This window comes from Oryctolagus cuniculus, chromosome 12, assembly GCF_964237555.1.
Source record: "Oryctolagus cuniculus chromosome 12, mOryCun1.1, whole genome shotgun sequence".
Classification (NCBI taxonomy): domain Eukaryota; kingdom Metazoa; phylum Chordata; class Mammalia; order Lagomorpha; family Leporidae; genus Oryctolagus; species Oryctolagus cuniculus.
Window position 1 is genome coordinate 19452009 of NC_091443.1, and position 144179 is coordinate 19596187.

The 144179-nt window shown below is 41.3% G+C and overlaps 2 protein-coding genes and 1 long non-coding RNA gene across 7 annotated transcripts; 2 read left to right on the forward strand and 1 right to left on the reverse strand.

The window, feature by feature from the left end:
- Nucleotides 1-15783: 15783 nt before the first annotated feature.
- On the reverse strand, nucleotides 15784-58660 carry AP5M1 (adaptor related protein complex 5 subunit mu 1). 4 transcript variants are annotated; one of them, XM_070053598.1, is made up of 9 exons: nucleotides 58524-58660; nucleotides 53746-54391; nucleotides 49209-49436; nucleotides 47304-47443; nucleotides 46539-46624; nucleotides 46328-46446; nucleotides 41363-41459; nucleotides 38408-38486; nucleotides 16284-16434 (listed from the first exon to the last, which is right to left on the reverse strand). In XM_070053598.1, the coding sequence occupies exons 1-9, from the start codon at nucleotides 58595-58597 to the stop codon at nucleotides 16371-16373; spliced, it is 1533 nt and encodes a 510-aa protein (XP_069909699.1). In that variant the 5' UTR covers nucleotides 58598-58660; the 3' UTR covers nucleotides 16284-16370. The 4 variants fall into 4 exon arrangements, with proteins under 4 accessions (XP_017203822.1, XP_069909699.1, XP_051678179.1 ...); XM_051822219.2 differs by lacking the exon at nucleotides 16284-16434 and adding an exon at nucleotides 24740-24983; XM_017348333.3 differs by lacking the exon at nucleotides 38408-38486 and having other exon boundaries at nucleotides 15784-16434.
- On the forward strand, nucleotides 24364-56112 carry LOC127483723 (uncharacterized). The gene is made up of 5 exons (XR_007910283.2): nucleotides 24364-24458; nucleotides 37622-37737; nucleotides 52936-53007; nucleotides 54989-55066; nucleotides 55984-56112. It is a non-coding gene; the product is annotated as an uncharacterized lncRNA (long non-coding RNA).
- A 267-nt stretch (nucleotides 58661-58927) lies between the features above and the next one.
- On the forward strand, nucleotides 58928-116055 carry EXOC5 (exocyst complex component 5). Of its 2 annotated transcripts, XM_051822216.2 has the most exons (18): nucleotides 58928-59259; nucleotides 70474-70568; nucleotides 72052-72199; nucleotides 75458-75652; nucleotides 79478-79542; nucleotides 82497-82525; nucleotides 83645-83754; nucleotides 84936-84980; nucleotides 85080-85220; nucleotides 88498-88580; nucleotides 89781-89990; nucleotides 93198-93345; nucleotides 99212-99320; nucleotides 101905-102025; nucleotides 103571-103657; nucleotides 108838-108946; nucleotides 109119-109334; nucleotides 109941-116055. In XM_051822216.2, exons 1-18 carry the CDS (start codon nucleotides 59233-59235, stop codon nucleotides 110127-110129), a joined length of 2127 nt encoding a protein of 708 aa, XP_051678176.1. In that variant the 5' UTR covers nucleotides 58928-59232; the 3' UTR covers nucleotides 110130-116055. The 2 variants fall into 2 exon arrangements, with proteins under 2 accessions (XP_051678176.1, XP_051678177.1); XM_051822217.2 differs by lacking the exon at nucleotides 72052-72199 and having other exon boundaries at nucleotides 58987-59259.
- The last annotated feature ends 28124 nt before the right edge of the window (nucleotides 116056-144179 follow it).

The window sequence follows — 144179 nt, forward strand, 5'->3', positions numbered from 1 at the left end:
GCCGCATTCTTGTCCTTTTCCGGAGCCTCCGGCACACTTCCCTTTACGCGTTATTGGCCGGGAGAGCACCACGTACTCGTGCCCGGGCCAGCTCTGGCAGAGGAGCGGTAGCATCCGTCAAGATTCGTCTTCTGGGCGTGGGGTTCTGCGGGAGGACATGGCATCGAGTGGGGAGGAAGATACTTGAGTAAGCCCAAGATTGTTCGGAAGTAGGGAGGGGTGTGGGAAAGGGAGGGGCCCAAAGTGGACTCGGTAGGCAGAGTCCCCTGCACACTTTTTGTGCAGATGCCAACAATGTCCACGGCCTTGATTTCATCAAGTGAATTGAAATGTTGATCTGTGATGTCTCCGGAAACAGTCTGATCTCTTCAAGACTGCCAGAGTCAACAGTGGATTTACCGTGTGGATGTGTGGGAGGATGGGGGGATTGGCACAAAGCTCACTAAAACCCAGTTCCTGAGTGGCAGTCTCTCCTTCTACCTGAGGTCTCATTTGAATTGAGTTCTGAATATTGAAATGCTTTAGATTCAGAAGTATCAATTGGTTGAATTTCCTGACAAGTATAAAACAGAAATAGCGAATTGATATTTAGAATTTAGGGTGTTTGGGTTAGTCATGTATATGCTTTTTGCTATTCTTAAACTGTTTTAGGGAAAAAAGAAGCTGGTATATGAAAAAGGGCAAAAAAAATGGTTGGAAGGAAAACAGTGACAAATGAAAGTAGGTGAAGGGAAGACAACGCATGTGTCTGAGAGCAAGGGATGGAGCCATGTACTTTCATCACTGTTCTGTTGCTATGGTAACAAAGCAACAGTGGGCTGCTTCTATGCGTTAGGTGAACTTTGAGGGACCAAATACATACAAGCAGAATGGTGAGTTAAACCTTTAGTAACCCAGAGGGACAGCTGAACGTCATCTAAAACTTCCACGTCATCTCTATGTGAGCTCTCACTTTCCACGGAGATAAGACCCGGAGAAGACTCTGCAGACTTACACAATAAATCTGAACTATCTGCTTGGGAATTAGCAGTGAATGGAGACTTCTCAGTCACAGGGTACATGTAGCTACATATGTAAAAGAACAAAGCAGATGATTTTAAAAAAGACCCTGATCCTGTTGGTCAACTTTTGGATTTCTTCCATTCTTTCAGTTACTGAGGTCACGTTTTATTATTGTATGTCGGATGCTCAGGTTGATTCCAGTTTTTCACTCTACTAAATAAGATTTCCAAGAAAACGTTTTGCATGCATATTATTTCATCTTCATAAAGTACCCTGACACAATGTACCCATCCAACAAACAGGAATTATGATCACCAAGCATGAGTGTGGCATGGTCAATAATTGTTCGTTGACTTATCCATTATGATTGCTATTCAAATATTACAGAAGGCACCCTGCTGGGCTACATTCAGATGTATCCTGAAGGGGTTTCCAAGCCTTCTGCCCACGGCTCTCCCAAGGTGGCATTTCTCTTCCTGTGGCTTTCAAGCCATTGTGATTGCATAGCATGCATATGTACCTATGTAGTCCAGGACCTGGGGATGCAGAGTCATATGACTAAGTCTAGCAGAGATGGCTGAACTCACACACACTTATCAGTTGGCAAGAAGAAATATAGCCAACCAGAAATATGGTGCGTTTCCATCTGTGCAAAGAACATATCCTCTCCTGTAGTCAAACAGCAACAACCTAAGAGAAAAGCTGCAGATCAGTAACCGACAGAATCAGACAGGGTTGAAGTGTGTCTGTGGCCTTGTCATTCCCTTTCATAGACAGTTTTAGCACCACATGATTGATTATGTCAGTTTTCCTTCTCTAAGCTCGCTCTCCACATCACCTTGATTGGGACTGTAGGAGCTCCTAATTGTGGAGGCTGAAGTTATGTATTTATAAACAAAGCCTTGGTTTACATCCTCAGATGGCTGTTCATGTTTATTTTAAGTAGGTTTTGTGGGTTTAACTCTAGGAATAACTGGGTGACCTTATTTCTCTTTCTCACCATATTCATCAGTGGTCCTAAAAGCACTGGGCATTTTGGCAGAGAGAATTAAAAAGTCTCAGTCTATTTTATTAAATATTTAAATATTTTTATTTTTTAATTTTAAAATATTTTTAAATATTAAAACTTTTATTAAAATGCATATAGAGCAGAACTTTGAAGGCTACAGATTTAACTTGGAAATACCATTTGCTTAGCAAATACTTATTGAGAACTTGCTGAAAAAAACAAGTGGAGTAACTCAACTGCAGAGACTGTGGCTCAGAGAGGCTGCTATTTTGAAAATGTGCTGAACTTCACCGTTATCTTCTGAATTTCCTAAGGGGAGCAGACCTGGACCAGAAACGGTCTTGGACCACTTTAAAACGCATTTGATTGGAGACTATGCAGACATGGCTGTGTGGAAGTCACCTAAGCATCAACTGACCCAGAGTTTTTGGTAGGGTGTGTTGGGGAGTGTAGTAAATATGTAGGTCTAAGATACTATGCAGGCTGGCCATGGCCCAGTCAGGCTGGGCAGTGCCTTCTTTGTGTTTCCTATGATCTTGGATGGTCCCAAATCATCAGGTATGAGTCTTATTACCCATGTGGTCCAGATTGGATAGGGAAGGAAGTAAGGCTTGGAGGAAGCTAGCGTCCATGGAAAATGGGCAATGGTCTGAAGATTGAGTCCTGGATGAGGCTGAAGATTAGGTTAAGATTGGGAGTGGTGGAGAAAGATTTGAGACGAGAGAAGGCTGTAATTAGAGAATGGAGTTTCTGCGAGGATGGTGGAATTGTAAGTTCCAGAGTTATAAATCTCCAGGATGTGGTCACGAAAATGAGCTCTTAATCAGAAGATAATGGAGGGTGGAGTAGGTGGGTTGTGGGGACCGTTGTTATTTTCCATAGCACTCTTACAGCCTTTGAGAAATTATCCTTCCAATAAGCACTCCTAGAAGTGGGTGTCCACGCTCTTGGCAGTAGGGTTAAGAGTATCACCCAAGCCAATCAGAATTCCTCCATAGGAGTCTTCACTACTTGGCTGGGGCGGGTCCTACGCTTTGGTGTAGCGGGTAAAGTAGTCACCTGCCACACCAGCATCTCATATAGGCACCAGTTCAAATCCAGCCTGCTCCACTTCTGATCCAGCTCCCTGCTAATGTGCCTGGAAAAGCAGTGGAGACTAACCCATGTCCTCAGGCCCCTGCACCCATGTTGGAGACCCAAATGAAGCTCTTGGATCCTGGCATCAACCTGGCCCAGCCCCGGCCATTGTGGCCATTTGGGGAGTGAATCAGTGGATGGACGATCTCTCTCTCTCTCTCTCTCTCTCTCTCTCTCTCTCTCTCTGCTTGTGGTCTCCCTCCCTGTAATTCTGACTTTCAAATAAATAAATAAATATTTAAAATATATAGAAAATTTAAAAAATAATGATTGGGCAAAGGAGAGAAAGGAGGAAGACACTGAGGCATGAGGCTTTGAGACTGGAGCATTTTTCCAGATGACCCCATAGGGAAGGTCAGGTTCCCCCTTCAAAGATTTGGAATCTGAGTCTGACAAAGACAGGTTAATGGGAGAATAGGCAAATAATTTTTTTGTTGCTAAAAGATTTATTTGTTGTTTGAAAGTCACAGTTACAGAGACAGAGAGAGAAGGAGAGACCCAGCATTCCCAAATCTGTGTCTCCTGACTCCAGACTCCCCCTGGTCCTTGAGAAGCCATGTGGATTTCTCCATCTAGATGCCTCATCTATCCCCTGCCCACCTGGGAGTCCTGCTCTTTCTGCACCCAACCTGACCTGTCTCTTGCCTTGCTGTCGGCGGCATGGCATGGCCACCGGAGCCAGAAACCTGGAAGGAGGTCATCCTCGGCATCTCCCCCTTCTCTCATCCCAAGCACAATCAATTCCTGAACCCTGTTAATTCTACTCTGTAACATTTGCAAGGTTCTTCCCTCCTTGCTAATGTCCCCTCTTGTGGACTTGGTGCAGGAATTTTTTCCCTTTAATTTGCATTTTTAATGCTGAATTTATTCCCAAGCCATAACCGTTTCTTCTGGGATATCTTTTCCTTCTGTGCCACCCCTCTTTAGTAACGCTTTGCTCCTTTTCAGTGAGGATCAGCTCAGTGTGGCTGGGGAGCTCACATGTGGGTTAATCGGAACAGGAGCTCTATAGGGACAGTAGCATAGCCTGGGGCTTTATTCACCTGCCTGTGTTCAAGACCAGGAAATCCACATCTAGACCCTTCAGCTCAGCACGGCTTTCTGCATTTTTAAGCATGGGCAAAAGAAACTCAACACTTTTTGGGCCACCAACCCTGTGTCCAATCCCACTGTTTTGTTTGACCTGGGCGCACCTACCAACTCCACCATTGTAACTAGGGAATGCCACACGTTGCCTTTTTTTTTTTTTTTTTTTTTTTTTTTTTTGACAGGCAGAGTGGATAGTGAGAGAGAGAGACAGAGAGAAAGGTCTTCCTTTTGCCATTGGTTCACCCTCCAATGGCTGCCACGGCCGGCGCACCGCACTGATCCAAAGGCAGGAGCCAGGTGCTTCTCCTGGTCTCCCATGCGGGTGCAGGGCCCAAGTACTTGGGCCATCCTCCACTGCACTCCCTGGCCACAGCAGAGAGCTGGCCTGGAAGAGGGGCAACCGGGACAGAATCCGGCACCCCGACTCGGACTAGAACCGGGTGTGCTGGCGCCGCTAGGTGGAGGATTAACCTATTGAGCCTCGCCGGCGACATTGCCTCTTTAAGGTGACATTGTTCAGATACTTGGTGGCTTTTCGGATACGCAAACCCTGGATGGCCTGGGAAGTTTCTCAGATGTTCTTAAACTGAACACGAACATTTGAAGCTCTTGAATTGCATGATTTTGTCGAGTTTGCTAGGTCAAGTGAACAGCAAACCGTGTGCACCGATCACCTAAGGCAACTTACAGGAAGAGCCTGATGCAGATTTTTATCACAAACCCTTCGCTGGTCTCCGCCACCTGTCTTGAAAACCTCCAGTGCAAGCTGGGCTGTCTCCACCTGGCCCCCAGCACCTCCGGCTCCACTCCTGCTCCCTCTGCCTCTGCGTCTCTGGGCACGCCCCTGCCTTCCAGCCACCTGCATAGTCTGCAGTTGCCGGAGTCTTCCATGGCTCTCCACACCTCGGGCTTTGGCTCAGAAGCTGCTCCCTTGGCCTATATCGTCCCTTTCTTCCTCCTAGCTCTCATTCGTGTTTTCGGTTGGCTGTGAGTGCTGCCTCCGCTAGGCATCCTTTGGTGATGGCTCCCCCCCGCCCCCGCCCCCGTCCTCTGGGCAGGACAAACAGAAAAGAACACAAGGGCTCCGACGAGAATGATGACAAGGAGCCGGAACCCGCATCGTCCCCAGCTGACCAGCACTCAGGGTACCCGTTCACTGCAGTATCACACCACACCTTACAAATACGCCCAGCTGTTGCCAACCAGACACACGTTTTAGTGTTTAAGGGAGAGGCTAACTAGCTTGATTTGGTAATCACACACCGAATACACATATCGAATTCTCACACTGTGCTCCCTACATTCGCGCGATTCAAATGAGAATTTTAAGAGTGCATTGGGAAATCTGCTAGCAGTGAAATCGCTGCCCTGTCTTGGGGACATGGACCGAGCTGTCTCACTTCCCTGCTAAGTTGCAAGTGCTTTGGGGAAAGAGCGCTGAGTCCGATTCCCTTGCCTGGTGCGGAGGCTGCACACAGCAGGCTGCTGACAGTGACTGAAGGTGTGACCGGGAGAGTGGATCGGGGAGGATGCGTCGCTAACTGTGGCTCCTTGATTCTGTGAACCTGTTGCCTCCTCGTGCAGTGACTGCTCTGTGAAGAACTGGTCAACCACATCTCGTCTGAACACTAAATTCTCGCTAAGATTTTCTCTGCCACGAAGGACGTAGCTGGAGAAATAATCAAATATCTTCCTTTTTACGGATGAAGAAACTGAGGCACAGAGAGGTTAAACACACAGAGGGGCCGAGCTGGGAGACAATCCTGGGCTCCTGTGTCCCCAGTGTCTTTGCCACTGTGCGAAGCACCTGGCGCTTCAAGGACTTGTGACCTTGTTTCTCTGGGGGACGCCCTGTGTGCCGGCAGCCTCCGCAAAGGGACGCCCCCAGCTGCAGACAGCTCCGAGTGGCTGTGCAGCCTCCGTCTGCGGTGTCTGTCTCTGGGCCGCAGGCAGGAGTGCCACAGAGGGTGCCTCTCACTTGGCCTCCTTTGGCTTCCTCCATGTTCTTCAGCAATTCTGAGCTAGGAAAAGAGAGGACGTTCTTCCTCCGGCCTGGTTGGGAGCGTGAACGTGGCCTTGGAGAAAGGCTCCACTTAATTGGATAATGCAGCTTCCTCGTGGTTTTTGTAACAGCTGCTCACACGTGAGGCACTGAACTAAAGCATTTGCTGCTGGGTGTGTGTGTGTGTGAGTGAGTGTGTGTGTGTAAGTTCCAACATCAGCGTGTCATGCTGAGTGCCCTTCCCACCCCTGTTCGTAGTCCTCTGGACTTTTCAAGGTCAACCTGGTTTTCACGCCAACTGCTCCTGGTCTCCTTTCTACCATTCTCTGTGTGTCTGCCGCCCTCCCCAAGGGACCCCTCTGGAGTTGTTCTTGGGTTGCTCTCTGAACACTGTAACACATTCAGTAGGTTAGCTTGACTGAGGTTCCCTTTGGCAGTATGGCATCCGCCAGACTGCAAGACACTTAATATACTGGAATCTCCAGATTCAAAGTACTGTTGGGTGTTTCAGAGACGGCTGTTCGGGGAAATGATTGCCTCTTATCATCTTGCCGACATTTGTGAATTTCCTTGTGTAAACGATTGCTAAGAATGTTTGCTCAGCTAGAGAACAACGTAGAGGGGAAAAAAAAGGCATAGACTCCAAACAGCTGAGAGCAAAGACTTTGCATCTTACTGAGGTTTGCCAGCTCCCGGTTCCACGCTGAGCCGTAGATTGCACGCTGAGTGTGTGTTGTGTGTGTCAGCAGCAGTGTCTTGGAAAATGGACCTCCTCCACCTCTCTGAAGCCTCCTGGAGTGTGTGTGTGTGTGTGTGTGTGTGTACCTAACTGTGGAAGTGTTCCTGTCATGCATGCTTTTTGAGGTGCTGTATCAAGGTGCAGTCAGCAACAGATGAAGGTACTTCAAAGAATGCATGGAGGCCGGCACCATGGCTCACTTGGCTAATCCTCCGCCTGCGGCGCCGGCACACAGGGTTCTAGTCCCGGTTGGGGCGCTGCTTCTGTCCCGGTTGCTCCTCTTCCAGTCCAGCTCTCTGCTGTGGCCCGGGAGCGAGTGAAGGATGGCCCAAGTGCTTGGGCCCTGCACCCGCATGGGAGACCAGGAGAAGCACCTGGCTCCTGGCTTTGGATCAGCGCAGTGCGCCAGCCGTACTGGCCATTTGGGGGGTGAACCAGCGGAAGGAAGACCTCTCTCTCTGTCTCCCTCTCTCACTGTCTAACTCTATCTGTCAAAAAAAAAAAAAAAAAAAACATGGAAAATAAAATTAGATAAGTTTATTTTGGTGCAAAAAATTTGAAATCCATGCATATTTTTGGTTCCTAACTTTACTCCCTCTTAAGGACTAAAACAGTTTCGACCACTATGAGGGAAAAGTCTAATGAATGAATTCTAATTAAGGTCATTGCACGGCCCACATATCTCTTTCCTGCCAGGTATTTATTAGGGAATTTTTGCTTCCTTAAATACAAAAGACACTCCAACTACTTACTAATAACGGCTTCTGAGTCAATTTCTCGATTCCTTGTAGCTGAGGAACAGTAAACGTTCCGGATGCTGACCCTGACGTCTGTGATCGCGCAGGGGAAAGCAGCGAGCCTGGAGCTCTGGGTGCTCTTGGGTTCCGTGGCCCCTCTCCCCTCTGCCCGCCCGGAGCTCTGAGCGGCCGCGCAGAATCCCGCCCCGCGCCCTCCCTTCCCGGGGCCTCCAGCTGCCGGTAGGGGGTGCTGTTGTCTAATGCAAGGCCGCTGCTCGAAGCAGAGTTTGGTTATGGCTTCCGCTCCTTTCTCAACTTTGCCCTTTTCCAAGATTTAATCTGTTTAAATTGGTATTGGTTATTTGCTTTTACGTTTACTGTGAATTTAATCTTTCGTCACTGTGTAATGCGCTGAAGTGCTCTTTTGGTTGCTGCCACTGCACTTGATTAGCATTCATTTTTGCTAGAATGTGATCTGAATATCAGTGAGCTGGTTCGGGAGAATGAATGGTAATTTTATTGATTTAAAAACAATGAAATATTTGATTGTTTTGTATAAACGCACGAGGTGAACTTTGATGAGCTCGATTCTGGGGTCAAACTAAGACTTTTGGAATAAAATTTTGCCTGTAAAATTTTATTTTTCTGCTGGTAGAGATGCATTATATTTGCATTTTTGAGCCTGAATAATTCTAATTCCATTTTTATTGTACAAACCCAAGAGGAACATTTGCTTTGTTTTCACTGATTACTTATACAATTATTCCTTTCAGATACTACATGAACCATGAACCATAATATTATATTCCTTGCTAATACATTTTGGCAAAAGTATTTACATGAAAACACAATGCATGAATGTAATGACTTTCTCAAATGAGCACATTGTTGCCAGGAAGCAATCACCTTTATTTTAATACAAGTAAAATTCATTAAATTTTTCTCAATTAGCAAAGCGACTTTTCCAAATGAGCTAGTGAAGAAAAACATTGCCTGTGTTATCCTAACCCGGCCGATTTGCTTTTTATTACCAGATGCCTATTTGAGGAGGAGGGGGGTGGAAAGGGGAAGTGTTTAATTTTAATAAACTTGATGCAATGCTGACTCCTACGGGATTAAGTATGGCTCTGATACCCTTAGCTTCTTTTCAGTTAGTTTCAAAGTAAAAGTTGGAATTGAAGGCAGAAGCCTTTGAAACAAAGATGCTACTCTCACCGCTCACCTTGAAATGTACAGCTCAGAGTCCTGAATGAACAAACCCTTTGAATCACAAACTTAAACAAAAGAATATCTTATTTTCCCCTCTTATTAAAATGTTTAAATCCCACCCTAAGCCTAATAACCAGATTATGCCATTTGACACAGGCAGTTGGCCTGAGCCCTGTAAGTACAAATGTAGTTTTTTTGGGGGAAAAATTCACGTTTCTATCATCCACTTTTTTTTTTTTTTGACAGGCAGAGTGGACAGTGAGAGAGAGAGACAGAGAGAAAGGTCTTCCTTTTGCCGTTGGTTCACCCTCCAATGGCCACCGCAGCTGGCGCGCTGCAGCCGGTGCATCGCGCTGATCCGAAGGCAGGAGCCAGGAGCCAGGTGCTTTTCCTGGTCTCCCATGGGGTGCAGGTCCCAAGCACTTGGGCCATCCTCCACTGCACTCCCTGGCCACAGCAGAGAGCTGGCCTGGAAGAGGGGCAACCAGGACAGACTCCGGTGCCCCGACCGGGACTAGAACCCGGTGTGCCGGCGCCGCAAGGCGGAGGATTAGCCTAGTGAGCCGCGGCGCCGGCCTATCATCCACTTTGCAGATGAACTTCATTGCCCTTATCTGAAGTGACATTTTAGTAATAGGTTTGTTCCTTCATTTTATGTATAGGCAGAAAACATCTTTTTCCCCCTTAATATAAGCTTGGTTTTAAAAAGGACAGTAGCTGTGAGCACACCGAATGACTCAGAATCTGGAATTTGTCAAATGTATTATATATTCCTAATAAAAATGCAAAGACTAAGAATGTTAATTATCCTATATGTTTATGGGGCTCTTACTGTGATTTTTTTAATCTTTTTTCTTTGAAAGATGAGAGACAGATGGGGAGAGAGAGTGAGAATGAGAGAGAGAGAGAGAGAGAGAGGGAGAGAATTCATGAGCTCCCATCAACTGGCTCACTCCCCAGATGGCTGCACCAGCCTGGAACTCCATCTGGGTCTCCCACATGGGTGGCAGGGGCCCAAGTACTGGGCCATCCTGCACTCATTGGCAAGGAGCTGGATTGGAAGCAGAATAGCTGGGATTCGAACTGGCGCTCCAACCAGGGATGCCAGCTTCCCTGGAGAGGGTTACCCTACTGAGCCACAGTTCTGCCCCGGGGCTGTTGCTGTTACAGGACTTCATATTACTAAATGTGATTCTTGGAACTCTGCTGGCATTCTTCAGGTGGGTGGTACAATGTGAGTTAAGTGATATTTCTAAGGGTATGAGATTAAGGCTATAAATTCCAACTTTTCGTGATGTTTTTCTAGGATAAGTGACAATTAATATGGTCTCTGTCTTGTAGGAAATTAGATCAAATTGTTAAAATAAATTACACGTTAAACATGAAATAAGTTATCAATATTATTCTCTTTCCCCAGTCTTCCAAATAGCTCTTAACTTGACAGGAGGATGAATGATGTCCTTTTAAAAAAGAAAAAAGTCACCGCAATAAAGAAAGGGTGTGTGGCCTTCTAGAAAAGTGGCTGATTATGGGGCTGGGTTAAGAAATACGCAAAATGAGCCTAGAACACCTCTGTAGTGCAAGAGAAAAGGAAGTGCTCAAAACACAAAATGGGCCACGGGCGGCGCTGTGGTGTAGCAGGTAAAGCCGCTGCCTGCGGTGCCAGCATCCTGTATGGGTACCAGTTTGAGTCCCGGCTGCTCCGCTTCAGATCCAGCTCCCTGTTAATGTGTCTGGGAAAGCAGCGGAAGATGGCCCAAGTGCTTGGGTCCCTGCACCCTTGTCAGAGACCTGGAAGAAGCTTCTGAATCCTGGCTTCGTCCTTGCCCAGTCCTGGTAGTTGGGCCATTTGGGGAACGAATCGGCGGATGAAAGATATTTGCTCCCTCTCCCTCTCCCTCTCCCTCTCCCTCTCCCTCTCCCTCTCCCTCTCCCTCTCCCTCTCCCTCTCCCTCTCCCTCTCCCTCTCTCTCTCTCTCTCTCTCTCTGCCTGTGCTTCTCCCCGACTGTAACTCTGACTTTCAAATAAATAAATAAATCTTTAAAAAAAAAAAAATCTAGGGGCCAGCACTGTGGTGTAGAGAGTAAAGCTGCCGCCTGCAAGTGCTGGCGTCTCATATAGGAATGGTTGTAGTCCTGGCTGTTCCACTTCCGATCCAGCTCTCTGCTATGGCCTGGGAAAGCAGTAGAAGATGGCCCAAGTGCTTGGGCCCCTGACCCACGTGGGAGACCTGAAAGAAGCTCCTGGCTCCTGCATTCAGATCAGATCAGATCAGATCAACTCAGCTCTGGCAGCCATTTGTGGAGTGAACCAGCAGATGGAAGGTCTCTCTCTGTCTCTGTCTCTCTGTCTCTCTCTACCTCTGACTTTCAAATAAATAAATAAATAAATCTTTCCTAAAAAATGTTTAAAAGCCCACAAAACAAACAATTGCAGCATGTCAGAGGGACATCAGTGTGAAAACAGAAGCCATCAATGGGCAAACCTGAACAACTTGGCAACCAAATTAAGTAGTACTAAGCTACAACGCAAAGTGGAAAATAAATATTCACGAGTCTATGATTAATTAAATAGGCCAACCATACATTTGGTGTTTGTCAAATGTGTTACATATTCCTAATAAAAATGCAAAAACTAATAATATTAATTATCCTATATGTTTATGGTGCTCTTGCTCTGTTTTTAAACAAAACTTTTTTTTATTTGAAAGATGAGAGCGAGAAAATGGATAAGGGAGAGAGAGAAAGAGAAGGGGGAAATAGATACATCTTCCATATGGGAGAATTCCAAATAATTTATGAAGATAGCCCCACACCTCAAGGCAGTGGAGCGTAGCTCTCCACCAGTGGGTGTGAAACTGAGTAGAGTACAGTTCATAGTAATGCACCCATGTCCGTTCCCTGGTTGTGACAGGTGAGCGAGGAGCAACCAGGTGACTGTGAATTATCTTTGTAGCTTCTCTGTAAGCCTAGAACTGTTCTCAAATTAATTTTTAAAAAAAGAATGTCTAAGATTTTATTTCTGTTCCATAGGTCTTGCTAAGTTTGGGGTGGGCGGGTGGTAGGGGGAGACTTGAGGCTTGGGATATAGGAAAAAATGAGACAGAAGAGACAAATCCTACCCTCTGAAAAGCATAAAGGGCTTGGGGAAAATGCCCCTGTGCAACCCCCACCCCCGAGGCTCTTTGCCTTTGTGGATACTGGTGATCTTGCTCTAAGTTGGATTTGAGCAAGCCCGCGGGCTGTAGGAAGCCAATGGCTGATGTGATGCCTGGGCCTGGTCTTGGAAGCATGGACCTGCCATTCTTACGTGAACTGCACTGGTGTCTTTTGTAACTGTCGGCTAGGGCACCCCTTCTGCTTCTCAAATGTGTAGGATCCCCAGTCTGTTGGATCCTGATTCATTCACACACTCTCTCTCTCTTTCTCTCCCTCCCCCCGCACCCACAGTTTCACAAAGAGGGTGGAGAGGAAGGAAGCAAATCGGGGGCCCTTGAATCTTCAAATGTCTTAACACGGTGGTATTTTTGACGGGACCTAGAATGTAAATTCCTTTCCCTCAGTGTACGGAAGGCATCGTCCGCTTTCTTCTAGCTTCCTGTGTTCTCCAAGGAACTTTGATCCAAATCCAAACTTTGTTTTCTCCCTTTGGAAATTCTGTGGATCTTCTCACTGTCCTCCAAGTTCTGAAATTTCCAATCTATCAACTTTGTACAAGTTCATTTACTGTAGTGGGCATGCACCGGACTTTTCCGCTTGGAAACTCGTGTTCTTGGTCCAGCCTTGGAAACTGTTCATGCATGTTTTCGCTGGTGACATCTGCTCTGTTTTCCTTGTCATCCTCAGCTTCAGGTGCTGGATTTCTTGTGTTTCTCCCTTTTTTTAATGGCTGTTTTATTTTCTATTTGTCTTTCGATCTAAGTTTGAGAGAATTTCTCAATTTCTCTTCTCGTTTTTTTTTTTTTTTAAGATTTATTTATTTGTGAAAGGCAGAATTGCACAGAGGCAAGGATAGAAAGAAAGAAAGAAAGAAAGAAAGAAAGAAAGAAAGATCCATCGATTTTCCATCTCTGGTTCACTCCCCAAATGGCTGTAACAGCTAGAGCTGGACTGATTTGAAACAGGAGCCAGGAGCTTCTTCTAGGTCTCCCATGCTGATGCAGGGGCCCAAGGACCTTCCCAGGTACATTGGCAGGGAGCTGGATTGGAAGTGGAGCAGCTGGGACTTGAACCGGTTAAGCTTCCACCTGCAGCACTGGCATCCCCTATGAGTGCTGGTTAGAATCCACCATCGTGGCTCACTAGACTAATCCTCCGCCTTGTGGCGCTGGCACACAGGGTTCTAGTCCCGGCCGGGGTGCCGGATTCTGTCCCGGTTGCCCCTCTTCCAGGCCAGCTCTCTGCTGTGGCCCAGGAGTGCAGTGGAGGATGGCCCAAGTGCTTGGACCCTGCACCCCATGGGAGACCAGGAGAAGCACCTGGCTCCTGCCATCGGATCAGCGCGGTGCGCCGGCCACAGCGCACCAGCCGCGGCGGCCATTGGAGGGTGAACCAATGGCAAAAGGAAGACATTTCTCTCTGTCTCTCTCTCTCACTGTCCACTCTGCCTGTCAAAAAATAAAAATAAAAAAAAATAAAAAAGAATCCCAGCTGCTCCTCTTCTGATCCGGCTCCCTGCCAATGTGCCTGAGAAAGCAGTAGAAGATGGCTCAAGTCCTTGGGCCCCTGTACCCTCGTGGGAGACCCAGAAGAAGCTCCTGGCTCCTGGCTTCGGATCAGCACAGCTCCGGCCATTGCAGACAACTGGCCAACTGGGGAGTGAACCAGCGGATGGAAGATCTCTCTCTCTCTCTCTCTCTACCTCTACCTCTACCTCTACCTCTGCCTCACTGTAACTCTGCCTTTCAAATAAATAAATAAATCTTTTTTTAAAAAAAATCACGGATCTGTGAAAAGTCTCTGCCTAGCACGGAAGGTGGTGACAGGGCCTCACTCTGGCGCAGTAGTTGGGCTGGTCCATTTGTGAGAACTCCCAGCGTGCACCAGTCTTTCTCGATGGCGTCTCTTGGTTGGATTGGATTTCCAAAGAAGAAAGGGTCTCGGCGTTGCTCTGTGGAAGCCTCCGGTTTTATGCCCTGGACAGTCCTGCAGCAATCCCTCTGGTTTTAGCTTTGCCTCCTCTACATTTCAGTGACTATCTGGGGCGGTCAAGCCCTGAGGCTTCAGCAGTTGGTTCTGAAAACAATGCTCTATTTTTACGAGAGTTACTAGGGGAGATACCAGCCGATCTGCTGTCACCTCATTTCCCATGGTCCCTTGAACGTTTCTATATCTTTACTTTTGTCATTCTGTTGCTTGGGGTGTTCTGGCAAGGGTGTCAGAAATGTGTATGTATACCCTGTCCAGTTCAGTTGGAAGTGCAGTATGTCTGTTCTGAGTACTTAGCACAGACTGGATTCTTCTATTGGGGAATATGAGAATGTTCGCGTGGGGCGCACTAGTGAGTCATTGTCAAGTCTCACATTTAACCTGAAATCTGGAATTGGCCCTGGGAAGGACTGAGTAATTCAAGACACTGTCTTTTTCCCATGACTCAGAGTCAAATCAGAGGTGGAAAGGAAAGGACACTGCTTGGTGTAATAATTATGCAGTTAGAATCACTAAGGAGGCGTTCCTGTATGTATCTTATGTACTGAGATTTCTGTATATTGTAATGATTTTTTCTTGTTTTTGTTTTTTTTTTTTTTTTCACTAGACCAAAGAAAATTAATGAAGGAATGGAAAACAGAAACACTGTTTTTTCACCCTAAGAATGGCTAAGAGAGTGTTGAGGAAATAGGTCTTCTTTGAAGGGGTCTTAAAGTGTCCCATGATTGAAATATAATAATTTGAGGGTCACACAATCAAATGTGCAGTGGAGTCACGCGGGTTTAAAGAAAGAGAACAAAGCAGCATGAAACATAAGGCATGACAGAGGCCTGTGACCTTGGAGTCGAGGCTGTTATGGGAGAGTCGGAACTCCGGAGAGGTGGAAAGGGAATGCCTGTTTACAGCGGGTTCTTACGATCGAACTTCAGCCCGCTGGTGCCTTGTGGAGATGACTAACCCAAACTGTTCCGGGAAACCGGGCATCTGCGCTTTCAGCTGGAAGTTATAAATGTGCAATTAAAATGCTGACATGCCATATCTCAACTTCAAAATGTTCAACATTGGCAAGTAATTAAAATTGTAAAGCTATTACACAGGCCAAGGGACATCTCTGTGTGAATAAGACTGCGTTGCGGCGCTGCAGCCTACAGCCTTTGCCACAGTCTCCCGTGTGCCCTGGGTTCGTTTTGCAAGATTATGTAGTCATGCAGAGCTGTCATGTCAAACGTAGCCTCAAACATTGACATCCATCTATGGGAGATTCTAGGCTTAGTAAGTTACTAAAAGAAAGGAGAGTAAGACCTTAGACATTCTGTACACTCTTTCCCAGGGAGCCACACTATTTTCTCATATAGAGGTGATTCAGTTCCTCAAAGTCAACCTGCTTTTCCAGTTCTTCTGATAAGAACGGGACCTGTAGTACCGGGCAGCTGCATAGAGGAATAAAGACGCTCCTTACCCACTGATAGGAAAAGATCTCCAAGATACCTTGTTGGTTAAAATATTGATATATGTAATATGTATTGTGTAATATAGAATACATATTATATATTATATATTTTGTTATATAATATATATTTTAAAATTTTATTTAAGAAATACAAACTTCATGCACTTAATATATACAAATTGGGGAACACGGTGATTCCCCCCCCCAACTCTCTCCCACCCAGACTCCCACCCTTCTTCCTCCTCCCTCTCCCTTCCCCATTCTTTTTTCACAAAGGTCAGTTTTCAGTTAATTTTATACTCATAAGATTAACCTACACTAAGTAGAGAGTTCACCAAATAGTATGAAGAAAAAAGAAAAAAAAAGAAGCAAACAAAAACAAGAAAAACATTGTTCCTCAACAGTCAAGAAATATATATTATATGATATATAAAATATATCTAATAAGTTATATATTTTATATATAAAATATGGTGAGGTACAATGTGACTAAACTGCTTTTTGTGTTAAAGTAGAGGAAAATACAGACATATTTTTATATTTGCTTGTCTGTGCATGAAGAAAATCTAAGATTACATGAAAAAGTAGGATTACTGATGGGGTGAGAAGTGGGCTGGAGCTGAGGACAATCTGGAGAGGAAGCCTTAGCTAGCAAGATTTTTCTTGAGCTATAATAAAGTCTTTTAGGGAAAATTCTATTAATCAATATATTTGAATCCCAAATCCATATCCAACTAACTTCAGTTTGAAAAGGGTGCTTCTGTGATGCATGCATTTGAAGACCAGCTGAATAAGACTTGGCTGGAGAAATTGGGATTTTCTTGATTTTTGTTCTGTGTTCCGAACTCTCAGCTCTTAGCTCTTGGGTGTTGTCTGCATTCTCTCTTGCAGCACAAGGCTGCCTCCAAGGTTCTGGAAAAGTGGCCAACAGATGCATGAGTCAAATTACTTGACAAATAGGATCGAAAATATCAATTTCCTCTGTCAGTAAAGTCTAAAGACTCTTGGACCATTTGGTTCACACACCCATTTCTGCTCCCTGAACCAATCAATTGTGGTCAAGGTATTCTGATTGGCTGAGCCTAGGTCCCATGGAGATGTTGAAGTTACCCACACTTGTACCATATAGAAGGGGAGGGATATTCCCTTAAGCAAGGGGAGACAGGCAACTAACACACACCTGCTCAAAATTAGAACAAATTTTCCGAATGCCTGTTACTCAGACATTTATGTCTAGATCCGCTGTAGGACCCAGTGAACTGCAAGATGCTTGGGATGTGGAAAATGACCATTCACTCTCTGAGATCATGTTCTTAATTTATGTGGCTGTGAAGTTGAAATGGGAATATGATAGCTTTTTAAAAAATATTTATTATTTATTTGAAAAGCAGAATGACAGAGAGAGTAGGAGAGAGAGAGAGAAAGAAATATTTTCCATCTGCTGGTTCACTCCCCAAATAGCCACAATGGCCAGGGCTGGACCAGGCTGAAGCCAGAAGCCAGGAGCCTCATCTGGGTCTCCCATGCGGGTACAGGGGCCCAAACACTTGGGCCATCTTCTACTGCTTTCCTAGGCTGTAATAGAGAGCTGGATCAGAAGAGGGGCAGCCAGGATACGAACTGGTGCCCCTATGGGATGCTGGTGCTACAGGCAGATGCTTAACCTACTATGCCATAGTGCTGGCCCCCCAAACTAACATTTTTAGAACATCAAAATCTCAGCTAAGAGCAGTAGAAAATCATCTAGCCTAGCGATTGAAAGCAGAAGAGTAGATGTCCAGTTAGCTAGCTGGTGTATCTTGCAGGTTTTCCAGGACCTGGAGAGAACCATTTATTTCAAGAGAAAATACATGTATGACCTAAGATAGCAATACTCTACGCACTGTCAGAGGAAGTAGGCTGAACCAAGCCGTCTGAAACCTTTGACATCCAAGAAATATCCTCTGTAAAACTGAGATACAGGCTGTTATGTCAAACTGTTGGGGTTGTGTTAGCGTCCACCATAGGTGGAAAGTGTATGTGCCTCCGATGGCATGTGTTGAAATCCTCACACGCTTCCATGTGATGGTGTTGGGAGGTGGGTAGATAATGAGGGGGGAGCCTTCTTGTATGGAATTGGTTTCCTTTAAAAGGAATCAAAGGGTCAGGTTTTATGGCTCAGCTGTTTGAGCCACTGCTTGGGATGCCTGCATCCCATGTCGGAGTCTGCTGAAAGTCATGGTTACTCCATGCCTCTGATCCAGCTCTCTGCTAGTGTGCCTGGGAGGCAGCAGATGGCCCAAGTACTTGGCTCCCAGCCACCCAAGTGTGAGACCTGAATGGAGTTCTGGGCTTCTGGCTTCATCCTGGCCCAGTTCTGGCATTGGCTGGCATTTAGGGAGTGAAACATCAGATGGAAGGTCTCTCTGTCTCTCTATTCTCTCTGTCACTCTTCCTTTCAAGGCAATGAAAATCAATAAATAAACATCTTAGAAATAAATAGGGGCTGGTGCTGTGGCATAGCAGGTAAAGCCACCAGCTGTGGTAGAGAATTTTCAGAGAATTCAGTGTCCTAAAGGATCTTACATCTTGTAGGATGGAGTAAAATGTATGTAGCAGAAGGTCAAGATTTTGCAATGCAGGTGTTTATACTTCAGTACATCTCCTTATTTGTGTGTGCGTTTTAATTTATTTATTTACTTGAAAGTCAGAGTTACACACAGAGAGAAGGAGAGGCAGAGAGAGAGAGAGAGAGGTCTTCCATCTGTTGGTTCACTCCCCAGATGGCCACAATGGCTGGAGCTGCGCCAATCCAAAGCCAGGAGCCAAGAGCTTCTTCCGGGTCTCCCACGTGGGTGCAGGGGCCCAAAGAGCTGGGCCATCCTCTACTGCCTTCCCAGGCCACAGCAGAGAGCTGGATGGGAAGTGGAGCAACCAGGACCTGAACCAGTGCCCATATGGGATGCCGGTGCTTCAGGCCAGGGCGTTAGCCCACTGTGCCGCAGCACCGGCCCCCCTACTTGTGTTTGCGTTTACAAGTTCCAAGGGTATCCCAGTGTCCTTCTTTTGGGAGCATCCTGCTGGACCAAAACTGTCCTCAGCAGAGCCCAGTGGCCCCAACTTTCCATTGTTTTCTCCTGGCCTTTTGCACTCCCAAGACTTCAATGGCTAAATACAACACCCACCGCTTGGAAGAGCACAGTCAAGGTGGAGAGCCTCCCCCAATGGTTCATTCAGCTTAGTGCATACCTCTATAAAGAAAGGTCAAGATTAAGCCTTTATGGGTTTTAGGCCAAGAAAATAAACATCGATGATATCCAGAGGGGTCAATCATTGCCGTAAGAGGGTTTATATACGGAATGAAGGGCCATCCCCAGGATGTGTTCTTTCTGGTTAATAATAGCCTTCCTTTAGGAGTCACTCTCCTAGGAGGGAAAGCTAATGTAATACTCACTGAGTTTTGGGCTTCAGGCTGGGAATTATCAATAGGTCATAAATAAACTACCACCACACCAAAAAGACAGTAAGATTACATATACTCCTACTACCTGCAATTATAGTAAGAGCAACAATTATAAGGCTGTACTCCTACAGACACCCTGGGGAGAAAATGAGAGGAAAATGCTCCATTAGCTTAATGAAGAGAGCACGGCAGAGCTGCAGTGAAATTTTCTCACTATTAGCACCTATGGTGGCCCGGCACTCGCTGCTGGGTAATAATTAAACTTTCTGACACTGAGCCCCCCAGAGTGTGTTCCCCGAGCCCAAAGGACCCTGTTTGCCCTTCTCTCACCTCTTGCCCGTTTGAGCGAGCCATTGCTTGTGGAAATGGAGGGCGTCAGGAGGAAATGTTTACCCCATAGATGACTGCGAAGCTACGTGGGCAGGTTTGCGGGAACACACGCCCACTGAGGTCATTGTTCAGAAATCCGTGTTTCCAGGAACTTTTCCAAGACCCTTCATATGCATAACTTTTACAATTTTTGCAAAAACAAGATTATCATTTCACTCCATTTTCCATGAATTTTCTTTGGGAGAGGCAAGTTGCCCTGGGTTCAGATTCTGACTTCATCATTTAACCTCACCAACGTTCATCCCTTAACTCTACCAAGCTCCAAGCTCACCAGGCACCAATCATGCAAACTTCTGTGGGTTGCTTGGAGGATGACAAGAGAACATCCACAGAGATTAATCGATATTAAGTGTTTAACAAATGTTATTATTATCCCTGTTCAGAATCTGCCCAGAGCACCATGCATTTGCATGGCGCAGTTCAATGTTTGTGTGATAACAGAGACTCAAAATTTCCATCTGGAGACTGTGATCCAAGCTTTACTTGGCTGTTGGTGGGGAAATGGGGTCCTGCCAATCGGAGAAGTAAGGGATATCTGTGCAACTTGAAGAGGTGTGTGTGTGTGAGAGAGAGAGAGAGGTCTTCCGTTCACTGGTTCAATCCCCAATTGGCTGCAACGGCCGAAGCTGCGTTGATCCAAAGCCAGGAGCCAGGAGCTTCTTCCAGGTCTCCCACGCAGGTGCCAAGGACTTGGGCCATCTTCCACTGCTTTCCCAGGCCACAGCAGAGAGCTGGATTGGAAGAGGAGCAGCCGGGTCTTGAACCAGCACCCATATGGGATGCCGGTGCTTCAGGCCAGGGCTTTAACCTGCTGCGCCACAGTGCCCGCTCTGCACACGTTTCATAATACATGTTTTCCATGGACATTTTGAAGACTCCACGTACACACGGATAATTTTTTTGCGTCAAAACTCGCTTCTCTTTAGTTCTATTTTCCATGGACTTTTTGAAGTCCCCCCAGAGAAGCGCTTCTCAATTCTGTCTTCACCTGTGACAATGAAGCTGACTCACTTCTCTGCTCTGCAGGCTGTGTATGGCGCTCACTCTTTTCCTGATTACTAGATGGTTCATGTTCGCATCCTTCCACCTGCCCCCCACTTCAGTGGCCATCTTGCACTGTATTATAAAAGCTGCACCCCACTTCCTCTCCCAGAACCATTCATCCTCCTTCCTTCCCTCTTTAAACTCCAGTAAATTTATAATCACCTGAATTACTAACTATTTTACTTATGTCTTTATTCTGTCTCCTCTTACTATAGTTAAGCTCCAGGAGAACAGGGATTTAGTTTTATTCATTGCTGAAGGCCCAGTTCCTAGAATAATACCTGGCACTTAGCAGAGGCTCACCAATTAACTGTTATCTCTAGAAGGAATTTAGCAATGTTCAAAATTGTATCCCAAGCCAAAAAATTATAGAAGGGAAAGATTTTTTATAACTCCACAGCTGCCCTTCCTAACCATGAGCCTATCATCCTTGTTGCTATCATCACTTGGTTCCTGTTATTATGAATGTGTCTCCTCGCCTTTATTATGTGACGACAAATCATATTTGATACCTTACTGATTTTAAGAGAGGTTAACAATAAAAGAGATCATTTAGTCACCTGTTTGAGAAGTACAAATTTTATTTCAAACGTCGTCTTTTACTAAATTTGAGTAACACTATTTTATTTCAAATCATTTGTTTTAAACTCAAAAACAGCACAAGAAAACATCAGTGGTGTGATTTAGTTGTCTAAATTGTAGCTACCTTTTGCAGATATTTTGGTTTTATTAAAATCCATTTATTATTATAATGTTATGCATTATTGATACAGACTAATATTTAGGTATGAAGCTCCCTCCTTTAAAGATACATTTATTGTGGCTAACGATGTGGCACAGCAGTTAAAGATGCTACCTGCGATGCCAGCATCCCACATGGCCATCAGTTTATATCCCGGCTGCTCCAATTCCTGTCCAGCTCCCTGCTAGTGGCCTGGGAAAAGCAGTGGAAGATGGCCCAAGTGTTTGGGCCTCTGCCACCCCGTGGGGGACCCAGATGAAGCTCCTGGCCCCTGGCTTTGGAGCTCCTGGTTGCGGCCATTTGGGGAGTGAACCAGCAGATGAAAGAGCTCTTTCTCTCTGTAGCTCTTTCAAATAAAATGAATATTAAAATAAAGATACATTTATATAATTCAGAATGTTTGGTATACCTTTTATTTTGTAATGCATATTTTTATTTCTTTATATACTGGCGTGATTGTGATGAACACACCCAGCAGCATGCACACACACACATGAGGGTACTTCAAAAAGGTAGTGGAGGGGCCGGTGCTGTAGCGTAGCAAGTAAAGCAGCTGCCTGCAGTGCCGGCATCCCATGTGGGCGCCGGTTCGAGTCCTCTCCACTTCTGATTCAGCTCTCTGCTATGGCCTGGGAAAGCAGTGGAAGATGACTCAAGTCCTTGTGTCCCTGCACCCATGAGGGAGATGTGGAAGAAGCTCCTGGCTCCTGGCTTTGGATCAGTGCAGCTCCAGCCATTGCTCGGCCAACTGGGGAGTGAACCAGTGGATGGAAGACCGCTCACTCTTTCTCTTTCTCTCTCTCTGTCTCTCTCTGCCTCTCCTTCTCTCTCTGTGTAACTCTGACTTTCAAGAAAATAAATAAATCTTTAAAAAAAATCTACTCTGGTTGTCACAAATACCTACATTGAAATCTACACCTAGCATTCTGTTAACTAGGTTCACCTTTGCATATGTGTTTTGCACCTTGATTGGTTGATTTTTCTAGTGATTACTAAGCTAGAGAGCTAAATAAGACCAATTTGAGTTCCATTTTTAACTGCATTAGAATAATTTTTATTATTGTGAGCATTTTGTCTTTACTGGTTAAATTAACATTCAGTTGTTGGAGTTGCTGTGCAGAATGCAATGTTATTTTACCTACTGTGTGTTCAGAGCCATCTTGTCACAGAAACAGCATGCTAGCGTGAAAAGCATTATAACAAATAGGTAAATACATGTCTTTGTGAATTAAAAGGGGGTAATTATGCCAGCCTTACTGCATTTCTGGGTGAACAGCTGAAAATAATTGAAGTAAAAATGTCAAGAAATAGTTAACATTAAATACGAATAATCACAAGATTGTCACAAGAATGAGAATGACCTGTAAAATATTTTTGGTTTCTCTTGATAGACTACTCAAATTAGAATATGAAAACACGTGTGCAAATACAGTTTTATTTTCCCTTCATTTTAAGCAATCCAGTCCTAGACTTTACACTACAGGTACAATTGCTGTAATTTTCCTGTCAAAATAGGTATTTGCAATAAAAGAGCCCCAGATTATTATTTTTATTTTTACAAGTTTTCTTTATGCTCTGTATAAACAGAACCCAAATAAATCCTGATATTGAAAATATTTTGGCTTCCTAGAAAACCTGTAGGATTCTGCTGTGCAGGGTATGCTTATTACTGAGATTCATTTAAACGCAAACACACCAGAACTTGCCACTGAGCTTCTGAAAACAGTCTCTGGTTAACCACACTCTTAGCCCCGCGGTTCTACTACTGTGCCAGTCTTTTCGGGAGCTCCTTTTCTTTGTCAATGACCTCCAAACCACATGGCCTATTCTTCCAAATATCTGAACTGTTGAGCCTGACGAATGTAAACTGGTTGATTCAAGTAGACAAAATGGTTCTTATTTAACAAAAGGAGGAAATTGCAAGGTTCATTTTTCTTCTACGGCTTCTAAATTAGCTTCGAGATCTTTCACAAAGAGAAGTCTCTGGCTATTTTCCTGGCTACGATAACTTCACTGGATTCCTCTCTAAAGGAAACAAAGTTGAAAGACAGTGTGCATTTGAACATGTGATCTGCTGCAACTGTTGGTAATGCCAGTGCCCTGCCCCCTGCCCTTTTTAGTCAGATGGATTCTAACGGCTTCTGATGTGTAGCAGTGATTAGTGGCATAACCCCGTTATGCCTGTGTTTAGGAAAAAATGAAATGCTTAAAGTTAGAAACCAGCAGGGAACTGTCTGATATAATTAGTTTTGGGCTCATATTACACTCCTGCTTTTTAAATTTTGTATAGAACAATACTCAAGCAGTGGGGATTAGTGGCATCTTTTTGCATATATAATTACTCTCAGCCTTACTGCAAAAATGATTTGAGCAGTAAACTCATAATAAAGGATATAGCAACATAACCCTACTCTCACTACAAAAGGATAGGCTAGTACCATAGGGTAGAAAAACAGAATGAGGGGTGAGTATAGGGAGCAATGGCTAAGCTACCACTTGGAACATTCGCATCCAACATTGGTGAGCCGTGCTGAATCCTGGCTACTCTGCTTCTTTCTTTTCCAGCTTCCTGCTAATGTGCACCCGGAAGGCCACAGATGATGATGCTCAAGTGTTGGGACCCCCACCACCCAGATGGAAGACCTGGGTGGAGTTACAGGCACCTGACTTTGGTCTGGCCCAGCCCTGGCCATTACAGGCATTTTGGGGGTGTGAATCAGTGAATGGGAGATCTCTTTCCATCTGTCTCTCTGTTTCTCTCCTCCTGTTTCTCTGCCTTTCAAATAAAATGAAAATAAAATCAATTAAAACTAGATTGTGGCAAAGGGAAAACAAGGACGGAATGAAGAAATGAAGACAATACAAAGCCGTTAACCAAATGGGCATGGAAAGGCTCCGTGTAGCTTTAACCGAGGTCAGTTACAACTCTCGGCTTCCTGGTTACCAAGGTGGAGGGACACGATCGGTCACAGTGATACAGCTGTGCGCGGATGTGAGCAAGACAGTAAGGAGAAGCAGTGATGCCGGTTAGCTTACCTAGATGGAAATGAAACCCAGACTTTCCCAGTGACACAGATTTCAATTTCCATGTGCTGCGGTGAACATGAGCACTTACTACTTGCCCTTTCGCTATTTTATTAGCATATCACAAGCAATTGGAACGTGAATAACTGTGAACTTCCTCTAGTTTGTGAGTCATTAGGAACACAGAAGCAAGCGGATACGGACACTGAAGGGGGTCAGACGGCGTGTCTGAGCATCACCTGTGTCCATTCACTTCCTGTGCGCTGCCTCCTGTCATTCATACGCTAACCTGAGGTGAGATTCTGTTAGGATCGGGGGTCCAGAGGTGCACTTGGACAGCGATCTAACCCGGGAGCCCCCCTCCAACGACTCTGCTTACTAACCCCTCGCACACTACCTCACGTGGCCTAATGCAGAGTCACCTCTTTTTAGATTCCCTAAGTATCAACCTGTGACTTTCACAAAGGTCCAAAATTACCTTTGCACTCGATCCAGGTTTAGCTTTTGTGTAAGCACTACACCCCATGATCCACTATTGGCTCAGTAGTTTTCTTTAGATGAATTCATCTTTAAGTGTATTTTTAAATTTTTTTATTTTCAAAGAAACAGTTAACAGAGAAAGATGCATGTATATATATATATATATATATATAGAGAGAGAGAGAGAGAGAGAGAGAGAGAGAAAGGGAGAGCAGGGAGAGAGGCATCTTCCATCCGCTTGTTCACTCCTCAAATGCCTGCAACAATCGGTGATGGGCCAGGCTGAAACCGGGTGCTAGGAACTTCATCTGGGTCTCCCACGTGGGTGGCCGCTGCTTCCTAGTGCATTAACAGGAAGCTGGGTCAGAAGTGCGGAGTACCTGGGACCAGCACTTCAACATGGGACAGTAGGTGTCCCTAAGGGCAGTTCTGCTGCAACATTCACCCCTAAAAATGTACTTAGAGAATTTTTAAATTATGATAATAAACAATACATGTGTCAGAATATTCTGAATGTTTTTGTCTCTCTCTCTCTTTTTTTTTTTTTGACAGAGTGGACAGTGAGAGAGAGAGAGAGAGAGAGATAAAGGTCTTCCTTTTCCGTTGGTTCACTCCCCAATGGCTGCTGCGGCCAGCGCACTGCGGCCGGCGCACCGCGCTGATCCAAAGGCAGGAGCCAGGTGCTTCTCCTGGTCTCCATGCGGGTGCAGGGCCCAAGCACTTGGGCCATCCTCCACTGCGCTCCCAGGCCACAGCACAGAGCTGGACTGAAAGAGGGGCAACTGGGATAGAATCCGATGCCCCAACCGGGACTAGAACCCGGTGTGCCAGTGCCGCAGGCAGAGGATTAGCCTATTGAGCCGTGGCGCCGGCCTGTTTTTGTCTCTTTACCAGACATGAAACTCAGGTTTAGTCAGTGGTTCGTTTTAGGAAGAAATGACTTGCACACGTAGGAGTTGGTTATAAATGGTTAGACCATACCTTGGAAAACATAAAAAGGCCTGCAGGAGTTAATTGAGCTGTACTAATAACTTGTTAATTACTAGTGCATTTGTTCAATGTTCCTGTGGCTGAATTTTACTCTCTCAGTCCCACTTTCGTCGGAGTATGACTACTAATGTTCTTACAGTATGTGAATTTTGAGCAAAGGAATTGTTCCATGAATAATGACCTGCTAAACTTTAGCAAACTTTATAAAACACACTGACTGTATCCTACAGCCATTTTACTAAGTCCAAGGAACCATTCAAATAACTGAATAGGTGTTCCTACAACATAATATATAGTTGAGTGTTCAAAACCAAGGGTGAAAGGATAATTCACATAATTTTGGTGATCTGAAGGTACAGTCATCTTATCAGAGCTGGACAGAGTTCCATGAGAGAACCATTATAAATCTTGATATAGAAGGGAATGAACAGGCGCCGGTGCCATGGCTCACTAGGCTAATCCTCTGCCTGCGGCGCCAGCACCCCGGCTTCTAGTCCCGGTTGCTCCTCTTCCAGGCCAGCTCTCTGCTGTGGCCTGGGAGGGCAGTGGAGGGTGGCCCAAGTGCTTGGGCCCTGCACCCCATGGGAGACCAGGAGAAGCACCTGGCTCCTGGCTTCAGATCAGTGCAGCACTGACCTGGCTCCTGGCTTGGGATCGGTGTAGCTCCGGCTGTAGCAGCCATTTGGGGAGTGAGCCAACGGAAGGAAGACCTTTCTCCCTGTCTTTCTCTCTCTCTCACTGTCTAACTCTATCTGTCAAAAAAAAAAAAAAAAAAAAAAAAAAAGGGAATGAACAGCCATTGAATACCTATATACTTAGAACTTGGTAGCAGTCAATGTTCACATGAACCCTACAAACTAAAGACCACAGAGGTTAAGTAACTTATCCAGGGCCACCCAGCTTGTAAGTGCAGAGCTAGGGTTTGAAATCAAGCCTGTGTGACTTCAGACTGTACTATTTTCTCGACACCATTCTGCCTTTATGGTTAATGAAATGTTCAAAATAATTACTTGAAGTTCTTGGAAACTGGCAACTTCATTTCAACAGGGGTTCATTGAGAGCTTGGCTTTATGGGATGGAGGAAGTAATAGCCTATCAGGGCCTGTTACATTAAAATCAGGATTGACTCTGGTAAATAGTTGTTGCAGAGTGAGTTTCTGAGATGGGAACGCCGAATGCTTTAAGCTGCACTGAAGCATGACCACAAGCAATGTGTCCTCTGAGGGGAAGCCTCAGCTGTTGCCCATCTAACAGGTGCATCTCGGCTCTGCACAGGGTGTCTGAAAAGCAGAGCCATCAATGGCAACACATTCTTTGAATAGTGCTAGCGACAGCGACCTCAGGGCAGACTGCACCTGGAATGCACTTTGACACACACCTACAAAACCCACAGCCACTCAAGCGCCATTGATTTTAGGGGCAAGGATGGTCTGCATTATTATGTCTTTACCGTCTCTGCTGCTTCATTAAAGCAACACAAGGCTTCTTTCATGTGACTGGTGCCAGTGGGAAGATGAACGTCATTGTCCTCAGGAAGTTCAGAACGCTGGGGTGGGAGGCAGGGAAAGATCTGCATGCTGACGTCAGGCAGTGTGAGGCCGTGCTCTGGAGCTTGCATCTTTCTTGTTTTCTTACACACACATGGATTCTTGTATCCAAAGAAAACAAGGCTGAGTGTGTTCCAATGTAGTTCTGGATTAAGTGACCCTAGACAATCACTGACTAAACATAATGCGCATTATTAATTGTATAATATTTGCTTATATAAAAAAGCCTTCAAAAAGTTCAAAGTCTATGTGAGATTTTAACTTTTTTTTTAATTAATTTATTTATTTGAGAGGCAGAGTTACAGAGAGAGACAGGAAGAGTCAGAGAGAGAGGTCTTCCATCTGCTGGTTCACTCCCCAGACGGCCGCATTGGCTAGAGCTAGGCCAGTCTGAAGCCAGGAGCTTCTTCTGGGTCTCCCATGTGGGTGCAGGAGCCCAAGGAATTGGACCATCTTCCACGGCTTTCCCAGGCCATAGCAGAGAGCTAGATTGGAAGTGGTGCAGCTGGGACTCGAACCGGTGCCCATATGGGATCCCTGCACTACAGGCACAGACTTAACTTACTACACCACAAAGTTGACCCCTAAAGTTTTTTTTTTAAATAACTTTTTAAAAGTAAATATTTAATTGTCAACTTTATTTGAAAGGCAGAGAGACGAGAGGGAGGGAGAGCGAGCAACAGAGACAGAGACCTGCCATCCACAGGATCATTCCCCAAATGCTGATAATAGTTGGACCTGCAACAGGTCCAAGCCAGGAGTCCAAACTCAGTCCAGGTCTCCCACACGGGTGGCAGAGACCCAAGTCCTTGAACCTTCATCACTGTCTCCCAGTATGCACCTTGGCAGGAAGCTGAAATCAGAACCAGAGCTGGGACTCCGATCTAGGCATTCGGATATGGAATGCAGGCATCCCAAGCAGCGTCTTAATCACTGTGCCAATGGCTCCCCCAAGATTGCAATACATTTACCTCAATTTAATTTATTTATTTATAAGGCAGGGAGAAACATACAAGTCTCTCTCATCTGTGGGCTACTCACTCCCCCACACGATGCCTGCAATGGCCAGCGTTGGGCTGGGGCCAAAGACAAGAGTCTGGAATGAAATCCAGATCTCCCACATTGCGGGGCGCCATCACCGCTGCCTCCCGGGTTTCAGGCTAGCAGGAAGCTGGGCTGAGGGCACGGCTGGAAATTGAACCCAGGGTCTCCTAACGGTAGGAAGATGTCTTAACTGCCAGGCTAAAAACTTGTCCCCTTTGTTCCATTTCCCCACAAAATCTCAGAAGCCCTCTTGTGTATCTGCCTCCCCATTCTATCTATAGATCAATACAGTGCACAGATACATCTCATACTAGCGTACATGAACATTTTCAAAATAACTGAGACAGGCAGGCAGTGGGGGAGCACATATTTAGTGTGCAGGATTGTCTTTGTAGTCATGCATATTTAACTTAGTATATTAAAAATTTATTTTCAACTACTTGGAAGGCAGAGCGAGAGCAAGGTCTAGATCTTCTATGGCTGATTAACTCCCTAAATGACCTCCATGGGCAGGGCTGGGCCAGGCTGAAGCCAGGAGCCTGAAGCTCCACTCAGCCCCCATATGGATGGTGAGAGCCCAGGCACTTGAGGGATTATTTGCTGAATTCTCAAGAGCATTAGCAAGCAGCTGGACTGGAAGTCAAGTAGTTGGCAATCAAGCCAATGTTTTTGTTTTTAAAGATTTATTTATCTGAAAGAGTTACACAGAGAAAGAAGGAGGGAGGGAGGGAGGGAGGGAGAGGGGGAGAGGGAGAGAGGGAGAGAGAGAGAGAGAGGGAGAGAGAGAGAGGGAGAGAGAGAGAGAGAGAGAGAGAGAGAGAGGTCTTCCATCTGCTAGTTCACTCCCCAATCAGCTGCAATGGCTGGAGCTGCGCCAATCCGAAGCCAGGAGCCAGGAGCTTCTTCCAGGTCTTCCATGCGGGTGCAGGGGCCCAAGGACTTGGGCCATCTTCTACTGCTTTCCCAGGCCACAGCAGAGAGCTGGATCTGAAGAGGAGCAGCCTGGACTCAAACTGGCACTCATATGGGCTGCCAGCACCGCGAGTGGCAGCTTTACCAGCTACGCCACAGTGCTGGCTCCGCCAATGCTCTGATATGGCATACAGGCATCACAAGTGGAGGTTTATCTGGTGTGCTACAACATCCATCCTGATCAGGCATTAATTAAATACAATAATTCATTTCTGGAGCCAGCATTGTGGCACAGCAGATAAAGCCACCACCTGTCGGCATCCTATCGGGGCACCAGTTCAAGTTCTGGCTACTCCACTTCTATTCAGCTCCCTGCTAATGGCCTGGGAAAGCAGAAGATGGCCCAAGTCCTTGGGCCCCTGTCACCCTCGTGGGAGACCTGGATGAAGCTCCTAGCTCCGGGCTTAGGCCTGGCCCAGCCCTGGCTGTTGTGGCCATTCAGGGAGTGAACCAGCCAATGAAAGATCTGTCTTTCCCTCACTCTCTGTAACTCTTTCAACTAAATAGATCATTTTTTATTAAAAAATGATTTCCTTAGAAACACATTTATTCTACATGCCTAACCCCAAACATATGGAGGCCAATATATATTTTCTTGTTCGAATATATTTGCTACACTCTCCTGATAGAGCAGACGCTCAGGTTTCCGGGATTGCTTGCAGAGATACATCTGCAGAGATATCATGTTAACCCTGTGAGGTCTTTCCTTTGTCTATTTTACTTCAGTCCTCACTCTTTGGACATTTTCTGTATTAACAAAGTATAGAAGTTGTCTTCTGTATAACAAAGCTAGTATGCTGAGAGTTATACTGTACGGTCCAAAGTCTGGGACTATTTGTTCTTTGTGTCTAGTTCTGGAGTGGCATTAATGGGAACAAAACAGGGATAAACATTGTGGTGTAGCAGGTTAAACCACCACCTGTGATCCCAGCATCCCATTTGGTGCTGGTTTGAGTCCCAGCTGCTCCACTTCCAATCCAGCTCCCTGTGAATGGCCTGAGAAAGCAGCAAATGGGTTAAGTGCTTGGGATCCTGCCACCCACATGGGAGATCCAGAAGAAGCTCCTAGCTCCTGGCCTGGCACAGCCCCAGCCATTGTGGCCATTAAGGGAGTGAACCAAAGGATGGAAGACCTCTCTCTCTGTTCCCATCCTGCCCCCGCCCCATAACTCTGCTTTTCAAAGAAATCAATCCTTTTTTTTTTTTTAAAAAAAAGGAACACAAAACTTAAGAGCAATTATTAATTCCTCTTGACCAAACTGTTCATCAGTTTTTAATTCTGTTGTCCCTCACATCTGATTGTTTAGGCCTTCAATGTTAAATTCAATGGCATGTGCTATTTTAATATGTATGAAAAAATTCCCTTGATGGTCTACGTTAACAAGCTGCAGGCAGTACTAACCACTGATTATGACCTTGGCAAAAAGCAGAGTTAGAAGCTTCACATTTGTTTATATTTTATATCCAAACTTTTTTTGAGATTATGAATAAGGAAATAATTGATTCTGGACATTAATAAATATATGCTGCTCTACAAATGTGTTTTATAAATGATAATAAAACATCTGGCTAAGAGGCTAATCTTTGGTAATGGAGATAAATGAGATTTTTAGGATGAAATGCAGGTGAAAACTGACAACTTGTCCTGCTGGTGAATCTAAGACAATTAAAAATTAGTCACTAAGAAATTACAGAATACTAACTGTGTACTGTGTATTCAGTAATACCTGCTAAGACATCAAGTAAAACACTGTTTAATTCCCATTAAATACTACTACTATTTCCAAAATATGCAAGTGATTTATTCGCTTTTAGAAACATAAAAGCTAAAAATTTAAACTTTCCCATTTCACTAGCACATATATTCTTTTAAATGTCAGACTAACATGCCTGACACAAAGTTTTAAACTTACTGACTACAAACACTGCCAAATTCTTGATCAGAGGGCCCTCTACAACTAGCATTCAATAGCTGCCTTTTCCATTCTCAATTTAGTCTTTGGGAGGTAGTTTTAAGATAACTGTAGCTCTCAGAAAGTATTACAATAATCAACAGCTGTTGCTCCAATGCACATATTATATACTCAATTGCACACCCACTTCAGTAAAACTGTTTTCATTTTTGTTATTTCCAGCTTATTAAGAAATAAGATGATTTATGTATTATAGTTAATGGGAAGGATAAGTTCCCATAAAAAACCCTCTAAAGTATTAGGTCTGATACTTAAAATATGTTGAAGATAGTTGAAAAATATTAAGAGTTATTTACTTCTCTGTGTCCAAGTGACTCATTTTTTTCCCCTTCCCTGGCTCCGAGTGACTCATTTTGATACACACTCATGTCCTGTAGAAGTCTGGAGAGTGGCAGGTTGCTTCAAGATGCAACAAATATTCTTTGAACACTTCAATACACACAGTGTAAACATTCCCTTTAATAATGTTTCCTTTGTTACCGCAAAACTGAGTGCATTTTTCCCTCCCCTTTATCTGAGCCGTGACTAGCTGAGTGGCAACAGCAGAGTGCTGAAAGAATTTTTCAACAGCAATTTGCTTGTTCTAATTTACTTTTCAAGGCTGATGCTCAGAATCATCACGTCGCTTGCAGAAAGATCTGTTTCTATTAATTTGATTCAGTCATTCCTCTTGTTCTCATCATATTTCGTTTCCCTGGCAGCTTCACCAAGTAAGTTAATTGAATCAGAAGTGCCATTAGCTCTCCAGTGCTGGTTTCATATACAAAATGAGCTCTTGTATCCTTTAGAAACAAATCAGATACACCCCTTAAGAAAGTTCCGGCACACTGCAATTAATGATCGCACAGACCACGGTGAGGAAACCTGCCTTTTGCTCTCCAAACAGAAGCGCCTTTTCTAGTGGGCAGTTCAATCTCTGGCAACAATACCAAAGCATGCTTTGTTCAATTCTAACTTTTGTTACAATACAGAATTTCTAAGACAGTTTGAACACACTACAGCTCATGAACATCAAGACTAATCCTGATGACGATTCAAAATGTTTTAATCTCATTTAATGATGTATGTTGCAAAAGCCAAAGAGTATCTATTTTAAATGTATAATATGCATGTAATGGGAAACAACCAATCTATTCTCTGCATCTTCAACAAATTTCTTTTCTTTTTTTTTTTTTTGACAGGCAGAGTGGACAGTGAGAGAGAGAGAGAGAGAGAGAGAGAAAGGTCTTCCTTTGCAGTTGGTTCACCCTCCAGTGGCCGCCACGCTGCAGCCGGCGCACCACGCTGATCCGATGGCAGGAGCCAGGGACTTATCCTGGTCTCCCATGGGGTACAGGGTCCAAGCACTTGGGCCATCCTCCACTGCACTCCCTGGCCACAGCTGAGAGCTGGCCTGGAAAAGGGGCAACCGGGACAGAATCTGGCGCCTGACTGGGACTAGAACCCAGTATGCCGGCGCCGCAAGGCGCAGGATTAGCCTAGTGAGCCGCGGCGCCAGCCAACAAATTTCAACATGGCTAAAGGTTTTCCCAACCACCTTTCTGTGGGGGAACATGGGTTATTACAGTGCCAACATTTAATGAGTCCTAGCTAAGGGAAGTTCACTAGTATCATCATCTCAACATACAACACAAATACAAGACCAGCAGAGAAAGAAACTCCTTCTTCAATCATTGGCATGGTAATAAAGCTAACAATACAAATAAATGAAATTATAATTTCTTTGAGATTAGATATAAGCAGAATTTGCTTTAAAAGGGAAAGATGAACAAGGTTTAGATATAGCCATTAATTATCTCTTTATAACCTGCAGAGGGCGCTCCAGTCCCTTGACGGAAAAATAAAAAATTTAGGAGGGTAAGAATCATTTACCTTTCAATTTTTATTAAACAATCTCTTTTTTTATAGGAACTGTTTAAATGGCTTGGGTTTAACTGTCTTAATGTATTATCAGATATGAAAATCTGACTTCCTGCTGGGAAAACCTTCAGGACAGGTGGCTACTGTGTGTCACAGGCATTCGCAGCACGCCGAGGTCAGTCACGCAGACTGGCCAGGTCCTCCAAGAAATAACCTGGACCTCCACAGTACCGTTCCCAAGCAGGAAGCTAGCGACAGGCACCACGCAGCACTGAGCCAGGTTGTACAAGGAGAGTAACACTGTTCTCTACAACTGCTGGTGAGGAAAACAAGCAGCAGGTTTCAGAGCCTTTAGCTCTTGACAGGTTCAACCATTCTAGAACAGCCATCTCATGAGACTCATGTCAATTTTTTTTTTAACGAATCCTTTCCTTATTATTAACTAATACTGGGTTTGTAGGGAAGGTCTCTGAGTGCCTGTTTTACAAATATTCTTATTAAACCCACCATATCAGACTCTAGAATTGTCTACATTTACATAAATACCAGCACATACAAATGTATGTTATATATATTCTATGATGGCATATTTTAAACATACTATAGCATTTTATTAACTAGATACTGCATGGAGTAATTATTAAAAACTTTCTAATTTTATTTTTTAAAATTCATTTGAAAGGCAGAGAGACAAAGATCTCCTATCCGCTGGTTCATTCCCCAAATGCCTGCAGCAGCGAGGGCTGGGCCAGGCTGCAGCCAGGAGTCTGCAACTCAATCTGGATCTCCCATGTGAGTGGCAGAGCCCCAAGGACTTGAGTCATCACCTCCTGCTTCCTAGGGTGTGCATTAACGGGAAGCTGAATCGCAAGCAGAGACAAGATTCCAACCCAGCCAGTTGTGGGATGTGGGCATCCCAAGCAGTATCTTTTTTTTTTTTTGACAGTCAGAGTTAGAGAGAGAGAGAGAGAGAGAGAGAGAGAAAGGTCTTCCTTCCGTTGGTTCACCCCCCAAAAGGCCGCTTTGGCCAGTGAGCTGTGCCGAGCCGAAGCCAGGAACCAGGTACTTCCTCCTGGTCTCCCATGAGGGTGCAGGGCCCAAGCACTCGGGCCATCTTCCACTGCCCTCCCGGGCCACAGCAGAAAGCTAGACTGGAAGAGGGGCAACCAGGACAGAATCTGGTGCCCCGACTGGGACTAGAACCCGGGGTGCTGGCGCCGCAGGTGAAGGATTAGCCTAGTGAGTTGTGGCGCCGGCATCCAAGCAGTATCTTGACATCTGACCCAGCACCCACTTCATTTACCTTTATGAAGAAAATATGTGGTCTGAAAATGAGCATAATTATTCTCTTAATGGGAATAAGCTCCTTTTCCTCAAGAAAGGGAAAAAAATTGATTTTACTTACTGCTATACTAAGAAACAAAGCTTTGAAATCAGAAATCTGAAGATGGATAATTGTGTGTGACAGTAGCTTTTCCCCAATCGGACTTCTTTACCACGTGGCATGCCACTTTCTAAGGGTGATGGCGCTAGTGGGAGAGGGGAGAAGCAACCCTGTAGTTTAGTAAAATAGAGGCATTTTCGCAACTGAAGTTGTAGTCCCTTCCTTGATTTTTGGGTTATCTCAGGGCGAAATATGTGTACACTTTAGTAAATGAAACAGAACTAGAAGCTATACTTGAAATGTAGTTTTTGTTTCTTCTTTCTTAAAGCCTATGTTTCCTAATATAACTGCAGGCAAAGCAAAAAGAAATGTTTGTTCTATTACGTAAGACATAAACTTCATTGGGTATTCAACTGACTTTCTAACTCAGCAGACAGGACTTTACATCTTCAAATACTGAAAATAAATTGCATTCTTGGCCCCTGCTTTAAAAGGTTATAGAGAATAAACGCACATCCTCGTTGTGTTCTAGTGATCTCCCTAATCTCAGTTGCACTTTGTCAGAAAGAGGTAACTGGTAGTTAAGTGAAATACCCTAGATCAAAGGGGGATTAATCACCAACTGAATCCTTGCTGAATAAACCTGTCATTCAAGAAAATTATTTCCACTGAACTTAGCAGAGGATTGAAGGTATTTGCATAACAGGGACCAACGTACTTCAGCCAGGTTAAAAGGTTCAGAATTCATCCCATGTTTAGCTTTTTGCCTCCTTTTCCTTTCAGCAGCCTGGTACAATGGTTTCTAATCTGATAATACAGCTAACTATCTAAATGATGTCAGAACAGGAAAGTATTGCAAAGTTTGGATGAGGGATGGATCAATTTCACTTTCAGTAACTCCTAAATCTGATTTGTTGGAATTTAAGATGTAATCCGAAAAAAGTCCCTTGAACCTGAGGACTATTTATTAACAGCCCTTTTCTGACCTTTGTCTTAGGGACAAGCATTCTGCTGTGGCAGCAGTGCCTGCAGAGGTTCTGGATAATTCACCTCCCTCCCTCCCTCGCCGGGGCAGCACAGGGGTCTGTGTGTCCAGGGATATGGAGGACTTTGAAATACTGCAGCAAAAACTAGAAGGAAAAATATTAGTAGCTTTTATGTAAAATGTCTGCTTCGAAAGATCTTAACTCATACAGTATATAAAACTATAAGAACTTTCATCTAGTAGAAGTACTGATGTGGCATGAAAAAATTAAACTATTTTTACAGGACAGACTAATGTGTAATAAAAAAAACCTGTTTAAACAAATAATTCTCCTAAGAATTCCTGACAAGGCTATTTACTACAAACTTAACATTTGAATTAATTATTGAAGAAGTAAAAAAAAAAAGCCACCACTATAAGGGTATCCTAACTACTTTGATGCTGGCTTAAGAAAGTTTAAAAGTCTTGTCATTAAAAAGTGGAAGAAAAAATGGTTTTGCCAAAATATCATGAGCCACCTTTTCTACAGCTCATTCTCAGACATCTGACACTATTTTTGGGGGGGGGGGGGGGCTCACTTAAGAATAACTACCCATAAGATAGAATCGGACTTCATAATCATTTTTTGGCACTAAAAAGGAATTCAGTAAATTTTGCATCTAGAGTAGGTCTGACACCATCCAAATCTTTCACTGGAAGTAGTTGCTCATATTCACTGCAAACGCAAAGCATCTTTCAAGTAAAAAATGCAAAGAATAGTTATCAAAGAAAATGAATAAAATCCATAGTGAGATAATTTTTTAGAAAATGATTGAAGTTTTAACCCAAGAAAGGACTCTTAGAGTGTCTTATAGCTTAGAATAAGAACATGTCAATCACGATTAAGCTTCTGGAATCGGAATCCCTTTGAAATGCAGCTGTTTCTTCTTTAATTGTGGCAGCGGACTCTGAAGAAAAGAAAGGTCCAGCCTTAAAGATGAGTAAGGAATACAAAATAGCTCAGGATTAGTCGTGGAGTTCAAAGGTCGCTAATTACACTAAGGAGTTCCCAGACACAGGGAAAACATTAAACAGGTCACCTACCAAACGGGAAACAGACTTTGTCTTCAGAAATTATCCTGAAGTGACAGGTTTCTAGACAAAATCAAAAGCATCAGTGTGCCCAGATGATCTCAATGGAGGAAAACGCTAAGTTGCTTCGGTTCTGTGGTGTTATGTAAGAATGCAATGGCAACAGATGGCACCAGGTCCTTCGTCGCCCCTACACTTCCCAGTATTCCTGATCTTTCCCTCAGGTTTCTAGAAACATCAAATTAAAGATCGTTGGTTTTTCTAACTGTTCACAGAGAAAGTTTTATTTAGGGAATAATTATGTTGAATCTCTGCCTTCTCACTAGAAAAATACCTCTTGCCCATCTTACTATGATTGCCAAATGGCATCATTAATATTAACACAAGTGAAATGTTAAGTTTTGTGTTTAAGAGTGATAAATAACTTATGAGGAATGATATTTTCTTTTAACAAAAGGAACAATTTTTACTACTGATTATCTATGATTAAGCTAGAATAACAATTTAAAGTCCTGGTCAGACAGTTAGTCTCTTTTCTTTGTTACTTGGGATAAGTTTGAACATAGAACCTTATGGCATGATAATGCTTTGCAGAAAATGAGTTTATAATGAGTAGGACTGATCTTAATTAAAAAATCGTATTTCAAATCCTAAATGTATATGAACTATCCCTTCAAATTCTTATACCTCTCTTTCAAGGAGTTAGCAGCTTTTTCTAAGCTTTTCCTTAAGAGACTCATTTAAAAATAGAACCCAAGATATAACTGGATTGAATATTAACCTATAATGCATATTTTTAAGTAGTGCTTCTAATTTTGTTCTGTAAGAAGAACTTTACATAGATTAAGTTTTGAGGCTCTTGATTTTCTTGAATTGGTAATAAGTCTAAACTGACCATGAACTTCTCTGAAAACATAACGTGACATTAAGTGTACAGACAGGTAGGGAACAAAGAATACTATATGGTTTGTGAATAAATCAAGCAAGTGGTAATAAGAATATGAAAGTGACAAATTTAGAGACAATATGCTATAAGAGACTGAAATAAATTAAATGAATTTATCTATGGAATAGTTTTTGAATTATTACCTGAATTCACTCATTTAAAAATCCAGTATTCAGAAATTTATCTTTAAAAAATTTCGTTGCAGACACTGAATGATCACAAAACACTCTGCTCACCTTGTGAAGGTATCCCACCCATCTGACTGTGCCTGACTGACGTCCTAAGCAAAATGTTGTGGCAGATCAACAAGCTTCCTTCAAGGTAATCTGAGAACAGAGATCAACGCCCCAAACAGAAAGATGCAGACTCTTTATTAGTGAATCAGATGGTTCTAAGAAAGGATACTGTATAAATCATTTTGCTCTGTCTCCACTGGCTGTTTTTTTAAGAGATTTATAGTTGTTGGGTGGTCTCTGGTATTCTTTAACATGTTGAAAGAGGAGCTTAGTACTTAGGTTTGGAAGAACCAACAGTTATCCTGCACATCTTCTACAAATACATTGCAGCAGCTGCCTCAAACTCTACATTGAGAAGGAGCCTGGGTTTTTACCCAGGAAGGCTCAGTGTAGAAAGGGGGCTGTGATTGATTAGCAATGCCTGCTGCATTGAACAGGGCAGGAAGGCGAGCAGATGACAGAATGGCCCAGGATGAGTCTCAAGTAAGCCAAAGTGACTCACTATGCTTCTGTGCTATGAGTCATATTGCAAAAGATTAAATGGAAAAAAACTGGAGACATTACCATTTGAAATGTTTTTAAACTATATCAGATTAAAAATATCAATAAAAGTGTTTTTCTAATTAAAAATCATTCAATGATTATTCATTCACTGGTTATATGCAGACAAGTAGAAAAAAAAACAAACAAAACTATGATTCCATTTAAGCTATGTTACCATCATTATAAATCCCATATATACATGAGAAAATTACAGTAATAATGATCCATATGTTACTGGAGCAGGGGCTTTAGAATTCCAGATGTAGTAATCAGAAGAAATTAGCTTCCGGTCTAAGAAAAAGAAAAAAATTAATGATAAGATTGTTTTATCCTGGCAAAACTTCAAGAAGAAAGCAGGCGTAATTTTTTTTTTTGAAATAGAGGAATATAATCATTTCAAGGTAGCATATTGAAATATTCATTTTAATTCTACCGTTATCTAGGTTTTGTTATACCTTTTACTACTTGAAAAATATGGGCTGGGCTGGGTGTTTGGCCTGGTGATTAAGACACAGGTTCTCAAGTCTCCTGTTTGTGTCAGAGTGCTTGCTTTCAACACCCAGCTGCCACTCCTGACTCCAGCTTCCTGCTAATGTGGACCCTGCAAGGCAGGGGTGACTGCTCAAGTATCTGGGCTCCTGCCAGCCACGTGGGAGATTTGGGTTGACTTCCCAACTCCTGGGCTTGGGTCCCAGGCCAGCAGGAGGCTATTGTGGGCAACTGGGAAGTCAACCAGTATAAGGGAGATCTCTGTCTCTCCCTTTCTGCCTCTCTAAAAAGCAAATGAAATTAAAATCTAGGGTTTTTTAAGTATTTGAACAATCCATCTCTGAGCTTGTATGAAACACCTCATTTCCAATTTGTCATTCTTTTCTTTATATTTTCCCTAACTTTTTGAAGCAAAGAGAGGAAAGAAATAAGATACAGGGAAGTAAAGAATACTGACTTGGGCCTAGCATTGTGGCATAGTGGGTAAAGCCACCACCTGAGATGCCGGCATCCCATATGGGTGCTGATTCATGTCCTGGCTGCTCCACTTCCAATCCAGCTCTCTGCTAATGACCTGGGAAAAGCAGTGGATGATGGCCCAAGTACTTGGGCCTCTGTTACCTACATGGGAGATGTGAAATAAGCTCCTGGCTTCAGCCTGGCCCAGCCCTGGCCATTGTAGCCATTTGGGGAGTGAACCAACAGATGGAAGATCTCTCTGTCTCTCCCTCTCACTCTGTTAACTCTTTCAAATAAATAACTAAATCTTTTTTTAAAACAAAAAGGAATACTGTCTTATGGTTACATATAACTTATTATTCTATGCCAATCACAATTCTGTAGTTCTGAGCTCTATGAATTTTTTGAAATTCTGAGGGAGATTCTTGCCCTATTCTTCCTACTTTGGAGACCCTAATCCTTAGTTTAAGGATAAATATCAGGGGGCCACCACCGTGGTATAGCCAGTAAAGCTGCTGCCTGCAGTGCCGGCATCCCATATGAATGCTGATTTGAGTCCTAGCTGTTCCACTTCTGATCCAGCTCTCTGCTATGGCCTGGGAAAGCAGTAGAAGATGGCCCAAGCCTTGGGCCCCTGCACTCACATGGGAGACCCAGAATAAGTTCCTGACTCCTGGCTTTGGATAGGCCCAGCTCCAGCTGTTGCAGTCATTTGGAAAGTGATACAGCGGATGGAAGATCTCTCTCTCTCTGCCTCTGCCTCTCTGTTACGATGACTTTCAAATGAATAAATAAATCTTAAAAAAAAAAAAAAGGATAAATAGCAGGGTAGGCATTTAGTGTGGTGGTTCATGTCACTGCTTGGGATACTCATATCCCACACTGAAGTGCCAGGTTCTGGTTCTGACTCCTACACTTACAATCCAGCTTCCTGCTGGTAGCCAGCAGATCATGGCTCAAGTACTCTTGGGTCCCTGTCACTCATGGAGATCAGCAATGAATTCCTGCTTTTTGGGCTTTTGCCTGGCCCAACTCTGGCTTATAGGTATCCAAGGAATGAACCAGTGTGTGGAAGGTTTGTCTCTCTCTCTCTCTTTTTTTAAAGATTTTATTTGAATGTCAGATTTAGAGAGAGAGGTAGAGTCAGAGAGAGAGTGCGTGCAGTTTTCCTTCTGCTGGTTCACTCCCCAGGTGGCTGCAACGGCCGGAGCTGGGCCAATCCAAAGCCAGGAGCCAGGAGCTTCTTCTGGGTCTCCCACGTGGTGCAGGGCTCCAAGGACTTGGGCCATGTTCTGCTACTTTTTCAGGTGCATTAGCAGGGAGCTGGTCTGGAAGTAGAGCAGCCGGGACTTGAACAGGCACCCATATTAGATACCCGTGCTGCAGGCTGAGACTTTAATCCACTGTGCCACAGTGCTGGCCTTTCTGTCTCTTTCAAATAAATGAAAATAAATAAGTAAAAATTATCTAAATATATTACCATCATAAGAATGGTATAAACTAGGATTATTCTTATCTAAATATAATAGTTTATCTCTTTAATATGGGGCAAAAAAATCTCTCCTTAACTAACTTCACTTCGCTCTAGCTACTTTTCTATTTTGCTACATATTTGAGCTGAATAAATTATTCTCTCCTTACATTTGCATACACACTCACACACTCTTAGATGTCTTGTTTGTTTTTTGTTTTGTTTTACAACTAACAGTCACTGAAGGGAAGAAATACTCTCTCTACTGACCTTCTGTTGGCAGAAGAGACAAGGTGATAAATAATGCCTATTGATTACATTGCTAAAAATTTTTAAAATTTTAAGCCTCATAACAATCTTGAGGTAAATAATACTATTATTTTCATTTTATAGATGAGGAAATAAAAACTTCAAGACGTTCACTAACTTCCTCAAAGATACACGGCCAATGTCTGAGCCATATTCAAATCCTTGTCTGTCTTACTAAAGCTCTTGTGAATTCTCTGTGTAAGAGGACAGATTACAATCAGAGCAAAACAAATCCAATCTTGCAGCAAAGCCCATCTCTTCCCATTGCTACTCATCCAATTATCTTATGAGAAAGTGGAGCACAGTGTAAAGTTCACAAACTCTCCTGTCAGGTGGAATCTGGGATTATCGCCAATCTTTAAATTCTGTTACGTTTTAATTTTACATAATAACTACACATTTCCATCCCACTAAGTTGGTTTGAATCTATACAACTTACGTGTACTTATTTTTGGTTTTCCTGATGCAAAAACTTGAACAGAATGCTGATCCGCATAACACCCAGTGAGTGTGTAGTCCAGGATTCTAAAATGAAGCTAGGAAAAGAAGAGAAAATGCACCAAACTGAGATGATGATTTAGTAAAAATTAAAAAAAAAAAAAAAAAAAAAAAAGGAAAGGTCATGTTTCTTCCCTTCAACATGATTGTGAGGAATTTATGTTAGGCAGTTCACAAATACCAAACTGTGTGTGTGAATGTGTGTGTATACATACAGCGCACACAGAGTTTCTACCTTTGCATTGGGGCCATTTCTTCTTACGATGCCATTATGAATTGCGTGACATATGCCAAGCACTTCACTGACATAACCTGTATCCATTCCACAAGGCACCCACGAGGGAACTGAGGTTCACAGATGGAAGCAAATAGCTTCCCAGTGCTTCAGCAGCCAAGCTGCATCTGAACTCAGATCTGACTGGCTACAAGAGCTGGCTGGGCTCTTGAGCACAGCTCTTGGCTGTGACATAGTCTCTTACACACAGGAACATACATTCTTCCAGCAGAATACAAGAAGGCAATGACTAAAACAGAAGATTGGTTTATCCTGTGTCTGTGGGAAATGACTTGTTCTATGTAATTCTCCAGAAATCTAAAATTTAACTTTTACAGAACTAAGCTTAGAAGTTTGATCTTGTGGGGGGGGAGGGAGGGTGCCAGGCACAGTGAAGGTGCTGCCTGGGAAGCCTGCATCCCATATCAGAGTGCCTGGGTTGCGGACTTGGCTTCATTTCTGATTCCAGCTTCCTGCTAATGTGCACCCCAGGAGGTAGCAGGTGATGGCTCAAGTAGTTGGGCCCCTGTTACCCATATGGGAGACCTGGCTTAGGCCTGGCCCAGCTCTGGCTGTGGTAGGCATTTTGGGAGTGAACTAGCAGATGGAAAACTTCTCTCTGTTGGTCTCTGTCTCTCTCCCTTTCAAGTGGATAAAAACTAAATTAAAAATTTAAAAAAAGAGATGTTACTCCTTCCTTCACCTAGAAAATTCTTCTAATTATAATCTATAGTTTCTAGATTGCATTGATAATGTAGGGTTATCACTATAAATGCCAATTATCATACTTTACTGAAACAGAGCCATTAGTATGTTCTCTATGAAGGCATAACATTGGGGTGCCTCTGAGTCTTATGTGAACTATGAAAAAAATTTTTATGTTACAGAGCTAGTCTCCTTTTACACAGTTCCCCTCATCTCTACTGATAAACGCTCTAGATTTTCCAACATCCTGGTATCTTTTCTATATTTTTTTCCTCCGATCTCACTTCCCTGCCAATTTCTTCCACTGTCTTTCTCTTTTAATTGCAAAATTTATCACAAGCACTGGATGTGATTTAGGATTTGATGTAATTTTGAGATCTCAGCAATGTTTTCCTGTTGCAACTCAAATCATTTCTGATAGTAAAGGGCTTTTGCTCGCTTGTTTGGTATCATTCTGAAGCTGTAAGTCATGGCAACATTGATTTCCACACAATAGAGATACCATAAAACTCATTCAGTCTGGGGCTGTGTCGTACTGGGTAAAGCCACTGTCTGCAGCGCTGGCATCCCATGTAGGCACCTGTGTGTGTCCTGGTTGCTCCTCTTCTGATCCAGCTCTCTGCTATGGCCTGGGAAGGCAGCAGAAGATGGCCCAAGTGCTTGGGCTCCTGCACCCACAAGGGAGGCCCTGAAGAAGCTCCTGGCTTTGGATTGGCCCAGCTCCAGTTCTTGCAGCCATTTGGGGAGTGAACCAGCAGATGGAAGACCTTTCCATCTCTCCCTCTCTACGTCTGTAACTCTACCTCTCAAATAAATAAAATCTTAAAAAAATATATACAATGAAGCAACATCTGATATATTTTCTAAAAAATACTTAAGTAGGAATTTTTATAATAATCCTTGAAACAAAGCTTGTGAACATAGCTGAAGCCAAGAAAGAAGTAATGAGTTATCACCAGCATATTTCTGACTTTACTACCTCTTCTCATTAGTGCCTGTATATACAGATTGTATTTTCTATTCTTTGATTTCTTTGGTACCATTTGATTTAGATTTTCTTGCTACCTTTTTGGTGAATTCTTTCAATTATCTTCACTGGTTCTTCTGAATGGTTGCCTCATTTGATCTTTTTTGATCATATTCATTTCTATTGCCTCAACAATTTCTTTTCTGCAGACAGCTCCTAAATCCCACACAGCTGAGCTCTCTCTAGAGCACGGATTGGGAATGTCTGGCCCATGGATCACCCATGAAATTATCTGGTCTGATCCTGCCAAAACAACTACAGGCCAGTCTTGAAATTCAATAAATCTACAGCAGGTTAATATTTTAAAAAAGATTTATTTTTATTTATTTGAAAGGCAGAGTGGGAGTGGAATGTGTGGTGAGATACACAGAGACAGAGATCTTCCATCTGCTGGTTTACTCCCAAAATAGCCCCAAGAGCTAGGGCTAGGCCAGGCTGAAGCCAGGACCCAGGAGCTTCATCTGGGTCTTCCATGTGAGTGCAGGGGCCCAAGGACCTGGGCCATCTTCTACTGCTTTCCCAGGCCAAGCAGAGAGCTGGATCGGAAGTGGAGCAACCAGGACTAAAACTGGCGCCCATATGGGATGCTGGCACCGCAGTTGGTGGCTTTCCGTGCTATGCCACAGGGTCAGCCCCAAGGCTTTACTTTTATCAAGGCTCTTGCAACATTCCTTCTCTTTTTCTCTCTTCCTTTCTCTTTCTGCTGACATGACACTGGGTCACCATCATTAACTTAACTACCTTTCATTTGGAATATTAATAGAAATATAAAATGATTTCTTTGCCTCTATTTTTTCACTCACCTTCTTTACATTCAATTCACATGAATTCATAAAACCTAACTTTGTGAAAGACTACTTCTCTACTCAAAAAAGCACATCAGCCAAAGGAATAAAAGGCAGAGTCAAACCTTCTATAATATAAACCTAAATTATGAATTCACCTTTGCATAAACTAGTATTTCTAACAGTGGTTCCTAATTATGTCTTGTTAATCCTTCTTCATTTTTTTTGGTAAAGATTTATTTATTTATTTGAAAGGCAGAGTTAATGAGAGAGAGAGAGTGAAAGAGAGAGAAGTCTTCCATCTGCTGATTCATTCCCCAAATGGCTGGTACCAGACAGAACTGGGCCAGGCCAAAACCAGGAGCCAGGATGTTCGCCCAAGTCTCCCACATGGGTGCATGGGTCCAAGCACTTGGGTCATCTTCCACTGCTTTCCCAGGCACATTAGCAGGGAGCTGGATCGGAAGTGGAGCAGCTGACCTGGTGCCCATATGGAATGCTGGCACTGCAGGTGGTGCCTTAACCCACTGTGCCACAACACTGGCCCCCTTCATGTTTTAAAGTCACTTTTATACCTAAACAAGAGTTAGTCAATCTTTAAGGTTTAAAATTCATGTTTACCCAGGTTTCAGAGTTTAGCTTAAACTCCATCTTCACTGTAAAGCCATCCTTGTCCCCTCAGCCAGCAAGGCTCACTGTCCTTGGCAGACCAAATAATGCAGAGTGCTGCTCCCTGATGGCATCACGGAAACTCTCCAGAGCGCGAGGACTGCATTGTGTGTTTCTGCATAACAATCTCAATCTGGTAACGAAGAGCTGGGTACTAAGAGGTGAAGCTGGAATGTTTAGGTTATACTGAACTATTTCACTTAAAATTTTTTTTTTTTTTTTTTTTTTGTATTATAAAGATCTTCCTTCCGTTGGTTCACCCAACAAATGGCCGCTACGGCCGGTGCGCTGCGCCGATCCGAAGCCAGAAGCTGGGTACTTCCTCCCTGTCTCCCATGCGGGTGCAGGGCCCAAGCACTTGGGCCATCCTCCACTGCCCCCCCGGGCCACAGCAGAGAGCTGGACTGGAAGAGGAGCAATCGGGACAGAATCCAGCGCCCCGACCGGGACTAGAATCCGGGGTGCCGGCACTGCAGGCAGAGGATTAGCCAAGTGAGCTGCGACGCCGGCCTCCCTTAAAATTTTTAAGTAGTTTTTTTTTTTTTTTTTTTTTTTTTTTGACAGGCAGAGTGGACAGTGAGAGAGAGAGACAGAGAGAAAGGTCTTCCTTTTGCCGTTGGTTCACCCTCCAATGGCCGCCGTGGCCGGCGCGCTGCGACCGGCGCACCGCGCTGATCCGATGGCAGGAGCCAGGAGCCAGGTGCTTTTCCTGGTCTCCCATGGGGTGCAGGGCCCAAGCACCTGGGCCATCCTCCACTGCACTCCCTGGCCACAGCAGAGGGCTGGCCTGGAAGAGGGGCAACCGGGACAGAATCCGGCGCCCCGACCGGGACTAGAACCTGGTGTGCTGGCGCCACTAGGCGGAGGATTAGCCTAGTGAGCTGCGGCGCCGGCCTTTTAAGTAGTTTTTTAAGTGTTAAGTGAAATAGACAAATGACTAATACTAAACAAAAAGAATAAAAAAGGGACTTAGCCCAGACAAAAAGAATAGAATTCCATAAAAATATTGAAGAACATTAAAAATCAACTACAGGCAGGGCTGGCGCCGTGGCCTAGTAGGTGAAGCCACAACTTGAATGCCGGCATCCCATATGGTTCTGGTTCGAGACCCGGCTGCTCCACTTCCAATCTATCTCTCTGCTGTGGCCTGTGAAAGCAACGGAAGATGGCCTAAGTCCTTGGGCCCCAGCACCCATGTGGGAGACCCGGAGGATGCTCCTGGCTCCTGGCTTCGGATTGGCGCAGCTTCGGCTGTTGAAGCCAACTGGGGAATGAACCAGTGGATGGAAGACTCTCTCTCTCTCTCTCTCTCTGCCTCTCCTTTTCTCTCTCTATAACTCTAACTTTCAGGTAAATAAATAAATCTTAAAAAAAAAAAAATCAACTACAGGCAATTTAAATGCAAAGGAGGAGCTTTAATGTGGTGAGCCATTTAAATATGTTTACCTTTAAATATGCTGTACCTCCAATACAAATCGGGTCAAATGGCTGCTTCTCATGGCTCTTGGCTCCAAAAGTTACAGTTCCAGAAAGACTAATGTCCATTGATTTGGGAAACTTCTGGCCTAAAATCACAAGCACATCAATCAACTACTAACAAGGAGATTCTACAGCAAATGAAAAGCAGGGGGAAAAAAATAAACAAAACCCTGCTCACCAATAATCCAAACCAATAAGCCTTTCTCTCGAAATACTTCAAGCTGGCCAAAACTAACTTTGTATTCCAAATGTGTAATTGGGCCTCTTTAAAAAGGAAAGGGACAAAATACAAAGACAATGAGAAGATCAGATATATCACTCCTAAGAGTTTTACAATCTTGCTACTATTAGTTAATATAAAGACAGTATAAAATCAGATTTCTGTTCAAGTGTGCAGAATAGAACAAATAATGAACATTTTTGATGATATAGATTTCATTATTGGTTCTAAAGAGAACTATAAAATCATATAGGATATACTAATACAATCATACAAGTTGGCATAATATTAAAAACTATGATTATTACTATATATTTTGTTATACTTTAAAACTAATTATACTGCAGAATAAATCTAAAACTCATGAAGAAGTTTATGTTACAACTGGCTAATTCACCATGTTGTTGGTTGGGCTATATTCGTATGTAAAATATAGAGAAATTACTAGAATTAAAACCAGTAATAAAAGAATCCCTCTGGAAACTATAATGGCTTAAGTTTATGGTACATTAGCAAGTTTAGTGAGAAAAATGAAGAGGCATTTAAAGGTAAAGAATTACTTTTATGACTGTTTTGGTTCAAAATCAGCATGTACTTGAATAAGATAAAATACTTTAAATCTTAAAAGTATGATTAAAGAAATAAAGACAAATAATTATCTGGGGGCAGCAGGAATGTACTAAGGTTGGCCAAAATCATGACGTCATGTTATTTCACTCCTACCTATTGTAAAAAGGTATGTGAGCTTCACAGAATTCAAAAGTGTTTTTTATACTTTCATGAAGTTTTAAATTAACTGTTATTTTTAGCTGTATGTCTTCCTCCTTTATTTGGTAAAAACCCAAAATTGGCGGAACAGGAACCTGAAAAAAAAAATAAACAAATTTTATATACTTTTCAGAATAACAGATATAAAATATCAATGGTGACTGAAAAACAAAGCCTGGCAGTACTATGTTATATACATTAATACATTATACTGTGTATGTGTATACACTGCATATGATACATACATAATGTATATTTTATATAATAGTCATTATATAAATACAGGACTAATGGGTAACTCCACCATTTTGACAGTAGCCAAAACCGATCTACATTCATTCTAAGGGTAGGGATTCTTCCATTTCTTTCTGTTCCCAGAGATGAGAAAGGTGCCTTTCAAAGATGGACAATACATTCCTGTTCCTGCTCTTGTTCATCCGTCTTCACCTGCTCCAGGTTCTTTGACTTGTACCATAAAGAACATGTACCTGGACAGACTGATTCCTGCCCAGAGCTCTTGCTGCTCCCTGTGTACCCTGTGACTCTCCCCCAGCCCCCAGCCCTGCAGATTACCAGACTGGTCATCATGCTCGGAGGGGAAACTCTCTGTAGGCTAGGGTGAGTCAATCATTCTTTTTGTTATATGTGAAGGCACAGAGAAATTCTATTTATACAGCACAGGTTCTAGAGCTGTACAGTCACCAGAAAGCAGAGAAAGTCAACTGAGAGACTGAGACAGACAGTGTGGACCACAGATAAAGAGAGATTTTAACTTTAAGTTTCTGTTCTAGTCCCAGTATGGTCTAGGTCTATTTTTCTCTTTCTTGAATGACCATAAGATTGCTTATTGCATTCTCAAATTCCCTTTACTTAGTTTACCTTATAAGTTTCTCTATCCTGTCTATTCATAATTAGGACAAGAGACTAACCATGCAGTAAAATAAGTTGGGCTTCTGGGGCTGGAAAACATGGACTCAAAGTCCTGCTCTGCCATTTATCATTTATCAATTATACGACCTTATGCACATAATATAACTTCTCTGAGATTCTCATCGTAAAATAGGGATAATGAGGGTTAAAAGTACCAGACAAAATACATGTGGGGTTTCTAAGACAAGGTCTGACACACAGCCATTAGTCAATGAGCAATGAATAGCTATAATCATATTATATATTTATAAATAAAGTTGCCTCAGAGTACAGGTATCTTATACACATTGTTAAAACCATGACTAAATAATACCAGAATCTATCTTTTTTTTTTATTTTTTATTTTTTGACAGGCAGAGTGGACAGTGAGAGAGAGAGACAGAGAGAAAGGTCTTCCTTTGCTGTTGGTTCACTCTCCAATGGCCGCCGCAGCTGGTGTGCTGCGGCCGGCGCACCGCGCTGATCCGATGGCAGGAGCCAGGTACTTATCCTGGTCTCCCATGGGGTGAAGGGCCCAAGCACTTGGGCCATCCTCCACTGCACTCCCGGGCCATAGCAGAGAGCTGGCCTGGAAGAGGGGCAACCGGGACAGAATCCGGAGCCCCAACCGGGACTAGAACCCGGTGTGCCGGCGCCGCAAGGCAGAGGATTAGCCTAGTGAGCCGTGGCACCGGCCAGAATCTATCTTCTGACTATGGACTCCTTACTAGGGAACATTAAAAACCAAATAAACTCATCAGCTAAAAATGCATCAACTAAAAACTATTTAACACTGTTACAGACACCAGAAATAGGAGACCTGAATCTTCATCTTCATTCTTCAACAACTGGTAAATAACTCATAAAAAGTTGGAACAAGAATATGAATATCTGCTTATCCATGGTCACCTGTAAAGACAGCCAAGTTTCAACCTTTCCAAGATTGTTTACCTGGGAAGTATAGTAGCATAAGTTGAATGATTCTAGAGGTGGGATGAATGGAAATTTGTAAGGTCCACTAAATGCAGAATCATCCATTCCATCAACGCTACTAGAAGTCAGAATGGCAGAGTCAAGAGATGTCACACAAGGATGAACCAGAATGTCTTGAAGTGGAGATCCATTGGTGGGGAGATGCAAGCTGACAGTTACATTTGGCATGAATCCCTCCAAATCACACTGTAATATAAACGGAAGTGGCTATTACCAAGATCTCAGAAGCATGTAGCTGCAGTCAGTCTGAGGCTTTTCTGAATTCATCAAAGTCTTTTTCCCTAACTTAATGCCAATCAACTATCGGCATTGGCGCCCATTTCCCTTCTGAAACTTTACATTTTTGGAAAATAAACATTGTTATATTTTTCTTCACATCTTAAATGCCTAGCACATTGCTATGCATAGGAGACACTTAAAAATGTTTTGTTGAGTGGATTTTAAAAAAGTTATGGACTACCCAGTTCTAGTATAAAATGTTTCACTTTTTAATGCTTTAGCTACTGCTTGACATATATATGAGTTCAAGAATTTAGAGAGCAGGCAGTCATTATGAATACTGCCACATACAATGAATGCTTCATGAAGGTCTGTTGGTGACAATTACAATAATGTAGCTGTCAATGCATTTGAAAATAAAAATGCCAAATAACCTTACTTCAAAACTTTAACATGTTTTAGTGCGTCAACTTTTAAACTACTTGCTAATTTACTTTTTATTTGTGAACTACTAACAAAAACTACTTTTGGTTTTTGATAGTTACATAGTAAAATATGCAAATATTAATAATACCATTGAAACTTAAAAATACTGTTTATGCTTATTGAACTAGCTCCTAACAATCCAACATTCAAAAAGGGGTCACAGAAACAGCAATCATTATGGAAACCTCTAACAAGTTGTTTGGTATCAATGCACTTAACCAATCAGCCATTTACTATATCTACAAGGAAATCTATTCGAGAAGGAATCAGGTAGTACACTCCAGATCAATCTGCTATATGTAAATCTCAGGTCTAGGAAAACAGAAAGCATCTAAGAACTTTTCTCATTTTTAAAATGAGAAAAGATTCACAACGTTATTTTCTCAAAGGCACAGAAAATTAGTGAACAAACAAACAAACAAAAAAACAACAAAAAAGAAAATTAGTGCTAGTGTGAGGATTAAAACTTCAATCCACAGGCTTTTGTTTCTACTGGACTAAGATCAAATGAAGAGAATTATTTCTATTTACAATGAGCTTCACAATAAAACATCTTTAATAAATTCCTGAGGTACTTAAATGTTTGGCAAACAGCTATGCAACTTACCTACAACTTATATAAACATTTAGTATGTAGACTATACTACAGTCCTATTTTTTTTTCAAGATGTCTTTACTTATTTGAAAAGGAGAGAAAGAGAGATCAATTGATCTTTTATCTGCTGGTTCACATCCCAGATGGCTGTAAGAGCCAGGGCTGCACCAAGGCGAAGCCAGGAGCCTGGAACTCCTCTAAGGTCTCCCATGTGGGTGGCAGGGGCTCAAAGACTTGAGCCACCTCTGCTGTTTCCCAGGTGCATCAGCAGGGAGCTGGATCAGAAGCGGAGTAGCTGGGACACAAACCAGAGCCCATAGAGGATGCCAGCCCATCTGGCACTGCAGATGGCAGCTTATCCCACTGTACTACAGTGCTACCCCCATTTTTCTTTTAAAGGATAAAGTTTCTTAAAGAAGAAAGTTCTCTATCATGATAATCTGTATTAGGACCAAGAATGAGAACTAAAATCCAAAATTCCATAAACAACAAACTAGGATCCATCTGTCAATGAACTGAGACATTTAAACAGCATATTAACATTATATTATACAACATGTTTCTTACTCTCATTGAATGACAAAGAACTAGAAATGGTGAATTTTCCTACTTTTATTTTACTGAACTTATGGTGATAAAATGGTTCAACTACATTAAGATTTCTGATTGATATAATCTATGAAAATTCTGGAGCCAATTACAAAGGCAATGTATTTGTGATCAAGGTAGAAGTGAGTTTAAAAAGAGACACAAAACTTTTTCATCATTTTAAGGTGAAAAGAAGAAGAGGGCTGGCACTGTGCCATAGCAGGTTAAGCCTCTACCTATGGCACCAGCATCCCATATGAGTGCCAATTTGAGGCCCAGCTGCTCTACTCAATCTAGCTCCCCGCTAATGCAGCTGGGAAAGCAGCAGCAGATGGCCCAAGTGTTTGAGCCCTGCCAGCCATGGGGCAGACCTGGAAAAGATCCTGGCTCTTGGCTTTGTTTGGTTTGGCTCCTGCCGTTGTGGCCATTTGGGGAGTGAACCAGCAGATGGAAGACCTCTCTCTCTCTCTCTGTATAATTCTGCCTCTCAAACAAATTAATACATCTAAAAAAGAAAGAAAAGAACAGAATGATCCAATATCCCCATCTGTACTATTCTATTTCTCTGTTCTTGAAACATACTTTTATCTATAGTCTTTATAAAGTAAGTTTTATGTATAAGATGTTTACATTCATTGCGTAGAGACTAAAGAAAGATACCAGAAAAATAAACATAAATACGAGTACTATTAGTATATACTCAGAGGAACCTTACTTGAAGGATTATTTTTGACTATTAGTCAACCTGGCATTAATCCTTGCTAACTGTATTACTATTTTCATTGTTTCTTTTCCTATTTTCTAACCATAAACCAGAGTCATATTTTTTTTTAATTAGCTGTTGCTTTCTTTTTTTTTTCTTTTATTTATGTATTTGAAAGACAGAGTTAGAGAGAGAGGTGGAGAGAGAGAGAGAGAGGTCTTCCATCTGCTGGTTCACTCCCCAGATAGCTGCAACAGCTGGAGCTGAACCAATCTGAAGCCAGGAGCTTCTTCCGGGTCTACCACATGGGTGCAGGGGCCCAAGGATTTGGGCCATCTTATACTGCTTTCTCAGGCCATAGCAAAGCTGGATCAGAAGTGGAGCAGCTGGGACTAGAATCGGCACCCATACGGAATGCCGGTGCTTCAGGATAGGGTTTTAACCCACTGCGCCACAGTGCTGGCCCCGAGAGTCATATATTAACCTATTGACTTGTTTAAATAAAACAAGAACCCTTCAAAATGATTTTAGGTTTCTGCCAATCTGTCAGTTTCACCCCTTAGAGATAATGAAAAATAGGCAAGATGATTTCAAAATATGCCCACAGGGGCCAGCGCTGCGGCATAGCAGGTAAAGCTGCTGCCTGCAGTGCTGTCATCCCACATGAGCGCTGGTTCAAGTCTCAGCTGCTCCACTTCTGGTCTAGCTCTCTGCTATGGCCTGGGAAAGCAGTGGAAGATGGCCTAAGTGCTTGGGAACCTGCACCCACATGGGAGACCCAGAAGTAGCTCCTGACTCCTGGCTTCAGATCATCCCAGCTCTGGCCATTGTGGCCATTTGGGGGAATAAACGAGTGGGTGGAAGACCTTGCTCTCTCTCTGTAATTCTGCCTTTTAAATAAGTGATCTTTTTTTTTTAAAAATCCACAAACTCTTTGACAGTACTCTTCACAAGGAGGTGCCTAATTCCACACTCCTTGAATGTGGACTTAGTGACTTGCTTTTAAGGAACAGAAAGTAGTGGAGATGATGCTATGTGATCTCCTAGGTGAGTAATAAAAACAGCTTCTGCCTGTCTCTCTTTTTCTCTTTCAGATCATTCCAAAGGAGGGAAACCAGTCTCTGAACTGTGAGGACCCTCAGGCAGCTCATTGGGAAGTCCACAGGGTAAGGAACAGAGGTCTCCCTTCAATAACAAGCACCAACTTTGGCCAGCCTCTAAGTTATCTTGCAAATACAGGTGGTCCTTCATGTGAGGGTTCCAGCAAACAACCCTGGATCAAAACATTCGGGAAAAAAAATTACAATCAAAAACTGTGTCCATGCAGAACAGTTACAGACTACTTTTTTCCTTGCCGTATGGTACAACAATTTATATAACATTAACAATGCTTTAGGTATTAAAAGGAACCTAGAGGTGACTTAAAGTACACAGGAAGATGTGTATAGGTTATATGCAAGTAAAACATCCAAGATTTTGGTAACTGAGGAAGGGTCTGGAACCAATCCCCCATGGACACCAAGGGATGACTTTACATCTTCTAGCCCCAGGCACAACTTCAGATGACATTTGCTGCAACAAATTCTGATTACTCCTTCTAAGAGACTCAGCACTGGGAATTTCCCAGCTAAGCTGCTCCTGAAGTTCTGACCCACAGAAACTATGGGGATAATACATGTTTATTTTCGAGTTAACGGGAAAATTCATTACACAGCAATGTACAGCTAATATAACTGGTAAAGAATGCAAAAAAAAATTTCACAACTAACATCTAATGACTGCTGCTTAAGTTAAAAATCAAGAATGTTATCAAACAATGTAAAACAGTTAGCAACTTAGCAACTTTTACTTTCCTTCTTGTGTATAGAAGGGTACAGTAAAGCAAATGTCAGAGAAACTCTCACCTTGCAAGTGACTGCTCCAACTACTTGCCATGTATCTGCTATATCCTGTTTACCATATTGCATGGATTTTACCTTTTCAGTGATAGAAATGGAAACTTGGGGTTTTCCTTTGTATGTTCCAGCTCTCCAGGCTGGCTGTTTTTGTGGCTGAGTCACAGAAGCAAAGCCGACATTATCTAGTGAATTCTGTAAGTTGGCATCTAACAGAGTTCCAAATGGGCAAGCCTGGAGAAGTAACTCAGGCAGCTGGCTCAATTTTGTATTTAGCTCAGTGTCACTTTTTTGACCTGAGTAAAGAAAATCCTGTATCCCAAAAAGCAGCTCCAGGCCTTGAGAAATCCCACTAATGCTAATTAATGGTGGACGGGGGTTTAGAGTTTGTTCAACCAGTGGAACACAAGCATATATCATGTCATTCTTCAGAAAGGCAACAACTGGCCAGAGTTCTTCACTTCCTACTGGGAGTCCATAGATGGATGTTTTATTGATGCGTGAACAGCTATCACGGCTCTCAACGAAGTCCTTATCATCACCCAGTAATCTCAGTTCGGAGAGTAGTGCTTTGAGAAAGGGACCATCTTCAGGAACAGGCACATAATTTGCTCCATTGTGGACGCTGGCTCGTTTTTCAACAGTTGGATACCGTCTGCATTATGGAAACAGAAACATTATATATGATTCTTCCAGGTAAAATCAAAACGGAAGAATTTCAACAAACACTTAAAACACAAGGTAAACAACAGTAACAATGAAACCTTAACAACAAATACATACACATACCCACAAAAGCCAACAACTGAAAATATTATATGTTAAGTACTATCACAACAACTTTTTCATGTTTGTGGTTATCTCAAAATATAAAGTATCACTATTTACTAATGAATATGCTTCCTTCAGCACAGTGATTTCATTTTTAAATAGGTGGAGTTCCTGATTCTAATTCAGAATCCTTGCTTCTCAGCCACTAGAATTCCCTCGATAGGCAAGAAGCGTATACCAGGACCACTTCAGGCATTTGTAAGGATTTTCGCCCTCTGATTCCATCTTAGGAGCATAGGATCAAAGAAGCCGTTCAACTTAACCCTCCGCGATTTTGCATGCACTAGTTGAGATGCTACTATTTTAAATGAATAGTTTTACTACACTGAACCCGCAGTGAATCCCAGGCACCTTGGGTCTTCTTGCTAACGCCTACAAACACATGGAAGATCATTTTAATAACAATTATTTACATTTATAGGCCTGGAAGATACTAGGAGGCAATCAAAAAGAAGAACATCAGAGAGTCCTGTATGGTTTGTATGCTCTGGGTTGAATGGTAAGTTTTTAATTCACCACCCCCCTTTGAAAATAGAAGATACTTTTGCTTATTTACAGAACTCTGTTAAATTACATTTTCTTAGTTCCCAAAATTGCACTTTTCCACATTCCTTTTCTTTCTACTTCAAAGTCCATAACAAAGTCATCCATTAGCTATTAACTTGAATAAACCACCAAAATCCTTAAGCTTACTTTCTTACTTGTAAAATAAAAGGGTGGGAACAAATCAGATTTTATCAATGGTCAAAAGCCTATCTAAAACAGTATTTTTCACTAATCTGATGCATTTTCCTGATTGAGAAAGGCAAAAAATTAGCTATCACACTGTAGTGAACTAGCAGGTAAATGACATTTCTTTCTTTAAGTCTCTAAATATGAACAGTAGCTAACTCTGGACTAAACCATAGTCTTATTCTCTATTTATCTATAGGAAAATTAAAGTTCTTAGGGATACAAATTTCATGATTGAAATAAACATAAGAAAGAGGAGAAGTTAGTCTGATCTCCTACATAATGCCTGCATTTGTTAGATGACTCAACCTGTTACTTCAAATTTATTTTGGCCTTTTTCTAAAACAGGACTTAGCCCTTAAATAGCCCTAATTATGGGTTACAATAGCAACTTAAACCACACTTTAGCTGATGTTATTACTGTCCGGACAGCAATTTTTAAACAAGTTTTGTTGTATGTATGTGTGTGGGGGGAAGAGGCAAGCCCAACTTGCCTTACCAAGTTTGAAATAATGGACATTATCCTTAGACTTACCCATGGGTAAGATGTAGCGAATACTGTTTGGCCTTAACATCAGTCCCAGGGGTCAGAAAACAGGATATAAGAAAACAATTAATTTGTTCAATTTGTACAGAATTAAAGTGATAGATGGGTTAACTGAATCCAATTTGTTGCCTCCACAGAGATGCTGAAAAGCTTCCCCAAACATATTTGCATTTTTCTTCTAAAATATTGAGCACAGTGGGAAAACAATCTGAAAACTGTTTTTTAAGTAGTAAAAATCTTACCTCTATGAGATACTAAGATAAGCCACAAAGTCACATACATATTGGTTCGAGGTAGCTAATAAGACAGACTGATATTTATATCGGGGACATAATAAACAGTACCAATAGCTCCACCAATCAAGAAAGGAAAGATACACTGATTGGAAGATGGTAGTAGGAAAACTGGCCCACAATACAGAGAAAAACAAAATGACAGTCCTACTTAACACTATATCCAGAGATGGAATACAGATGGGTTAAAGACCTAAACACAACAGATAGAATTAGAAAGTTTAAACAAGATAATATGGGGAGAAATCTCTGGCAAATATGGACAGAAGAAGAATTCAACAAATTCCCCAACGCAGTAACTACTCTGAATGCATAAAAATTAGTGACTTCTGTTTAACCACGGGCAACACAAAGTCAAACAGCAATGATAAATCAAAAGGAAATACATGAACTACCAAAAAATGACATGGTACTAACATCAAGAATACACAACAAACTCCTACAAATCAACAGGAGAAAAACAGCAACTTTCAGGGAAGAAAAGGACACAAGCAATTCACTGAAGGAGAAAGCAAGGACTGGTAATCATTCCTGCATGGAGACACGCACCTGAAGATATCCTTCCCTGGCAAAAATCAGAGTCAGGGTTAGGGGAGAATGGAGGTACAGGAGCCTTGCTCACTGCTGATGTGCAGGTGGGGGGAAGCAGAGGTGTGCCCCAGGGACTGGCTGAGGCAGTCCACATCAGCATTGTTCTGACGGCTGAGAGCTGGAGGCGACTTGGGAGAGGAGCACTAGGCTAAGAGGACAGGTGAAATGTGGAGGAGACAAACCAGGAGTGCTACAGAGCAGGTAGAAGCAACGGGCTAGCTCTGCACGGTCCAACATGGGAGACACTGGCCACGCGGAGATACCTCAACTTAGAGCTCAACACCCACGTGCGGCTCGTGGTTAGAATATTAGCCAGCGCCACTGAAGGACATTCCCGCTTTCCCAGCATCCTAGAAATGCTACGGGCAGTGCTGCTCGAGAGGAACACAAAGTAACGGGATGTTTGCCACAAACATGACAAATGCAAGAAAAGGAAATGAAGTCACATTTAATTATTACTTAACTATGCAATTTCAAAAATACAAATAAAAGGCTAAAATCAAATATGCAAGAGTTACCTGTGAAGAGGAGGAGAACAGTAGAACTAGGAACCCAAAGGGAATACGGAAGCAAAATGAGGGGAACCTTGGATGGACCCGAGAGGCTGACACACCATGGAGCAAAGAGTATTATCAGCCTCCTGTGCTTGAGGTCCGACAACAAACCTAGGCCAGGCCTCCTGGGGAAGCCTCTGAACACCAACTCTGATGCCCTCGGTAGCGGAAACTGTCTGGGGTGCAGGAAGGAATTTTCCCGAACCCACGTGTCATGCAAGTTTACAGTCATTTCAGTCAATTCCAGTAGGCCGCTTCCCTCCTAATGGAGCTTTCCTCGGCAAGAATAAACCGCCGGCACACAACCTGCAGCGCCACCGTGAATAAAGATGCAATACAACATTCGCCCATCACTCACATTTTTGTTTTTCAAGGATTTATTTTTCATTTACTTGAATGGTGGAGAGACAGAGAGAAGTCTTCCATTTGCTGGCTCACTCCCCAAAACGGCCACAGGAGCTGGAGCTGGGCCAGGCCACAGCCAGGTGCCTGGAGCCAGGCCTCCCAGCTCCGTACAGGGGCCCGAGCACTTGGGCCATATCCGCTGCTTTCCTAGGCCACGGCAGGGAGCTGGATCGAAGTGGAGCGGCCGGGTCTTGAACCCGGGGGGCCCATATGCAATGCCAGGGTGGCAGGAGGTGTGTTAACCTGCTAGGCCACAACCCTGGCCCCATCACTCACACTTTCTGAGCTATCGCACAGTTCTCGTTACAGAGCTATTCTGACAAAACATGGCACATTCTAAACGTGGGCCAGGTCACCTACACCACCTAAGAAAAGGTGAATATAATCTTATTTTTCGACGTCTACTTTAACAATTAGGGAGTCTATCTGAGGATGTCTGGCCGTGACACACTCTGAAACATGAAAACAGGCTGCTGTTCAGCCAGGATTCCTAAGCAGGAGGTAAAACGCCCCCGAGTGATTTTTTTATCAATGAAAGCTGAAAACCGGGAAACACGATTAGTACTCAGTTCTCTCCCCTCCCTTTCCCCTGCGATGCTGAGCAGGCAGAGTCCGGCTGAAGATGCAATCGCACCAGTGTGTGTGTGTGTGTGCAGCACAGAAATAGTCGGTATGGGCCGGGCAGCAACGCATTTACTCCTCACAACACTGCGAGGTAGGAGCCCTAAAATCTACACTCCGCGGAGTGAAGGGGCCTGCCCCAGGTCATGCAGCCCTGCGTGGCGGACCTGGGTCACCCACCCCCGAGCCCCGGGCCGGCAGACGCGCGTTTACCTGGAGAATTTCACCGTGCCACAACGCGGAGTCCCCGGCTCGTGGCTTATGAGCCACACCGCCCGCTGGGCCATGGCAAGCCGCCGACGTCTCAGCTCATCGCCTAAGCAAGCTGCCCGGGGAGACTGGCTTTCTCCGATGGCCTCGCACCAGGCATCCGTCCGGCGCCACCGACGGGCGGGTTTCGAACAGCACCGGCTCCTTCACGGAGGAGACGAACACGCGACCCGCTCCGGGGCAAAGCACAGCACAAAGTTCCCAGACCCTGTGCACGCAGAAGCTCCCGAAGCGTACTCGACCCCAGGACTTGTCTTCCTCGACAGCCCACTTCCGGGATGGTAGCCCGCAAGGACCAAGCTTCCTCGGGCGCCCGCGCGCGGAGCCCCTTTTTCGGTTCGCCCGCCGCTCGCGTCCCTCGCCCGCCCCTCCCGCCCGCCTCCCGGGCGCGCGCAGCTCCACTTCCGGCGTACGAGGCGGTGACAATGGGAGCGGCGCGGGCGGCGCCGGGAGGCAGCTGACAGGCGTCTGCGGCTTCGCTTCATGGCCGCCCTGCCGCCCCGCCTGGGCTCTGAGGGGACTGGGGAAGCCCGCGGGGGCCCCGAGCCCGAGCTGGCGAGCCGAGCGGGGAACCTGTGCGCGGCGCCGCGGAGGCGCAGCATGTGAAGCCAAGACGGCAGCCAGCGCGGGGCGATCCTCCCAGCCGGCCGGGATGGCCACGACGGCCGAGCTCTTCGAGGTGGGTCCCGCGCGCGCGCGCGGAGCGCAGGCCCGGAGCGGGGAGCAGGGGCCGGCGGCGGCGGTGCGGAGGAAGGGGCGACCGCGAGGGGTGCGGCGGGGGAGGGGTGGCGGCGGGCCGAGCGGGGCGTCGCGGAGGCCGGGGTGACGGGTGCGGGGTGGTGGGTGGGCGGCGGGAGCCGGGAGCCCCCGGTGCGGCGAGCGCTGGCTCCCCGGGGCGCCGTGCGGAGGGGGCCGCCCCGCGCCCGACCCCGGCGGTGTTGGGGGGATCTCTGTCGGGAGCGGGGCGCGGGCGCCTGCGGGTTTCCCGGCACGTTCGAGAGGATCGGGAGTGGGGTTTTATTTTCTTTTATTTTTTTGGACAATGAAGGCCTATTGAGTCCTTCCGATTGGAGGGCGGCGGAACTGAAAGGAGCTGGTGGGTTGGGATCGTGCGGGAACTGGGGTGTTGTTATAAAACCACCCGAGGAGCGACAGGTGACGGGCGGTGCGCCTCGACTGTCGTGTGTTTCCTTGAGCGATGTCAGGATCCAAGCCTCAGCGTTTGATTTCGTGAAGCCCACGGTGAGGGCCGTGGTGTTTGAGATAATAGAATGGGAAAACTCTGATCGGACGGATGAAGCATCTCCTGGCGTGGAAGGATCCAGATGAGAGCGAGCAAGCGAGGCGCCCCCCGCCCCCCCTTCATGTTGGGTGTACGCTTGTTTTTCTTGTTGAGTAACCAAAGTGTGAGTAAGAATTGAAAACACTGCGGCTGACAAATGGAGACTTTCTCCTTGAGTGAAAATTGTGTCCAGAAGATTCAGCAGTTTTTGTGGCTTCAAATTTGAATATCACAGTTTCTGTAACAAATAAAATTCTATTGTGCGTATTTTTTTTTCTTTAAATGTTTAACCACTTTTCGCTTATTACATTTTGGGTTTTAGTTGGTCAGTGTTTCGATAAGTAATAGTAATTTATGAGTGGAGGATTTATACTTACAAGGGAGACTTCAGCAATATTGATCGCATTTTCTCAGACTGAAGTATTAGGAGATAGAGTACATTAATTTTTCTAATTTCAGAATTGTGCCTGGAGCAAGGAGACCTTGTTCTTGCTAACAAGTTTTACTTTGCGCCCCTGGGCAAGATACTAAAGTAGTTTTGGAGTTCCTTGTTTTATTTTTCACATCTTCCAAAAGGGGAAAGCTGTTTATGGAGTTGTTTGAGATCTTCACTTAATGAGTTTCGTTGCAAACCCACTGTTAACAGAAAACTGTTACATTGTCCTACAGTTCACAAGACTTTATGAATACTGGTTGAGGTTCCCAGTTGTGTCTTGCACTTTATTATGTGTATTTTTTCAAAAACCTTGACCGGGTGATTTTAATAACTTGTTTGAAATGTATATTTGATTCCTGTCCTCACCCTCAGGAGAAAGAGTAGGAGGTGGAGAAATAATGTATCTTGCTTTCTACGGTACTACCATTTGTAAAGTAGTTAAACTAAGCTAGTTTAACTTAATTTAGTGACTCTGGTTACATGGTAATCATAGTGATGATACAGACTGTAGTCTGGTGGCCAGAGGGTTCTTAGAACAAATTTAAACATATTTATAGGTTTTAAACTCATGTGTCTTTTCCCTCTGACCATTTGTGGCTTATTGCTTGGTCAAAATGTGGAGGCATGTATTTGTACTTAGAATGAAATGCTCCCAGTTGCAGTTAGGAAGTGTCCGTTTTGGGTTGATTACCAGTGCAGCCCTACAGTGGTCTCTGACCTCTTTGCTTCAGGAGGAGAAGGGAGGGGGGAAAAAGCAGCTCAGTCTCTGTTGCTGTTTTCTGTAGCTACTACATTAGGAGCCAGGTCCTAGGATAAGTTAGGGAGTGTCTTTCTCTTGCTTCCCTTTCTTAGTCACAGCTGAGAACTGTGGAAAACATAGGGCCGGATGTTGTCAGCCTACTTTTTTTTGCGCATCCTGGTTTTCATGCACTATCAAACAGAACTATGCTTTCCTTTTCCACACTGAAGAGAAGTTAAGTAACTTAAAATTAAATTTTTCAATTCATGAGGCTTCATTGTGTTAACTTTTACCCTTTTAAAGTTCTTTTACTAATGCTTTACTAATGCTTCTTTAACAGAAACAATTTCATACATAAAATCAGAACTGCAGAATATTTCCTCTGTTGACAGAAATAATTTAGTAATAGATGACTTATTTATTGTAATAGCCTATATCCTAGAAACTGCTCAGAATAGGTTTTTAGTTTCAAACCTTGCTAACAGATCTTTCTGAAAGGATTCTTCTGTTTGGGTTTTCTTTTTTTAAAGATTTATTTATGTATTTGAAATTCAGAGTTACACAAAGAGAGGAAGAGACAGAGATATCTTCATCTACTGGTTCACTCCCCAAACAGCCTCAATGGCTGGAGCTGGGCCAGGCGAAAGCCAGGAGTCAGCAGATTCTTCCTGATCTCCCATGATGGGGCAGGGGTCCAAGCTCTTGGCTCATCATCTACTACTTTCCCAGACACACTAGCAGGGAGCTGGATTGGAAGTGAGGCAGCCAGGACTTGAGGAACCAGTGGCTTTATCTGCAACACGGCATCGCGAGACCCAGGATTCTCCTGTTTCACTCCAGGATGGACACTGTGAACAGGGATTCCATATGGTTTGGATTAATTATACTTTCTACATATAAAAAGTAGCTTGGATAAATTCATTTTCTATTGCAAATATTCCTCTTGCTGTACTACTAAGAACATGGACTGCTTTCTTATTTGCTAATTTTCTTTCCTACTTTTTAAAAGTCTTCTTTTCTTCCTGGGCAGGCTACCTTTGTGAAGAGTTCTTTGTAAGATCCCTTACTCATTCATTCAACAAATCTCTCTTGATTACATAGTAGGTAGAAGATAAGGTGCCAAGTAATGAGGCTGCATGTCTCAAAGGGTACAATTTAGAAATACTAATCCTACAAGGTGTGCTGTAAGAAGTCCAGAATGGTTCAGAGGTCAGATAAGTTATGAATGGACATAGTCTGTTCATTGGCAATTTCCAATATATCTTTCTATATTTATATCCCAACTTATGTTGACTGTGAGACTGCTTTCTATTCTGTACTTCTTAACTTGATTATGTACTTAGTTTGAAAAATGTAGAATTAGATGTAGAAACCATCCTCACCATCAAATAGGGAAGAAAAGGTAGAAATATAACAACATTCTCTAGACAAAGTTATAAATGGTATCAAAGAAGGCTAAAATTCCAAAGGCATTTAGAGGATGGGAAGGAAAGGATTAGAAAATGGCATTTGAATTATATACAAAGATAAAATAGTTTGTGGAACTGGGTGGAGGGGCTTTCCAGTAAAGCAGACTATGAAAGTGCATAAAAAGAAGAGGACAGGCCTGGGAGACAAGGAAGAGTTCATTTTGGCTGGATATAGCACACATGAAAAGGGGGATTGGCTTGTAAGGGAAATAGGGATTTAATTGTGGGGATCCTAAATAAGGAATTGGAATTTGACTTTTTTTTTTTTTCCTATAAATGTAGATATCTTTGTAATAGTGTCTGAGGTCAGGTAATTTGTCTATGGTGGCAGTGGCTATTTGACTTCCACCTTAGAATGTGAGTATCGCAGACACATTTATGTTTCTCTTAGATTTTTTCAAACTAAGTTACAAAAACTATTTGAAACAGACTTGTTGAAAAAAGTGTTTCCTGTTCAGTTAGCTAGCTAAGCATGTGTTTGTGAAATTGAGATAACACAAGGGAGGAGTACCCTTTACCCTCAAGGTGCTAAAATGCTATTTGACCATATCAGTTGTTAAATAAGTATTTGCAGAATTTGGCTCCCACTTATAGTATTAATGTATTAATTAATTATTAATTCACTAAACACTTAATCAAATACCCTGCCTGCCTGAGACCAGACATTTCAGATACTGGAGTTAAAAGATGTTGAAGTAAAAATCTAGTTGAAGGAGGTGGACAGGTGAACCAGTAATATAGTACAGTGTGAGTAGAGAATCTCTTCCTGTGCTTATTAGGAAAGGTTTCATGTGGTAATGACATCCAGGTTGGGTGTTGATTGATGGGTAGAAAGCTGGAGAAGGGCATTCTAAGGCAGAGAGAGAGGTGACTCCAGTTTGTAAGGTGAGGGGTTTTGAGGGAGTATTGAGAAGGGATATTTAGGAACAGGGAGTGATGGTTTATGCCAAGGCATTTAAACCAAGGAGTTTGGGAACATTGTGAGAAGGTTTTCATAGACCATGCTTAAGGGGACTGACTTGAATTTATACCAGCTTAACTTCAATAATACATAAAAACTCTGCTCCTTTAACAGGTATGTCCCCAACCCTTTTGAGGTGATAACTTGCTGATAATATTTTAGAGGATCCCTTGTATGTGACAGTTCACATTGTTCATGCTGCTTTCAGAGTTATCTTTGTCTTTTGAAAGTTTGATTATAATGTATCTTGATGTGGATCTCATTATAACGTTTCTTGATGTGTTCATCTTACTTGGAGTTCAGTAAGTTTCTTGAATGTTTATATTCACTTTTTTTTTCAGATTTGGAAAATTTTCAGTCATTATTCCTTCAAATACTTGGTCAACCCCTATTGCTCTGTCTTCTCTTGAGACTTCCACAGTATGTATGTTGGTTTACTTGGTGATATTCCACTATTTCCTTAATTTCATCAGTCTCTTTTCTGTGTGTTTCTCAGACACAGTAATTTCTATTTCCTGTCTTCACAGTTTCTTTCTTCTGCTTATTCCAATCTGCCTTTAAATTCCTATAATGGAGTTTTCACTTTGGCTATTGTATTTTTTAGCTCCAGAATTTGTTTTCGGTTTCTTTTTAGGTTTTCTCTTTATTGACATTTCCATTTTGTTTGTACATCATTTTCTTAACTTTCTTTGCAACTTCCTTTATTTCTTTTAGCATCCTTAAGACAGTTGTTTTAAAATTTCCAACTAGTGGATCTACCATTAAGTCTTTTTTCAGGGGTGGTTTCTGTTAATTTTTTTTAAAATTTAATTTGAACAGGGCATAGTTTTCTGTTTCTTTGTATGCCTTGTCGATATTTTGTTGAAAACTGGATATTTGAATCGTTCAATGTGTTAATTCTAGAAATAAGATTTTTCCCCTTCCTCAGAGTTTATTGGTTGTGTTTGTGGTTTTTGTTATAGGCTGTCTCTGTGAGGAGTAAATACAAGGTGTACCTTTCCCTGGTGTGTGCATCACTTTGTAATTTTCTGTGTACCTGGAGATATCCTGGTCTTTAATATCTGATTCCCAAAAAGGGGGGAAAGAGAAGAATGAAGAGGGATTTATTAAAAAAGATTCCAGCCCTTTGAGTCCTCTGGAAGTTACTTTATCCAGAGGGATAGAGGCTTGTGAAATGGGAGGGAGAAAATGCAGCAACAGTAGTCATCAGCCTCTTTATTCTTCTAGGATCTGAAGCAGAAATCAGAGCACAGACCTCCTATATTTGGAGGACAAGGTCGTTTTTCCCCCACCCTGGTTCCTGAAAGCTTTTTGCAGATTGTTCCAGGAATAAGTGTGCAGCTGTCTGCTACAAGGCTTGGGGGTGGGGTCTTGCCAGCTGCTACTAGCTAAGAGCTGAAATTGACCAAAATTAAGCAAATTTTACTGTTTGAAACTTCTCCTGGGAAATTTCAAGTTATCAGTAGACTCCTGAGTCCCAAGATGGTTAAATCAGGTTGTACCAGTACAATGTTGTTTAAGTGGTGAGTCAGATTTATTGTTTCCTACTCCATCATCTTCCCAGAATCCTCTCTGTTTTTAAAATTTTATTAATACATAGCAATGCCTGTTTGTGTATTATCTGTGGTCATATTTGTACCACAATGGCAGAATTGTATTATTGTTACAGAAATCGTGTAGTTTGAAAGCTTAAAATATTTGCTATCCTGCTAAGAAAAAATAAATGTTGATCTTTAACATTTTTCAGATATTTAAGGGTGGCATTAATTTTTGGCATCTTATTTGATTAGCTACCTTCACTAGACAGAGACAGCTTTATTGTGTCTATCCTTTATATGTTTGCATATTGGGGAAATGGCTATTAGGTGGGCTCATGGACCCCCTGGACTCAAGCATTGCTAGACCTTGGCTAGGAATCTATTTAATTATTTGGCCTCCACATGTCTTCACTTTGATAAAGTCCATGAGACTCTGGGTCAGTCAGGTGTTAATGCCAGCTAGGCCCTTGTGTCCAGTAGACTTCATGAGTGTTCCCTGTTCCCTGGTTTACCAAGGTAAATGCTTATAGCTCTTTTGGGGGGAAGCAATAGTAGATTCTTACCGGATGTATTTGCTGGCATATTGCAGGTTCCTCCTTCTCGGGAACCCAGCCTTCTTTCAGTTAGTAACAGAGTTATAGGAGATTCTGCAAAACTTTGGTATACAAACTCTGGACATTCATTCCTTCTCTTGACCTCATCTTGACCTTCTCTTGACAACTAATCTCCCCTTTACAAATGCTGTGTTAGTCACATTTGCCTTGGAGTGCATATTAAGAGTGCTCCCTGTGCTTGGAGTATTCCTCCCTCAGATGGCTCATTCTTTAGGTCTTTGTATAGGTCTTTGCTTAAAATTTACTTTCTTAGGCCTTGCATGATGACTTTTTTTTTTTTTTCCATGATGACTTTTATCAGATAATCATTCTCTTCTCCACTACTCTGTACTCCTTTTTTCTTCATAGTTCTTACCATTTTACTGCTGCTATGTTTGTCACTGTCTTCCGCTAGATCTAAAGGAGCAGATTTTCCCTCTTGTCTGGTATTAGTATAGTCTGGCATGTAGTAAACTAAATTCGTATTTGTTGAATGAAGAATATTTTGAGAGAATTTAAATTTGCTAATTATAGTATTGAATGCAATAAAGTTGTTTTTAAAGACTTATTTATTTATTTGACAGAATTACACAGAGAGAGAAGGTGAGGCAGAGAGAGAGAGAGAGAGATCTTCCAACCGCTGGTTCACTCCCCAAATGGCCACAATGGCTGGAGCTACGCCAATCCAAAGCCAGAAACCAGGAGCTTCTTCCGGGTCTCCACATGGGTGCAGGTGCCCAAGGACTTGGGCCATCTTTTTTGCTTTCCCAGGCTATAGCAGAGAGCTGGATGGGAAGTGGAGCAGCTGGGACTCAAATCCATATGGGATGCCAGCACTGCAGGCGGTGGCTTTTATCTGCTACACAACAGCACCGGCCCAGAATGCAATAAAGTTTGTAAAGTACTAGGCACATGTCTGGGACATAGTAAGCAACTAAAAAAATTAATCATCACCATTTCATCATTACTTGACCATTTTATATACTTGTCGAGTTTAAAAAATTTTTAAGTAGCTTAGTTTCCAAAGTTCTGAGTAGCTCTAAATGTAAATTCCTTTTTCCTAAGTCAATAATTGTCAATTTATATATATAAATTAAAGATCATGGGGCCAGTGTTGTGGCACAGCGGGTTAAAGCCCAAGCCCATAGTGCCTGGCATCCCCATATAGGCGCTGGTTTGAGTCCCAGCTGCTCCACTTATGATCCAGCTCCCTGCTAATGTGCCTAGGAAAGCAGTGGAGGATGGCTCAAGTCCTTGGGCCCCTCCACCCGCATGGGAGACCCGGGAGAAGCTCCTCGATTTGAATTAGCCCAGTTCCGGCCGTTGCGGCCATCTGGAGAGTGAACCAGCAGATGGAAGTCCTCTCTCTCTCTTTCTCTTTCTGCCTCTGCCTTTCAAATAAATAAAATAAATCTTAAAAAAAAAAAAAAGGTGGTTGTTTATGCACCATATCTTACATCTCAAAAGAATTGAAGTAAAGTAAAAATATAACTATCTTAAATGATGATAGATTTGTTAAATGAGTTCAGTGTCTTTTATGATGCTGAAGTTTTTCACTGTGCCTTGGATATCTAATTCATCCTTAAGACTCCATCTCAAACATGTCAGCAGTAATGGATAAATGAAAAGAAGTTCTTTTTTTATTTTTAAAGGATTTTTTAAAAAGCATTTTACTTATTTGAAAGGCAAAGTTAGAGAGAGCGACAGAGATCTTCTATCCAATAGTTCACTGCCCAAATGGCTGTGATGGCTGGGGCTGAGGCAGGCTGAAGCCAGGAGCCTAGAACTCCATCTGGGTCTCCCACGTGGGTGGCAGGAGACCAAGCACTTGAACTGCTGCCTTCCCAGTCGCATTAGCAGGGAGCTGAATCAGAAGTGGAGCAGCCAGGATTTGAACTGGTGTTCATATGGGATGCTGGCGTTGCAGATGGCAGCTTAATCTGCTGCACCACAGTGCCAGCCCCAACTTAAAAAAAATTTAAATTAGGAATCTTGTTTACATTTTCTGCCTTGATCATGTCACATATTTCCAATAATGGAAATCTTCTGAAATAAACTGGATTAATATGACTGCTGGTTTTCAGTTATTTGGCCACCATGAAAAAGCCTTTAAGGTAAAACATAGTCTTTTTAAAATGCCTTACTTATATTGTTTTGAATTCTTTCTGGTTGACATTTACTCTTCTTGTGATCAGTGATATTATAGTCATAAATATGACTATAATGGGGTTTATAGTGACTACTATGGGGTTTATCAGTTGTGTGGTAAGCCTGCTGGTTTGCATTGTTGATCTGTCATATGATTAACATTTATTAATAATAGATTAATAGATACAAATTTATAAGACAAAATCAGTGACATGCATAGGTGTTCTTATAGCAGCTTCCCCTCTTCAGTTTTACCAGTTAGCGTTCCCCACCTAGAACTGTCTGGGTACTAGGAGCCATTTGTAGTTTACCAAACTTGCCATTCAGTTTGCATAGCAGTAATGACACTGATTTATGTATCAGGCTTGCCACATGTAATTTGTGTTACTTAGGGCAAGTAATTCAGTTTCCTTATCATAAAGTAAGATTAAATAGGATCCTCCACCCCTTAAAAGTGTTATTGAGAGTAGTAAATGAGATAATTTCATGTGAAGTGCCTATGTGAAGTGTTTTGCTTGTTGCTATTCCCATTTTTCTGGAGGATTATTCTTACTCTGACTGGAATTCAGTATTTCATTCCTCTTACCACATTAGATTGGTGAACCATTCTCTCAAGTTCCTATGTGATGATGAGAAGGAGCACCAGATTGTCAACTATTGGTCTTAGTTGTCCTTTCACTGTATACCCTGTGTGGTGGCTCTGACCTCATCTGTGCTTGCTTCTCAGTTCTTGTAAGGGGTTAAGCTCTATCTTGCTTTTCCCTTTCAGGAAAACTATTTGTTTCATTTTTACCTGGTCAGCTTTTTCGTCTTCCTTGACTTAAACATCACTTCCTCAGCAAGCTTGCTTGTTCTAAAACCCTTCTTTACCAATCTTCTATCTTTCCCTGTTTTCCCTGTTAGGTTTTCTTAAAGCACCCAGGACCTTTCTTTCCATCTCATTTATTAAAATTGTAATTAGTTATTTCTGTGATCACTTGTTTCATTGCCATTCCTACCTTGGAGATTCTTTCCATGAGGCCTTGCAAGGAAACCGTGTCAGTTGAGATCTCAGAGCACAGGGTAGGTGTGAACTGTTGTTCTTGTTGCTAAAAAGTATTTGCTGAATTAAAGAATAACTCAGTTTCGTCCTTCAAACTCCCTATTCTGTTAATAACTCCCTCAGCAGTGTTAATACTGGAGTTTGTATACATTTTGTCACACATTAATGCATTCTTTATATTTCTCTTATTAGGCTATAAATTTTGTACAGATACAGTAGAGTATATATTTTATTTTTTAGTCTTTTAAAGATTTATTTACTTGAAAGACAGTTTATGGGGGTTGTTTCTTCCATTTGTTTGTTCATTCCCTAAATGGCCACAAAGCCAGGGCTGGACCAGGCTGAAGCCAGGAGCCAGAAATTCCATTCAAGTCTCCCACGTGGGTACAGGGACCCCAAGCACTTGGGCCATCTCCTGCTGCTCTCCCAGGCCATAGCAGAGAGCTGGAATGGAAATGGAACAGCCAGGACTTGAACCTGGCACCCATATGGGAATGCAGGCACTGCAGGTGGCATTCGTACCTGCTGTGCCACAGTGTTGGCCCCTGTTTATTTTCTTGATTGAGCTTTCTACTCTAGTAACCTTTTTAAAAAAATTAATGGTGCTTTTTTAATGAGAAAACTTAGATTTTTGAATTCTGCTTTTTTTCATTAAATATGTTAGCATTTTTCTCATTTTTTAATGTTAATTACATGATTTTACCAGGAACATATTTTCATTCTGTAAGTTTATCATTTATCAACTGTGTTTTGTTGACTGTTTATAAAATTATTCTATTTTATACCTAATGCTTGGAGAAAATTCTGCAAATATTTTTGTGTTCAGATGTACTTTTTCCTTAGAATTTTAAAACCAGAATTACCTGGTTAAAGAATATGAACATTTCTAATACTGTTGATGTTACCCAGTAGTTACCAACCTTTCAAAAATATTGTATCTGATGACATTCCTACAGTAATTAAAAAGTTATTGTATTTTGTGAAATTAAAAAAGTGATAACGTAAATTCATTTTAGATAGTAGTAAGGCTGAACATTTTTTCCTATGTCTTTTTGGGCCATATTGTATAAATTGTCTTTTTGTGTTTTGCTCATTTTTCTGTTGAGTTGTTCTGGCTATTATTATTATATATATATATATAATATAGTTATTAATACTATTTTAATGTTTTGCTATCCTAATTTTCATTAAGCAATTTGTTTTGATAATTGAAGATTAGTTTTAAAGATTTTATTTTTTTTATTTGAGAGAGAGAGTTACCGAGAGGGAGAGACAGACAGAAAGATCTTCCATCTGCTGGTTCTTTCACCAGATGGCCACAACATCCAGAGCTGAGTTGATCTGGAGCCAGGAGCCAGGAACAATGTGGATGCAGGGGCCCAAGTACTTGGGCCATCTTCTGCTGCTTTCCCAGGAATGTGAACAGGGAGTTGGATCAGAAGAGGAGCAGCCAGGACTCAAACTGGCACCCATATAGGATGTTGGCATTGCAGGCAGAGGCTTAGTCTACTAAGCACTGGCCCCAGAAGATTTTTTTAATTGGGAAAGACCTAGTACATTTTTCATAATATGGATATATTTAAATAACTAGTAATTCAGTACATTTTTGCATGTATAGTAGACATTATTTTTCTAAGTAATATTATTTTCCAAGAAACTCAAAGCATATTTATTTTGTAAACTAGGAGCCTTTTGTGGCAGATGAGTACATTGAACGTCTTGTGTGGAGAACCCCAGGAGGAGGCTCTAGAGGTGGACCTGAAGCTTTTGATCCCAAAAGGTGAAGTAAACCCAGTTTTTCACATAAACTCAAGCTAATGCTACAAATTTGTGTTTGACTGTTGAGGTTACTGTTGGCATTCATGTTTATATTTTCGTACAGTTAGTCAATAAAGTCCACCAAAGACCAAAAGAGAATATTGGAAGTTTGGGCTGTGTTTTTCATTTTACATTCCTTTTATTTTAAATGCTTATTTATTCATTTATTTGAAAGGGGAGAGAAAGAGATATCTTCCATCCATCGATTCACTCCCCACATGCCCACAAGTTAGGGTTGGGCCAGGCTTCATTGAGAGAGAGAGAGAGAGAGATATCTTCCATCCATCGATTCACTCCCCACATGCCCACAAGTCAGGGTTGGGCCAGGCTCCATCGAGAGAGAGAGAGAGAGAGATCTTCCATCCGTCGATTCACTCCCCACATGCCCACAAGTCAGGGTTGGGCCAGGTTCCATCTGGGTTTCCCCTGTTGGTGGCAGAGACTCAAGTACTTGAGCCATCATCCACTGGCTGCCGCTTGCTTCAGTAGGAAGCTGGATCCCAAGCACTCAGATACGGGATGTGAGTGTCTTAAGTAATGGCTTAACTTGCTGCACCACAGCTGGTATGAGGGAAGGGATTTTATTGAGCATAAGAATTTAATATTTTCTTCCCTTAGTAATCATAAAGGATTGTTATACAATAGCAACATGTTGAATAGGTTGTATTAAATACAGTAGTTGCAGAAAGTCACTGAATTCTGGAATGGGTAATACTATTTTTATATAGTACATTCTTGACTGTTTAAAATAAGCTATAGACTATGAAGTTTGTTTCTATCCTGGAGTTTTTATGGGCATTCTGGGTGAGGTTTTCATTCACGTCTGAAATTATCCCCTGAAAAGTCAATAAAGACTGTCCATATTTTTCAAATGTTATGCTTGTTTGAAAGCTGTGTGGCTTGGAGAGAACTATGAAGAAGTCATCAAATTACAGACTTAGTCTTTTCACTGAATAAATTCCTAGCAAAGTGCTATAGAGAAAATTGACAAGTTCATCTCAGCTCAAAGAACTCTTTTTTTTTTTTTTTAAAGATTTATTTATTTATTTGAAAGTCAGAGTTAAACAGAGAGAGGAGAGGCAGAGAGAGAGAGAGAGTCTTCCATCTAACGGTTCACTCCCCAGTTGGCTGCATCGGCCAGAGCTGTGCTGATCCAAAGCCAGGAGCCTCCTCTGGGTCTCCCACGTGGGTGCAGGGGCTCCAGGACTTGGGCCATCTTCTACTGCTTTCCCAGGCCACAGCAGAGAGCTGGACAGGAAGTGGAGCAGCCGGATCTCGAACCAGAGCCCATAGGGGATGCTGGCACTTCAGGCCAGGGCGTTAACCCGCTGCGCCACAGCGCTGGCCCCTCAAAGAACTCTTATTAGGACTTTATTTATAAGTGAATTGTTCAGTTCCTTTTGATTAATAATAGATTGATAGATACATTTTCTGTCTTCATTTAGATTATTAGAAGAATTTATAAATCACATTCAAGAACTCCAGATAATGGATGAAAGGATTCAGAGGAAAGTAGAGAAATTAGAACAACAATGTCAGAAAGAAGCCAAGGAATTTGCCAGGAAGGTGCAAGAGCTCCAGAAAAGCAATCAGGTAAACATTGAGCTAAGTGGTGAGCAGTTTGTATAGGCCATAGTAACTGTCTCCTTCCAGCTTGTATAGCCCATAGTAACTGTCTCCTTCCAGCTTGTATAGCCCATAGTAACTGTCTCCTCCCAGCTTGTATAGCCCATAGTAACTGTCTCCTTCTAGCTTGTATAGGCCGTAATAACTGTCTCCTAGCTTGAAGGGTTTTTTTTTTTTTTTTTAAGATTATTTATTTGAAAGGCAGAATTACAGATAGAGGGAGAAGCATGAGGTCTTCCATCTTCTGGTTCACTCCCCAAATGGCTGGAGCAGGGCCAATCCAAAGCTGGGAGTCAAGCGCTTCTTCCAGTCTCCCACATGGGTTCAGGGGTCCGAGCACTTGGGCCATCTTTTGCTGCTTTTCCCAGGCCATTACAGGGAGCTGCATTGGAAGTGGAGCAGCTGGGACTCAAACTGGTGCCCATATAGGATGCAGGCGCCACAGGCGGAGGCTTAATGTACTGCACCAGAGCACCATCCCCTAGTTAGAAGCTTTTAAAAAAGTTTAGTCAGACGATAGTAACTATTGAGCTTTTGCTTTGCCATTGTGGTCTCATGAGATGAAGTGTTAATAAGTTGTTATCAAATACTCCTGGCATTGGCTTGCTACTAAGTGTTAGTTTGGGATCACAACACTAGAATTTCAAGATCAAGTGGTATCCTGTTTATTGTGGTCTTTGCTTTACTTCTAATAATGCAAATTTTCAAGAATGTACTTCAGTAGACCTATATTTTGACTATTTTAGTTGGCATTTGCATTCTCTATAATCATAAAACAAAGTAGCATTAGACCAACTATTGCCTGGATCAGGTTTTTCACTAAAGTAAACCTAGTCTAGGAAATGTCAACTTTGAAGCATATGTCCCAATGAGAGCTGTAGTACTATGGGAAAAGTAGATGCTGAACTCTTCCTTGGCCATTTTGGAGTGAAACCAAATCACTTGATTGGCACTGGGGCTCAGTAGGCCAACCTTTGTTGTCACTGTCAGGCCCTAGAATTAATCTGGAACCCATGAATTCTTCCTGTGGGCTGAGCCTGATCTGGAATTTGATCACCTTGGTTTGAAGAGCATTTGTTTAGCATTGTTGCTTCCCAAGAACCGTTTGTTCTTTTAGTAGTGTTAGGGATTAACAAGTTGATTTCTGCTAAAATTTCATTTATTTATTTACTTATTTTTTGCTTAAGCAAATCAGCTGTGAGAAAATGTCTTATTAAGGAAGTCAATAATTTAAATAAGATAGGAAGTGTGTTGTTTACTAGTCGAGGTGACAGTTTTCAAATATTTCTAATGGAGTTTTTACTTGATAATAGAATTAATAGCTAAACTAAAAACCTGTGGAACATACTGCCTGATTTTTAATTGCAGCTCTATCACTTATTCAGTATGTAATCTCAGGCAGTTTAACCTTCTTGTGCCTCAGTTTTTCTTTTTTTGTTTTTTTAAGATTTATTTATTTATTTGAAAGTCAGAGTTACACAGAGAAGGAGAGGCAAAGAGAGAGAGAGTCTTCTATCCACTGGTTCACTCCTCAGTTGGCCACAATGGCTGGAGCTGCGTTGATCTGAAGCCAGAAACCAGGAGCTTCTTCTGGGTATCCCATGCGAGTGCAGGGGCCCAAGAACTTGGGTCATCTTCTACTGTTTGCCCAGGCCATAGCAGAGAGCTGGATAGGAAGTACAGCAGCTAGGACTCAAACTGGCCCCCATATGGGATGCTGGCATTGCAGGCAGCAGCTTTACCTGCTACAGCATAGCACTGGCCCCCTCAGTTTTTCATCTATAGTATGCTTTGTTGTGTGGGTCAGCGTTTTAAGTAAATACATATAATAGGCTTAGAACAGTGTATAGCGCAGAGGAAGTCCTTGGGCCGGTGCCGTGGCTCACTTGGTTAATCCTCTGCCTGTGGCGCCAGCATCCCATATGGGCATCAGGTTCTAGTCCCAGTTGCTCCTCTTCCAGTCCAGCTCTCTGCTGTGGCCCAGGAAGGCAGTGGAGGATGGCCCAGGTCCTTGGGCCCTGCACCTGCATGGGAGACCAGGAGGAAGCACCTGGCTTCGGATTGGCGCAGCGCTGGCCGTAGTGGCCATTAGGGGAGTGAACCAAAGGAAGGAAGACCTTTCTCTCTGTCTCTCTCTCTCTGTCACTGTCTATAGCTCTACCTGTCAAAAAAAGAGAAAGTCCTCAATTAACTGTTCACAACTTTTTCCTGCTCAATTTTTTTTTTTTTTTTTTTTTTTTGAAAGGCAGAGTGGACAGTGAGAGAGAGAGACAGAGAGGAAGTTCTTCCTTTTTCCGTTGGTTCACCCCCCAATGGCCGCTGTGGCTGGCGCACCGTGCTGATCCGAAGCCAGGAGCCAGGTGCTTCTCCTGGTCTCCAATGCGGATGCAGGACCCAATCACTTGGGCCATCCTCCACTGCCCTCCTGGGCCACAGCAGAGAGCTGGCCTGGAAGAGGGGCAACCAGGACAGAATCCTGCGCCCCAACCGGGACTAGAACCTGGTGTGCCAGTGCCACAGGCGGAGGATTAGCCTATTGAGCCACGGCGCTGGCCTCCTGCTAGATTTAAAGTAAGAAGAAAGTACAATACTGAATGGCGGCAGTTCTGCTATAAGCAATTCTAAGGCATTCATTGCACACAGTTTTCATCTACCAGAGGACAATAAGTTCCTGGGAGAAGGGAAGAAATATTTTAGAATTCAGTGTACCTTTGCCGTAAAATATTTGTTGCAGTCTTTTAACAGCTAGCAAGAACAATTTTACCTTGTATATAGTATTAACATTGCTTTTTAAATATGTGAACTGTACTGTATTTTTTAATAAATATCTTTCAGTTCTGTCATTTTTTGTGCTTTTCAGAGAGTTGTTCATTGTCTGATTCCTTCAATGTTTAGTCATTGTTTCAGAATCACTGTTCAGGAATAAATGGTACTGAGTTATTTTGTTAAACAGGTTGAAAGTAGCCTTGTTTTGATCAACACATGTATTCTTGTAAGTGTGCTAATTTTAATATTAAAAGGGTAAAATCAACTTGCTTAAAAGATTTTCAGATCATATTATATAAATGAGCGTGGACTAGTTTTATAGAACGTCTTATAATAATATTACTTCATTGTTATCTTTGCAGAGTGTAGTGATGAGATTGGCAGCTTAGTTTTGATGCATATTAACTTATATAAAATGAGTTCTCTGATTGTGTTTTATGCTTGTGGACATTTTCCTAGGTTGCCTTTCAGCATTTCCAAGAACTCGATGAGCACATTAGCTATGTGGCAACCAAAGTCTGTCACCTTGGAGACCAGCTGGAGGGGGTAAACACACCCAGACAGCGGGCAGTGGAGGCTCAGAAGTTGATGAAATATTTTAATGAGTTTCTAGATGGAGAATTGAAATCGGATGTTTTTACAAATTCTGAAAAGGTAAGCACTGGCAGAGGATAAAAAAAAATTTTAGTGTTAATAACAATGCTCTAATTATGAACTTCAGTTAATACTTTTCAGAGTCCGACTTCAAATCATTGAGTAGCTGATGTAAATTTTTGTTATTTTGAAATGTAAATTAGCACATTGGCCTATAGATTACTGATGGAGTATTATTATTCAAATTTTCAGTTGGATTGCCTGGTACTTTTATTTATTACATTATGTATAGTTTAGAAATGCCAGGGTAACTATGTTCATGAGTACTCATATTTCCTTACTATCATTGATTTTTTATATTAACAGAAATTCTTTTTTATATGTAACATATATAGGGCCCAGCACTGTGGTGTAGCAGGTAAAGCTGCTGCCTGTAGGGCCAGCATCCCATATGGGTGCCGGTTCATGTCCCGGCTACTCCACTTTCGATCCAGCTCTCTGCTATGGCCTGGGAAAGCAGTGGAAGATGGTCCAAGTGCTTGGGCCTCTGCATCCACATGGGAGACCTGGAAGAAGCTCCTGGCTCCTGGCTTCGGATTGGCGCAGCTCCAGCCGTTGTGGCCATATGGGGGGTGAACCAGCGCATAGAAGACCTCTCTCTTTCTCTCTCTCTGCCTCTGCCTCTCTGTAACTCTGCCTGTCAAATAAAATAAATAAATCTTTAAAATATATATATATATGTAACATATATAACATGAGCGTTATATATGTAGCAACCTAAATCATTGGTAAGTGAAATGTCTTCCTGTAAAGGATTTCAGAACTTTCCATTTTTATTAGTTGAATAAAAGTCTCTAATAAAAAGTTAAAGCTGTTTGGACCAAGGATAATAGAAAATCTGAATTAATTGTTCATGGTAATTCTTTTTATTGCACTAGTCACTTAATCCTGGTTTACAGGTTCATGGAATTGGCTTCTCTATAATTTGGTAAGATTTGGTAATTTGCCTCACTTTCCTCCCCTCAGGGGAAGATTTCATGAAAAGAGGACATTCTTATGGATCATAATAAATACACAAAACATTGTCTACTCATGTATTGAACTATTCCACATTTGCTCCATAAAATATCTCATATAGTGAGATGTTAAAAGCTAGATATTATTGAAGTTCACTTTGAATAAAGCAACACATTTTTGTATTACTCTATAGGGTTGTGGAATTTATAATTTTTAGAAATCTTTGAAAAATGGTTACTGATAGGTAAGTCTGTATTTTGAAGAATAAGTTTCAGGAATTTGCAATATAGAGTAATACTGATAAGATTAACTTCAAGAAAAATATGATACTTACAAACTTTGTAAAATACTGACAATCTAGTTTTGTACATTTATGTAATTTAAAAAAACTTTTCTAAAAGATTTATTTGTTTGAAAGGCAGAGATACAAAGATAAGAAGAAAGAGAGAGGGAGAGTTTCCCATCTGTTGGTTTACTCCCCAAATGGCTGTAATAGCTGGGGCTGTGCCAGGCCAAACTCTGTCTTGGCCTCCCACATTGGTGGCAGGGACCCAAATCCCTGGACAATCATCTTGTTGCTTTTCAGGCACATTAGCAGGGAGCTGGATTGTAAGTTGAGCTGCCCAGGATTTGAACCAGTGCTGATTTTTTTTTTTTTAAAGATTTATTTATTTATTTGAAAGTCAGAGTTACACAGAGAGGAGAGGCAGGGGGAGGGGGGTCTTCCATCCGATGGTTCACTCCCCAGATGGCCACAACGGCTGGAGCTGTGCCTATCCGAAGCCAGGAGCTAGGAACTTCTTCCAGGTCTCCCACGCGGGTGCAGGGGCCCAAGAACTTGGGCTATTTTCCACTGCTTTCCCAGACCATAGCAGAGAGCTGGATCGGAAGTGGAGCTGCTGAGTCTCAAACCGGTGCCCAATGGGATTCCAGCGGTTCAGGCCAGGACGTTAACCCAGTGCGCCACCGCGCTGGCCCCAACCAGTGCTGATTTGAAATGTCAGCACCGTAGATGGCTGCTTAACCTGCTGCACCATGACACCAGCCTTTTATGTCATTTTTATACTGACATGTATATATTAGTATATAGAAGGTTTGAACACTATACTGTTTTTCAGGATACTTTATAGACTTTTATGTTTTAGGTTTTTCTAAACCTAAAACATATCTAAACCTATCTGTTTATAGATTTATCTTGTGAAAATACTTGTACATATTTTTATATATAAAAATTATCTATAACTCAAGTCTCATACTTTGGATTATATCTGTCAGATTATATAGTATATTGATGCTATTTTATAAAGAAAATGCAGATATTTTATTCCCTGTGAGTTGGCCTGCTTAGATGTATACAGTTCAAATTAGTCATTAGCTAGAGAAATATGTGACTTGGAGAAATTAAAATGGGATGTCAGCACATCATGCTCTTTTCCTGCCTCCTTAGTCCTTTTCCATGTTATAATCTTTGATTTTCAGAATCCTCTTCTTCCCTGAGAACATGCTGCTGTGGATCAACTACTGTCTTTGCATGTGTGCTGATTATTTTCTCCTCCAGTGGCAGCTTATTGTTCTTTGGGAGATAATGGCTGTTGATCCTGATGAAGTGTAATACACTGCAACTTATTTAAGAGCTACTTTTGCTTTAAACAATTTTATAAAATAATCAGCTGTGGGAAAAACAAGCATCATGGTACTTGGTACATTAAGCAGTGTTTGCACACTTCAAGTTATAAGGGCTTCTATCTCTTAGAAAAAGACAAACTCTTAATGGAAACATGGAATTGGCTGTGAGTCAGGCGTGTTTCTTAAGGCGGTATTGGTTAGATGAAATGGTGGACTTGGCTAGCACTACCGAAGGGCGTGATGAGGAGTACTTCTTGTACCATATGCAGGAGGAATGAGGGAATGTTTGGTAGCTGCAAGTGACCGTGAACTGCTGACCAGGAGAGAAAAGATAATGGAAGCAGAAACGCTATATTCAGTATCATTTGGAGCAAGAAGTAGGATCAGGCTGTGCTGTTGTTATCTATAGTCGCTTGCCAGAGTTCACATGGGTACATAGGAAAATCTATATTGATGTTCCTAACTCTTCCTTTTGTTTGTCTCTTTTTTTTAATGTAAAAAAAAATGAATCCTCAAAATTAGTTACTTAAGTTGTGTCAAGATAAAATTGGTACTAATTTGAAATTTAATTAAATGTGAACATTATATAACTTCCCTATACTATTGTGTAGATAAGCACAAATACCTGTAATTAAATAATTTTGAACCTGTTGTTTAAGTCTCTTAGTTCTGCAACTTAAATAACTAGGTGCATTTCTATATAATATTTCATTTAGGAGACTTAAAAATAAGTCTTATCTTTGGTTTTAGATTAAATATTGTGAATTTATCTGGTCATTAAATGAGAAACATTTGTTGGTTTATTCTCTTAAGGTGGAATATATGCAGCAGTATGTCCTATCATTTTCATAAATCCTGTTTATTGTTTTTAAGTTCATAAACTTAGAGATTTACACTTGTTTTCAGCAAGTAATGATGTGAATTTATATATCTTCAGAGTAAACACAAACTGTAGATTTCATTGGGAAAGGTTATCGCATCAAAAAAAGAAAAGAAAAAAAGTCACAAATTTCAGTGACAGAAAGACAAATATTTGTATTTTATTGATTCACATTTGGTGACACCCTTGGTAGATTCTTGCTGCTTGCAGATTTTATTTATTGGGAATTTTTAAAGAAAATTTATTTGGGGGAAGGCCTGTTTACATATACAGGGAGATACTAACTTTTCAATATTTAATTATCTTTGATATTCATAAGAGTTTTTAATAAAGTTATTGCTTTTTAATCTATTTATTAATAGATAAAGGAGGCAGCAGACATCATCCAGAAGTTGCACCTAATTGCCCAGGAGTTACCTTTTGATAGGCAAGTTTATTTCTTAAGAGCTAATTTGAATATGTGTTGTAATTTTACAAGATGAAATTATGTTTTTTTCTCTTTATGATTTTCTTTGCCCATGAATTCAATAAGAATTTACTGAGCATCTCCTTTGTACAAGATATAGTACAAAATACTGGATTGAGAAATAAGGTCCACTGTTAATATCTAAATTTAATGATATACCCTGAAATAATTTTAATCCTTTATCTTCTGAAAAAGTTAATGGAGAACTTTGAGATTGACTTAAGTAAAAGTTTGAATTTTTGTATTGAACTTGGAGGACCAGGGAAGTTGAAAACAGGGAGAGATTAAACATGAGGCTATTCAGTTGATTTTCCTTTTTGTAGATGAGGGTTTTAAGGTTTTTGTGGTCTTGGGTAACTTTGAAAAACTGTTGAAAAGCTATAGAATTTTTTCAAAAAATTAAGATACACACAGTGCATTTTATAAATTTTCAAGGCATTTTAGACTCCTTAGCCTATCCACAAAACACTTTCTAGAGACTTCAGGTTAAGAATCCCTGTTTTAAATGCCAGGCCGCAGGTGGGCATTGTGGCACAGTGGGTTGAGCCTCCATTTGGGATGACTGCATCTCATAAATCATTACTGACCGGAGTCCCGGATACTCTGCATCCAATCCAGCCTCCTGCTAATGCATCCTGGGAGACTGTATAAGATGGTTCTAGTGCCACCCATATGGAAGATCTTGGTGGAGTTTCAGGCTACTTGGGGAGTGAGCCAGCAGACTGAAGATCTTTCTCTTGCTCTGCCTTTCAAGTAGATGAAAATAATAAATATTCATTTAGTAAATGCCAGGTCCAGGGCCACTGTTTACTTTGAGTTCATCATAAAATAAATTTTCCACTGAGAAGGAATTTTTTCATGATTTCCTCTAGTTTATGGGATGCCAGGCTCTTTAATAAAATCTTGGTAGTATTAGTTCCTCTATGTGAATCTGAAAGAAATATGACTTTCTATATAACAAAATCTTTTGGTGATACTTGAAGATCCTCAGGTACAGACAAAATGTAGATAAATTGCTACACTTAAAGCTTCAATGTTGTCTATGAAATGTACAATGAATACTCCCAAATGGATGCATACATACATACACATATATGTGTATTTATACATGTATTACTCTCAGCTCAGATTCATCGTAAAAGACGAGCAGTAATAATCACGTACCACTTTTTAGCTATTAATAACCTCATAAGCATTACGATTTAACGTGCTGTAATAATTTTTAAAATCTCCCACCCAGACCTCTATATCTCATTTTAGAGTTGGATGATTTACTTGAATAGGTAAAAATGTCTAGCTCAAAATAGGTACACAATGATGATTGGCTACATCCTCCATCTCATTCTCCCTTCTGTTCTTTTGCACTTGAACACAAACATGTAATACTAATAATAAAATGACTTCTTTACTTTAATACTAATAATAAGATGACTATCTTCTTTACCCCTCAACTACGTACCTCTCTCGCTGTTTTGTTTTAGCCCCTTTGCTGAGCTTTAATGTATCTTCAAATATATGTATTTGTATATATTATATATGATATATTCACACAGGACAATATAACCTTATAAATATTTTGTATTTACCAAATCTTTCTTTTTTAAAGATTAATCTTATTTATTTGAAAGGCAGAGTCATAGAGACAGAGGAGAGGTAGATAGATAAAGATGTTCCTTCTGCTGATTCACTCCCCAAATATCCATAACAGTTGGAGCTGGGCCAGGCCAAAGCTAGGAGCCAGGAACTCCATCTCAGCCTTGTACATGGGTGACAGGAACTCAAGTACTTGAACCATCATCCACTGCTTCCCAGGCACATAAGCAGGGAGCTGAATCAGAAGTGGAGTACCTGGGACTTAGCCAGCACTCTGATGGAATGTGGGTGTTCCAAGCAGCAGCTTAACCCACTGTGTAATCACTTACCCTGGTATTCTAGTTTTTGACGTTGTAAAGGTTGAATAGTTATTCAGCTAGTCATGTTACTGGATATTTTTTATGATCTCTATTTGTTTTTTCTAGTTTTAAAATGATTGATTTATATATTTTATCATTAATCATTTTACTTTTAGTAATCACTTTTTTTGTTTGTTTTGACAGGCAGGGTTAGACAGTGAGAGAGAGACAGAGAGAAAGGTCTTCCTTCCATTGGTTCACCCCCAAAATGGCTGCTGTGGCTGGCGCACTGCGCCTATCCGAAGCCAGGAGCCAGGTGCTTCCTCCTGGTCTCCCATGTAGGTGCAGGGGCCCAAGTACCTGGGCCATTCTCCACTGCCTTCCCGGGCCACAGCAGAGAGCTGAACTGGAAGAGTAGCAACTGGGACTAGAACCTGGCGCCCTTATGGGATGCCTGTGCCACAGGTGGAGGATTAACCAAATGAGCCATGGCGCTAGCCCCTTGGCAATCATCTTATTATTAGTATTACATATTGTTTTACCATTGTTTTTATTTTTAATAGTAACAGTGAAACTTTATTTTTAAAAATCCTTGTTGGGAGGGACGTACAAATAATGAAATGAATTTAACATGCTAGTGAATATGAGTAGAGGCAGTAGCTTAGTTTTGAGACTGGCTGGGTTATTAGTGTGCTATGCAGAACTGTTCCTTCTTTAGTAAGGGAATTTATTATTCCATTTAAATTTCCCAAGTGAGAACTAGCTACACCATCAGAATTTCCTAAATTTAATTATGTCATGCTTTCTATCAGTACTCTCCTAATTTTGTCTGTCTTATATATGTGGGTGTATATACATAAAATAACTTTCAGATTTTATAACAGTTTTATAGGAAAGTTGGCAAAGATAGTTTAGAGGTTTCCCATATATTTCTGCACCCATTTCCTCCTTTTGTTACATCTTATGTCACCATGGTTTTTTTGTTAGAACTAATGGATCTCATTATTCATTTTTATCTTTCAGATTTTCAGAAGTAAAATCCAAAATTGCAAGTAAGTACAGTACTTGAGCCATTATCTGCTCCCTGCTAGGGTACATATTATTGAAAAGCTGTATGGGGCCGCCGCTGTGGCTCACTTGTTAATCCTCCATCTTCGGTGCCGGCATCCTATGTGGGCACTGGTTCTAAGTCCGGTCGCTCCTCTTCCAGTCCAGCTCTGCTATGGCCTGGAGGGCAGTGGAGGATGGCCCGAGTGCTTGGGGCTTTGCACCAGCATGGGAGACCAGGAGGAAGCACCTGGCTCCTGGCTTTGGATCGGCACAGCGCTGGCCATGGTGGCCATCTGGGGAGTGAACCAACGGAGGGAAGACCTTTCTCTCTGTCTCTCTCTCACTGTCTATAACTCTACCTGTCAAATAAATAAATAAAAATAGAATTAAAAAAAAAAAGAAAAGCTGGAATAGGAAGTGAAGTCTGGACTCAAACATGCACACTCTAGAATGGGATGTGGACTTCCCAAGTGATGTCTTAACTGCTTTTCTAAGTGCTCTGCTTTTCTAAGTGCTCACCCTGAATTTACCATTTAATTCCGTGTTTCTATAAGCTCTTTGGAGTATATTTACCTTCCTAAAGGTCTTCAAATAAGGATGACAGTTGGATTTCCTGGGAATATTTTTGTTCACTACAGATTAATCTCAAATTCAGGTGTTCACTAAGAACTGTATTTTCTTCAAGAATGTAGTAGATCGAATACCACCTATTATCAAGATAAAATTTCATGTTCATTCACCATTGTTCATGAATGAGGCATCTAAACCATAGTAAAGTGTCTTACCAAGTCATTCTCACCTTTTCCATAACTTCAGGTTTCAGATTTTTCCTATTTTTGCTGTCAGAACTGGCATCTGGAAAGGTTTTTTCTTATGAGCTGCTGGTTTAAATAACAGACACAAGGAGCTCAACTATTTTATAACTTTAGAAGTTTTTTTGTGTCTTTGAATATATAGACATATATACTATAGTATATTATAAGGGCTAAAATCTCCATGTTGTTTTTGTAATTTTTTTAAGAGAAGGCTAGATCCGCAGTCATTATACTTGCAAATAATTCAGATATTCATAAATACTTTGGCTATCTTATACCTCAGTATAACTGGATGACTGTTTCTAGGTAAATATCATGATTTAGAATGCCAGCTGATTCAGGAGTTTACCAGTGCTCAAAGAAGAGGTGAAATCTCCAGAATGAGAGAAGTAGCAGCAGTTTTACTTCATTTTAAGGTACATAGAAAAATTTTTAAAAATTTTAAATAAAAACTAGTCTTTAAGATTGAGAAGATATTTCATGTTCTATATATTATAGTCTCAGATTTTCCTGATAGTTGTGTAACTATGTTACAATAGAAAATTTTTATTGTTTTGATAATTTGTACATTTTATGTCTCTCTTCATTGATGATATTAAGTATTTAATATTTAAATAAGGACTTGATATTCAATAAAATATCAGTGAGTTTTCTGTAGTTTAATAGAATCATGTTATCTGCCTTCTTGGTTGTCAGTACATCCTTTTTTCAGTCAAGTGTGTTATAATAGATCCAAAGCAAAGACCTGACTGTAAATATCTGGTGGAATGTAGCAACCAGGGAGTAGATGGAATTTGACTTGTGAAGTAAAAGCCTTAAATACAGGGAATCTCAGGTGTTGAATACAAAGAAATGTCATATTATGAGCCATCTTCCTGGAATTTGAATTGGAGAGTAAATCCCTATGAGGTTATTTCTGTAAAGAAGAGGTTTGAAGAAAGACTCGTCCTTCAGGTGTTTCTTCATTTTTTATCAGATTAGGAAAATGGAAGATGTTTGTTGGACTTTTCATTTTGGTAACTTCTGAATAGAGAGTATTGAGAATGGCTCTTGAGACAGTATAGTGATTTGTCAGTAGGCAAAAATCTCAATATAGCAAGTGTAATATGATGCATTAGTTTGTTTCAACACATTTTATTAAAACTACCAGTTAAACACAGCTCTGTCTAAACTCTTGCAAGAGAGAGAAAATGCTTTGAATCTAAGAAAGAAGAAAATGTGCATGGGTATGCAAAGCTTTTTCTCAAGACCCTGAGTCTTTGTGTGTATGTTTGTGTGAATTGAAGATTATCATAGGACAGAAATTACTGTAAAGAATTCAGTTGTATCAATTTTCTTCATTCAGTCTTTTTTTTCCCCTTCTTTCAGTCTTAAAGTCCAACACAGATATAAACCAGCTGATAAAATTTCTTGAAAGTGTGAGAGAGGGCGAGGACATATTAAGTTATTGATTCACTATAATTAATCTAACAGCTATTACTATTGACTGTTCCCCGGGATATAGGACAGCTTTATTATATATAGAGCTTCTTTTATTGGGGTGATTTTTGTTACAGTTGAAACAGATCAGTGGTAACAATATGTTTCTTCTTCCTAGGGTTATTCCCATTGTGTTGATGTTTATATAAAGCAGTGCCAGGAGGTAACATTTCAGTACACTTCATTGGATTTTATTTTATGCTAATTTGTGTTTTAAAACCACCTAAAATTGTTTATTATGTAAAATGCCTTTGTTGTGTAGGGTGCTTACATGAGAAATGATATATTTGAAGATGCAGCAATACTCTGTCAACGTGTGAACAAACAAGTTGGAGATATCTTTAGTAATCCAGAAACAGTACTTGCTAAACTTATTCAAAACGTATTTGAAATCAAATTACAGGTAATTTTAAATAATGAATTAAGCACTTCTTGTCAATGTATATTTTTTTAATATTAGAACATTGTTAATTTAGTTTACTTAAAGTACTTGTGGAAAAATGGAATTAAAAGATAGGTTTATTTTGATATAAAAGAATTTTGAAATCTGTGCATAGGTTTTTATTTTCCTTTTTTTTTAAAAAGATTTATTTATTTTTATTTGAAAGAGTTACAGAGAGAGAGAGAGAGAGAGAGGTCTTCCATCCGATGGTTCACTCCCCAGTTGGCTGCAATAGCTGGAGCTGCACTGATCCGAAGCCAGGAGTCTCTTCCCAGTCTCCCGTGTGGGTGCAGGGGCCCAAGGTCGTGGGCCATCTTCTACTGCTTTCCCAGGCCATAGCAGAGAGCTGGATTGGAAGTGGAGCAGCCGATTCTCCAACTGGTGCCCATATGAGATGCCGGTGTTTCAGGCCAGGGCGTTAACCTGCTGCGCCACAGCATCGGCCCCTAAGCATAGGTTTTTCATAATTCACGTACTCTGAATTTTTTTTTCTTTTTTCTTTTAAAACTTTTATTTCGAGTGAGACCCTCCCCCCCCCCCCCAATCTTCTGGTGCTGCCCCCAAAGGCCTAAAATGGCCAGAGGGAGGGCCGAAGCCAGGAGGTGGGAGGGCAGTGTCTGATCCCAGGTGGGTGGTAGAGGCTCTCACCTCTGGCATGGGGAGGGAGTGGAGACGGGCAGCATTACCAGGAGGCAAGAATGGAGAAGTAACCAGGAACTTACACAGGGTACTCAAGAGGCGTCCCAGTGGCTTCCACCCTCAGCTTGTGGTTTCTGTGCCCACCCTGGCTACAAATCAGCTGCATTTAAAGATCAGCTCATTCCACTGAGAGAGTTCCACCCCATCGAGTGGCTGGGTTCAATTCCCACCTCGTTCCACCAACCCAGCATCACACCCCAATCCAGAAGCACCTGTGTTGGCTTGGGGCTAGGATTGCTGACAACTGGAGACTGTAATGTCCAAAGCAGTGTCACTGAGCCACCCTCCCAGGACTTGGGAAAGTATCTTTTGGGTTATTAAGACCCTCACAGCATGGCGGGACAATAGGCTCCCCTGCCCAACCCAAACCAGGCCAGACCTTGGTATTACTCCATAAACTCTGGGAGACGCCCACCCAGCACAAGCAGGGCCAGGAAGCTGCCACCACCCTCCCTCACCGCCCAACCCCAGTACGTGCTGCTCAGCTGAGGAGCCATCAGGGGGGTGTGATATCCCGGTGAAGGTTCCATGGCAGTGTCTGGACTTTTTGAAGACCCTTTCTTTAGGGACCTTAGAAATAGTAATCAGTTAAGGGCAAGGGAATGCTAGTATCATGCTTTTTAAATAATGTTTTGATATTCATCAAGGAAAAAGTGTCAGTCACCGCCATCAGGGTACGTGCGTGAAGTTTGTATAGCTCTAGTAGTAGAGAGATACTGTAGTAAGATAGCCTCAATTTTTGTTCGTCTTCATTTTGCCTGATAGATGACTTTTATAGAATTAAACAAGAATTATAAGTTTAGTCTGTAGAATTTTTAGTAATGATATCAGCTTAAAAAGGAAAAGCACAGGAATTTAATTTACAACCTTGAATGCTGTAGCACTATACTTTCAGGAAACACTTCCTAAACTATGTTTACTGCTGGATTAAGCAACATTCAGTATATTTTTTGTTGTTGTTGTTGTTAATGCAGTTTAGGACTTTCAGTAGCCTTACAAGTTGTGATTCTTTAGAAATGGGATTTTAGTGTACAGCATTTCTCACATTGACCAAGAAACCTTATTTTATAGTCATGCCTGGTAATATCTAAAGGGACACTGGCACTGCCTGGACCACAGTTTGGGAAATGTGCTGTAAGACATTGATGCTGGTGGTGTGGTTTCAGTTGTTTGATTGAATTTGTTTGTCTGTTTTAAATACCTCATGAGGCAGAATAAGCCAGTTTCAAAAGAAAGGGTATTTCTAAACTCATAATACTTACTCCGAAGACTGAACGGGATTTTCTGCAAGCAAATAGGAGAAACAGAAAATAAAATTTTGGTTTTTTTAAAGGCTTATTTATTTATTTGAAAGTCAGAGATCTTCCATCTGATGATTCACTCCCCAGTTGGCTGCAAATGGCCGCAGCTGGGCCAGGATGATGCTAGGAGCAAGGAGTTTCCTCTGGGTCTCCCCTGTTGGTGCAGGAGCCCAAGAACTTGGGCCATCCTCCTCTGTTCTCCCAGGCACATTATCAGGGAGCTGGATTGGAAATGGAGTAGCTGGGAATGGAACCGGTACCCATAGGGGATGCTGGCACTGCAGATGGGGCTTAATTTGCTGTGCCACAGTTCCAGCTCCTTTTCCCCTTTTTAATTTTTATGATTGGTCTGTTTCTCTGAATTGCCTTTGAAGATTTATGTATTTATTTGTTTGGCAGAGTGACAGAGGGAGGTAGAGAGGAAGAGGGAGGAAAGGAAGGAGGAAAGAAGAACACAGAGAGGGAGAGAAAAGGAGGGATGGAGCAAGGAAAGAAGAAAACAGAGATTTTCCATCTGGATGTTCACTTTCCAAATGGTGATAATAGCCAGGAGCCAGAAACTCCATCTGGGTCTCCTACAGGGATGGCAGGGACACAAGCACTTGGGCCATCCTCCACCTCCTTCCCAGGCTTGTTAGCAGGAAGCTGGATCAGAAGCCTAACAGCTGGCACTCGAACTGTAGCTCCAGTTTGGGATGCTGGCCTTGCAAGCTGAGTCACAATGCCAGCCCTTGGTGTTGCTTTCCTGATTGGATTTTAAGTCAGTGTAATTCAAACTATGGAAGAATTTTAGAGACAAAAAAAAAAATCTTGGGGCCGGTGCTGTGGTGTAGCGGGTAAAAGCTGCCTCCTGCAGTGCTGGCATTCCATATGGGCGACAATTTCAGACTCGGCTGCTCCACTTCCAATCCAGCTCCCTGCTATGGCCTGGGAAAGCAGTGGAATATGGCCCAAGTGCTTGGGCCCCTGCACCCACGTGAGAGACCCCAAGGAAGCTCCTGGCTCCTGGTTTCAGGTCGGCACAGCTCTACCCGTTGCAGCCAATTGGGGAGCGAACCATCGATGGAAGACCTCTCTCTCTCTCTCTCTCTCTCTCTCTCTCTCTCTGCCTCTCCTTCTTTCTCTGTGTAACTCTTTGAAATAATAAAATAAATAAATCTTTAAAAGAAAAATCTTGGGAAGTTAAAGAATTTAATATTTACTTAATTAATAGAATGTTGACTTTTTTTTTTCTTTAGGGTTTTGTGAAAGACCAGTTAGAAGAATGTAGGAAATCTGATGCAGAGCAGTATCTCAAAAACCTCTATGATCTATATACAAGGTATATTTTTAATTGTTAGAAAATAATAATCCATCTCAGATTTTTTAAATAGAAAATGGGGAAATATTCAGGTACGTCTGAATAACATTTTGTCAGATAGCAGTATGCCTTTTAGCATTAAATGCATGGCCATATAGAGTAGTAATATGCAAGAGCAGTGTTCTTAGTGCATTAACCTTAGGAATTGGATGCTATGCTTTATGTTAATGTTCTTTAATGATGAAACATAAGACCTTATTTAAACTTAAGACTCAACTTTTTTTTTCTGAATTTAATTGTGGCTGTTTCACTATTCTGTATCATTTTCACCTATAAATTAGTGTAGTTACATTTATCTGAAGTTAAAACTTGCAGAAAATTCAAAAGGGAGTGATATTTGTAACAAATAACAATTTCAGCTTTAAGTGATGTGAGAATTTGTCTTGTACTTTTAAATATTTGTAATCTATTGTACTTTTTTTCAAATATCTGTATAGTCTATTGTACTTTATATATATCCCTGTTGAGCTGCTCTCTGCATCCTAAGTCGTATTCTCCCAAAGTCTAAGAAGTTGTTGCTTAATTAAAAGCATATTGTAAAAATACATATTTCTTAGTATTGTTACTATACAGATGCTGTCTCAGAAGCTTCATTGGAACTTTTGTTCTTGACCTTTTCCAATTCTATTGCTTTTCTTCAGTGTCTTCATTTTGAGAGAAGGTTCTACAAAAGTTACCCTAATGAAGAAGTCCCAGTCAAACACAAGATTATTGTGTACCTATCTTCAACAATAGGAGATAGAAAATTAGAGGAAAGTTCACGAGGACAAAGAGGAAAGGGGCTGAACCGAGAGCAGATCTCCCAAGGCTCTGTTTCGGGTGCTCTGTGGCGAATGGCACTCGAGCATACTTGAGGCAATGGAGTCTTTTGCCACTGTTGTCATGTCTAGACTGCTTCTTTACCTCACAGTTTCTTCTCCTAGAACATCCAGAGGTGCTTGGGATAGTTGTCAGTCATAATGTGATTTTTAATATTCCATTCTAATTTATATAAAATCCTGTAGAGCCACTCTTTGCATCTTAAGTACTCATCTTAAGGATTAAGAAATGGTAGTTTAATGTAATTCATTAAAGTCAAATTGTAAACGTATATTCCTCAGTACTGTTGCTATACCTAAATAAATATACATTAATCTTTTTCTCCCCCTTTTCCATCAAAAGAACCACCAATCTTTCCAGCAAGTTGATGGAGTTTAATTTGGGTACTGATAAACAGACTTTCTTGTCCAAGCTTATCAAATCCATTTTCATTTCCTATTTGGAGAACTATATTGAAGTGGAGACTGGATATCTGAAAAGCAGAAGTGCTATGATCCTACAGCGTTATTATGATTCAAAAAATCATCAAAAGAGATCCATTGGCACAGGAGGGTGAGTGTTCTTGTTAAATATTATAGTTAAAACTGAAGAGATTAAGAACTTTTTTTTTTCAATTTGGGCAAGCATAGAAAATATTGACTGTCATTAGAATTTTCTTTTTCCTTTTTTTAAGATTTATTTATTTATTTGAAAGTCAGAATTACACAGAGAGAGAAGGAGAGGCAGAGAGAGAGAGAGAGAGGTCTTCCATCCGCTGGTACACTCCCCAGTTGGCTGCAACGACTGGAGCTACACCGATCCGAAGCTAGGAGCCAGGAGCTTCCTCCGGGTCTCCCACGCAGGTGCAAGAGCCCAAGGACTTGGGCCATCTTCTGCTGCTATCCCAGGCCATAGCAGAGAGCAGGATTGGAAGTGGAGCAGTCGGGACTAGAACTGCCGCCCATATGGGATGCCAGCGCTTCAGGCCAGGGCGTTAACCTGCTGCGCCCCAGTGCCAGCCCCAGAATTTTTAGTATAGAACTTTTAACCCAGTTGTTCATATCATGTTGACATTTCAACTCTTGACCACATATTGAAATAAATTAATATAACATGATTATAATGTTTAGCAGATGTTTGTTAGTTTTTTAAAAAATTAACTTTTAAAAATGTAAAGCAGAATAGCAGTAATATAAAGAGTTCTGTAGTTTTTTTTTTTTCTGCCAGAGTAAATTATTTCAGGTTATTTTTGTGGAAGTTTATCATTTTTTTGTTTGTTACTTTTGTGAGTTTGAAAATATAGCAGATAGTTCACAATTTAGGTACTCAAATTGATGAATTTTTTTCAATGACTTGGGCATAAAAGTTAAATTAATACTTGAAAACCAATGATTATTCACATACTGGAAGAAAGTGATGTGTAAGAATTGGCTTTCAGTTACCTGGACCCTAACCACTTGGCACCCAGTTGTTTCTAGAAGAAGGCGGAATGATTTCTGTGAATGCAGAGTCCACACCCGTGCAAACCCAAATCAGTGTCTCTTAAAAATAGTTATTTAGTTATTTAGTTATTTGAAAGGCAGAGCTAGGGAGAGAGTGAGAGCGAGTGAGCAAGCGTCCATCTGCTGTTTCACATCTGATAAAGGATTAATATCCAGGGTATATAAGGAGCTCAAGAAAGTCAACAACAAAACAAGCAATCCAGTTAAGAATTGACCTAAAGATATAAACAGGCATTTTTCAAAGGATAAAATGTAGATGGCCAAACAGACACATGAAAAGATGCTCAGGGTCACAAGTCATCAGGACAATGCAAATAAAAGGCATGATGAGGATTCACTTTACCCCACTTAGAATGACTGTCATCTAAAAATCAAAGGTTAACAGATACTGGCAAGGATACGGGTGAAAAGTACCCTAATACTCTGTTGGTTGGAATGTATACTAGTACAACTGTTATGGAAGACAGTGTGGAGATTCTTCAGAAACCTGAAAGTAGATTTAAGGTATGACCCAGCCATTCCACTCCTGGGAATTAACCCAAAGGAAATGAAATCAGCATATCTGTACCCCCATGTTTATAGCAGTTCAACTCAGAATAGCTGAGATACAGCATCAACCCAGATATCTACCAACTGATGACTGGATAAAGAAAATGTGGTCTATAAACACGATGGACTACTACTCAGACATAAAAATGAATTAAATCCTGTCTTTTGCAACAAAATGGATGCAACTGGAAATGATAATGCTTAGGAAATAAGCCAATCCACAAAAGACAAATATGTTTTCCCTGATTTGTGGTAACTAATATACAGAGTACAAAAAAAGTAATGTTTCTAAGCAAAATTGACATTTTGAGATTTGATTATTGTTTGTAGCCCTTGTCTATACATATCCTTTTTCTACTTACAACTTGTTGAATTCCGTGTTTAGTGGAGGATTAAGCTTGTGATTGTAAACAAAATTGAAATTATGTCATTTAAAAATTTGAAAAAAGGGAGGAATGGAGAGGGTAGGCTGAGATGTATCATGCTCTTTTTTTTTTTTTTTTAAGATTTATTTATTTTTTTGAAAGTGAAAGTTACACACAGAAGGAGAAAGTCCAAGTTACACACAGAGAAGGAGAAGCAGAGAGAGGTGTTCCATCTGCTGGTTCACTCCCCAGTCGGCTGCAGCGGCCGGAGCTGTGCCGATCCGAAGCTAGTAGCTTCTTCTTGTGGGAGACCTGGAAGAAACTACAACGCAGGCCCCACAAATCCGTCTCTTGTTTCCAAGTTTATTGTGTATTAAATAGTGATCAGAGAGAGGTTGTAATTAGAACTAAGAAGTAACATCTGAAAGGCAATAGCAGGAAAAGGATGAGAAAAACTAAAGAGCGATCATAAGAATTTCTTAAAAATGAGTTCATAGTAGCTGGAAGCTACATATGTATTCTAGGAGCAAGAAAGATTTTAACCTTCTAAAGCAATAAGTGTTCCAGGCTACCCTCACTCATTAAGAACAGCTAAATAATTGTTTGTAAGTACTGTTTAATACAGTAAAGAAATATGTAGTATGTTTAGATGATTAAATATGTTTTCAGATATTAAAACTTTAAAGTTTTATTTTTAAACAGGATAGTTTAATTATCTGGAATATTAATTTATTGGAGTAACTTACTGCCTGAGAAAAACAAATAAATTTTTTTTTGACAGGCAGAGTTAGACAGAGAGAGAGACAGAGAGAGAGAGGTCTTCCTTCCGTTGGTTCACCCCCAAAATGGTCACCATGGCCATCGTGCTGTGCCGATCTGAAGCCAGGAGCCAGGTGCTTCTCCTGGTCTCCCATGTGGGTGTAGGGCCCAAGCACTTGGGCCATCCTCCACTGCCCTCCCGGGCCACAGCAGAGAGCTGGACTGGAAGAGGAGCAACCAGGACAGAACCGGCGCCCCAGCCGGGACTAGAACCCAGAGTGCAGGCGCCGCAGGCAGAGGATTAGCCTAGTGAGCCACGGCCCCGGCCCCAAATTCGTTTTTGATTATTTAGTGAGAATTGTAAGACCCAAAGGTCCTTTAGAAGTTGTGACTCCAAAATCCACTAATTTTTCAAGTGAATGTCTTCTGTTTAGAGATCAATTCTTCCCTCATGAAGTAGTTATTGAATTAGGACTTAGGTCTCTTGGCTATTTATTCTTGTTTTGTTTCTGTTGTTCTTGTGTATTGAGTTTGATAGTACTTGAAGTAAAAAAATCTGTGTATGATAAAGTGTTCTTTTTTCATTTTTGTATCTGATGTTCTAGTATTCAGGATTTGAAAGAGAGAATTAGACAACGTACCAACTTACCACTGGGGCCAAGTATTGATACCCATGGGGAAACTTTCCTATCCCAAGAAGTGGTGGTTAATCTTTTACAAGAAACCAAACAAGCCTTTGAAAGATGTCATAGGGTAAGAATGATTGTAAATTTATTTTATTTGTATATACTTAGGTATTTTAAATTTTACCTTGTTTATACTAAAACAAAATTTACTGTCTGTTTAGGATCAGCTATTTTTTGATAACCAAAAGATAGGATTTTTGTTTTGGAGGATAGAATTATTTTTAAAATTAGGAATAAATTTTAACATAATTTAGATTAAAGTTGAGTAGATCAGATTTTTATTCTGTAAAGTATTTTTTTTTTTTTTTTTTTGACAGGGAGAGTGGACAGTGAGAGAGAGAGACAGAGAGAAAGGTCTTCCTTTGCCGTTGGTTCACCCTCCAATGGCCGCCGCGGCCGGCGCACCGCGCTGATCCGATGGCAGGAGCCAGGAGCCAGGTGCTTTTCCTGGTCTCCCATGGGGTGCAGGGCCCAAGCACCTGGGCCATCCTCCACTGCACTCCCTGGCCACAGCAGAGAGCTGGCCTGGAAGAGGGGCACCCGGGACAGAATCCGGCGTCCCAACCGGGACTAGAACCCGGTGTGCCGGCGCCGCTAGGTGGAGGATTAGCCTAGTGAGCCGCGGCGCCGGCCTATTCTGTAAAGTATTAAATGATGTGAAAGGGACAGTTAGAACTTTTTCATAGAAAATTGGAATATCAAGAAGAGAACATTTTAAGAAAATAGATAACAAAGGTAAAGAATGATAATTTGATTCCATTAAAATTTAATATTTCTCCAACAAACACATAAGTAAACAAAATAAGCAGTTAAGTCATAGTAACTAACAATACCAGCATGAGATTATTTGAAATAAGAGGAACTGTGTTCTGGGCACTATTATAAGCCCCTTAAGTATATATGTAAACTCATTTAATGGTTGTAACAGCCCTGTAAGCTTGTCATTCCATTTTGAAACATGTATACATAGACCCTAAGTAATGAAATTGAGAGTTGAGGCAGTATCAATCTTTTATTTTTGTAGCTATGTATAACCTATTTATATTGAGGAATAATAGATCAATATAAATTACACATGGAAATGTAAGTCAACAGAAAACAAATCAAAGAATACACATAGGCAATTTACAATAAAGAAAATATAAATCATCAAATGATATTCGATTTCATTTTTAGGGAAATGAAACTTAAAATAAGAGAGATACCATCTCATTTCATTTGGTTGGCATAAATTAAGAAGTCTCACAGTTCCAAATATTGGTAAGGAACTAGAGCAATGAAATTTTTCGGGTACTGTCAGCAGGCATGAAAACTGATGTAGTTACTTTGAGGAATAACTTGGCAGTTCCCTAGAGAAGTTCTGTGCAGGTGCTGTGATCAGTTTTGAGTTGACTTTTGTAAGTCATACAGTTTATGGATCAAAGTTCTTTTTTTTTTTTTTTTACAATTAGGTATCCACCTGGTTGTTTCACCATTGCTTATGCACAAAACTTCTTTTTCCTCCAAATTGGTTTTGAACCACAGTGGTAAATCAGTTGACCATTTCTATGTGGGTCTGTTTCTGGCTTTATTCTGTTGTTCTGTTTGTCTTTATGCTGGTACTGTGCTGTCTTAATTGCTTTATCATAAATCAGTCAGATAGTGTAAGTTCTCTCATGTATAAATCACATTTTATTTGCATATTAAGTCTGACAGTGGCTTGTCAGTTTCTTAAAAAAAAGCCTAGATTTTGATTGAGATTGCCTTGAATATACAGTTCTGTTTGGAGAAAACTGACATTTTTCTGCTGTTATAATATAGATCTTTCTAAAACTTACATAATTTATAGTTTCACTGAGTTAATATACAGAAATACTGTGCTTTTTTTAATATATGTTGATACTGGACCCTTGGAAAAACAAACCAAAAATTCATATGGAATCACAAAAGACCCAGAATAACCAAAGCAGTCCTGAGCAAAAAGAATCAAACTGGAAGCATCGCCTACCTGACTGCATACGACATACATAGCATACTACAAAGCTATAGGAATTAAAACAGCTTGGTACTGGCATAAAAACTGACACATAGATTAATGGAACAAGATAAAGAGCCCAGAAATTAATTCACAAAACATACTGCCAACTGATTTTTGACATTTGAGAGAGGATAATCTCAGAAATAAATGGTCCTAGAAAAACTAGATGTTATGTATGGAGAGAAATGAAATTAGATTCTGAAACCTACAACCTAAGCTTAATAGCTTTTCTTCTTTTTTTTTTAAGATTATTTATTTGAAAGAGTTACACAGAGAAGGAGAGGCAGAGAGAGAGAGTCTTCTATCCGCTGGTTCACTCCCCAGTTGGCCGCAACGGCTGGAGCTGAGCCAGTACGAAGCCAGGAGCCAAGAGCTTCCTCCGGTCTTTCTGCACGGGTGCAGGGGCCCAAGGACTTGGGCCATCTATTACTGCTTTTCCAGGCCATATCCCAGAGCTGGATCAGAAGTGGAGCAGCCAGGACTTGAACTGGTGCCCATATGGGATGCAGACGCTGCAGGCTATGGCTTTACCCACTATGCCACAGCGCTGACCCCTCAATAGCTTGTTTTGTAGGTTCCACTATCATAATTACATTATCGCTTTTCTTTTTTTTTTTTTTTTTTTTTTTTTTTTTTTTATTTTTTTTTTGACAGGCAGAGTGGACAGTGAGAGAGAGAGACAGAGAGAAAGGTCTTCCTTTGCCGTTGGTTCACCCTCCAATGGCCGCCGCGGCCGGCGCGCTGCGGCCGGCGCACCGCGCTGATCCGATGGCAGGAGCCAGGAGCCAGGTGCTTTTCCTGGTCTCCCATGGGGTGCAGGGCCCAAGCACCTGGGCCATCCTCCACTGCACTCCCTGGCCACAGCAGAGGGCTGGCCTGGAAGAGGGGCAACCGGGACAGAATCCGGCGCCCCGACCGGGACTAGAACCCGGTGTGCCGGCGCCGCTAGGCGGAGGATTAGCCTAGTGAGCCGCGGCGCCGGCAATATCGCTTTTCTTATAAATTCCACAGACACTATCACATTGTCTGCCCATGAAGACAAGTGACATTCCTTTCCTATATATGTGCCTTTTATTTTGTTTTCACTTTATGATTCTGTCCAGACTCCACACAATGTTGAATAGAAGGGATGAGAGTGAATACCTGGCATTATTCCTGATCTTTGGAGCAAAGCATTCAGTGTTTCACCATAAAGCATGATGCTAACTTCAGACTTTTCATAAATGATTTTTTCCCCAGATTGAGACAATTCTTTATTTCATTTGCTGTTTTTTAAATAAGGGTTAGATATTAGATTTTTTGCAATGCTTTCTTTTTATTCTCGTATTTTGGTGAATTATATCACTTCTTTCTCAAATGTTTGTTACACTGTTGGTCATCTATTTGCTGTTGTCCTGTTTATTGGATTAGGTTTACTAAACTTTTGTTGAGTTTTTTATTTCTGTGTTCATGAGGAATATTGGCATATATTTTCCTTTTTTTTTTAAGATTTATTTATTTATTTGAAAGAGTTACACAGAGAGAGAACGAGAGGCAGAGAGAGGGAGAGAGAGAGGTCTTCCATCTACTGGTTCACTCCCCACTTGGCCGCAATGTCAGGAGCTATGCCACTCTGAAGCCAGGAACCAGGAGCTTCTTCTAGGTCTTCCACGTGGGTGCAGGGGCCCAAGGATTTGGGCCATCTTTCACTGCTTTCCCAGGCCATAGCAGAGAGCTGGATTGGAAGTGGAGCAGCCAGGACTCGAACCAGTGCCCATATGGGATGCTGGCACTGCAGGCGGCGGCTTTACCCATTACACCAGAGCGCCGTCCCCTATTTTCCTTTACTATCATTATCTAGTTTTGCTATTTTGGTAATACTGGCCTCACAGGATGTGTTGGGAAGTATTTACACACACACATATATACCTTTCAGTCTTCTGGTGTAAACTTTTTATTTTTAATTTTCTTTATTTTTTGTGTGTGATTTTTTTTGTTTAAATGTTTCATGGAACTCAACGATGAAATCATTTGGGGCTATGATTTTCTTTGCAAAGTTTTTAAACAAACATTCAGTTTACTTAATAGATATAGAGAGATTCAGATTACTCACTTCCTTTTAAGTTAGCTTTGGTAGTTAAAGATTTGAATATTTCATGAAACTTGTACTGGAATAAAGTTATTCATGATACTCTATTTTCTTTTTAATATCTTTAGAATATGTATAGCTGTCACCTCTTTTATTCCTGATATCTATAATTTTTTTCCTGATTAATCTGTAGAGTTTATTGAATTACTGATTTTTCCCAAGGAGCCAACTTTTTGTTTCATTGTTGTTTTCCTGTTTTGTTTTTCATTGCCTTTTACTTTTTATTCTCTTTTTCCTCCTCTTTCTTTGGTTTCTTTGCCCTTGTTTCTTATTTTTAAATATGGAAGCTGAGGTCACTGATTAAAGACCTTTCTTTTCCCTAATATAGGAAATACAAGAAGTTAGTCTTAAATTTCCTTGTAGCTACTGTTTTAGCTTCTTCTCCCAAATTTTGATTTGCTGTATTTTCCTTCCATTCACTTAAAAATATTTTTTAATTTCTCTTTTGATTTATTTTGGCCAACAGGTGATTTCAAGGTTTCTAAATATTTAGAGATTTGTTAATTCTGTTTTCAGTTTGATTCATGGTGGTCTAAGGACATGTTTTGTATGATGTGAATCTTTTTAAATTTATTGAGACATTTTTTAGCCCAGATTATAGTCCATCTTGGTAAATGATTTGTGTATACTTACTGTATATCCTGATATTTTGTTATTGGACAGAGTATTCTGTTAAGTGTCAGAACCAGAAAATTGTGTTGATCAAGTCTGTCCTTACCAGTTGTCCATCTACCCCTTCTATTATGCATGGATGTTTAGTTGTAAACCAGAGGAGGGAACAGCAGTGAACAAAGTAAGGATTCAGAGTTAAACTAATAAGGGGTAGCAGATGGGGTTGTTAATAAGAAACCAGGAAGGAAATTGAATGGTATCAAATCAATAATTATAATCAGTGAGGATTTAAAGTGGGTTATGGAGTTTTTCATCAACTCCCAGCTTTATATATCAGATGATAAGCATTATCCTGAGAGTATGCATGAATGTACAAATAGGTTTGACAAAGGCTGAAATCAGCTTATGCATAATATAGAAAGCAGTTTTAAGAAAGCCAGAGTAATTTTCTAATTTTTGAAGAATTTATTTTTTCAGTGTAACTACTAATCATTCTTTTACTAAATAGTTTATCAGTAACAACAACAACATTGTGAGCTTTACTGTATGCCAAATAACTGTGTTAAAAACATTTCACATTAATTTTCATATTTTATTCTTACCTCAAGGCTAGAATATAAGTAGTCACTATTATTTCTACCTTACAAATGAAGAAATTGGGGACTGGTAGAATTAAATAGCATTTTAAAGATTAACTTAAGCAGGATATGATAAAGCTGAGATTTGAGCTTGTTGTATTTTCTAATGCTACTGTTACAGATTTCCCCAACTGCACTCCCCAGCAAGATAATCATTTGTGAGTTTTACTAGAAGAGCCCACATTTAGTCATTGACTTTCTAACCTCTTTGATTGTGACCCACAATAAGATACGTAGTTTATATGGTAGCCCAGTGCACACATGTTAACGTATGTGTATATTTGGGAGCTTCCATGTATGTTTTATGAAAGTGATCCACTAATGGATTGCAATCCATGTTTGAAAAATGTTGTTCTAAGTCGTGAGAGTTACAAACAAGTGTGGAGCATTATAATTGTTTGGGAGGGGATGTTGGGGGCAGTGACTTTTTCTGATACCTGAAATACTATGTCTTATATAAAATTGATTGGAAAAGAACAGTTGGCTGTTTTAAAATGTAAACTTGAGGAATGATATTTTTTGTTTTTTGTTTTTAAAGCTCTCTGATCCCTCTGATTTACCAAGGAATGCCTTTAGAATTTTTACCATTCTTGTGGAATTTTTATGTATTGAGCATATTGATTATGCTTTGGAAACAGGACTCGCCGGTTAGTATATTTGAATTATGCTTTGTGTTAAATTTCTTTGATCCTACTTGGTAGAGTATATGCATAATCTTGTTTTATATAACTTACCTATATTTACCAAATTCAATTCAGTGCAATGAATTTCAAGCTTCTGTAATACAAGAGTTTATCAGGTGTTAAAAGCTATTCAATGGCTTTGTTCTCTCATATTGCTTATATGTAGCAAAGTAGGATTAGAAGCTTCATAAGTCACTATAGTGTATGGCAGGATATATTACAAAGCTAAGTTATAAAATGTCAAGGAGCAGAAATAAAGAGAATAATTCTGATTGGGAAATTGCATAATAAGAGATTTAGAAAGGAAAATAGTCAAAGGGTTTGGAAAGGAATAGATTCATATTCAATTTTTTCTTTTATTTCTTTACTAATAACTTACTTGTTAGTAGTAGTGTATTAATGACCTCTTTCCTATGTTCTGATCACATGAATTCAGTTGCCCACTTAACCCCTCTACCTGTTAAGTGAATACCTCAAATTTAACATATCCAAGGTGAAACTCACCTTTTCCTTAAGCCTGTTCCTTTCCCATTTTTTCCACGTCATTAAAAGACATTACTATTTACTGGTTGCTCAAGCCTCAAACCCAGGGGTTGTCTTAATTCTTTCTTTTAATCAATGCTGAGAATCAGTGTATCTACACATACTGTAAATATATCTAAAGGCATAATTCAACTACTGTTCTATCCATTTCTGTGGATGCTGCCTAGTTTGAACCTCTTCTTTACTGTTCTTGTAACTGGTATCCCCATGGCCATTGTTGCTTTTCCAAGTTTCTGACTTCATGTAACAGCCAGTTTAATTATCATTTCCTTGTTGAAACCCTTCAGTGGCTTCTTGTTCTTAGAGGGAAAACATCATCAAACTCTTAGAAAAGCCTGGCTTTTGAACTGGTCTCTGATGTATTCATCCCCATCTCCTGTTATATTTTCCTTCACTGCTCCAATCATTCTGGCCTTTATCCTTTTTCTTTACTTAGGCTCTGCTTGGGTGTTTTCTCATGGCTGATTTTTCAACTTTCTGGTCTCAAGTAAGCTGTCACCTTTTCAGAGAGGCCTTTGCTGATACTCCTAGTTAAATTAATGCTCCTTTCTCATCCCAATTACTCATGATCTCATTGTACTTACCTCTGATATTTATATCTGCTAATGGCTGCCTTCACTGACCAGAATTCATAATCCTGTACCTATGGAGTTTACATACTTAATGAAAAAGATGGTTAAATAATTAGGAAGTACAGTGAAGACAAGTAAAACTGGGTAAGGGATAGACAATAGTAATGGGGAGGAAGGGTTGAAAATTCAAGGGCAGAGGCTTTTTTTTGAAAGGTTGGTGAGAGAAGGCCTCTCTGAAGAGAACATAGGAACCAGGGACCTGGACAATGTGAAAGGGTGAACGGAATATTTGGAGAAAAAGTGAGGTAGAGGCAGTATAGCATATTAAGTTTTTTTGGTTAGAAATCTTACCTGCTTTATTCACTATTGTACTCTAATATCTAGAAAGTCCAAAATTGATGCCCAGAAAATCTTATATTGACTATATGCAATGACATTCCATAAAGTTTCTAACAGGAACAAAATTTGGCCATAATTCGGTCATTTTGGCTTAACTGTGGTTTATTATTACATAATTTTCACATTATTGCTGTCATGGTGGACGTACGCTTTTTTAAAACTTACAGCAGAACCTTGACATCAAGTATTTCAACATTTGCTGTCAACAATGAGTTAATGTGGTAATTTGTATTGAGATAATAGTGTCATTAAGCTATACCTTTAAAAAGAGAATGAATACAAAAGAGACATGAATTTGAATCTGTGTGGTGTGAGAGATTTGTTATTAGCCAATATAGAGACCTAGCAATTTTAGTTTAATGGCAAAATTCTCAATTTGGAGAGATTTATTAGGAAATTTTCTTATAGGCTCATATTCATAAGTTTTCTTTATTTCTTTTTTTTTTTTTTTTTTTTTTTTACTTATTTGACAGGTAGAGTTAGACAGGTAGAGTTAGAGAGAAAGGTCTTCCTTCCGTTGGTTCACCCCCTAAATGGCCGCTACGGCTAGTGCTGCACCGATCCAAAGCCAGCAGTCGGGCTTCTTCCTGGTCTCCAATGCGGGTACAGGCGCCCAAGCACTTGGGCCATCCTCCACTGCCTTCCTGGGCCACAGCAGAGAGCTGGACTGGAAGAGGAGCAACCGGGACTAGAACCCAGTGCCCATGTGGGATGCCAGCGCTTCAGGCGGAGGATTAGCCAAGTGAGCCACGGCGCCAGCCCCCATAAGTATTTTCTATGAAGTAATTTAGTTAGTATTCAGTTTAAGCTATTATGAAGGCTTGGTACTTGGGGGAAAATTATGCATAAAAATAACTTTGGGTGATTTTATTATGATAGTTTAATTTTCCTTTTATGTTCACAGGAAAATATTGCTTCGTCACACAGCAGTTAACTTTTGTTCATGTTGTATATTTAAAACCACACTCTTTTTCTGTTGTTAAAATAGATTTTTTCAAAGTTGATTCTAATCTATATATGTCTTCCAATTTTAGGAATTCCTTCTTCAGATTCTAGGAATGCAAATCTGTATTTTTTGGATGTTGTGCAACAAGCCAATACTATTTTTCATCTTTTTGACAAGCAGTTTAATGATCACCTTATGCCACTAATAAGGTTAGTCAAAATATCTGATTTTCATTTATATTTTGGTGAATCTTACAATGTTCCACATATATTTTTAGAAGTTTTAAAAGTAATACATGTTCATAAAGACAACAAAAGGGATGAGATGTAAAATAAATAAAAGTTCTTTTCCTTCTTTCATTTCTGTTTTCTTTTCCTACTGTGTTATTAATTTTGGTGTATTTGGGCCGGCGCCGTGGTTCACTAGGCTAGTCCTCCGCCTTGCGGCACCGGCACACCGGGTTCTAGTCCCGGTCGGGGCACTAGATTCTGTCCCAGTTGCCCCGCTTCCAGGCCAGCTCTCTGCTGTGGCCCGGGAGTGCAGTGGAGGATGGCCCAAGTCCTTGGGCCCTGCACCCCATGGGAGACCAGGATAAGTACCTGGCTCCTGCCTTCGGATCAGCGCGGTGCGCCAGCCGCAGCGCACTGGCCGCGGCGGGCGGCCATTGGAGGGTGAACCAACGGCAAAAGGAAGACCTTTCTCTCTGTCTCTCTCTCTCACTGTCCACACTGCCTGTCAAAAAAAATTTTTTTTTTGGTGTATTTGAAAAGACTTCAGCTGTCGTAAACTAAAACTGAAATCTGAAATGAAAGAAGACTTTCAATTTAGTGAAACTCAGCAAATTTGATGTCCTTCAAAAGATTCAATAGGCACTGTTCACTAGGAATGACATAAAAACATTCAAAAATTTATTGGATTAATCAGATTTTGAAGAGTTGGTTTATTTTATATCTCGATAGCAATTTATGTGGGCTTTTAAAGCATACGAGAATTAAATAAGGTAGTGTATATATGAACATGCTTATGAACTTGTTTAACAGTATTGAAGAAGAAAAATAGCCATCTGAAAGATAAACTGGTAAACATTTTGGTGTAAGCACTGACATACCAGAACTAGTCCAGAAATAGTCTCAAAAATCACTTGTGATTCCTGAGTCTTACTTTGACAGGAAATTTTTTTGAAGAACTGTTAACACCACATTATAAAGAATCCCCATAATTATATCTTAGTTCTTTGGGGTTTTTTTTGACTTTTTGGTAGCATTCAGAATGCAATGTTAGGTTTCTGTTTTTGTTTTTGTTTTTGTTTTTATTTAGGAAAGCTGAATTCTGCTGGATTAACTCTTAGCCTCCAAATTTTAATTACTGTGATTTACCTAATCTATTAAGAGTATAGTGATACCCTTGACTTTTCTGGTATACCAAGTATTTATTTGTAGAGGAAAAACAAGTAATTCCAAAATTTTAAAATTTAACTGTTCATATCTTTAGATGTATCTTCAGACATCTGAATAATCTTTCTCTTTCTTCTTTTATAATGGATTAATTGTTCTTCATGTGATTATTAGGATGAGTTTGGCGTAATGAATATTCATTATTATAACTACTACACATGAGGTTCTTGGACTAGTGGATAAGCTAAATTAATGAGTGTGTGTATATATTTAAAATGTATGTGGTACACTTGTGTATGAGAAACTTTTAGAAGTTATAAGGCCATTGATGTGATTTTCTCCCCTTTCAATATATAATAGCTCTTCTCCTAAGTTATCTGAATGCCTTCAGAAGAAAAAAGAAATAATTGAACAAATGGAGATGAAATTGGATACTGGTATTGATAGGCAAGTTGCTGGTTTTTTTCTCTTGCAATTGTTTTTTAATTGTAAAAATACTATCTTAATAACATGGAAACAGTTTTAGAAAAAAAAACTCTTATCTTTTTTTCACCATTTTGCTATATGACATTTGGTTTTATCTTTGCATATTGCTTTTATCCTTACTACAATATTTTTGAGTTGCCAAGCTTTTTATTTCTGGAAGTCATTATGCTCAGGTTAACTTTTTTTTTTTCCAGGTTTATATTATTTATTTGAAAGGCATAGTTACAGAGTGAGAGCGAGAGCGAGAGAGAGGAGATACACAGAGATCTTCCATCCCCTGGTTTGCTCCCCAGGTAGCTGCAACAGCTGGGACTGGGCTACGCTGAATCCCGAAGCCAGGAGCTTCATACAGGTCTCCCACATCGGTGTAGAGGCCCAAGGACAGGGACAATCTTCCGCTGCTTTCCCAGGCTGATTAGGAGGGAGCTGGATCAGAAGTGGAGCAGCCAGACTTGGAACCAGTGTCCATATGGGATTCTGTTTTGCAGGCAGCAGCTTAACCTGTTGTGCTATAAGCCCTGCCCCTCAGATTGATTTCTTCTTTTTTTATAAAGATTTATTTATTTGAAAGGCAGAGTTACAGAGAGGCAGAGAGAGGTCTTCCATCCACTAGTTTATTCCCTAGATGGCCATAGCAGCCAGAGCTGGGCAGATCCGAAGCCAGGAGCCAGGAGCTTCTTCCAGGTCTCCCACGTGGATGCAGGGGCCCAAGGCCTTGGACTGTCCTCTGCTGCTTTTCCAGGTGCATTAGCACAGAGCTGGATTGGAAGTGGAGCAGCGGGGACTTGAACTGGTGCCCATATGGGATGCCAGCAGTGCCAGTGACAGCTTTACCCGCTACACCACGGGGCCAGCCCCTCAGATTAACTTTTTTATTTTTTTTCAAAGATTTATTTATTTATTTGAAAGAGTTACACAGAGAGGAGAGGCAGAGAGAGAGAGAGAGGTTTTCTATCTGCTGGTTCACTCTCTACTTGGCTGCAATGGCCGGAGCTGTGCTGATCCGAAGCCAGGAGCCAGGAGCTTCTTCTGGGTTTCCCACCCAGGTGCAGGGGCCCAAGCACTTGGGCCATCAACCACTGCTTTCCTAGGTCATAGCAGAGAGCTGGATTGGAAGTGGAGCAGTCGGACTTGAACCGGCACCCGTATGGAATGCTGGCACTGCAGGCGGTGGCTTAACCTGCTATGCCACAGCGCCGGCCCCCAGATTAACTTTTTTTTTTTTTTTTTTTTTTTTTACAGGCAGAGTGGACAGTGAGAGAGAGACAGAGAGAAAGGTCTTCCTTTTGCCGTTTTTTTGGTTCACCCTCCAATGGCCGCTGTGGCCGGCACGCTGCAGCCGGTGCACTGTGCTGATCCAAAGACAGGAGTCAGGTGCTTCTCCTGGTCTCCCATGGGGTGCAGGGCCCAAGGACTTGGGCCATCCTCCACTGCACTCCCGGGCCACAGCAGAGAGCTGGCCTTGAAGAGGGGCAACCGGAACAGAATCCGGTGCCCCGACTGGGACTAGAACCTGGTGTGCCGGTGCCACAAGGCAGAGGATTAACCTAGTGAGCTGCGGCACCAGCCCCCCAGATTAACTTTTAAACCAGATTCAGTTAAAAGCGTTTTTGGTTGTAAGCCTCCCTTTTCTACACCACACAGTTACAAAATGTAAACTTTTTTTTTATATATGTATTACATGAAGGATTATATTTTCATTGAGAATTTGCAAAATTATGTTTGAAATATTCTAAATGAATGTATTAACACTCTAAAAGTAACTTCTGGTTGCAAGAAAACTTTTGTAATGTTAATTGCTATTAATTACCTGTTTATGGTGTAGTCTTTAGAGTAGTGGCAACTCATCCCCCAACTGGTTTTTGCACTAAGCCATAGAACTACTAGTATATAATAATAAGTGGACAAAAAATAAAATAGAAGAGTAAAATTGGGAAAAATAAGATGTTATAAAATTAATTAGTCAAGCTAGTTTACTGAAGAATAAGCTAAAAACAGTCCTAAAAACTGGTTACACTCTTTTTAAATTCAACTTTATTGAGTTATAATAGACCATAAAAATTATAGATCTTTAAGGTATACAACATGTTTTGATATAAGTATAGATTTTGAAATGATTGCCACAATAAAGCTGATTTATATTTTCATCACCTCACATAATTACCATCTTTTTTTTCTTAAGATGAGAATACAAAAAGTTCTAAGCAAATTTCAAGTGTACAGTACAGTATTATTAACTATAGTCACCATACTTTAGATCTCTGAAACTTACTATTCCTGTATAGCTGAAATTATCTTTGATCAACATCTGTTTTCTTTTCCCCAGCCCTTGGCCCCCACCATTCTGCTCTGTACCTCTGAGTTCTACTCTTTTAGATTCCACATATAAGTGAGATCATGTAATATTTGTCTGTGTCTGGTTTATTCCACTTAGCATAGTGTTCCTCCAGTTTTATCCATGTTAACATAGTGGAAAGATTTCCTTTTTTTTTTTTTTTTTTGACAAGCAGAGTTAGAGAGAGAGAGAAAGGTCTTCCTTCCATTGGTTCACCCCCCAAATAGCTGCTATGGCCGGTGCTGCGCTGATCCGAAGCCAGGAGCCAGGTGCTTCTTCCTGGTCTCCCCTGTGGTTGCAGGGGCCCAGGCACTTGGGCCATCCTCCACTGTCTTCCCGGGCCACAGCAGAGAGCTGGACTGGAAGAGGAGCAACCGGGACTAGAACCCAGGGTACCAGTGCTACAGGCGGAAGATTAGCCTAGTGAGCCGTGGCACCGGCCTCTTTTCTTTTCTTTTCTTTTCTTTTTTGTTTTTGAAAGATTTATTTAAGAGACAAAGTTAAGAGGGAGAGAGGTAGAGAGAGAATAAGGTCTTCCATCCTCTGGTTCACTCACCAATTGGCCTCAGTGTCCAGAGCTGCACCAATCCAAAGCCAGAAGCCAGGAACTTCCTCATAGTCTCCCATGTGGGTGCAGGGGCCCAAGCATTTGGGTCATCAACCACTGTTGTCCGTGGCCATTAGCAGGGAGCTGGATAGGAAAAGGAGCAGCTGGGACATGAAACAGAGCCCACATGGGATGCCTGTGCCACAGACGGAGGCTTAAACTCCTATGCCACAGCACCAGCCCTTGTTTCTGAATCTTGACTGTATATAATGATGTAGTGAACATGAAAGTGCATATACCTCTTTGAGATGTTTATTTCATTTTCTTTGGATATATACACAGAAGTATTGCTGGATTGTATAGTAGTTCTACTTTCAATTTTTAGAACCCCCATACTGTTTTCCATAATGGCTTTAACTAGTTAAGAGTCTCATCAGTGATGAAAAATTCTCACCAACAGTGTGCTAATACTCCCTTTGCTCCACACCCTCACCAGCACTTTTTTCTTTTCTTTTCTTTTTTTTTTTTTTTTTGATAATAGCTGTCCTTATAGGTATGAGGTGATAACCTCTTTGTGTTTTTGATTGGTATTTCCCTGATGACTAGTGATACTGAGCACCTTTTCATATACCTGTTGGCCGTTTGTATGTCTTTGGAGAAATGTCTGTTCAGAGGCTTTGCACTTTTTATAAGCAGGGTTATTTGTTCTTTTGCTATTGCATTATATATTTCGGATATTAATTCTTTATGTGATGTCTAGTTTGTAAATATTTTCTTTCATTTTGTATGTTGTTCACTCTGTGTTGGTTTTTTTCTTTGTCATGCAGAAACTCTTTAGTTTAATGCAGTCTCAGTTAACCTGTTTTTGCTCTTGTTGCCTGTGGTTTTGGGATCATATCCAAAAAACATTGCCAACATCAGTGTCAAGAAACTTTGCCCCTGTGTTTCCTTCTAGTAGCTTCATGGTTTAAAGTCTTTTGTTGAGGCTGTAATCCATTTTGAGTTTTTTATATACATGCAAGGTAAGGGATCTGATTTCATTATTTGCAGTGTGGATATCTGATTTTCTTAAGACCGTAATTGAAAAGGCTATCCTTTCCCCATTTTGTATTTTTTTATTTTTTTAAAGATTTATTTTTTTGAAAGGCAGAGATACAGAGTGAAAAGGAGAGAGAGAGCAAGAGAGATCTTCCATCCGTTGGTTCACTCCCGAAATAGCCACAGCAGCCAGGGTTGGGCCAGGCTGAAGATAGGAGCCAGGAACCTGCTCCAGGTCTCTTATGTGGGTGCAGGATCCCAAGAACTTGGGCCGTCTTCTGCTGCTTTCCCAGGCACATTAACAGGGAGCTGGATCAGAAGTGGAGCAGCTGGGACTTGAACCGGTGGCCATATGGCATGCCAGTACTGCAGGCAGAAACTTAACCTTCTATGCCACAGCACTGCTCCTCCATTGTGTGTTCTTGACACCCTTGGACGATCAGTCAGCTGTAAATGCATGCATTTATTTCTGTGCTTTTTATTTTGTTCCAATGGTCTGTATACCTCTTTTATGCTAGTACCGTGCTGTTTTATGTATTATAGCTTTATAATATATTTTGAAATCAGGAATGTTATGTTTCCGCTTTTGTTACACTTGCCCAAGATTGCTTGGCTATGCAGGATCTTTTGTGGTTTTGTGTGAACTTTAAGATTGTCTTTTCGTATCTGAGAAACATGTTGCTGGAATTTGCACTGGAATATGTTGAATCTGTAGATTACTTTGTGTATTGTGGACATTTTAACAATACATTTCTTCCAGTCCTTGAACACACTATTAGTGCTACTTCAAATCCATGTCCCATTTCTCAAGTGGATCTTTAGTACCACTTATTGTATCCTTAGACGTGATTCATGTTCCTTCCGCCTGCTCCTCCAAATCTTGTCAGTTCTGTAGCTCTTAATCTTCTCACCTCTTTGTAGTTTTGCCTTTGAGGATCCTTAGTTGTTAAGGAAATAAATTAGTGACAGATTTCTAAGATCTTTACGATTTCCTTAAAGTATTAAGCAAGGAATCTTGGCCTTTTGTTTTGAGAAAGAGTAGTAAAACCAAGATTTTTTTTTATGTAAGCACCTTGAATTACTTTTTTCTAAAATCTAAAGTTTATAGCAAAATATTTTATGGTGATTTGGAATTAAATAATTCTAATGTAGTATAAATGACATAAATAAAAGTAAGTATCAAATAAGTGGTTCAAATGTGTTGTGTTCTCAATTCTCTAGGACATTAAATTGTATGATTGGACAGATGAAGCATATCTTGGCTGCAGAACAAAAGAAAACAGATTTTAAGCCAGAGGATGAAAACAATGTTTTGATTCAGTATACTAATGTGAGTGAAACAATACTATTTGTTAATAGAGTATCATACTTTGTTAGCATTTTCATTGGTATATCTTTAAAGTTTTCTTTTTTTGTGCTTAGAGATTAAGAAACAAAAATATTTTCTCCTTAGCTAAGCTGATGTACATTTCTGTATAATAAGTTTAGAAAAACTTTTACAGGCCTGTGTAAAAGTCTGTGCTTATGTAAGAAAACAAGTAGAAAAGATAAAAAATTCCATGGATGGAAAGAATGTGGACACAGTTTTGATGGAACTTGGAGTACGTTTTCATCGACTTATTTATGAACATCTTCAACAATATTCCTACAGTTGTATGGGTGGCATGTTAGCAATTTGTGATGTAGCTGAATATAGAAAGTGTGCCAAAGACTTCAAGGTATGTGTACCCAAAAATCAAACTTACAAATAGGCTCAGAAACATAAGTCAGACTGTTAATGATCTCTACTGATTTATAGTGATTAGTGAAAAGTTTATAACTTTTGTTGATATTATAATATGAATCTAACACACCGAACTTGAATAAATGTTCCATTTATTTTCAATATTTAGCACACTTTTGCTTTGTGCTTGATTTTAGGCAAGGTCATATTACATAATGACCTGTGGACACTGTGGCTACTGCTGTGTATGTCACACACAGGAAAATGTTTTTTGTGTGTGTCTGAAATAATTTTTCCCTGAAATTTGAATTTTTTAAGAAAAATAATATATTAATAATAACTGCTTCTAGTCCACCAAAATATAAGTATCTGTTACTATTGAAGAAAATTAACAGTGAAACTATTCAAGAGAATATATTTTAAGTAACTACTGAAATCTGAATTTTAACACTTTAGGAGCTTAAAAAATACTAATATAGCTAACTTTCCCTTCTGCAGTAAGTTCTGGTTGACAGTATGTAAATGAGAAGAATTTACAAATGAATTATCACATGGCAAATGATATTGTTTCATTGTTAATTTTTTCCTTTTCTCAATTCAGATTCCAATGGTATTACATCTTTTTGATACTCTGCATGCACTTTGCAATCTTCTGGTAGTTGCCCCAGATAATTTAAAGCAAGTCTGCTCAGGAGAACAGCTTGCTAACCTGGACAAGAACATACTTCACTCCTTTGTACAACTTCGTGCTGACTATAGATCTGCCCGCCTAGCTCGACACTTCAGCTGAAGTTGAGTTGACCAAGGGAATGTGTTGTACTTCGGCAGACCTCGGTTGACAGAAAGCACAGGCGATTGCTTATGACACAGCCAACATTTTATGGAAAAATGACTGTTTGGAAGTAAACATCAGCCATACTTACTGTTGAGGTTTTATTTGAAATTTGGATACCACTAGATATATTTTGCTTTTTTTCTCCTAAGTTGAATTTTTAATACCATTTTTGAATTTATAAATTTCAAAATCTGCAAAAGTTCATGTCACTGTTTTTGTCCTGGAAAGTGGTATCAGAAGGCAAGTGAAATGTTACCAGTGTTCCAGTTATTGTTCTTTGACATGTTCCATTGGGAAATTTTACCATCCCATTTTTGCTTTGGTAACAGGTGAAATACAGCAAAACTGCATTAATTATTCATAAGTTTTTAATGACCAACACTGGTAATTGTTTAACAGATTATTCTAGATTTTTCAGAAGAATTTTTTGCCTTTGTCAAAAGGTTAACATTTAGATAATAATTTATGTAGTTGGATTTTTTCTGATGTGCAACAATAATATATTCCCAGAAAAATGTTATAAACTAAAGTGATGAAATGTTTTATGTAGACATTAGGAGTGGATCAGAATTCATCTCCTTTCTGAGTAAAACTTAAAAGTTTACTATTTCTTATTTGGTAAATAGATTTTAAGCCAATTCTAGCAAGGAGTTAATAAAATTACCTTATTTTACATTTCCACTTAAGACTTTAACTAAAAGTCCATATTTATTCATTATTTTAATATTATAAGGGAGGTAAAAAAAACTGAGGTATAGCATAAACAGTGCATTTGAGAAGTATTGACAATATTTCACAACAATGTAGTTCTATTAAGATTTCAATTTTACTGCTAACCTTGAATAAGATGGGATGTCTAAACATGCAGTAGTCTTCTGTTTTAAGAATTGGCATTTGGTAGGTAAGATTATATACTCTAAATGTGGAGACAGCTTTTTCATATTTACAGGTTCTGTCATTGTCCTTTTTCAAGGCATTTCTGAAGTTGTTCCTAGTTGGATATAGTTAATTGAATTGGCTTCCTATGGTGACATAATAAATCGCTTATGAAATCTTAAACATCAGTTGAAAATTTAGAAAGGCCATTCTATCAACCCTATAAACTTCTGCAAAAATGCATTTTAAATTATATGTAGTTTTTCAGTTTCCTTTGTGTTGTTCATAGTCCTAGGCCTAGGAACAGATAAACTTTAATACTTAATTCATTCTTGGCATTTTTTCTTTAATGGAGGCTTTTTTGGCCTAATTTTGGAAAACTTTTTCTTTTGAGAGCCTGATTCTGAATGGTCATCTTCTACCGAACCTTCCATGTCCAGAGCTAACTAACTGCTGTTCAAGTTACCATCGACTTCATTTTCTATTTAGCCCAGTGTTATCAAAGTCAGCATAGAAAATGAAGTATGCCAACTTTTGTCAAAACATGTTAGGGCATTGTGGCAGCATTAGGAAGCTGTCTGGATTTGTATTCCTCAGCCAAGGGAGAGCCAGAACACGTTTTGGATACTGGAGAAAATCATATGCCTGTACTGTTGCCATTTTAGAAAGCTCTGATGTGAATTCAAATTATACCTCTGTTACTTAAAGCCAACAGTTTTAAGGCAGTAGTTTTAGAGGCCATTTGAACTCTTTGTACAGACAATTTGTAAAAAAAAAAAAAAAACAACAGAAACAAAGACAAAAAAAAACCTCAAATAAAATACAAGAGAACATTTTAAGACTTCCGAATCAGAGATATGTTTCAAATTATTTTGTTTGGACTAATTTTTTAAATGTAAAGCATATACTTGTTGCTAGATATTTTGTTAATTATTGTTTCCATGCTTGAGTTCTGTGCAATATTTTCCATTACGTCCTTTGACCAGGATAGTGACAAAACTCGTAAGTGAATATTTAACTTAGAAGTGTTAACATTAATGCTCAATAAATAAATTCCCTGCAGTTGTTTTTTTTTATTTCACTACATTTTTACATTTTAAGGACATCCATACTGAATTTTATAAATGATTTTTTATTTAAAATTTTAAGATATTTCTTATTTTTCATAGATTTTCTCACTTTCCTTTTTAGTAGAAAAATGCTGCTCTATACTTGTATAACCAAGACTAGAAATTCAACCTGAACAGATGGTCTTTCTGTAAGAAAAAAAAAGTGTGGATGAACAATATGCATTTTTGTGTTGTCATTTTTAAAGTGCTGTCATTTTTATAGCCATCACAAAACTTTCTCCAAAATTTATGGCTCAAAAGAGATGGTCAATATATCTTTTATATGCACATAGTAAAATTTTAGGTAGAGATAGTGGAGAATGGTAGTTTTAACCAACATTCAAATAAGGGGAATCTTTGCAGTATTCTAAATATTTAGGTAATGTATGTTGAAGATATGCTCGGAAATACCGCAGATTGTTTTTCTAAAACTCAGGTTATATGAAATACGGAATCTGGTTTAAGAAGGAAGTCTGGCTTCCATGAATTATGATATTGAAAATGATAGTCAGCCAGAGTAGTTAAAGAGTCCTAATGAAAAGTTGTTCAAGAACAGCTGGTTCTTTAGATGACCATCTGATCACCATCAGATAATTCTTGGTCTCATTTTGAAGATACCATGGTTGCAAGTCTTTAGGCTCTTCCTTGTTTTAAGAAGAGCTTCCAAAGTAAGTTAGTTTAAAGTTGGTTAAGTTAAAATTAATTTAAAGAGGATTGATTCATGTTCTATTTTACATAATTTTCTTTCCCTTTTCAAAATATTTCACTTTCGAAGACTGGCCTTCTGATTCACAGTGAAGTAACCGAGTTCTCAGCCAGTAGATTAGTACCAAATGGAAAGTTTACTGCTTCCCTGAGGTTCACTGCCATGTGGTTAAATTTGTATAAGAATCCAGATGAAGAGGTGTTGGTTCTTGAAATGTCACGAAACCCCGTGAGGTGGCCATGTTTATATGCTAGTGGCTGAGGTTCACTCAGTGCGTAATTTGTGGGTCACTATACAAGCTCACCTCAGGGAGATTACCACTATTTTAAGGCAGAAATTTCCTGCATATTATCCAAAAACTGCCCACTGATTCTCTCAGAAGTAGGAGATGTTTTCCAGAAGCATACTGAATTCTCCTGATTGCTGATAGGGAATTTGACACACCAAACATTTTGTGCTTTCCTCCAGTTTGTGTACTACATCTCTCTGCTCAAGATCTGTTCTGTAATGCATTATGAACTTTGGGAGAAAACACCAGTTCATATTGTTAGACTAAATAATTCTATCTGAAGTAAAAACAGTCATCAATTTAAACATTTTATTGCATAATAAAGATAATGATAGCTGTACTTATTGACTTAAATCCCATACACTATAGTAAGTTCTTTGCGTGTATTATCTTACTTGATTCTAAGCCAACACTAGGATTTGGAAAATATTATTTCCGTTTGACACATGGAAAACATAAGGCACAAAAAGGTAAATAGACCTGTCATGGTCTACAGCTAGTAACGTGCTCAGTTTGAAACCTGTGTCTTCTATGCTCTAAACATTGTTCTGCTAATGTAACATGCAAGTAGGTCTTGAGTTTGATGGGCTCATTTGTTTTGCTTAATCTAACTTTCTTTTCATCCAGTGTTTGGTTCTCATTGTAGTGTTTAGATAATGCAACTGGTATACAGGGTCAATATCTAATTTACTCATCTTTTTTTTTTTAATGTGTTCAGTGGTTTTAAATTTGGTTTTTTAAATTGGGTGAATGGCTGTGAAATTTCAGTTGAGTATTGTTTGTATCTAGTAGAATTCTTTTCATTACAAAGTTCTCAGTATTATTTTATAAAATCATATTACTACTTCTGCTTGCTAATTTTCACAATAGCCAGAGTCCGGGTGTTTAGTACCATATTTTATAATATGGAAATGAGGAAATAAGTATTTGTGTGTTTAAAAACAGATGATTTTAAATGTCACTAGCTTACCAATTCTGTAAACTGCTTAGTGAATTGATATTTTTAAGTGACTAGTGCTAGAGTGAAAATGAAGGGCAAAATATATTTAGTGTATTAGCAGTAGGTATTTCCATGTAATCAAAATTGCATGTTATGTCAGTTACCTTTTATTTCAACTGCTGATCAATCATTCCTCTTTCCAAACTTAGAGGGGAAACAACTCTTCAAGTGTATCTGGGAAAGAAAACTGAAACATTAGAGAATAAGAATTTTAATGGGTGACCTGGAACAGCAAGATTGATAACCCTAGGCTTGACAAAATTCATATTTTTATAGGCCCTGTCTTTTATCAATATTATTTGGTAGGTACCATTGAACTTCAGTTGTTGGGGTTAAATATCTACTTGGGGGGGTGGTAAGGGAGGAAGACAAGTAATTAAACACACTTGCTCATTTTCTAAGTGGTTTAGAAGGTTGCAGTCTGCCTCACCTACAAAGTCAATTTAAATAGGAAAATATCACATCATACTCCAAATTGCAAATAACCTCAGAGGAAAGTCATTTATTCAGAAGGCATAGATTTGCCCTAGGCAGCAGTGATGCATTACAAATATATAATTATTTGCACTAATATTTGAGCAGGTGGAATGGATTAGAACACAGTCAACATTATGCTGCTGATAACATGTATTTTTCTATATTAATATGTACTGTGCAACATGTATTACAATTGTCAATAATTCATTTTAGCCAAGATACTAATATTTATATTACTGTGTTTAAGAGACAGTATCCAACTGAGCTACTTTTAATTTAAAAGTGTGAAACTGGAATTAAGTTTACTTTCAAAAACCACTTAAATTATAATCAGGGAAAGGTCACTAAAACATGAAATTATCAGTGCCTCGTGACTTAACAGGAAAAAATATGGAAGGTTAAGAATGGGAGTAGAAATCGAGTGAGGAAGTTAAGTTTCATTTATAGCTCAGTTAAGTGATTCTCTTTGTTTTCATCATTTGCAATGTTAAAAAGGCAAAAACGTTTTGTCCCTTCCAGTGTGTCTTTTTACTAATAAACTAAGTGAAGACTGGATCGAAACAAATCAAAGGAATTAATCTCCACTGGTGGATTTTCAAATTCTGAGAGGTGGGAAGCCTTCCTTATACCCTGTAATCTTAAATAGGCAGGTGCCTTTGAATGAGGCTATTGCTCTTTGCCTGCCTATCATTTGAATCTTTATACTCTGAGTAACTTTGATTCCTTTGAACTCTGGCCATGACTTTTGTTAACGGCTGTTTTATCAAACCTGCACCTTTTTTGCTGTATAGAGTATTATTCAAATAGAATTTGGACAATACCGGCCTAATAAAACTGTGAAACTACCTCTAAGTATGTTATTTGCAAATACTGTGTGCTATTTAGAGGATATCATGAGGGATTTACATGAAATTATGAAAATACTGTATAAGGAATAATACGCTTAGTACCTCTGTTAGGATTCAGCAGAATGTATTTTCAGTTTTTGCCACAAGAGGGAGTTCTTTTAGAGTAATACTTTCATTTGTTTGATTTCAGAAATAGAACTCCTGTAACTTCTTTGTACTGACTGTCACCTGTGAACATGTCATTATCCTGATAAAGTGTGTGTGTGCATGTGTGTGTTTAAGTAAGATTCTGAAAGCCATGCTTGGGAAAAATTTCTGGGGGCACTTAATGACAAAACCAGAGCCAAATTTGAAGAGCATGTGTGTGAGCAGTGGACACAAGAATTTGAAAAAAAATCACTGTAATTCACATTTTTAGAATTATATGTTACTTTGAATTCCTTTATCAACTCTTCAAGAACAAAAATCTGTTGGCTTGTTTTCTGCATTCTGGTTTTTAGAGAAAAAAATTTAAATAATCTGAAACTTACAGAAGGGTTATAAATAGTGTACAAATAAAAATTTTCATCCTCAAAAGTAAGTTGCTGTCATGCTGCTGCATTACACTCTAGTACTTTTATATTTCTAAAAAGAAAATTCTTTGGTATAACTGCAAAATAATCATAAAAATTAGGAAGTTAAGGATGATACATTGCTACACCTATTTCTCAGATCCCATTCAAGTTTGACAAATTGCCCTATTAATGTAAAAATCCAGTTCAAAATTATGTGTTGATTTAGGTTGTAGCATCTCTAGTCTTTCACTCTGGAACAGTTCCTTAGTCTGACTTTTGTGACCTTTGACAGTTTCATAAACTACAGGCAAATTATTTTATAAAATGTCCCAAAAATCAGGCTTCTCCATTGTGAAACTACTATTTTTCCTTTTGTAGGTTTTGTGAAAAATATATACCCTCCTAATCAGAATTTCAATTTATTGATATTAACATGGAGTCATTGTTTTCTGTTCAATGAATTATAAATGTTACTTTACAAAATTTCAAGTTATCCCCAATTTTGTCAGTGGGACGCCCTTTATGTTGACTCCTTTGTCCCGTTACACAGATTTAAGTTTTTTTAAGTACTTTCTTAATTCTGGGTGTAAGGATTTTCCAGATTCATATGTACTTGGCCTTGCCCCTGCTCTGGAATAATCCATTCCTTCATGTTTTAGTGGAAATGGTGATTAGAAGCCAAAATTTGTATATGAGATGTGCTTTGTAAGATTGAGGTGTTGCTATCCCTACTCTTTCTCAGTGGATAGTGCCGGGAGACTCTGTTCACACACGTGTGCCCACCATCCTTTGCAAGATATTCTCCCCAGTTGACTTGGGATCAGTGTTCATTGGCTTTACCCCTCCCACACTCCAGAGAATGGCATTTTCATCCCACTCAACTGCTAAAATTTTGGCTTTAGGTCCAAATCAAGGGAATGAGAGCGGTTATGTAAAGGTTAAAAATTCTAATTAAATAAAATAATTTTATCACTCATAAACAAATACATTTTGGTGAGATTTTGCTCTTTTTTTTTCTGTAGTGAGCAAATTAGTAAAGGTGAATTGAGGAGGGTAAAGTGTTATGCCAAAGACATTGAACTTAAATTTTGAAGATATTAATTTGAAATGCAAACCATAAGTTTTTCTATTATATATTACTACTGTAATTGCTATTTAATGATAGAGTATACACCAGAGAAGTGTGTGAAAATCTGACTATTAAGCTCTGAATAGCCATAGAATATTTTTATTAATAAAATTCAAAGAAAAATGGTCATACAAGTTGTTTTTATAGGTCTTTAAAAAATGTGTTAAGACTTCATGTGAGAAAGGATACTATACTAGGCTGTATCTAGTATATGTTAAGATAAACTTTATGTGAAATGGGAATCCAAGTGAAGCACAGAGCAGTTAAATTTAACTACTCTACTAAAATTACATATCTAGAAACTAATACATTAGAATTCAAACCTGTACTCCCACGCTTCCAAAGTCTTTTTTTTTTTTTCTTTTTTCTGGATAGGCAGAGTGGACAGTGAGAAAGACAGAGAGAAAGGTCTTCCTTTGCTGTTGGTTCACCCTCCAGTGGCCGCTGTGGCCGGCACGCTGCGGCCAGTACACTGCTGATCCAAAGGCAGGAGCCAGGTGCTTCTGCTGGTCTCCAATGGGGTGCAAGACCCAAGCAGTTGGGCCATCCACCACTGCACTCCCGGGCCACAGCAGAGAGCTGGCCTGGAAGAGGGGCAACCGGGACAGAATCTGGCACCCTGACCGGGACTAGAACCTGGTGTGCTGGCGCTGCAGGTGGAGGATTAGCCTATTGAGCCATGGCACTGGCCCAAAGTCAATGTTTTAACCACTTTGTTTTACTACCTCTAGGGAGATTTCACAAAGGAGGTTACATTCCCGCTGGACTTTTAAAAAGGCAAGTAGCACATCATGAAGTGGGGCAGGGGAAAGGGCATTTTAGGCCATAGTGACTTACACATGTAAAGGTCTGAAGGCATGAGTCACTGGTAATGTTTACTGAGTGGGAAGACTGCTATGTGAGTTGAGTTCAGAGTGTGTGATCCATCAAAAGGCAAGCAAAACTGGAGTGCTTGGGGTTAGCTTATTAAGAATCCTTTTTTTTTTTTTTTTTTTTGGACAGGCAGAGTTAGAGAAAGGTTTTCCTTCCGTTGGTTCACCCCCCCAAATAGCCGCCATTGCCGGCGCACTGCATCAATCCATAGCCAGGAGCCAGGTGCTTCCTCCTTGTCTCCCATGCGAGTGCAGGGCCCAAGGACCTGGGCCATTCTCCACTGTACAGCAGGTTAAAGCCCTGGCTTGCAGTGCCAGCATCTCATATGGGCTCTGGTTCGAATCCTGGCTGCTCCACTTCTGATCCAGCTCCCTGCTAATGCACCTGGAGAGCAGCTTAAGATGGCTCAAGTGCTTGGGCCCCTGTATCCATGTGGGAGACCTGGAAGAAGCTCCTGCCTCCTAGCTTTGAATTGGCTCAGCTCCAGTCATTGTGGCCATTTGGGGAGTAAACCAGCTGTTGGGAATGGAGGACTGACTCTGTGTCTCTCTTTAAATAAATCTTTTTTTTTTTTTTAAAAAAGAATCTTAATGTTTTTGTCAACAAATGTAAATGACAGAAGAAAACCACTGAGGATTAAGTACGTGAATCGCATGAACAGTTGTTTTAGAAGAAGGCAACTAATAGGAATGTATGCAGTAGACTAGAAGAGAAAAAGAAAGCAGAAGCCAAGCTACTGTGTTAATCTCTGTGGTGAAGGCCTGAACTAGGGGTAGCACAGGAATGAAGAGGAGGTGATGGATACAGGGAACATTTGCAATATTGAAACAATAGAGCCAGTCCCACATTTAAGATTCTTAATGGCAGGTGCCATGGCTCACTAGGCTAAACCTCCGCTTGTAATAGTTATAGCATTAATTCACATTGAACAACACATTAAGGACAGAGATCCCACATGAGAAGTAAGTACACAGTGACTCCTGTTGTTGACTTAACAATTTGACACTCTTGTTTATGGCGTCAGTAATCTCCCTAGGCTCTAGTCATGAGTTGCCAAGGCTATGGAAGCCTTTTGAGTTTGCCGACTTAGATCTTATTCTGACAGGGTCATAGTCAAAGTGGAAGTTCTCTCCTCCCTTCAGAGAAAGGTACCTCCTCCTTTGATGGCCCATTCTTTCCACTGGGATCTCACTCGCAGAGATCTTCCATCTAGGTCTTCCTTTTTTTTTCCAGGGTGTCTTGGCTTTCCATGCCTAAAATACTCTCACGGGCTCTTCAGCCATATCCAAATGCCTTAAGGGCTGATTCTGAGGCCAGAGTGCTATTTAGGACATCTGCCATTCTATGAGTCTGTTGTGTAGCCCACTTCCCATGATGGATCATTCTCTCCCTTTTTGATTCTATCAGCTAGTATTAGCAGACACTAGACTTGTTTGTGTGATCCCTTTGACTCTTAGAACTATCAGTGTGATCAGTTGTGAACTGAAATTGATCACTTGGACAAGTGAGATGGAATTGGTACATGCCACCTTGATGGGATTGTATTGGGATCCCCTGGCATGATTCTAACTCCACCATTTGTGGCAAGTCCGATTGAGCATGTCCCAAATTATACATCTCCTCCCTTTCTTATTCCCACTCTTATATTTAACAGGGATCACTTTTCAGTTAAAATTTCAACACCTAAGAATAATTGTGTGTTAATCACAGAGTTCAACCAATAGTACTTGATATTAACACAGGATTAAGAAGTAGAACAATAAAAATAAGGGAGAGAGTAGTAGGCCCATTTTACTAATGGATACTGTTATAAAGCTATTTCACTAATGGGTTTATTACAAAATTGGCACTGTAGAGAAGTGAGGGGGAGGCTTTTTTTTTTTTTTTTTTTTGACAGGCAGAGTGGACAGTGAGAGAGAGAGAGAAAGGTCTTCCTTTGCCATTGGTTCACCCTCCAATGGCCGCTGCGGCCAGCATGCTGCAGCTGGCGCACCGCGCTGATCTAAAGCCAGGAGCCAGGTGCTTCTCCTGGTCTCCCATGGGGTGCAAGACCCAGGCACTTGGGCCATCTTCCACTGCACTCCCTGGCCACAGCAGAGAGCTGGCCTGGAAGAGGGGCAACCGGGACAGAATCCGGCTCCCCGACCGGGACTAGAACCCAGTGTGCCAGCTCCACAGTTGGAGGAGGCTATTTTTTTTAATAAAGTATATTATACGTACATAAAAATTGAATCTTGACTCCCTATACATAAACAAAAATAAATTCTAGGTGAATTATGTACCCAGATGTGAAAGGTGAAGCTTTTATAGCATAACAGGCAGATATTTTCACAATGGTTTATGTATCTGCGGGTAATGAAAAGAATTCATCTTATATCCATTAAAATTAGGAACTTGTGCTTCTATTTGAGGACTCAACTGAGCTTTGAGACATCTATTATGATAGAATTGTTCTGGAATTCTGCCTTTTGAATTATGAGAATCAGATCACCATGTGGGCTGGACAGAGGTTTTCACCTGAAAAGGGAAAAATGATCTTTTTTCTAATTGTGCCAAGACAGAAAGTAAATGGACTTTGGAATTAGTAGTGAGCAAGTAGGGGCAAAAAGAACCTCTAAATCTGGGCCAACAGGTTGGAGAACAATTTATAAGTTTGAAGATTTTTGAATAGTTTGGTTTATAGAAGTTAATTTTTTAAAAGATTTATTTATTTGTTTGAAAGGCAGAGAGAGGTTTTCCTCTCTGATTCACTCTCCAAATGGCTGCAATGGCTGGAGCTGTGCCAGTCCAAAACCAGGAGCCAGGAGCTTCTTCCAGGTCTCCCACATGAGTGCAGGGGCCCAAGGACTTGGGCTATCTTCCACTGCTTTCCCAGGCCATAGCAAAGAGCTGGTTTGGAAGTGGAGCAGCCAGGACTCAAACTGGTGCCCATATGGCACTTGCAGGTGGCAGCTTGACCTGCTATACCGCAGCACCAGCCCCTGTAGAAGTTAAATTAAAAGGGGTTGGTGCTGTGGCATAGCAGGCTAAACCTCCGCCTGTGATGGGGTGCTGGTCTGTGTCCTGGCTGCTCCTCTTCCAATCCAGCTCTCTACTATGGCCTGGGAAAGCAGTAGATGGCCCAAATACTTGGGCCACTGCACCTCTTGGGAGACCTGAAAGAAGCTCTTGACGCCTGGCTTCGGATCAGCCCAGCATCAGCCATTTGGGGAGTGAGCCAGCGAATGGAAGACCTTTCTCTCTATCTTTCCCTCTGTAACTCTACCTCTCAAATAAATAAGTCAGGTAACCTGAATGGAGAAAGTGCCTACAGGAATATTCCTAAAGTCAAGCCATTAAAAGGCAAAACAGTAGGAAAAAACATTTTCAGCATCAATAGTTATGAAAGTTTTGTGACCAAAATATATGAAGAATTTCTATAAATCATCAAGAAAATAATCCAACAGAGAAATGGGTGAAAAGGGGCCATAATGGGTTAGGCCATTACCTGCAGTGCTGGCATCACAAGCGGGCACTGGGTCAAGTTCTGGCTGCTCCGCTTTTGATCCAGCTCCCTCCTGGTATGCCTGAGAAAGCAGTGGGGGATGACCCAAGTCCTTGGGCCCCTGCACCCACATGGGAGGCCCAGATGAAGCTCTTGGCTTCTGGCTTCTGCCTGACCCAGCCCCAGCCGTTGTGGCCACTGGGGAGTGAACTAACAGATAGATCTCTCTATCACCTCCACCCCCAATTCTGCCTTTCAAATTAAGTAAATTAAATCTTTTAAAAAAGAAAAATAAGCAAAAATAATTGAAAGAGGATCCACAAAAGATACCCAGTGCCCAATAGATGTATGAAAAGGACTCAACCTCACTGGGCATTTAGAAATGCAAGTCAGACCCACAATGAGGTATCAATATACATCCCATGGAATGACGAACATTAAAAAGCCCTGACAATTCTGTGTTGGTGAGTGTGAAGCAAGTTGAACTACATAGATGCATTGCTATTTAGATACTTTTTTCTTCTGCCTATACATGCCCACTACTCCACACTTGGCAGAGAAGGAGAGTATATAGTGTCTTGGAGGGCTTCTGGGATGATGTTTATTTCCTGATCATGAGTGTGTTCACTTTGCAATAATTCATTGAAAGTACATTTACAGTTTGTGCATATCTGAATTTAAGTTACATTCTGATTAAAAAGTTATTTTATGGAAATTAATCAAAGGAAACAATTTTTTAATTCATACTCATTAATAGTGCTGTTAAAAATAGTATAGAATCCAGAGGCACATTTTCTTATATTTTCGGATAGAATACATCTCCTGACTTGATCTGTTTGTTGAATAATTACCATCATGTGGCCTCAAAGGATAAAAAAATTATTGTAATTACTGTACAATCATTGTAGTTACTGTAAAACATGTGTATATAATATATTTTTCTCATTTCTAAAATAATGTATATATGCTTTAGATACTGCAAGCATTATAGATATAATGTAGTATAGCCAGAAATATACAGGGTAGTACACTTCTGCTTCACTGGCTTGAACTATCAAAGTCAATTTAAAAAAAATAAATTCTAAGTTCTAACAACTCCAACCCAGCACCTTGAATTTCCTCCAAACCTAAAGTTGTGGTGATTAATAAAGCTTTACTGCCTGCTTGGGGGATAACCAAAGAACAGCTCCAAAGTGATTTGCTCTGCCATTGGCTGATTTTTCTTAGGTTCATGAGCCCCAAATTCAATGTTGGACCCTGTGGAGTTCCTATCAGGCTCCAGATGTTGAGGCCAATTTAACGCCCATCAACAAAACTCCAAGAACTTTCATGCTCAAATCCAGACTCAAAGGGGCTCTCTCTGCCCCACATCCTGACTCCTAATTCCAAGAGCCATTTATTTTTCTGCCTCAAAATAATTGACTAGGACTAAAAGGTCAAGTCACAGAAGAGTGGATTTCTCAAATCCCAAGTTAGCTCATTTTAATGTCATTTACATAAGAACACTGTGAGTCCTATCTAAATCTACACGTAGTAAAACACTTCTCCAGTGCTTCAGGAGCCTAGCACAGCCAACCGCACATCTAGGTACTAAACAGAACTAATGATGTAGCTCACACTCTTGGAGCATGTACCCTGAACCAGATGCCATTTTATTCATTCAATCTACACAAAAACTATGCAGTAGATTCTAATAGTATCATCACCATTTTGTGAATACAGGAGTTCAAACATGGAGAAATGCAAGGCAGAGCCACGATGGGCAGACATGCTCACCTACACTGTTAAGCACCATGCTACATTTCTTGAAAAATGCTCACATTATAATACCTGGATTTGGATTTTTTTTTATGACTTTACATATTCCTCAAAGTTAAGCCATTGAACTGTTGCATTCATTTTTTTTTTTATAACGAAGGAGCCTATCCAGGGTAATTTTCCCCAGAGGGAACTTCTCAGAATATAATGAATTTTTCTCCTTTGGAAAACTATAACTGTCCAATAACTTTTCAAAAGTCATATCACAGCACAAAACAAACCAAAAAAATTTAAAAAGTGAAAAACGCCATTAATCCTGCCCCTTGGAGCTGAACCCTGTTAATAGTCATGTGATAGATTTTGATTGACATAGCTTCAGAAATATTTTCCTACTCTTGAAAAAACCATACTTTCACACTTAAATATGCAACAAGTTAAGTACCACTGTGGCCTTTCATTGCATGAGCAGAGGTTGGAAATTTGAGGGTACTTCAGGAAATTTGTGGGAAGAGTAGATTAAGAGACAAAACTATTTTGGTGCAAAAAAAATGTGAAATTCATGCAGTTTTTTCATATTATGCATTTCCATGAACTTTTTGGACATACTTTATATCTGTGGATTTAAAAAGAAATTTGTAGCAAAATAAACTCATCTTTTAATTCCATTTCCCACAATTTTTTTAAAAGATTCATTTATTTGAAAGAGCTAAAGAGAGAGGTAGAGACAGAGAGAGAAAGGTCTTCCATTTGCTGGTTCACTCCCCAAGTAGCCACAATGCCAGAGCTGAGGTGATCCAAAGCCAGGAACCAGGAGCCTATTCTAGGTCTTCTGTGTGGGTGCAGGGGCCCAAGGACTTCTGCTTTCCCAAGCCATTAGCAGGGTGCTGGATCAGAACTGGAGTAGCTGGGACTCAAACCAATGCCAGGGCTTTAATCCACTGTGCTACAGTGCCAGCCTCTCCATGCGCTGTGCAACAGTTCCAGCCCCTCCAGTTTCTTGATGTAGGCACTAATTGCTATAACATTGCCTGTTAACAACGCTTTTGTTGCATCCCTTAAGGTTTGATAAGTTGTGGTGTTTCTTCATTTCCAGGATTTTTTAATTTCCCTTTTGATTTCTTCTGTGACCCACTGTTCATTAGGGAGCCTGTTGTTCAGTTTCCTTGTGTTTGCATATTTTCTAGAGTCTTAAGTTGTTACTTTCCAGCTTCATTCCATTGTGGTCAGAAAAGATACATTGTATGATTTCAGGTTTTTTTTTTTAGTCTGTTGAGACTTGCTTTGTGGCCTAACATATGGTCTATCCTACAGAAAGTACCATGCACTGTTGAAAATGATGTAGTGGAGTCTATGTCTACCTTTAGATCCATTGACATTTGTTTTAAATAGCCAGGCACCCTGGCACTAGGTGCATATACATTTACTATAGTCACATCATCCTGTTTAATCAATCTCTTTATCATTATATGGTACCCTTCTCTGTCTCTTATAATAGTTGTTGTGCTAAAGTCTATTTTCTGATGTTAGGATGGCTACTCCTGTTCATTTTTGCTTTCTGTTAGCATGGAATATGTTTTTTCATCCTTTCACCCTCAATCTGTGTCTGCCTTTGTTGGTGAGGTGTGTTTCTTGTAGGAAGCAAGTAGATGGGTCTTGTTTTTTTAATTCCTTCAGCCAGCCTGTATCTTTTAATTGGACAGTTTCAGCCATTTGCATTCAAGGTTATTATTGATAAGTAACGACTTCGTTCTGCCATTCTTTCATAAACATTTCTGTTATTTATGTTGGACTTCCTTTATACTTTTACTGGATTTTCTGCCTTCACATTCTTTCAAAATATTGACTATATTGGGACTGGTGCTGTGGTGCAGTGGTGCAGTGGCTTAAAGCCCTGGCCTACAGCACTGGCATCCTATATGAGTACCAGTTCAAGTCCTGGCTGCTCCACTTCTGATCCAATTCTCTGCAATGTCCTGGGAGGGCATTAGAAGATGGCCCAGGTGCTTGGGCCTCTGAACCCACATGGGAGACCCAGAGAAAGCCTCCTGGCTCCTGGCTTCAGATCAGCTCAGTTCTGGCCATTGTGGCCATTTGGGGAGTGAACCAGCAGATGGAAGACCTCTCTCTCTCTCTCTCTCTCTCTGGCTCTACCTCTCTTTGTAACTCTTTCAAATAAGTAAAATTAAAAAAAAATAATGATGACTGTCTTTCTGTTTCTGTGTCATTTGTAAGGTTGGAGGAGTGGTGGCTAGTTCTTTCAATTTCTTTTTCTTTTGGAAGGTCTTTATTTCATCTTTGTAAATGAGAGCTTTTTTGGCTGGGTACAGTATTCTGGGTTGATAGTTTTTTTTTCTTTTAGGACTTGGACTATGTCTCTATTCTCTCCTCATCTGTAGGGTTTCTGATGAGAAATCAGTTGTTATTGTAATTAGAGATCTTCTGAAGGTAATCTGGCTTTCTCTTGTGCCCATTTTACAATCATTTCCTTATGTTTTACTGTTGAAAGTTTGACTATGGTATGTGATGGTGAAGATCTTTAATGGTCATCTGTCAGGAGTTCTATGTACTTCCTTTACTTGAGTGTCCTAATCTGTCTCCAAACTAGAGAAGTTTTCTGCTGTTATTTCATTGAATAGGCCTTCTAATCCATTGTGTCTTTCCACACCTTCAGAAACTCCTAAGACATGTGCATTAGGTTGTTTGATAGATCCCATGAGTCTCAGTGTTTTTGGTTTTTTTATTTTTTTCTTCTATTTTTAAAATCTGAGCTATTTCCAAAGATTTGTCTTCTAGCTCAGATATTCTTTTTTCTGCCTCACCAAGTCTGTTGTTGAGGTTTTCTACTGTTTGTTATTTGGCATATTGAATTCTTCATTTCTCATATTTCAGTTTGATTTCAGTATCTCTATCTCTGGCAAAATTTTTCAACAGTGTCATGTATGGAATTCTTTAACTCATGAATTTGCTTCTCATTGTTTTTGAGTAATCTTATGATCATTCTTTTGAATTTCTTTTCAGGCATTTCATCAACTTGTTTGTCTTCACATTCTAATATTGAAGTGTTGTGTTGCTTTTGGGGGAGTCATATTGTCTTTCATTTTTCATGTTCTTGTGTCTCTACATTTATTTTTAGGCATTTATAGAAACACTGTTGTTTTTCTCCTCTGATGGCTTTTGTCTTTGAAATATACCTCCATGGTTTAGTGGAGTGTTTGCTCTTTCAGTGGCTATCCAGAGGGGTGTACAAGGTGGGACCAAGAAACTCCAGTTCAAGGGTGGGATGAAAGTCCAGGTTGACACTCCAGTTGGCCGTGGTAGATCTCTTTTATTGTCAGCAGAGGGGAGGGTATGATCACACCTGTTGGCATGATCACAACTTCACTTCCTCTCTGCCAAGGTGATCAATGCCTGGGGTGAGCCCACAGTGGCTGCACACCCCACCCACGCAGGCACATGAACCCCACAAAGGATCTGTGTGGTCCTCAGTATGAGCACAGAACCCTCTGCAATGATCAGCCCGAGGCAATCAGGGAGCTCTGAGCCTCAAGAGCCAGGCACCCTGTGCCCTATCATGCAGTCACAAGATTCCCACAGTTGTAGCATGCAGGGTTCCCACAAGTCATGGGGAACAAGGGATCCGCTCTCATCTCTGCATTCCTGCCCAATCCAAGGCATTCTCAGAGCCAGCTGTCTATTTGTGCTCCAGCTGGCCTTATGAGTCTTTGTCCCTATGATAGCATGAGGGGAGGGGGGTACCTCACAGGCCTATGTGGGCTCCCCATCCCCCTGCCAACTCTGCAGGCCAGACTCGGTCAGTGGGGACTGTGGATTTATCCCTCTGATAAAAGTTCCCTAGTTGTGTGCACGTGCTCTACAAGCCACAGCAGCCGCTACTCACTAAGATGGTGCTTCCTTCTTGCTAGTCACCGGGTGCCCTTGTTGGAGGATGGGAATGAAGAAAGCAATGTGCTCTCCCTTCAAGGGGTTAGGTGGACACCATGCCACCATCCCCCACCCCCCAACATCTGAGGCTGGACTCAGTGTGGTCCACAGGGTTCTCCCTCAGTCAGCATCACCAGTGACAGGCTGCCACAGACTCCCTTCACCTCACTAAGAAGATGGCATCTCCTCCAGCCCACAGCTCTAGGAGTCGCCTGCGGTGTCCACACTGCTCCCTGGCATAGCTCTCCTTTCTGTAGAATTTCCACCCTGGACTTCTCTCCATCTGTTTCCTGAGAATAGTTACTCCATTTTTCATGTTGTCTTCCTGTGGTCAAAATCAGCATGTCTTTTCTCTATTCAGCCATCTTGGATCTCCTTCCACAAACTTTCTGAAGTACTCAAGCCAATATGTAGAGCTCAGGAAGTGAGCCCTTCTTTTGTGATTCTGAGTGAGTGAGAAGAATAGATGGATTAGTTGGTAATAACATTGCTTGAATATTGGACAAGGCTAGCCCTAGAGTCTGGGCCAGAGTTTGCTTTATAGACCTGCCAGACCCCAAACCTTGGTCCAGCTTCAAAGATGGATAATAAAAAGAAAATTGGCCCATTTTAGGGTACTCTGCCCAATTAACTTAGAAACAAGCAAATGAGCAGCCATACAAATTTGTGAGTGGAGAGCCTCTTGATGTCTCTCTTGTCCTCCATGGGAGGATGCCCAAAGTTTAGATGACAGTGTGGCACATTTCCAGTGAACAATCACTACAAAATTACTTTAAATAGTTTTATGACTGTAGGGTAGAGGCCGAAGCAGCATTCATGGGTTTGTCTTATTCCTTCAGTTCAGTCAACACTGAGCGGCTGTTGGTACTAGGAGCATTTATAGGCGAATGGGATGAACCAGTGAACAGAGTCCCAGACATTGATGAGCTTAGATTCTAGCAGCTAAAACCAGATATTCAACAAAATGAATAAATAAATTCTGTATTACATTGGGAAGTCCATGGTGCTTTAAGGAAAAAAAGCAGACTAGATACAGAGAAAAAGTTGGTGAGAATTTCAGTTTTAATTAATGTGGTGTAGATGGCAACTTCATGCATGTTCAGCCTGTGCAGTTGCCCAGGGCCCACCCTTAGAATTGAGTTTAATGCTCTGCGGTCATCATCATAAAACTCTTGGTAAGTTTATCTTTGAATTTCTGTTCTGTAAAGTGAAGTCTCAGGGACAATAGTGCGTGTGTATAGACAATATGCATGTCTGTTGTGTTGAGTTCTAACTGAAACTGCATGACACTGGCATATGTGAGGAGAACTGACACTTGTATAGTTTCAAATTCTTTTTTTTTTTTTTACAGACAGAGTTAGACAGTGAGGGAGAGAGAGACAGAGAGAAAGGTCTTCCTTCCGTTGGTTCACCCCCCAAATGGCCGCCCTGCACTGATCTGAAGCCAGGAGCCAGGTGCTTCTTCCTGGTCTCCCATGCGGGTGCAGGGCCCAAGTACTTGGGCCATCCTCCACTGCCTTCCCGGGCCACAGCAGAGAGCTGGACTGGAAGAGGAGCAACCGGGACAGAATCCGGCACCCAACCAGGACTAGAACCCGGGGTACTGGCACTGCAGGTGGAGGATTAGCCTAGTGAGCCGCGGCGCCAGCCCAAATTCTTTTCTTCCAAGAAGTTGGCATATCTTTCCATCTAGTTGAATGTCCTTCATCAAGAGTATACTCATGTGTATACTCTTTCACTTAAGTTCAGCACAATTTTAAACTTATTTGAATTTAAATGGATTCTATTTGGATTTATTTTAATATTTTAATATTAAAAACAAGCATTCAGGGCAGGTATTTGACCTCACATTTAAGAGGCCAGTTAGGAGATCAACATCTCATATTGGGGCGCCTCAGTTCTGTACCCACCTCCAGGCCCTGACGAGGGTCCTGCTAATGCAGCAGTGGTGCCTAAGGTAGGAGGGTCCCTGCCACCTCCGTGGGAGGCATGGATTCAGTTCTCATCACAGCTTCAGCTCCACTGATACAGACATCTGGGGAGTCAATCAGCACAGGAGACATCTCTATCTTTCTCTGTCTCTTTGTCTCTCAAATAGATACATTTTTTAAAAAGTAATGGCATTTTGTCTTTTGACTTATAATTACAAGAGAAAGGGTTTTGGGAAAATATACAACTATAAACAAAACAATCTATTGTTTCTTAACACGTTGTCTTGTTACCTGACATTTACTTGTAAGTTTATTCTCTGAACACCTTTTAGCGGGAAACAGGGATCGGCGAGTCTCATAGAGTAGCTTGGGCAAGACAAGGCCAGCCCTGACCAGGTGACTAGATTGCCTGAGTAGTTACTTATTGTGATGGCCATGGTGGTCAGCAAGGCCAAAGTAACCAGACAGGTTGTTGACCCCATGTCCTCGTGGATGCACCTGCAAATGTTCCTTTGACATGGATGGCAAAATTGAATGCAAAGAGCAGCACAAGCGCAGACCACAGGAGCTGATATGTTGTATGGTCCGGGCTGATTAATACAAACCGGAAGAAATGGATCTCATGGCAAATCAATAAAGCTGTGAATGTTTTTGAATTTTTAATTTATTCATTAGACATACAAAGATAGCTCCCATCTGCTGTTTCACTCCCAAAATGCCTGCAACTGCTGGAGTGAGGCTGGGACAGGAGGCCGGAGCTGGGAACATAATCCAGGTCTCCCATAGGGGCGGCAGGGACCCAAATCCTTGCATCATTGCTGCTGCCTCCTGTGTCTGCATTAGCAGGAATGTAATCAGAAGCCAAAGCCAGGAATGAACTGAGGAACTCCAGTGTGGAAGGCAGGTGTCTTAACCGTTAGGCTAAATGCCTACTCTAGAGGCTGTAAATCTCATTGTAAGCCACAGCAGACACATTTAATGGACAGAAGTATTTTCCATCAGCAGTGTGGAATATGCCAGTGGGCAGAGATGGAGAAGCCAGATGAAAAATAAGTGCAACAGCATCATTATGGATCCAAGAGGAGATGAGCCTGAGGGAGGACATAGAAAGCTAGTGTGAGATTGTGATTCCATCCCCTCCTGACTTGAAGACAGTGTGTGCAGTGTAGTGAAATAGTTGTGCCCAAACCTGCCCCTTTAGTGGACTCTCATGTTACTCCTAGAGGTGTTGCTTCTTAACAATCCATTCCTTTCTTTACAGTGTTAGGACAGAACCTTTCGCACCCAGTTCCCTATCCCACATGTTCCAGGTTCCTATCAGGTCCTTTATTTGTCAGGCTCCAGTTTTGTAGACCACTGTGGTGTTGAGGTTGTGAGAAGGTAGAATGAGAAGCTGTTGCTTAGATCCAGGAAGGATGACAGCACTCTTGATAGTCAAGATTCAGCTGGACATTGAGTAAACCACAGGCGGGGAGAAAGTTAAGTATGCAAACTGCGTACACAAAATAAGAAAGAACAAAGCAGTGTTAACCAGCATATTTTTTTAAACAAAAGACATAAAAATGGAGGTGCTTGTGGGTATGGAAAAAATTTTGTATTGACAGCTGGAGGGGGTTATTATTGAGAATATGGGCAAACTTACTGCCAGTTTGTGCTGGTACTCATGTTTAAAAAGAAACTATGGAAACCAGGAGAAGGAATATTAATTAAGTTCAAATTTGGAATGTCTTTGCCAGGAGTGGATGAATGCATTCAATGAAGCAACCTGTTGTGTTGTAATTCACTTTTGTTAGCGTTTTAATAGAACATTGAACTTTTCACAAATTAACACTTTGTTTTAGTAATCTTATTAAAAGGTTATTTCTTGATAAGATTAGTCCTGGAATGTGACTTAAAATTTGAATAATCAGTATATAAGAGTATTTACTTTCTTTTGTACAATTTTAAATGAGCATTATAACTAAAAATGTTGAATATATTTAAAATGCAAATTCATTTACATCTTAAGCACAAAATAATATAAACCATTAAATATCTTTCCTCCTCCAGACTCAGTTCCCCACCCCTAAATGAAGAAACTGTTAACAATTTCTTGTGGATATGTTACATACAACGTGCACATACAAATATCTTTTTCACACAAATTCACACAATCTGTTGTTAGGCTTGTCGTAACTCCTTAGAAAAGTTCCCTGTTATACATAAGATAGAAAATGTTTCAAGGCCCTGTGATGATGGCACCTTTGAGTTTTTATTTGCTAAGAAGACATGCCTTTTCCAAGAATATTTTCTACCAATGGAAGTAATATGGACGCATGGAGAGGGTAATGCAAATACCGAATGGGGAAATTATGCACGTGAATAAACCTAGGGAGTTCACAAGTGAAGCCTCACTGGCCACTGCGGAGTTTAAAGCAGTTCGCTCTCCAGTGTGAGTGTGTTGTGGTCGTCTTAGTCCCTAGACTAATTTGCTGCTTTCTCATGGGGAGGATAGCAATAGGGAGAAAACACTGACTAAACTGAAAATCAGCTCTGCTTAAATGTGAAGCTGCGTTCTAAACGCACGCACAGTGTGCTGAGGGGCTCCGGGCATTAAGCTCTGTGCCTTGCTAAGGTTTATTCCAAATAGGCAACAGCAGATGGTAACAATGCACTTCTCATAGATGGTAGGAGGGAGGCAGTCTTGTTTCAAGTAATACTATTTCTGGGCCATAATCCAAAATGCGCAGTAGGCAGAAGTTAAAAGGAAGCGCTTGCTTTTAGGGTTTAAAAATATATCCCTTAATCCTGGGTGATGATTGACAATCATGATTTAGAGTATGAGGGGCTTCGCTTTAATCCAGCAAGTTTGATGTTATTTGCGTATCTAGTAGGGCTTTTATTCAACTAAAACTAAGTGGAAGCCTGTGCAATTGATGCCGCATTTCAGAATTGATTCTTGGCCTGCTTCTCTATTTACAGATTAGTAAATGCACAGGATCCATCCCCCTCATCTTTTTGAAATTTAAAGGTTCTGAAAGGCAGATTTACAATTAAAGCGTTTCTTGCTGTGTAAGAGTATGACCAGGAGATGACGTTTTTTCCCTGTGATTTAATTTCTTAAGAAAAGAAGCATTCTATTAATCCTGATTTGATTATCAAAACACAATAATGTTAACTATTGATCATTATAGACGATGAAAATATTGTCATTACTGGCTTTGTGTAGTTTGTTACAAGGGCTTTGGAGAAATTTTCGTGAATTATGATCAAGCCTCTTGCTCGTATTATAAGGGTTTTCTGAGGACTAGATCGGTGCTCAGCCATTGTTATGTCTATTGTCTTATCAGCTATGATGACAATTTAATTTAAAACACATTTTTGAATTATTACTAGTTAAATCATAAGCTCCAAACCAAGATGTGACTAAGAAAAGGAAGTTCACAGACATGATTAACAGATGAATTTTATAACAATAACAAAAGAGTGGTTTTCTCTGAGGCACTTAAACAACACTGAGGTCACTGCCTCTGTCATGGTGACAGTAAAGTGAAATGAGCCCACCAGAGGTGAGAGAGAGCTATTTGGAGGTAGTTCAAAAAAGTCTGTGAGAAAATGGAGTTAAAGGATAAATTGACTTTGGTGCAAAAATTTTTTTAATTCGATGCATAGATTTTTTTATAATATGCATTTTCCATGAACTTTGAAATTTTTTTTTTAAATTTTTTGAAAGAGCGATAGTAAGATAGAAACTGTGATAATCTGATAGTCTGTGATAGAGATAGTGAGATAGAGTCCATCTGCTGATTTACTCCCCAAGTGCCCACAGTTGGAGCTGGCCAGGTGGAAACCAGGAGCCAGGAACTCCATCTCTGTCTGCCATGCAGGTGGGCAGGGACCCCAGTACTTGAGCCGTCATCGGCTACCTCACAGGGTGTGCATTCGCAGGAAGATGAAGCAGCAGCAGAGCACCTGGGACTCAAAGCCGGCACTCTTCTGATACGGGGCTTAACTGCTGGCCACGATGCCCGTGCCTCCATGTGCTTTTTGAAGACCCTTAATATGTGAAACCCAAGTTATCTAGTGTTCACCCTGTTTTCTCAAGACACCTGAAATTATGTAGTTTTTGGAAAAATTTTAAGAAATAAAATACATCCAGGGGCCAGCATTGTGGTTTAACAAACGGGTCAAGTCGCCACCTGCAACATCGGCTGCTCCACTTCCAGTCCAACTTCCTGCTAGTGCTCCTGGAAAGCAGCAGAAAGTGGCCCAAGTCCTTGGGCCCCGCACTCCCATGGGAGACCCAAATGAAGATCCTGGCTCCTAGCTTTGGCCTGACCCAGCTCTGGCCTTTGTGGCCATTTGGGGAGTGAACCCAAGGATGGAGGATTTCTCTCTCTCTGTCTCTCCCTCTCTCTTTCTGTAACTGCATTTCAATTAAATAAAATAGATCTTTAAAAAAATAAATTACATTCATCACAGAAAATGAGGAAAATACAGAAAAATTAAGAACAACTTTCAGAGATGTCCACCACCGTGAGTTTTCTTATGTTTCCCCTATTATATGATGTTGCAAGGACCCACATTTAAGGACCGTAGGATACTTTCCAGGCTGCTGCTAATGGGCACACACCATCAAAAAGGGCCCCTGATATCATCTAGAGTGGGGGTGAGCAAGATGCAAAGTGCTTCAGCCTTGGCCATTGTTTTGTATGTGCATCAACAGAGCTTTCTTCTAAAAACCACAATGATGAGACTGGCATTTGGCCTAGCAATTAGTCCACTGGTTAGGATGTATATGTCCCACATCAGAGTGCTAGGATTTGATTCCCAGCTCCCACTCCTGACTCCAGCTTCCTGCTAATGTAGTCCTTTGGTGTCAGTAGTACTGGGATGCAGAACCTCTTTTCTGCCAAAAGCCATTGGGATATTTATACCCTCACTTATGGGCCATATAAAACAATCAACTTAAAAATTAACCTGCTATCAATTTATTAAATTTCGAGTTCTACCTGCCATTGCCTTCGCAGGTCCAGACCAAATGGTTTTGTGGGCCTTATGTGGCCTGAGGGCTGGATGCTCCCCACTCTGGGAAGTAACCAGGTTCCTGGATTATATTCTGGGCGCCCAGCTTAAGCCTGGCTAGTCTTGGCTGTTGTGGGCATTTGAGGAGTGAATCAGTGAGTGAAAGATATGTCTGTCTCTCTCAAAAAAACAAAACAAAACAAAACAAAACAAACAAAAAAACCACCATCCCAACAATGGGATACTTTGTGTTTAGAGCACATTCTATGTGAATGTTGATAATATCTCTTTCTGTTAACATCTCAAAAAGCCATTTTTTGTTGCAGTCATACAGTTGATATGTAAAGGTAGTAAAGTCAAGTGATGGGAAAATCCTATCAGAATATCTCTGGCAGAACAGTTACTAAGCTCGCTTCCTTTTTGCATGTGGGCCCGCAGTTGCTTGCCAGTAAATGGTTGCTACCATGAAGCCTCCACCAGCCTGGTTAATGCTCAATTGACTCTTAAGAACTGCTTAAGTTCTAGTCACATCTTAATGAGGATTTCTCTTTTACAAATTTATTTACTTATTTATTTGTGAGTCAGAGACAGAGAGTGGAGAGGGAGGAGGGGAGAGAGAGAGAGAGAGAGAGAGCGAGCAAGCAAGTGCTTCCATCCTCTTGCTCACTTTCCTAATGTCCACTATGGCCCTGGGTTGGGCCAGGCCAAAGTCCTGAGCCAGGAGTCTAATCCAGGAACAGGAACACAGCTACTTGGGCCATTACCTGCTGCCTCCCAGCGTCTGCATTAGCAGGAAGCCAGAATTGGGAGCAGAGCCAGTACTCAAATCCAGCCGGTACCCAGGTACTCACACTCCAGTATGGGAAGCAGGCACCCCAACTTGGTGCCTTAACTGCTGGGCTAAACACTTACCCCTTGGGTTTCTGGAAAGGAGAGTAGGTAGATCTAAATCTACAGATTCAAGAATTGAGTCTCAACCAACTGGACTGCCAAATCCAGGAAAAAGTTAAGACGTTTCCATCTTAGAAACCTAAATTGCCACATGGCTTTTGCTTTGCCTGGAGTGCCCCCTCCCCACTGCACATCACCAGCTGCAGTTATTTCTCTGAGATGCTGCTTGAAAGTCTCCTGCACTCTAAACGCTTCGGTTTCTGTCCTCACTGCCATTCCAAGGTCCATGCCAGGGCAATACACACACACGCCTCCAGCACTGCTCTCATCACCTCCAGTTTCCATTGTTTGTTGTCTGTCTCCCCCTCACCTGTGAGCTCCCACAGCCTAGCACAGCATTAAAAGGAAAAAAAAAAAAAAACAACAAAACAAAAAAATCAGTTTGTTGACTGATTGACTTACTAAAGAGATGAATAAACAAATGGACAGATGAATTTGCTCACGAGATAAAGTACCAAGCACCCAGCACGTGTCTAGCACGTAGTACACATCACAGCAATAACAGACGTTATGGTCAGAGCTCGAATGAATTCCTCACTATGATCTTAATATTATCATCTCTGTTTTACAGAGGAGGCAACTCTGACGCTTAGAAGCAGTCAATCACTTGTCCAAAGGCAAACAATCAATAGCTCACAGGGTGGGCACTCAAGCTCACGCTGTCTCGTTCCGGGGCCTGTGTACTTAGCAGTAGCAAATACTGCCCTTGTTGGCAGTGGGCAGAATGTGTTGAATGAATGAATGAACAGGCGCTTTCCCAATATGAGAGAAGTTGCAGTAAGCACTTAGCACCAAGTCTCCAGAAACGGCAGTGCTGTTGGCCTTATTTTATCATTCAGTCCACCTAGAAACAAGCCAAACAAGTGGCAGTAAAAATCCAACCTATTAGGGATGTTGCAAGTAGTGGTACAACATTCGTTTAGTAGAGAAAGCAAGGATGCTTCCCTTCCCTTCCCTTCCCCTCCCCCTGCCCTCTTCCCCTCCTCCCGCCTCCCTCCCTCCCCTTCTCCACTCTCCCTGCACTTCACTTTCTTTTATCTTCACTTCTCTCTTTTAAAGATCATCTACTGCAGAAGAAATGGGACTGTGTTACGTCTTGCACTTTGCATTAGGATGCATGTATGAAGACCTGAGTTCACTGGCATCTCATTTCTGTAGTATTTTTAGGATGCCGACTATGTTGGTGCTACAGGCATTTGTCTGATTGGCCCACCCTGTAAGCTGGCCCTGTACTCAGAGTGATATCATTATGTCGGGTGCCAAACATCACAAGTGCCAGGTGACCCACATGGCTCAGTGGGTCTCAGCCCTAATTTGAATCAGTTCATTTGGGGAGTTTTTAGAAGCTTCAGAGTCCCAGCACCCAGTCTCTGAGTTTCAGTTTAAGAAGACCGGGGGGCTGTGGTTACCATACGTGTTTTTTAAGAAGCTCAGCTCTGTGGATCAGGATGGGCAGCCCGTGTTCAGAACTAAGGAACCAGAAGTGTGTAAAAATCCCTTCAGTGCCTAGCATGTAAATGTGCGTGTTCCTTACTCTGTAGCCTCCTGCATCAGATGGATGGCAGAGAGAAAAAGGGGTATGAGTGAGGTGAATCTCATTATGCTGCCCCTTGTCATAGACATGGTTAGGGGCTCACAAACCTGACTTCTTGTTAGAATCACCTGGAGTGAGGAGTGTGGTTAAAAAAATAATCCGAGTTCTCTGGCAACGTATTTCTGTGGTATTTTTTGAAACTCACATACTGATACCATAGGCTTTCCCCACCTGGGGATTCTGACGAATCTGGGCGCGTGGCTTGTCCTGACCGCTTGCAGATGAATCTAATGTGCCGAAGAATGTTGACCACGTCCGGGTTAAGGAGACTGCGTCAGACTTTGGGTGACTGACTCTCCTTGGCAGCGTCCCTTCATCAAAGGCTGCCTCTTCCACGGATCCCTCTGCCACTCCCAAGTCTAACTCACAGAAAGCAGGTCTCTGTTTCAGGAGACGTGAGTATGGCCGAAACAGAAATTTCTGCTTTTCTAGAAGTTCTCACTAGGGTCTCTGAAAGCATTTGGTGGAGGCACCTTCTTGATATGTACCTTTGCTCTGCCCTTTGTCTCACCACAAAAGCACCTGATCTTAAGCTAAGCTAAGGTGTGAGCCAGCAGGAGTACCCACTAGGCCATCAGAGGTCCCGATGTAAGTGACTGTGTAGTGGGTTAGTATGAGCCATCTCATGAGGCTTGACACCTCAGACACACTGACCAGGCTGAGTCAGAGCTCATAAAACTTGAGAACAGACCCTGATTTCTTGGTGATCTCACCACATTGCCACCATAAAATGAGGCCTGTCCAGAAAAAGGCCAGCTTTAATCCATTTGTTGTGCGAATGAGTTAGGAACCACCTCTAAAGCACCTGCTAGGTTAAATAAATCAGGACACCTTACTCCCTGAGCTGGGTACTCAGAGTTGCCAGCATAGAGGAAAAATAGCCCTAACTACAGGGTTTCTCAGGACTGGGGGATGTCTGGCTTGCAGGCCATCTAACGCCCATGAAATTATTGGATCTGGTCCTGCCAAGGCAACCACAAGGAGGGACTCGAAATTCACTAAATCGTTAGCAAGCTAATCTCTAAGTTTTAATTTTGGATGGCCTACCAATGATGTTATGAATGTCCAAATATCCCTTTGCAGAAAAAACTGTTTCCCACCCCTAGGGGTGCTGCCCAACATGAGCACCAAAGGGTGGTGTGCCTGAGAGGTCCACCAGCAGGCCATGATCCTAAGCCAGAGGCAGGCAGGACTCTGTAATTCCTGGCTCCATTTAGCTCACAAAGGAAGATGAAAATCACAGGATACCCACCTCCCCAGAAAATGACTTCAGTCTGCCTCTATCTGCCTCCATCTGATGGCCGCCCTGAAATTCCCACTACTAAAGCTTTGTTACGGAATAAATACAAGGATTTCCAGAGAGAGGGGGTAATGCAGTAAGCCTTTGCATGAGCATATGTACAGTGATTTTCAGTCCTGGCTGCACTGTTCAAATCACTGGGACGAGTTTTTTTCTTGTCTTTCAGTGCACATGCCAGCACTCCTCTCAGAGATTCTGATTCCGCTGGTCTAGGGTGGGGATCAGGCATTGATACATTAAAATAAGTCAGTAAATAAAAGGTGACTTGAATGTACAGGTCAGATTTGGAACCTGTGGTCTAGAGTGTGAAAAATCTGGTCAGATCCTTTCTGGAGGGCAAATTTTGATTGGAGAGGAAAGAAAACAGAGTCCTTGGCTGAAGGGAGGTGGGGAGAAGTACCCAGGGTTCTTAGGGGAGTGAAGATTAGGAATAGGGAGGTGGTGCTGAAAATAAACTCCTATTTGTCAGTTTTGCCTAGGGCTGGCTGTGACCCAGGACCCAGGCGAGATAAGAAGCAAGGAAGAGAAAGCTTATGAGAAATGTGAATCTTCATGAATACATATTTAAAGCTGTCGCAGTGAGAGTTCTCAGCATCACCGGGTATCCCAAATTGGCCACCTTTAGCAAAGCAATTCTACTTTCTGATTTGTCCCAGAGAGCCCCGAATTCGAAACTTTAGCAAGATGGAGTATTAAAACCTGTCTGTGGGGAGTGGGGAGTGAGAATCCTTCAGGCTAGTGATGTAGGAACCTTCAAATGTGCCCTTAGAGAAGTCTTAATCTATTATTGTGAAATCACTGTGTAAATGTCTTTAAAAATCCCATTTTATCTTGTTTTTGTTTGCTTCTCCCTCGTTTGCTGGCCAAACAGCTTACCCCTCGTCCTGTTCTCTTGTTGCTTTGCTTGGCATGAAGCATTTTAATTAGTTTTGTTGGTTGTTCTCCTGCCTTCTGTTCAGAACCATTCCCAGGGCTGCTGCCGTACATCCAGCCCCGGCCTCCAAGAGGCAGTGTGGCCTCGTGCATGGGGCTTGTGCAGCCTGGGTTTGAATCTCAGCTGTTTGACTTGAGTACACCTGCCTGGATTTCCACTTTGCATCTGTGGAATGGGAATCATGTAACACTCACAGAATCGTGAGACTCAAATGAGAATCTACGTGAAAACTGCTTTGTTAATGTAAAATGTGTGAGAGAGAATTTTTTTCCCCCTCAACAGCCTATCCACAGGGAAGGCCTTCCAAAGCTCTTTAGCGTGAAAGAGGGCTGGGCATTTGGGGATTTTTTTTTTTTTTAAGGTTTATTTATGTATTTGAAAGGTGGAGTTACAGAGAGAGGGAGAGAGACAGAGACAGAGAGACAGAGGTCTTCCATCCATTGGTTCACTTCCCAAATGGCCTCAATGGCTGGGGCTGGGCCAGGCTGAAGCCAGGAGCCAGGAACTTCTTCCAGTCCTTCCACATCGGTGTAGGAGCCCAAGCATGGACCATCTTCCGCTGCTTTCCCAGGTGCATTAGCAAAGAGCTGGATTGGAAGGGGAGCATCTGGGACTCAAACCAGTGCCCCAAAGGTGGCAGCTTTACCCTCTGAGCCACAGCACTGACCCCTTGATGATGTTTTCACGGCATCTTCTCTCTGTCTCTGTGTCACTTCTGAACAGATGTGCTGAGATCATCCTCTGGTCTGCCCAAGGTCACAGCTCAAGGGTCAGGGTACCAGCCTTAAGAAGCCATTCATCAGATGCTCTGTCTCAGAATCTGGCATCAGACAGATTGTGTGGATGGGACCTTGGGTGGGGCACTAGATTAAGTCACTTCTGCTTGTGGGAATCAAGGAGTGAGCTGTATGACTTCTGGAGATACAAGACCAGAGATTTCTCTCCAGATCATCTTAGCTGTAGGCCCACCAATCCCTCAGCCCTTAAAGGACCCTTTGCTTGTTGGGGTCTTAAGCCTGAGGCTGGCCCCTGACCAGCGGGGGACAGTACAAGCACTCCCCGACAAGGCGAACGGGAGAGGTAAGGTCGACGGGTCAAGCACACTGCAGCAAGCACCTGCTTTATTGAGGAAGTGTACAGGCTTATAAAGCTTACGAAGGGCATGCGCAGTAGGGGAGTCAATCAGCGAAAAGGTCATGCAGGCATGGGTGGAGCACACACAGGGGCATATAGCGATCATGCACTGTCCACGTGTCCGGAACTAAAGCGGACCTATCCCTGCAGGTGGTCTGATCTCGCATGGCTGAACCACAGTGGCCACAAACACGCCCCCCGAAAAACTGCCAGGCGCCATGTTGTCAGGAACTGTTTTAGGCAATGCCCAATCCTGAGGATGCTTAAGTCCCTGAGGATGTGTGTCTCCCAAACCATTCATCTCAGGCAATCGCTGAATAAAAGCCTTGTCGGTAGGACTTGTGAGTGCATCAGTAGAATATCGTGGGATCTGACCTGTGAATAGACCTGGGGAAGAAATACAAGCCTGGGTTCGCCAGGCCTGCCAGGGACTCTGGCTCAGCAAGGATTGAGAACCACTGATCTCAAGTCACCACCTGCTTCTCGCTTGGCTTCCTTGGAAGCAGGGCTGAGGCTCTTCAGGCACTGCTCACTGCAGCCCCCACCCCCACCCCGGGCTGTTGAGCTTTATTGATCATGAATTGGTCCCCATCTACTAACCTGGTGACTAGCTGCAAACTACTTGAGTTCACAAACCATGTCTTCTGATTGTTTACCTCCAGTGTTTGAATCCAGCGATTGAGGGGCAAGATTCTCGGTCCGGTTGGTAGCAGTGGTCTAGGAAGACAGGACTCAGGAAAAAGTGAGAAATTGTTTACTTCAGGAATGGGATCCTCCAAAGAGTGGGAAGCTGACTGGGATTCCCAAGGAGGAATAAGAAGCTTACCTGGATGGTGGACTGTGACATAGGTTGGATTTGATTATAGTCATCATTTTAGAAAAATTTGTTTATTATAAATTGACAAATTATGTATTTGTGGTGTTCAAAGGATTATGATTTATGAATGCAATGTGGAATAATTAAATCAAGCTAATTAACACATCCATTATCTCAAATACTTATCTTTTTATGGTGAGAAAATTTGAAATTTGCTCTCTTGACAATCTTGAAATGTACAGTAGACTAATATTAATTATATTCACCATAACTGAGGCTTTGAACCCTTTGCCCATCATCATCCCATTCCTCCCAACCCTCAGTACCTGGTGGCCATCATTCTGCCTTCTTCTTCAATGCGTCCAATTGTTTAAGATTCCGCATGTAAGTGAGAACACTCAGTATTTGTCTTTCTGTGCCTAGTATATTTCATTTAGCATAATTGTATCCAATTCAACTCATGAACAAGACAGAATTTCTGATTTTGAAGATTGAATAGTAGTCCATTGTGTGTAAGGTACAGCACATTTGTGCTATCCATTCATCTATAAATGAACGCAGGTTGATTCCGTAACTTGACCATTGTAAGTGCTGCTGCAAAGTACAGGTATTGCTTCAAGATACTGATTTCAAACTTTTTGGGTAAATACTCAGGTTTTTTTTTAAAAGATTTATTTATTTATTTGCAAGTCAGAGTTACATAGAGAGAGGAGAGGCAGAGAGAGAGAGAGAGAGAGAGAGAGAGAGGTCTTCCATCGATGGTTCACTCCCCAAATGGCCACAACGGTCGGAGCTGCGCCGATCCGAAGCCAGGAGCCAGGAGCCAGGAGCCAGGAGCTTCTTCCGGGTCTCCCACGTGGGTGCAAGGGCCCAAGGACTTGGGCCATCTTCTACTGCTTTCCCGAGCCATAGCAGAGAGCTGGACAGGAAGTGGAGCAGCCGGGTCTCGAACTGGCGCCCATATGGGATGTCAGCGCTTTAGGCCAGGGCATTAACCCACTGTGCCACAGCGCCAGCCCCAAATACTCAGGTTTTAAGTTTTTTGAGGAACCCCTGTACAGCTTTCCATGATGGCTGTACTAACTGATATTCCCACCAGTAGAGTCATAATTTAAATTCAGTTCAGAGGTTTAGACATGAGGGAACCATGAGAGAGACCAGACACAGTCTACATGATTATGTCTGATCAGAGTGTTACCTCTGTGGAAAGAGGGACTTTAGCCTTTCTGAACTCAAAACAACATCATTTAGTAGAGGACCGACCTGCGTGCAGAGTCATGTGTTCTAGTCCTCCCTGGCCACCAACTCGCGGTGAGTCTTGGACAAGTCAACTCTCAGAACCTTTTCCTTCTTAACTGTGAAAAGCGTTTTGACTTCAAAACCCAGCTCCAGAGCTCCTGGGTTCATGCCTCCACATCCCAGCAGCACTCTGTAGCAAGCCCTGTTGTCTGTGTCCCTCTTAGTGTCTCAGGCCTTCTGAGCCCTGCCCCCTGCCTGCCCCCTTCCCACCCTCTCCTTTTTCTTGCAAGGAACCGGGTTTGAAATGTGGAGAAGGGGCCAGCACCATGTCTCACTAGGCTAATCTTCCACCTGCAGCGCCGGCACCCCGGGTTCTAGTCCCAGTCGGGGCGCCGGATTCTGTCCCGGTTGCCCCTCTTCCAGGCCAGCTCTCTGCTGTGGCCAGGGAGTGCAGTGGAGGATGGCCCAAGTGCTTGGACCCCTGCACCCATGTGGGAGACCTGGAAGAAGCTCCTGGCTCCTGGCTTCGGATCAGCCCAGCTCCAGCCATTGTGGCCATTTGGGGAGTGAATTTCTCTCTCTCATTGTCTGTAACTCTCCGCATGGGAGACCAGGAGAATCACCTGGCTCCTGGCTTCGGATCAGCGTGGTGCGCTGGCTGCAGCGTGCCAGCCGCGGGGCCATTGGGGGGTGAACCAACGGAAAAGGAAGCCCTTTCTCTCTGTCTCTCTCACTGTCCACTCTGCCTGTCAAAAAAAAAAAAAAAAAAAAAAGGTGGAGAAGGGAGAGCAAAGACCCCCCAAGGCCGTGTCCTGTCACAGCAGTCTTGAGTGGTCCAGCAGTGAGCCGCAGAACGCTGGGGTGCAGAAGGTCTCACGGCCCGGTGCAGGAGCCATTGTCAGTGGCCCCGTGCCCTGGATGCTGCCTGACCCGCTGACTTCTCCCAGAGCGGCGCTCCATTGACTTCCTGGGTTCAGCTGCTTTCACTTTCAGGACTCACAGTTTTGGGAAGAAAAGCCTAGGATTTCTCTTTCCTGGGTAAATGTGCATTTTGTTATCTGACCTCAAGAAATAGCATGAAATTAACTTATTTCCCCTACCGTTGGTTAAAAGAAATGTAATTTTGATCTGTGGCTCTTCACACGTTTGGTAATATCTGACCATAAATAGTTTTAGGACTAGAGAGGGTCAAGCAAATAAAACAGCCTTGCCCATAGGCTGGGGGAAAAAATTCTGCCCAACAAATTTAAATTGCCTGTCCTTTGATCATAACGCATATTGGTGGCCTGGAGGAGGATAGCACCAGTGTGCTGAAGGCTAAAATTTCCATTTCTTTCGCTTTTCTCTACCCACTGCAGTGGCTGTCCGAAGGACTCTTGGTCATATTCCCTCACTAAGTAGGGTTCTGTGTCACTTTCTGCTTTCAAAATGTGCTGGGGGTCTGTGTAAAATGACACTTTTTACCCATAGCAAGTAAGGTATATTTTCTTGTTTTACATCTGATCACTCTGAGTGGTCACATTAGGGAGACAAAGGGAAAAAACCCTTTCCTTACCTTATTTTTGGTCTGGAGCCCTAAGGGTTTGTTTCTTTGGTTCTAATTGATAAGGCAAAGAAATATTTTGAACCTGCAAATTCAAAGTTGATTTAAGATTTATTTATTTATTATTTATGAGAGACAGACACAGAGAGACCTTCCATTCACTGTTTCACTTCCCAAATTCCCACCACAGCCAAGGTTTGGCCAGGCTGAAGCCAGGAGCCTAGAATTCCATTTCTCTCATGCGGGTGGCAGGGACCTGAGCCCTGGGGCCATCATCTGCTGCCTCCCCAGATGCATTAGCAGGGAGCTGGAGCTGAAACAGAGAAGTCAGGTCTTGAACTGCACTGGTTTGGGATGAAGGCGTCTCAAGTGGCGACTTAACTCACTGCACCACGATGCCTGCCCCCAAAAGTGGTTTTTGAATATTACTTAATTTTAAAATTCTGTGAGAGGGGGCCGGCGCTGTAGGTTAACCCTGCACCAGCAGAACCAGCATCCCATATGGGCACCAGT

Coding starts and splice junctions, on each gene's coding strand:
- EXOC5 (XM_051822216.2), top strand. CDS start 59,233: ATGGCCACGACGGCCGAGCTCTTCGAG. Junction 99,321..101,904: donor TTTGGAAACAGGACTCGCCG/GTTAGTATATTT, acceptor TTCCAATTTTAG/GAATTCCTTCTTCAGATTCT. Junction 102,026..103,570: donor CACCTTATGCCACTAATAAG/GTTAGTCAAAAT, acceptor AATATATAATAG/CTCTTCTCCTAAGTTATCTG.
- AP5M1 (XM_017348333.3), bottom strand. CDS start 58,597: ATGGCCCAGCGGGCGGTGTGGCTCATAAGCCACGAGCCGGGGACTCCG. Junction 54,392..58,523: donor GGCACGGTGAAATTCTCCAG/GTAAACGCGCGT, acceptor TCCATAATGCAG/ACGGTATCCAACTGTTGAAA. Junction 49,437..53,745: donor TTGGAGCAGTCACTTGCAAG/GTGAGAGTTTCT, acceptor TTTATATTACAG/TGTGATTTGGAGGGATTCAT.